At 41.9% G+C, this 144179-nt stretch overlaps 1 non-coding gene across 1 annotated transcript; it reads right to left on the bottom strand.

The window, feature by feature from the left end:
* Positions 1-118762: 118762 nt before the first annotated feature.
* LOC133065721 (small nucleolar RNA SNORA44) lies at positions 118763-118893 on the bottom strand. Its single transcript, XR_009694979.1, has one exon. It is a non-coding gene; the product is annotated as a small nucleolar RNA SNORA44 (small nucleolar RNA).
* Positions 118894-144179: the final 25286 nt, after the last annotated feature.

Below are 144179 nucleotides of genomic sequence, written 5' to 3'. Positions count from 1 at the left end.
ACAGTTCTTTCTTTTGCTTGAAATCCTTCTTAGCTCCCATTGTCCATCTGTGTCATCCAATATGGTACCACTAGCCACATGCAAAATCGGGCACTTGAAATGGTTGAGTCCAAAAGGGGATGTGCTGTAAGTACAAAACACACGTTAGACTTGAAAGACTTAATAGAAAAACAAGAATGTAGACTAACTCATTAGGAACTTCTATATTGTTTATATGTTGTAGTTGCAGTATTTTTGGATATATTGTGTAAAATAAAATGTTATTAAAGTTCAGTCCATCCGGCAACAAAACCAAAAATGAACAAATGGGACAATATCTAACTACAAAGCCTCTGTATAACAAAGAAAAAAATGAACAAATTGAGAAGCCAACCTATAAAATAGGTGAAAATATTTACAAACCCTACATCTGATAAGAAGTTAATCTCCAAAAAATATTTAAAAAAGAAAAACTCCTACAACTCAATAGAAAACTAAATGATTTGATTTTAAAAATGGGTTAGGGGCTTGTAAGTTGTTTTAAAGGGTTGCATAACTGGGTAACTCCTAGAATGGCTAAAAGAAGGGGTAGTTAGGGCGTTTGGGACTGACAGGTACACACTGCTGTATTTAAAAGGGATAACCAACAAGGACCTACTATACAGCAAAGGGAACTTGGCTTAATAATAACCTAAATGGGAAATAATTTGAAAAAGAATGATACATGTATATGTGTAACAGAATCATTCTTCTGTACACTTGAAATGAACACAATATTGTCAATCAACTATATCCCAGTGTAAAATAAGATCTATACTCCATATAAAATAAGGTCATCCCTAAGACAATCCACAGACCTCTGCCCCTGCATAAAAATAAAATATGGTGCTAAAATCGAACAGCTCCATAGAGGACATCTCCCCAGATGTGTAGCCCCGGAGGATGATAGACAAAGGTGATTCTCCCAGAGAACAAAATCAGAGCGGCCAAAACAACAGATGAGGAAACAGGGCCCATGGAATCCTGGTCCTGCCTTCCATCAGGAGGTGAGTTCTCTTGCGGAACGGTTACCTGTGAGCTTTGCTTTTCTTCTCCAAAGGGAAGTGTTCCCTTGGCCCCGCACAGCGAGCCTGGTTCTATTTCTCTGTATCAGGTGCATTGGGAATTGTTTAACTCATCCTTTAGCTATAGATCACCAAACAAGTCTTCCCTGGTGGCTCAGTTGGTAAAGAATCCACCTGCAATGCAGGAGCTCCAGGTTCAATCCCTGGATAGGGAAGATTTCCTGGAGAAGGAAACGCCAACCCACTCCAGTATTCTTGCCTGGGAAATCCCATGGACAGAGGAGCCTGGTGGGCTATAGTCCATGAGGTTGCAAAGAGCTGGACTCAACTGGGTGACTTAACCACAACCAGCACCAAACATGAGAATCTGGGTTAAGACTACCCCCAAGAACTGCAGAGATCCTTAATCTTGACCCAGAGCTGAGTGAATTAACAGGGTGATGAAACTCGGTCATAATTTAGGACATGGTGTGTTTCACAAGAACAGGGCATTTTGCTGGATGCAAATGGATGGGAAGCAGCAGCTGCAAAAAGCTGGGCTTGACCCTGGATGATATATTCTTTTGGCCTCATAGCATCAACCCACCACTCCTCCTCAAATAACCATGCCCCAAAGTCCCGAGGAAGCAATCCCTCTCCTACCTTCAATCAATGCACATGTCAGGTTGCAGAGATGGGGCATTTGTGCTAATGAACATGCTTAGTTCCCTCACCACGCACAGTGTCCAGACAGAAATACAAGATCAAATCCAGCCTCTCAGGGCCAGTGAGACCCCGTTCCAGTACTTTATTTGTGCCCCCTGGACAGTGACCTCTTGTTCTGCTCCAGCTTCTTTGCGGGGACAGGACCTCAGATCTCCACTCAGAAGCAGTAGTGCTGAGAGCTGGGGAGAGCTCTGTCCTGTTTACACTGTTGGAGACTGGGGTCCTGTCCCCCCAGGACTCTTTTTCACTTGTTTCTAAGCTAATTTCAGCTAGATTTCTTATCGATGGCAACAGAAATCATCTAATTAAGCTGCTGGCAAAATTCTTGGCGAGAGATGTGTAGTAGCTACTGGAAATTCTGCAAAACGCTCCGAGTGCCTTTCATAATGGTATAGGTAACTGATTAATGTTTCCAGAATAAAAATATGCAAGACTAGCCCAGATTACATTACACAAGAGCAGGAAAGAGGTAGTGCTATTTTATCTTCAAATTTATGTGACATAAAATTAAACAAATCTGGCTTAAATTCTTCTGGGAGCTATTATTTATTAGCTTTAAATCCAATGTATATTTTTAGACTTGAATCTGGCGTTTGTAGTATTATGATGATTTCCAACTTCTTTGGGGAGGAGTGAAAGAATTTAAACCTATATGAGTTTGAACGCATGTGCGCACACACACATACACACACACACACCCACAAGCTTGTACAAGTAGCATAAGTTTTAGATTTGAAAGTGACATCTCAGAAATTTTTTCTCAGGGAGAAAATGACTTTAGAAGTTCTCAACTTACAGGTACTGACCAAAATCAAAATGCATATTGCTAAGGGGAATTCCTTGTCAGTCCAGTGGTTAAACTTTTGTGTTTCCACTGCAGGGGGCATAGGTTCAATCCCTGATGGGGGAACTAAGATCCTGTGTACTCTGTGGTGCAGCCTAAATAAATAAATAAATATTTAAAGAATGCATATTGATAATACAAAAATTCAGCTGACCGCAGCATTAAAATTATTCTACTCTTTTTTTTTTTTTTTTTCCTGATATGGCCTAGTGTCAGTGGATTTTACCATTCTTTCCTAAGTGAAACTGTGATGATTTGGCTACAACATAAAAATGTTTATAATAATGCATGTGTGCTCCATCACTAAGTCATGCTTGACTCCTTGCGACCCCATGGAGTGTATCCCACCAGGCTCCTCTGTCCATGGGTTTCTCCAGACAAGAATACTGGAGTGGGTTGCCATTTCCGTCTCCAGGGGATCTTCCCAGTCTAGAGATTGAACCTGCCTCTCCTGTGTCTCCTGGATTGGCAGGTGGATTCTTTACCACTTGAGCCACGTGGGAAGTGTTTATAATAATATTATTAGAATTTTTATTATAAACTTGGCATTTCATCATTTCTCATCTGAAAAAATGTCTGTGTTTTACACCTAAGAGCCTGCTGCTTAAACAAATGTGCTATTATTAGTCTGGCTTAATATTTGGGAACTGCAATTAAATGCATATATTTAAGATTTGCTCAAAAATAAAATTGAGTGTTGCAAGGTTAGACTTTGGTGATATTTTCCAAGGAGATATAACTTAGGCTTTTCAAAAAGTGTGTGTGTATGTGTGTGTGTGCACACTTGGTTAGCTTTAGGTATGAAGAAAGCGTTTAAATAGATCCTGAAATACTGGTCTGGAAACAGTCATTAAAGAACATTGTGTATTGGATTATCAGTAGCATCACCAATAGGAGAGTACCTAGTGTCACATCCATCTACCCTCTCCTGTGAAATAATGAAACTGTTTGTGAGACTTCCCATGGCCCTGTGTTTACCCTCAGAATAAACTACACTTGTTTTTTTTTTTTTTCCCTCTCGGTTTGAACAATGCTTTCAGAAAAAAAAAAAAAAATTCTGGTGATGACTACATATTTTAGATTCTCTTGAATCATGAAATAATTCCAGTGTCAGTATTGCTCACATATTGGATGAATGTTCTCAAGCTCTGTCAATTTCTATCACTGACTTCACAAAAATTAAGAGACCTCATTTTTAGTTTTTGCGGTCAAAGTGGAAATTAATGCAAGCTGGCAAAGGTTTCTCAGTGTCCAGACATCGAACAACTTGAAGCTTTAAGAGACCAATAGTCAATTGAGAGCTTGTGAAATCGCCGTGGCATATGAAATCTGTGCTGAATTACTTCCCATCCCCCAAGCACACCCATTCAGCTACACAGCAATTGACTGTTTATCTGGAATGGCTGTGTCACTTGTTTTGTGTTTTATTCTTCCTGCTGCACATTGCTAGAAATGGCTTCTATGGCCTCCTTTAAAACTATGCTATTTAATTGCTGATGTTTTGATTAAAATATTTATTGTTCCCAATATAATTTAGTTTCCCATTCAACTTCATTTGTCTATCATCTCCTAACTATGAAAGCCTGAGGACTGTAAGTGCTGGTATATTCTATTCTAGGAAGACATTTCCTGTAAGCCGTTATTTCACCTGAGTCAACTATGAACAGTGATTTCACTAGAGTTGCCCTTTTCTCCACCATATTTCAATTTATTTATCTAGGTTCTTCAAAAAGAAAGTCAGCAGTGAATGAATATTGTAAAAAATCCTGTACAGATTTTTTTTTTCCTGCTTAACTCAAAATTTCTCATTACTTGAGTCCTTCCATAAGATAAATCATGTCTGATAAATTTGGTAAAAACTAAGCATTTCAATTAAAAGCAAGAACTAAAAACTAGAGGCTCTAGTTAAAAATACAAATGAAGTGACTATAATAAAATTCAAGCTATATGCAATTTATGAGAAATAGTACCTAAAACATAATGCATATGTAAAACATAAGGCTGAAATGAAGGGTCAGAAAAAAAGATATACCAAGGAAATACCAACCAAAAGAAATCTGTGTAACTATTTTATTATCAGATAAAATTGGCTTTATGACAAAGCATCACTAGAAATAAAGAGGCAGTAATGAAAGTTTCAACTGATAAAGGTTGCAATTAACTAGGAAGATACAGCAATTCATAGACTTGGTGCAATTTTATGACCTCAAAACATGAAAAGAGAAAAAACAACCTGACACAATCATAGGAGAAAATAGAATAATCCATAATCACTGTGGGAGATTTTGCAATTCTACTGTCAATAACTGAAAGAATAAGCAGATAAAAATTTTGGAAGGATATAGAGATTTAAACAAAGAAATCTAATGTAATGGAGAAAGAGTGAAAGAAAGAAGGGAGGAAGGAAGGGGAAAAACCAAACTCAACATAGAATGCATAGTTTTTGACAGCACGCTTGGGATATTTTTCCATAACTGAACACATCCTAGTCCATAAAGCACCTCTCAACACATTTCAAAAGTTTCAAGTTATACAGAGTATGTTTTTGACAACCATACAATTAAGTTGAAAATAAATAACAAAGAAGATGTAACAAAATATGTTTGGAAATTAAGATGCTTCTAAGTAACCCATTGATCAAATATTTTGAATTGGGTTATAATAAAAATTCTATATATCAGAACTTGTGGGATACAAGTGCAGCAGTATTTAGATAAAACTTTATAATCTTAAATATGTAAATAGAAATATATAAATCAACAAACTAAACATCTATCTCAAAAACTTAAGAGAAAAAGACCTGGCAAAATAAACCGAAACAAGCAAGAAAGTAGAGGAGAACACAAAAAATTAAAACCAGAACAGAAGTTATTAAAGTAGAAAACACGTTCAGAGATAAACAAATCCAAACAGTAGTTCTTTAAAATGACCAAAATTGATAAATCTCTGGTGAGATTGGTGGAGAACAGAAGAAAGAAGTCTCAAATACCTAATATCATAGATGAAAAGAATCAACCTCTATAGACCAGGCAGCCATCAGAAAAATAATAAAGTGAATTATAAACAATTGTAAGCCAACAGGATAGACAATGAACTTGCTATGGACAAAATATCCTAGAAAAATCTAACTCGCTCAAACAGCCCTCTTCTTAGCATAGAAAATGTGAGTAAGCCTTACTAACAAGAACAAAATTTCTGAAGCACAAACACAAAGTCCATTTAGTTAGGCAAATTTTAAATCCAGATGATTTTGCAGCCAAGTTTTCCCCAAATATTTAATAAAGATATAGTTTCAAATATACACATTGCTTCTAGAATTTATTTTTTGAACTAATTAGTCTGTTAAAGAAGATAAAGGAGATTAAAAGCACATGCCACCTACTCTGATGAGTAGAGATAAAAAAAAAATCTTAAAAAGGATATTAGCTGGCTAAATCTAAACTCTAAAACATATCCCCATTGAGTTTACAACAAAATTCAAGATTGGTTTATCTTTAGAAAATCTGTCAATATGTTTCAATTAAAAAAAAATGGTTATTAAAGGAGAATATTAATATGTTCACTGGAATAGATGCATAAAGGCATTCAATGAAATTTGAAATCCACTCATAAACATCACTTGGCAGATTAAGATTAGAAAAAAATTTCCTTTACTAGTAAAGAGTGTGTTACAAAGCAGCAGCCGGTATCTTATTTAACAGTGAGATGTTAGTGGCTCCCTTTAGATTCTAACGGAAGAAGACCTGTACTTCATCACCGTTCTGTTCAGAACGATATGGAGCACCTATCCAGCTCATTAAACATCCTAAATTAATACCATCTAGTGTGTTAAGTAAATTAAAAAATTAAAAGTACAAGAACTGGAAAATAAATAGTTCAAAAGGAAGAAACAAAACTGTGGTTATTTATAAATGCTATGAAGGAAATTCTCCAAAAGGATCTAGAGATGGGGAATGCAAGTTTACAATGATTTGTTAAACTATGTCTTTACATCCATATATTGTTTCACAATTTTTTTTAAGTACACGATAACTTTTCTGCAAAAACCTGTTTTTTATACATCAGAATTCTTACTGATCCTGGTTCTTATGGGAGAAAATATGAAACATTAGCTTTGTTTCAGGACCTTAAAAATGCCAGTTTTACTTTTCACAGGCAGGCAATGTGATATGCATGCTATCTCTATTTATGTTTGTGTGTAGACTCAGATGAAGGTATAGATACAGGTGGAGATGCATGGAGAAAACAGCATAAGGACATTTGTAATATTATGCTGTTAAATTCATATTCCTAGTGAATCCAAAGTGATTCACTTCACTTTTTTCTGAAACAAGATAAAATTAATAAACTTGAATTTTCTCTGTGCTCAAATAAATACCCCAAAATTGGCTGCCATTGCACTCACATAGAAATAAAACATTCTGAATCATTCTCATGTTCAAATGTATCCTTGTCCTCAGCACTGGGAAGGTGCTCTGAACACATTTGCCTATTGGTGTGGATTCAATCCAGGTGAAAGTTCATGTACAAGAGCACCCCAACATCCTAAAAGATTATTTCTAACTATGCACAGTTCACGGGTGATTCTTTAATACTGACCGAGAGGTAGAGTTTTTGAAACACTGGATTTCAGTATTATTTTTAAATAAAAGCTGTATTTTCCAGGGAAACACAAGGCTGTGATTCACTTGATCATGTACGAATGGATCTGAGACTTTCAGGCCTTTTGACTCAGCAGAATATTCTTGTCACATGCAAATGGGCTCTAGGATGTGCCATAGCCCATTGAGAGATAAAAGCTGTCCATTTGCCTTGAATTTGAAGGACTTGGCCCCCTGGCTAAATGAAGTTTGATTGCTTGCTTTAGTTATTTTCCACTGTAAAAGTGAACACTATTAAGTTAATGGAGTGGATGTTTGTAATTTTAATTGTACAAATAAGAATTTATGGTTCTCTTTCAGACTCAATCCTTTCATTTTGGGAAGGTGGGGACTCATTCCAAAATATATATATATATAAAGAAAAGCTTATACTTTGGTGCAAATTTATTGGCCATATGGATCAGCACCAAATCTTGTGAAAAGAAGGGATAACTGGTTAAAATCAGAAAGTTGCAAAAGCTACATTGTCACTACTAAGGACTGAGAATGCAAATAGAAGTAATTATCAGTTTACGCAAAATTGAGAATCTAATCTGATTTGACTAAAGGACTCTGTATTTTGATAAAAAACATCTTAGCTTACAATGGAGGAGGGAAGGCTCATCTCTGACAGTGAAGAGTCATGTCTGGACGTGACTGCCACTTGAGTCTAAGCTACTTTCTGTGTTTAGGAAGGAATGCTTACCTCCAGAGTGTATATCTGGCAAAATCAGCCTACTTCCCAACAGAACATATCGATAATGCCAGGATATACTCCTTTTTCCATTTTTTATGCTTAGTAATTTTGCCAGAGAGAGTAATAGTACCTGAGAAACTCACTCCAAGTTCTGCTTGAAGTTCATCTCCTGTTACTCCAGTGGATAGAAGCAATGCACAACCTAAAAAGTAGAGAAGTACGTTTTATTGAGTGAACCCACGGAGGGCTTCCCTGCTGGCTCAGAAGACAAAGCATCTGCCTGCAGTGTGGGAGACCCGGGTTCAGTCCCTGGGTCTGGAAGATCCCCTGGAAGAGGGCATGGCAACCCACTCCAGTATTCTTATCCAGAGAATCCCAAGGACAGAAAAGCCTGGGGGGCTACAGTCCATAGGATTGCAAAGAGTCAGATACGACTGAAGTGACAGAGCACGCGCACATAGCTAGAAATATTTTGAAAAGATATTGATTTAGAAACCATTGAACTCTCAGGCATGACAGCAAATCTGGTAGAACTTTGAGTAAGATGTTAGAAACGACAATACTTCCGCTGTTCAGCACAAGGGCATAAACTCTGGATTTAACATCAGAAACACTGGATTTGAGCCCCTATTATGTGATCTACTGACTGTTTGGCCTTGAGAAAACTGTCTGTCTTCCCTAAATTCTAGAGAATCAAGGCAGAATTATTGCGAGGGTCAGTGATAAAATGCATTTGGGTATGGAAAGAAGTATCTATTCTTCAGCAGGCTGACAGGAGCTCTTATTTAGCCTCAAGTCCCAGTTGGGGAACCAGGGCTGAACTCGCATACTTCAGTCATTAGCCCTTTAATGAAAGTGGTTGCCACTCAGCTTTAGGTGTGTTTTTAATTCATTGCATATTAAGTGCCATCTCTTCTGTATGTTTTACATATTATCTCTCAATCTCTCTCTCTCTCTTTTTTCTTTTCTTTTTTTAGTTTGGCCCTGGATTTTGTTTCTTGTTTAAGGAGGTTCTCCAACCTCAATAATTAAAGCCCTCCATTTTAAAGATTAATATCATCTTTATCTGATTCACTTTGTAGATTTTGAGTGAGAAGTCAGCCTGGAATTTGTCTCCCATTTCCCCAGAAAGCACATGAAATATATGCCCCTGCAGTGTAAAAAACAGATTCCTGGGACGTCTTACTGACCCAGAAGGAAATCCCACTCCTGTATCCTCCAGGTCAAACCACACCTAGAAAATCACATGTAAGTGAATTTGCCAAAACATGTTGAATACAGACTTTGCACTTTAAAAGTCATCCTCCCAACAATTGCTTACAAAGAAATTGAAAATTTCGTCCAGTTCGTACTTGTCCTCAGACAAGGAAATTGCCAGGAAATGGGAACTAGGTCATTACATAGAAAATCACTGAAGTACTCAAAATGGTTTCATAGGAGAAAAGAAGACTCCGCAAGCAAATGGCTGAAATATTTATTTTAGACTCAACTTTGAGAAGTGACACCCACACCTTAGTTTACACTAATGCCATAATCACACTCAAGTTCTAGTGGCACGTCGTTCATTATAGTCTATGCATTTACCGCTTCTCATTACTAAGGATATTGTGAAACTTCATTTCTCCATTGACACTTTCTTTGTATGTGCATTATAAACCTGTCAAAAACTGGAGTCACTTCAAGAATTGTTGCAGAGAGGAACAAAAAGGAGCTGGCCCTTGGTCACGGTTCTGTTGCCCAGGGTGCTCGGACTGGAAAGGCAATCGTCTTTCCACTGCACAAAGTCCCCTCCCTGCTTCCATAGGCACATGGTGGCGATTGATGGAGTGACTGATCTCTATTTACAGTACTCAAGCCTTGGGTATCTATAGGAAATGATAGTACTCTATAGGAAAAGGCAGCAGGCACGAAATGTTAATCGGGGCATAGCTATGTAAACACTGTGATTTCTGCCGTCATCGGTTCATGTGAGATCACAGGAGAAGTCTTCTCAGGATGAGGTATCTTAGAACTTAGCATCCCTGTGGAGGCCAACCTCCATGTGTGAAGAGTCATGATGGTGTAAGCAAATAATGCATCTTTCATGGGTAGCATGTTCTTCATGGGAAGAGAATCGTTTGACAGGACCTGGAGTTAAATATCAGCCTCATCACTGATGTTGACCAACTTGGTAAGGTAACGCTCTCTCCGTTCAGTTTCTTAATTAGTGATCACCATTTCTCACCAGGATGTGGTGAGAACAAACGGGGTAAAAAAAACTGAGATAACATGCTTTGAGAGGTGCTAGATTAGTTCAAGGCGTGGCTGATAATTTTGTGGGCTATTATTAATAACCTGTAAAGAAGATTTAAATATGACTCTACACCAATTCATTTCACCAAGAACTGAGAGCAATTGAACATTAGAATATAAACAATACTATTTCCATAGTCCTTCCCCAGCAAACTTGTTTGCAGAACACCATACACTTTCAGGGACTTCACTGATTAGAAAAAAAATTAATACCAGTTATTTGATAGACACAAGCCCTTTCATTATACAGATAAACTAGAGCAACACAAATTCTGAATCCTGGGAGTATGTGCATTTTATGTCACTACTAGAGGTTAGTTATATATATTTTCTTAGGAGCAAAACAAAAATAGATAATAGTTTATTTAGATTTATTTCCTCAATCACAGCCTTTGGGAAAGCTGCAAACATTTCTAGTTTTTTGAATGATGCTCTTAGACTCAAATGTTTAACAACAACATCAATGTGTATATGAGACCAATGGGGCAGCAAGACTGTTGTACCACATGCAGGAAAGTCACTGCTGTTCTGTTTATGGGCAGGTCACTAACATTTTGAGATTGTTGAAATAGAAAGGGAATTTAGAGGTCATCTTGGTCAATTTTACACTAACTACATTTTGCTATTGTTGGTTAGTTGCTAACTCTTGTCCGACTCTTTTGGGACTTCATTGATTGTAGTCCGCCAGGCTTGTGGCTCAGTGGTAAAGAATCTGCCTGCCAAGCAGAAGGCCCAGGTTTGATCCCTTGGTCAGAAAGATCTCCTGGATGAGGAAATGTTAACTCACTCCAGTATTCTTGCCTGGGAAATCCCATGAACAGAGGAGGCTGGCGGGCTACAGTCCTTGGGGTTACAAAGAGTTGATCACAACTTAGTGGCTAACCAATACACCAATTTGATCAATACCATTTTTTTTCAAGATTTAAAACTCTTTAGGATGTACTTGGTAAAAATCTTTGCATAAGCTTTTCTGAAATGAGAATATCTTAGAGCTTGCTGTTACATCACCAGGGAAAACCATCTTCCTTGTTCTTTTGTCCTTAACATAGGGTCTCTATCTCGTAGCCACTGTTTACCTTTTGTATCCCCACCTTTACTGTGGATTCCTGCAGGATTGAACCTCATGTCCCTCCATCACTTCACGTGGGATCTGAACCCTAGTTGACACTCGATGTGAAGTCGGTCAGAGGAACACTTGACAGATGTATTCTGGTCTTTATCTGCCTCATGGTTTCCATGCATGTGACCCAACAGAAAGAAGCTATTTCACATCAAAAGTGTGAGTCTGATGCCTTAGACTACTCCAAGGGCTTACTCTGAAAAGGATTGCTAATTCTCTTTCTCTAACTGAAAACATTTCAAGAAGCATAGAACACCTGAATAGGCAAATTTTCTCTACTTATCTTGTCATACTTCTCTCCTGATTTTCTACCTGATTCTGGGAAATGTTAAAAAAAAAAACAAAAAACCCTATTGTTCCATTTAGTCTTTTGCAGATTCTAGTTCCATTTTTGTATTAGAATGAAGTTAAGAAGGGCACCAATGCAGACTGCAACATTGTTGGAGTGTCCTGGGATCTCTTCTGCAGCAGTGTTGTGGGAAGGCCTTATAAATAAAGAGAGAAAGTAAAGGCTCAAGGAGAAATGGAAGAGCCATATTTTGGAAACATTTTCAATGATGGAATCATGGTACTATAAAAAAATAACACATTTCAATCACCTTTTATTTAGTTATTAATATTTACAGAATGCTAGTATATTCCAGGCATTGTAATGGGTGTTAAGTATTCCATGGTAATCTGGTTATGGTCTCCACCCTCACTGAGCAAACACAGAAAGCAAAAGAGAGTTCTGGCAGAGGTTTTGGGATCCTTGTTAGAAGAAAGACGTGGGTGATCTGGCGCCTAAACTCAAATAAGAGGACATGTATCTGTGAGTGGACACGAGGTCTGACGTTATAGCATCTCCATATACAATTCTGTACTTTGATTGATGGCTGTTTTTAATGTATATACCTTAAAAACCTCAGATATGCAGATGACACCACCCTTATGGCAGAAAGTGAAGAAGAACTAAAGGGCCTCTTGATGAAAGAGAAAGAGGAGAGTGAAAAAGTTGGCTTAAAACTGAACATTCCAAAAACTAAGATCATGGCATCCGGACCCATCACCTCATGGCAAATAGATGGGGAAACAGTGGAAACAGTGGTTGACTTTATTTTGGGGGGCTCCCAAGTCACTGCAGATGGTGACTGCAGCCGTGAAATTAAAAGACACTTACTCCTTGGAAGGAAAGTTATGACCAACCTAGACAGCATATTAAAAAGCAGAGACATTACTTTGTCAACAAAGGTCCGTCTAGTCAAGGCTATGGTTTTTCCAGTAGTCATGTGTGGATGTGAGAGTTGGACTATAACGAAAGCTGAGCGCCGGAGAACTGATGCTTTTGAATGGTGGTGTTGGAGAAGACTCTTGAAAGTCACTTGGACTGCGAGGAGATCCAACCAGTACATCCTAAAGGAGATCAGTCCTGTGTGTTCATTGGAAGGACTGATATTGAAGCTGAAACTCCAATACTTTGGCCACCTGATGCGGAGAGCTGACTCATTTGAAAAGACCCTGATGCTGGGAAAGATTGAGGGCAGGAGGAGAAGGGGATGACAGAGGATGGGATGGTTGGGTGGCATCACCGACTCAATGGACATGGGTTTGGGTGGACTCTGGGAGTTGGTGATGGACAGGGAGGCCTGGCGTGCTGCGGTTCATGGGGTCGCAAAGAGTCGGACACAACTGAGCGACTGAACTGAACTGAACTGTAAAAACACATCTATATGACTTACAAGTCAAATGAGGGATGTTTGAAGAAACTTTTATGTTTTTTCATTTTAAGAAGTGAAAATGGCATTTTCCTCAAATATGAGAATAGTAGAGTATGAGATATTTAGTTTTCTTCTGTGTGGTGCCAAGGTGTAGAAGTTCAGGTATTAACAAAAAGTTTGAAAGATTCCAGGTTAGAAATAAAATAATCTTGACTATCCTTAAGGAATGGTAAGTTATTCATTACTATAAATGCTCATACATAAATTAGAGGGTCAGTTTTGGAAGTTTTAAAATACTTGGTTAAAGTTTTTGATGTATGACTGATGCAGATAAACTTTGCATCCCTTTAGATAAAAAGTTTTGTGAGTTAAATGTCTTCAAGACACTTAGTGCCTTTTAACTTTGGAAAAAAGTCATACTCAGCATGATTTTAAATAATGATTCTACTGTATGGTAATTGTCTGAAGTTATGGAATAGATATGGAATAGTTCTTTCTCTCTATGGCCTGTTTCCCTTTTTATCACAAAGTTACTATACCTTTACACATATAATTGGCTCTTGTTGGATATGTACTAATCGCCAATTTTGGTATATTTCCATAATATTGTCTAGTAAGAATGCCACATGTATTGGTAGTGTTTTGTGATTTCAAAAAATTGAATTAGAAAATCAAAATTTGGAGATTTCCCTGGTGGTCCAGTGGCTAAGACTCCATGCCTCCACTGCAGGGAGCACAAGTTCAATCCCTAGTCTGTAAACTAAGATTCCACAAGCCATGTGGCACTGCCAAAGAAAAAAATTCGATTTTTGGTTGGCATTTGTCTGCACGAATAGGCACCATAATTGTTTAAGATGGCAGTTAAATGCACTTTGTTATTCTGAGGAATACATTGTGTTCTAAGTCGCTTCAGTCATGTCTGACTCTTTGCAACCCTATGGACTGTAGCCCTCCAGATGGCTCTGTCCATGGGATTCTCCAGTATTCTCCAAAATACTGGAGTGGGTTGCCATGTTTTCCTTCAGGGGATTTTCCCAACCCAGAGATCGAACCCAGGTCTCCCACATTGCAGGCGGATTTTTTACCATCTGAGCCACCAGGGAAGCCCAAGAATACTAGAGTGGGTAGCTATCCCTTCTCCAGGGCATCTTCCCCACCCAGGAATTGAACCAGGGTCTCCTGCATTGCAGGAGGATTCTTTATCAGCTGAGCTACCAGGGAAGCCCACCATGTGGTAGAGATCATGCTAAATGCCACACAAAAAATGAAGGATCGGGCCGACTCGTCTTTGTTCTCAACTGTAATTTAAAGAAATGGGGATATGTATGAATCAGAGCTAGTCCTTGGATTGCTACATGTAACTTTGTATCTAATTAGTACAGAGTCAACGAAACAAATGCAAGTGTACTATATGTCATGAAGATAAAGGAGAAGCAGCAGTGGTGCTCTTAGATTTGCATACATGAATGGATCATACATAGATGCATAGATAAATTATGTACATACTTATCTGTGCATGTACACTGGGGGAATATATTTTTTTGTTAACTTGAATATAACACATCCTCTGGAAGTGCTATAGATAATGGCTTCCAAAAGTTTTAAAATACCATATTACTAAAGTATATCTCACAGAAAGCAACTTGCTAACAGTCTTTATCATATGTATAAAAAATACACTTCACACATTTAACAGGTTTTCAGAGCAAGTATATCCAACTATATTGGGTGTTAGTTTTTCTGAATTTTGTAAAGCTAACCAATGAATGGAAAAGCCTCAGAGTATGATGTGATTAAAAATGACAATCAAATGCAAAAGGAAATGATGAGAAGGTTGAAGGCTTGACTTGGTGTGTGTGTAGAGTGGATTTCACGAGCAATACATTTATTTGTTTACTCTTTTCAGCAATATGTACCTTTTACTTAACTGGTGTTAATTAGAATTAGAGCATTAGGATTCCTTCTGAATGTGAACACATGAAGAATTTTTATCTTCCTGTCTCACAATTTATTTAAAGGTTTGATACATTATTATTCCTAGATATTTATCATATGCTCATTTCATAATCTTTTCAGGCTTGGGATGATTGACTAAAATCAAACTGTAGCTTGTTAAAAATGAAAATTAACTGCAGCATGTTTGCAAACTGGAAGCTAGATTTTCTGATGAAAATTTTGAGACTCAATGAACCTGAGTCACTCATATTGTAATATCCCCACTGTCTCTAATTCTATGAACAAAAACATGGGTCGCCATTCAGTTTTTTAAAAGAATAACTGAAAATGCAATATTGGTTATGACAAAATTCACATTATTGATGGTTACACTTTGGTTTAATTAAAAGTGTTTTTTTCTTATAAAGAGTATACGGCATAAAGAATTTTGAATAATAGTCAATAGGCTGTTTTGAATCAGTACATATTAGTGCTGATCAGTTTGTTTCTTTCATTCTACTAAAGCCAAACTCTTCAAATAATAAAATTTTAAATTACCTTAGAGGCTTTAAACACTAAATTTGACTCACACCCTAACAGTTTGCGGAGACATCCTTCTGGTCCAAACATCCGAGATCAGTATTTGCTCCTGATTACAATGGCGCTTCCCTGAACATCAAATCAGAAACTCCTCTGTCTGCAGACCCAGTGCTCTCCACAATAGGCGTTCATCTGAGCCCAAGCTAGTGTTTTCCACAAAGTCACTTGTATTTAAATCAGAGACACAAACCTCTTTCTTCAGTCCACCGCCCCTCCCCCTCAGCTGGCTGGCAGGGGATATTTTCCTGAGCTTTCGTGATGTTAATTGGACTTACATGTGTGCAGTTGAGGCTGAACATACTTCCAGATGTGACTTTTGTAAGCAAGCTCTTTCAGAACAAAACCCCTTCATATTTCAAATGAAATTGCCCCGCACAAAGTATCTTCAATTAAAAAAAAAAAAATTCCAAAGGACACAGACATTAGGATGATTAAACACAATGCAAAAAAAATATATAAAATTACACCTATATTCTGAATTAGGTCATCTGATTTTGATTCTTGCTTTTCTCTTATTTTTGACTTTAAAGCATTGCAAAGGTCCTGGGGATGTGATCTTCATTTAAAGAATAAATCTCTGGTTTTCACTTTAAAACATCATCTAATCTCACTTGGCTTTGTAGAAAATTGAGGACAGCACTAGAAATTCTAGAAGGTAAATGATATATACAGTGTAATGTCAGCTGCCTGAAAACTAGCTTTGTTTGTGCCTTTACCTAATATTTTAGTTATTCTATAATGATAGCAGATTTGATATCCAGGAAAAGAAGTGACTTTGTGCATATCCTGGAGTGTTGCTGGAGAAGAAAGCATGAAATACAATATGAAGATGAAGGCAGGATCAAGCAGTCTCTCTTCCTGCGAGGTCTAAGCAGAAGCACAGCAGTGTTTCCAAGCTGGTGTGGCCATGTCTGATTCTATTTGGCAGGATTCTCTTATCGCTTAAGTCAATGAATCTCACATTCTTCAATAGAATTAAAGAAGAGCTGAATCTCATTAACAAAGAATAGATTGGGGTTTCAGAAATGTATCCACTACTGGGTCATATAGTGAAAGGGGAAAATATATTTAAAACGGGTTATGTTTTATGAAAAATTCTAGTCAATAACCCCACAGAGCAAAGCATCTCAAATTAAAATCCAAAGAGGCAACAAAATGGGGAGGCATTGGTTACACTCCATCAAAGAAAACGAGGGAGGACCTTCAGTGAGCCATGCTGTGCCCCTCCAATAACACTCTGCTTAATTCTCAGCCATTTATGCAAGGCTCATTTATAACTCTGCCTGGTTCTACTTCATTGGCAAAGGCAGACACCAAAACAAGTCATTACCATAATCATTCTGGTCCAAGATGGAATCCTTTTACAGAGCACACATTTTATTTTGCATTGGATTTTTATTGGCCCTTACATTTGAGCAAAAATTCTATGATGAATAATTATAAATACCAAAATGAACCCATGGTGGGATGGGCTGATAATGTAACACGTTCTTATCTCTTTCTGACTCTTTTTCATTTTCTTGTCTCCACCTTCGTTTTCATGTCTCTACTTTGGGAGATACAGCAAATAACATACATAATTTAATTCTGAACATTTTAGAGCAGAGAAGTAGATTTAGTTTTCCCCCAGAGCATTTTATTAAGGAAATATTCTCACAGCTAAGAAAAATCCAATATGAAATACAAAAACGAAATAAATATGTGTGGTGGTATATTTTATTATGTGGGATTTATTTTGATCAATCAATCACACTGAGACGAAAAATTCTTTAGATCCATATTTCATGGAAATATTAGTGGGGGAGGTGAAACCTAAGTCTTCAATGTTTAATGAGGTGTCTACTCCATTCTTCTTAACTGAAATACTTTGAAAACCACAGTGGTTAAACTTAATAATTTTATTAGGCTGTAATAGTTATTTTATTAACATTTTTCTCCAAGGATTTTTCTGTCTGATTATGAGTACTTTGCAATTTCAGACAGTATGATGGATGTTACTTTTCTATGACAAGAATTTTAACAGCCCTCCTTCAGCACTCAATGCACACCCAATTATGCGTCTGAGCTAGTAACCTTGAATTTATGTTGCCATGGTGACAAACTGGTCATGCATTATGGATTATCATTGAAATTCTACACCCCTACCTAGCATAATGAGAGTTGGGGACTTAATCAAATCAGCCATTCTGTGTGACACAAAGTGAAGAACTAGCTCTCATTGTTCCTCGCCGGGAAGGAAGCAGCCCGGTGGGGACGCAGCTGTGGGCTGCAGGCTGATAGATGGCTCTTCTATACATCTGTGAACGTATAGACAGATGGTGCTCAATGCCTGGAATTTCCAGCTTAGGCAGCAGCTGTTCGGATAACCTCTGCCGTCTCACCTTGTTGTCATGGAACACTGAGCAGAGACTGAGAATGTGTACGGATACATTGACAATCCGCCTGAATGTACCCTGCGTGGCATCCTTCTTTTATCATAAGACGGCTGGGCTAGAATGAGTGCAGAGTGAGGGTAGAGGAGACAGGCGCGGGAGCACGCGGGGGGAGGGGCGGGTGGCCAGGGGTGCAGGCTTTTCCGAAAGCCAGAGCCTGAGGATCGCCCCATCTCTCATTTCAATTTTACGGGAAGAAAGCCAGAAATCCTTGCTAACGTGGTCATCTCTTTGCCTTGGAGAGATCCAGCTTGCTGCTCTCTCAAAGCCCAGAAATCACAGGGAAAGCCAGCACACCCTTGCACCCACTTCCTCCTCCCCGTGGGTAATAGGTATCTTTGTTGTCATTCTGCCTGTTTCTGAGTCTGAATCCTGGCTCCTGAGGTCAAGGAGCAGGTTGAATGTCAGGGGAAGCATCTAAGCAGAGAGAGAAGATGGCGGAGGGGGCTTGGTCTCTCTTCAGAGAACACAGTGAGTATAAGGTAGAAAGTCACCTTCTCGGCCCTTCTTGCTTGGCGGTGGTTTTCACAAAGACGGGCTTGTCAAATGATCTTTTTTTTTTTTTTCCTCCTTTAGAAATTGCTGCACAAATGCAGTGGTTCAGAAAGGCATGTTTTTGAACAGACCTTCAGGTTCCCTAAGTCTCAGGGTCCATGCAAATGTTTCTCCACCAAAGAACGAAGACTTATAAGTGTGCTTGTATTATACACACCCCACTTCCCCTCACCCAGCTCATCCCCTGATGGTTGAGGGTGTATCACTAACACCCCTATAAACCCCACACTCACAGGGTTATCGCCCACCCACAGTCTACCCATTTCTTTCATCTGAAATGCTCTGTTTGCATGATTTTGTCATTCTGTCTTATTATCTGTTTCTTACCTTCCCAATCCCAACATGTACAGCTGCCTCAGCCATTTGATTGGTAAGACTGATTGGTGTCGGCACGGAGAAAGTCCTTTCTTAAATATTTCATTAGGCTTTGGGTGTCTCGCCTGATCCACAGACCTGCTTGACTGTAGAATAAGCAAAATTGTCTTATCGATGAAACAGGCCTTGACCCAATAGATCATAACAGCTTCAAAAAAGCCCCTACACTTTCCCATGGTAATGTTTAACAGACCACCAAGCATTCTAGTGAGATCTAGGAGGCAGCAAAGACCCGACCCCAAGCCAGCGGTGCCCATATGTGTGACCAGTAGGAAAACAGATTTTTGGACGTCTTCAAATCAAGTCAATGTTACTCATTCAAAACCTCCCTGGGGTCTGTGACTGATATTCAGGGAATTGGATGTGCAAATGGATAGATGCCTTTTTGGTGTTTCCTAAACAAGGTATTACAAGGTATCTATCTATAAATGCATAGGAAGACTTAATGTAGATTTGTATTGGAGAATATGAAAATTGCCATTAAGATTCTGGCATTATATTAAAAACTAGAGGATGATACTTCCATAAAGATTAGATACCTGAATGAAAAGTAGAAGCAAGGGCATCTGCCATCACCTAAATATATTTTTAAGTATCTGTTTTATATGCATACGTCTCGTGTTCACATGAGGGGTTGTTTGCTTCAAACGGATGAAAGCAAATTTGAAGCCTGTATCTTTGTGCTCATGCACAAGTGACAGTTTTCAACTATGATCAATACTATTTTACTTAATTTTCCATTTTTCTGTGAAATAACACTTAATGAGTAGTTCTGGGGTTTTTTTTTATAAAAATGTTACAAATAAGCACAATATGAACATCCATCTGAATAGTACTGAAAGCTCTAAATATACATTTTAAATTTTCAACAAAATGAAGACAAAAATGGTGTATTTTTCCATTAATTATTCAATTTATTCATTTTTTAATATACTTTAGACAGATATACATTAGATCTAAAATGTCCACAATTAAAAGTAATATTGTTTACTTTCTGTAAAAATAATCATGAAATCATAAGCCTAAATATCAGGAAGCTTTTCTAAATAAAACTGTTATTCATATTTTGTGAAAAACTGCCTTATTTTTAAAGATTTTTGGCAAAGTATCAAATAAATACTAAATACATAGAGAAACAAATTGAATATGTAATGAATATAAAAGTAATTTAAAATTTCTAGTAGCACCATGACTCATTGACTAGGTCTTAGTATCACCTCAACACTTAAAAGCATATTGTCAATTGCAAAGGTTTAACCGGGGAAATTTGACAGCTAGTTAGCTCCAAAAGAACCTCTTACTAGTCTAAAGGTGACTTATTAGGTCGCATTTTTCCAACCAATTTTACTGATGGTCTAATAAGAATTCTCCAACTAATTTGTTTTAGTTAACTTAAAATAATTCTCAAATGAGTTATCGTTGCAAAATATTTACTATGAACAGAGCTGCACGTATATATATATATGTATATATATGTATATATATAACGTATTAATTCCTATTTTTTTTAATGACTTCACCTTGTCAAATGTACTGGACCTCTTTGACTACCTCTCCTGTTAAACCTATTAATAGCACAGGTATGTGCAATAATATACACTGACAGCTTATTTACTTATATGTATTAAATGCATTAAAATTCATGCAAGTTGGGAATGGCAATTGTGAGAAGAGAAAAAAATTCCTAAAAGAGAATCTATGAAAATGTGTTTTCTCATCCTTAGGTGACTCGAGATTTAGGATGGGTGCTGGGGAGTGTGAATTTGTGTGAGAGTTATGCTTGCTGCCCTGCTCTGCACGGGCTACACTGGGGAACAAAAATATACTCGGGACCACCAGCACACACACCTTGTTCCCAGTACTGTGAATTCCCCAGTTTCTTCTCCAGCATGACCCACACTGGGAGACACACACAACACCCAACCATTGGTTTCTAACTGATCTGTCTGTCAGAAATTGACCCATATGCCACTTGTCTATGTGAGGACTGTTGGCCATTATGGAACCATGATCCTGAATTTTCTGAGTTAAACATCTTATTCTAGGATCTCTTCCTTCACCGTGTGCCCTCTGTGATGCTCTTTACATATGGCTCAGAGGGTAAAGAATCTGCCTGCAATGCGGGAGACCTGGGTTGGATCCCTGGACTGGGGAGATCCTGGAGGAGCGCATGGCAACCCACTTCAGTATCCTTGCCTGGAGAATCCCATGGACAGAGGAGCCTGGCAGGCTGCAGTCCATGGGCTTGCAAAGAGTTGGGCACAGTTGAGTGACTAACACTTTCACTTTCACGTATATTCCTAGATAGTTGATTACATTCCCTTTCTGTCCTGCATGAGGTGATGTAGTCTCAATGCAACATTAGTTTAGGGTTCATCATACTGTTTTTTTGTGAGAAAAGTGAAAATGAAAGTCATTCAGTCATGTCCTACTCTGCGATCCCATGGACTCAAGCCTGCCAGGCTCCTCTGTCCATGAAAATCTCCAGGTAAGAAAACTGGAGCGGGTAGCCGTATGGTTCAACAGGGAATCTTCCCAATCCAGGGGCTGAACAGGGGTCTCCTGCATTGCAGGCGGGTTCTTTACCAGCTGAGCAAACCCCTTTGGCTTATGTCCTGGCCCTCCTTGTGCTGCTGAGGCCTTGACCTCCTCTGAAAACAAAGGTAAACTCAACCATCCAGTTCAGCCTCATCGTCTCCCGCCGTGGGAGCTCCTCAGAGGTCAGTGAAGAATGGCCAGGGCTACTTCTACTGCGCGTGGCTTCCTAGAAGGGAAGTCAACACTGTTACAGAATCAGGTCAGGAAGCCAGGCGGAGCGGCTGAAACTGTCCACAGCTTCCCGTGGCCAGAATCAGACCAGCCTGGCTTCCAGTGTTTCCTTCTCTTTTCCTGCTGCAGCCTAGACTCTGCTGACCCCTGAACAACCCACCTCAGCCCTGTGCATTACTAAGAGGCAACTTGAGATGCTCCACAGGAACACCTCCACCTGCCACACCCGCCCACACCTCAGTGCTGCAGCCCAGGCTACGGCTGTTCAGTGTTAATGAGTCTGAGAAGGTGGGAAACTGATGCCCCCCTTGATTCTTACCTTTCACCTTCTTCCTTATTCTATAGAAATAGAGGCACTGACCCTGAGTTGGCCTGGCAGAGCTGGGCCCCATGTGTGGTCCTGGAGGCTCAGGGAGGTGGTGGCGGCAGGGCACGGTGAAGAGGCCAAGCTCCCTGGGAAGACGCTCCACAGGGCGGAGGGTAGCCCTGAATTGATCCCCTGGAATCCCGCTGACCTCCCTTCTCTTGCAGTCTAGGTACATGAGTAGATGTGGACGCCTGCATGTCTGCCAGTGGGACGTGGAACCAGCATGGCTGAAGGCCCTTGTCTCCCTCTGTCCCCATTGCTCCTGTCATGATTTGAAGAGTCCTTAAAACTCAGGAACTCAGTGTGAAAGATCACTGTTTGAGCAGAAAATGTACAGGACTTGGAGTGACAAGACATCCGTCTGTGAGGAGCTCCACCCTATGGAGTCTCAGTCAGTTCTCCATGAATCCTGGTTCCCTTATCAGCAGCAAGCAGAAACAGCACCCCGTGTGCAAAAGACTTTCAGAGCAAAGACATCCAACATGTCTGAGAACACACATAGGGTATGAACAAAGCAATGAAACTGTTGTTTGACTTTGCCTGATTTCTGGAAAAAAATGGGTGTCCTGTTGCACCTTGAAAGACCAAAGATATTCTCTAGGAAATTTTAGAAATATAAAATATGTAGGAGCAGCCATCAGTGAAACTTAACCTTCAGTGCATCCTTATAATTTCCCCTTATATCCCACGTACCAATTGAGATAGATGAAAGTTAAAGACAATCATAGTTGCTAATTTTCTAACCTCATTATTTTATGTCAAAGTAGAGATCAAACCGTAAGGTATGTTTTCATTCACTTATTAATCTCATTTGGTCAATTACAATCAGCTTGATTACAAATTATTGTCAGACTGACAAAATATAAACTGCAGGATGATTGAAATAGGAAATTTATCTTTTAGGATACATTTTACATTTCACTTTCATGTACTCTAACATCCTTTCCAGGTTTTTGTTTTCTGATGAGATTTGTAGCATCTTTTGATCCCTTATTTTCTAATTGAACTCTGGGTACTTCGATTTTCCAAACCTTTTAAAAGGTAAGCTACTGTTTATTAACCTGTAATTTTTTAAAATTTTATAATTTTTGATTCTAATGAATGTGATTTAGATCAGCCTAACAGAAAGCTGTTTTAAGTATTGAGAAACTGATTACATAAAAAAGACAATCAGTTGTTCAGAGCTTTAATAACTGCATGAGAGACTTTAGGACATTATACATTTTTTAAAAGTTTTTCTACGACACTACAATTTTAGCCATTGTGAATCAAGACAGGATTGAGCTATTCACAAGAAGGAGTAATAGACATAAAGTGTGAAACCAAAATGACTGCTACTTCTATCTTCCAAAGAAATGATCACGATTAAATCAATACATTATCTTAAACTTGGAATGCAAATGTATGATTATTTACAATTGTACATTATATGAATTATGTACTATGTGTCAAGAATACATGGATTATCTCCCTCAAATTGCACTGCAGACACATTTTAACAATCCAGTTTAATTTACAGATGAAGTAGTTGAGGCTCAGAGGAGAAAAAGAATTCATTCTAGTTCAAAACTAGCTTATTGTCAAAATGATGAGCGCTTGCTTAATTTTTCATCTCTGAGTTCAACATGCTCCTTGCCTCATGCATTTGGAGCACTATGCCGTGGCCGTGGGGAAGCAGCTCCAGCTAAATGGAGGTGTAGCCTTGTCAGGCCACATCGCCTCACTAGATCCTGATAGAAGAAGCAAACCCACCCACAAACTACCTCCTGCTCCCCAGTGATGCTTCTAATGGTTGCAACATAGCCATGCAGAGGAGTGTCCTCTGTTCCGTGTTATTCTCAGACTTAAAGAACAGCTGTTCATTACAAAGTAAGGGAAAGTTGATGTGATTTTCCTGCTCCATGGCCAAGTCAGTCTTGGGGCATTTAGAACACAATTCAGTCAATTGTGCTTTCTTCAACAATAACACTCTTCATAAAAGCATGGCCAATTGTTGCCATTCTCCCAAGATAGTCCTGGTTTATTCCAGTTGACCCTGTGTAACTATTGATAGCATATTCTTTCACTCGGAAAGAATGTTAAGCTGGATAATAAACATTATGATCAACCTACTGATATACATCATTATGTATTGTATTTAACTTATACTACAATTATACGTCAAGACAAAATAGAGCAACCATTTAAATAGCTAGATCAACAGGTATTAAATAACAGCTTTATTAACTGAATTTAAATTATTATTGGTAACTACCCAAGTTTTATTCTAATATTTCTTACCAGGGCTACAAAGAAGCAGCCTCTGTCTCTGACTTTTTTCAATGAAGTCAAAACAGCTTTGTCTTCTGTGATGCTCCCAATCATGGCAGGTCTCCTGGGTCCCCAGAGCCCTGAGAGATGTTCTTCAGAGCTTCTGACTAATAGTAAGAAAAGTCTAACCAACTCAGCCTCTCCCCACCATCCAATGTTTGATTTGGTCATGCTACATAAATACAGCTGAAATTTATTACAAACTAAGGAAACAGTACATTTTGTTTATAATAAACATATTTTTATATAATATAAAATATTAAACATATAATATATATTATACATAATATATATTCAACAAAAATATAAAACAAACAAATGGTTTATAAACCATTACCAGTTTAGCTTTGGAAAAAACTGTTCCTTTGAGGCTGCAGTTGTACAATTAGGGGAGAAAGAAGATATAAACATTAGCCAAAGGATGAATGGTGAGCAAGTGTGGTGCGAAACATCTGAAAGTCGTAGTGGGTGATAAAAGAAACACTTATTAGCTCACCGTGCTACTACACTGAGTCAGGATTTCCAGAAGTCTCGTAGAGAAACTGATGGCTTTATGAGATTTCTAACCCAAGATGAAGCAGAACAAGAATTAGTTCACAGAGTTCTATGAATTGATAGAGGAAGAGTGTGGGTTTTGTCAGGAATATTGTTGATGATTTAATGCTTTTTTTCTTTGATATAAAGAACCGCTTTCTCTTTTCTCTTAAGCTATCTATAATTCAAAAAAATTCATTAAATTATGTTTTGTAAGCAGAAAAAAAAAAAAAGAAATACTCCTTAGCAATACCTGGAGCAACAATAAATTCAGATGCAAAAATAGTAATAAATGCGTGGTGAATGTGAGTGACCAATATCCTGGTAGGTCAGCAACCTTATGCCTGCAACCTTAGCATAGTTAAGGTATTACCAACTTAAGAAGTGGCACAGACAGCTTAGGGAGGTTGAGGGGGGAAAAAAATTGAGTTGAAGCAAAACCTGGAAGTAAGAACCAGGAAGTGTTAAGGATTATTTACTCTTCATGTATCAGAGAGACGATGCAGAGACCTAATAACAGGCTTTATGTAATCAATAGACTGTATAAAGAGAAGACACTGGCTTGCTGAGCAGACTAGATGCCTTGAGCTTATGCATGAATACATTTATTTAAACAGAGGGAGGGATTTTTTTTCTGCCAAGATAGATTTTAAAATAGTAGGGTGTGACTGAGGAAATCTAGAATTTTCTTTGCAAGAGAACCTATTTATTTTTTTGCAGGGTGCTGGAGGAGGGAGGAGCCACCCCACTATCACACTGAAGGGTGGTCCACCCTGGGAGCAAAGGAAACCTGGACACAGGAATAGCACTGTTTTTCTCGCTGAGCAGCTTAGCAGCAGGTTGACCTCCCTCTGAGTCAGGTGGATATTCAGGAGGATCGGTTCTCTTTGGTGGCCACGCTCCTCTAATCTGACGTACTTAGAAGGTTTCTCTCTTTCTTTCCTAAATGCTTACTCTTGATTCTTTTCCTAGGACTGTTGCATTTATTCCCTATTATATAAAACATTAAAAATTAGATTGCCTTCTCCAGGTAAAAATGACCACAGGAATACATGCATCTCCTTTTTGCTCCCTTGCCAAACCCTATGAAAACTAGAGCAAAAGCTGGTTGTAGATACACCAGGGCATTGACTGAGTCCAAGAGGAACAATATTCAGGAGCTGGAAATAAGTTGAGAAGTTGAAAAATACCTCAGGACGCAAAAGAGTGGTGTCCTGAGTCCACAGTAAGGAGCCTGGGAGGGAGTCATCTTGACCATGACCATCTCCACAGCTGGCAGCACTGGAATGGGGGCGAATTCAGGGGCAGAAATCAAGAAGAAGGGCTGAGAGCCAGTTAAGGCAGTTGGATCCGGGCTACTCTCTCTGCCTGTGCATCAGGACCACTTGAAATTCCCCATGTGCAGGAGCCCAGGGGTCTCTTCTCACATGTGTTACAACTTTGTGTCTCCCTGCCCGAGTCCTCAATGCAGATTGGATCCACCCCGATGGCTGGGTGACCAGGGAACGTAGGAGCCTGGATGCTAATGTCCTGGGAGCCCGGCCCACTGGTTCCCACCAGGCTGGCAGGCAGGCAGGCAAGAGCGCCAGTCTTCTCTGTGGAATGTGACAGGCTCCAGAGGAGAGCATGAAGATATTGATACTGGAGTTTTGCCAGATCCCTAACCTCAAGATTAAAGAATTATTTCTGAGGCTTATATGCTTCAGTTTCTTGTTTTCAACGTTTCCATCTTTAATCCATCTGGGATTTATTTGGGTGTTTAGACATGTTTTTATAGTGGTATCGTGTTTGAGAGGTATCCTCTGGTAAATATTGTGGTGGAAGTAGTGGGGAAGGTAAATGAAATATAGTGTTTGCAGAAGAGAATGAGTCTTGATGTGAGGCTAGTGCAAATTAATTCTCATTACCAACTCCTGGGGGATCACCAGAGTTTACCAAAAGCCTAGACAAAAAGTAGCCGAGTTGACACAAAGCTTTGTTTTTAGAAAGGCTTCTGCAGCTACAAGCCCTCTGAGAAACAGGTCCTGGAAAACAAGGTCACAGACACAGAAGCAGATTGAAGGAAGTTCCAGGAGGTTGTGGTGAAGGAATCTATCTCAGACTGAGATGACCCAGAATCTCTGGATTTTTGTAGAAACATCCCCTATGACACGTAGAAGTCAATGGTTTTCTCTCTGCTCAAGGTATTTCTATTTCATGTTCTTTGGGGTGCAAGGCAGTTACTTCTAAACAAAGCTGTTCAAAATGACTTGAAATTCTTATAAAAATGGGGTTTCTAGGTCCACCAGATCTGCTTGATTAGAATTCACAGCACTCACTAATTAACTGATGGTAAAACAAGATGGTGCTCCTGTTTAAGAGGGGATGAAAGGTTTTGGGGGAAGTGTGATAATTATTTACTGCATCTTGTGTTGTTCAGTCGCTCAGTCATGTCCAACTCTTTGCAACCCCACAGACTGCAGTTCACCAAGGTTCGCTGTCTTCCACTATCTCCCAAAGTTTGCTCAAACTCATGTCCATTAAGTTGGTGATGCCATCCAACCATCATATCCTTCTTAGGGCATTTTAAGATTTCTGAAAAGCAGGCTACACTCAGACCAATTAACTCACAGTCTCCAGGGGTGACAAGGGCAGTCCTTCTTGCTTTGAAGTTTCTCATGTGATTCCAGTGGACCGAAAAAATTGAGAACCACTGAATAAAGATACCCAGGACATAAAATGGTCTGTGTTTGTGTGTGTGTGTGTGCATGTAGTCACTGAGTCATATCCGACTCTTTGACCCCATGGACTGTAGCCTGCCAGGCTCCTCTGTCCATGGAATTCTCCAGGCAAGAATAAGAGTCTAAATTCTGTTAATAGGTTATAGTGTTAGTATTGATAGATCAGGACAGGGATTCTCAGGTGGGGTTTCAGTGATTTTGGCTACCCTGCAAGGCAAGTGGAATCTCAGCTCCCTAACCAGGGGTCAGACCTACCCCCCAGCATTGGAAGCAGAGAATCTTAATCACTGAACCACCAGAATGTGTGTGTTAGTCACTCAGCTGTGTCTGAATCTTTGTGGTCCCATGGACTGCAGCCCACCAGGCTCCTCTATCCATGAAATTCTCCAGGCAAGAATACTGAAGTGGATTGCCATTTCCTCCTCCAGGGGATCTTCCTGACCCAGAGATCGAAAACAGGTCTTGATTGCAGGCAGATTCTTTACCATCTGAGGCATCAGAGAAGCCCAAATTTCCTCAAATGGGATTCCCAGTTCTATAGTTCTTGGTGGACCCAAAGAATTGCATTTTTAGCAAGGAACCTGCTGCAGGTCTGGAGACCCCATCTGGAGACCCCTTTGATTAGAGAATGAGATTCTGAGGAATAAGACACAATGAAAATATTCTGTATCTGTGAACACAGGGTCAACTTGAAGATCTTCACCTGCAGGATGAGCTTGGAACTTCCAACAACAGGCTCCACAGAACAGTCTCCAGGAATGACTTTCACAAATTTAAGCAATACTCCTTAAGTCTCCTGAGGAAAGGATGACATCTAATGTGGTTCCTGACTGCTTCCCAAGGTAAGCTGCCTACCTGAGTTTCTCTCTGCTTTATTCTTAGGTAAATTTTAAATGGTTAAGGTACATGATGGAAAGGAAACAGCCTACCAGCATTTAATGTTCAAAAACAACCTGGGAAAATGGAGCCAGTTTCCCTATTCCTCCCACTATATAACACTAATACCCTGGTCAAGCTAAATAAGACAAACACTAGCAACTCTGAAAAATGTTTCCTTCTGAAAAGAGAAGGCAGACCAGTGAGAAGATTTGGAACTAAGGGTGGAGAGTGTCGTGGTCGGGGCTGTGTATTCCAGATGTGGAGCTGGAGACTCTGTGGCAACTTACAACTGCCAAGGAGCAAAGACAAACAAACAAAACAACAGAAAACAAAACTACAACAGCAACAGAAAGACCAAGTCTTCTCTCTCTAGCCAAAGAACCAGGAAAGGGACAGCTGAGCAAGACACCAAATCTTTAGATGGTACCTGCTTCACTCCAGACAAACAGAACAGGACGCTGTGCGGTTCGATCCCAGCAACAGCAGTAAGCTCTGAGCAGATGCCCACTCCTGCCCCTCACAAGGCTGCCATGAGATGTCCCAGCTGCTCTCCGGGGGGTCAGAGGAGGCTGATAGGGAGCCAAAACCATCACCCCCACTAGATGAATGGACACTGTCAAGTAGCCTGGACTTACTGCCCCAGCCAGCCCTCCCCCACCGAGATAAAATGGTTGAGTTGATATGAGTGTGACTTGGGGATGAGGATTTTAAAATCTGCCTCAGAGATTCTAGGATGGAGCCAAGTTTGAAAACTTCTGACCTAGAGCAGTTGTCAGAATACTCTGGTCCGTGGGTCAAGTCTGCCCAGTAGCCTGGCTGGTTCTTATAATACGATGTTGGAAGCCAGCCTCACACAGCATTTACATCTGCTCTGTGGCTGCTTGTCTGCCAGGCAGAGTGGAGTAGTTTCCTCAGAGACTGTTTGGTTCACGTAACCTAAAATCTTTAATATCTGGCTCTTTACAGAAGAATATTGTTGACTTCTGACTTAGAGGATGTCGTTGTTATCAAAGTCCATCTGATCTACTCTATAACTTGATGACTTTAGAAACGTGAGTCTTTCGTTATTTAATTAAGACATAATTCTGGAAATAGGTTCTTTGTATGTAAAATAAATGTCATCCCAGAAGTACTTTCTTCAGCTCTTGGTAGCTCAGTTTATAAAGAGCACCCTCAACTAGTGACCACACAGAGGAGACAGCCAAGGTGAATCCTGGATTCAGAAACCTGGATGTAAAGAAACGGAGGCTCTGCAGTTGCTGTAAAGAGAGAAAAAAAAGCAGTGGAGAGGAATATGACAACTGCCTTCAAATGTTTGCCGGGCTGTAATGTGCCTGAAGGTTTTGATGTATCCTACGTAACCTCATAGAGAAGATAGATGCCCAGTGGATAGAAGATGTAGGAAATTAGATTTGACACAGTAATAGATAGAATTGCTAACAGTAAAAAAAAAAATTTCCATGAGCTTGTTAGCTTCCTCTCATTGAATATTCATGTGAGCTGATCCCTTTTAGCATCTGGGATATTCGGTACTTCTTCCTCACTCCATTACTTCAAGTCTGTATTGGTTGGGGTGAAAAAATTGATGCGACAAACAGATCCCAAAGTACCTTTTGTTGATGTATTCCATTTGCCTAAGATTTCCTGTTCAACCGTGCCTTAGCTCTGAGAGACTGACTTACAAATCCCAAGTCCTCCAGCCCTGCTTTGGTTTTCCCATAACAGGGAGCCCCTGGGGGACCAGAGGGAAGGAGTGGATGGAGGTCCAGGTGTTATGCTCCAGGTCCCTCTCTGGGGAGTCATCCTGGGCTAGTCATATCCTTAACAGGACATCAATTCTCTCAGGGAACCGGCTCCAGGCCTTCTTCTCAGTTTTCAATAGCCTCTTCTCTCCTTATCCTTTCAGACCTCTGCCAGTCAGTCAGTTCAGTCTCTCAGTCGTGTCCGACTCTTTCTGACCCCATGGACTTCAGCACGCCAGGCCTCCCTGTCCATCACCAACTCCTGTAGTTTACTCAAACTCATGTCCATCAAGTCGGTGATGCCATCCAACCATCTCATCCCCTGTCGTCCCCCTTTCCTCCTGCCTTCAATCTTTCCCAGCATCACGGTCTTTTCAAATGAGTCAGTTCTTTGCAACAGGTGGCCAAAGTATTGGAGTTTCAGCTTCAGCATCAGTCCTTCCAATGTATATTCAGGACTGATTTCTTTTAGAATGGACTGGTTGGATCTCCTCGCAGTCCAAGGGACTCTCAAGAGTCTTCTCCAACACCACAGTTCAAAAGCATCAGTTCGTCTGTGCTCAGCTTTCTTTGTAGTCCAATGTTCCCATACACATACATGACTACTGGAAAAACCATAGCTTTGACTAGATGGACCTTTGCTGGCAAAGTAATGTCTCTGCTTTTTAACATGCTGTCTAGTTTGGTCTTAACTTTTCTTCCAAGGAGCAAGCGTCTTTTAAATTCATGACTGCAGTCACCATCTGCAGCTATTTTGGTGCACCACCCCCCAAAAAAAAAAAAAAAAAACAAGTCTGTCACCAGACTTGGGATATCCCAGGTGTATCACCATCCTGCCCAGACCAATGTCTTTGGTCCCTTTCCAATAAACTATCCTTAAGTTACCCAAATTTGAGTGTGCTATCTCATTTCTATTATTAATACTATGCTGAGTGATATGGGGATATTGGCTCAAGCATAAAGTTTCTCATTCAAAAAAGAGTTCAAGGTGGGCACAATTGCCATCCCAGAATCCAGGATGGTATGGGCCCTGCAATCTTCAATGTGCCCTGGCGTGTGGCCTGGAAGACAAATAAAGTATGAACAACACACCAGAAATGGCACAGCTCACATCACATTGCTTAGAACTTGGCCACGTGGTCTCTCTAGACTCTGGGAAATGTGGTCAGATGGGGTGGGGAAACGGTCATGCTTTGGGCTCAGGAAACAGAGGAAGTCAATTTGGTTAGAGGCTCACGTCTCTGCCAGGGCACTGACTGTACATTGGTCACATACGGTTGGTTGGTTTTTAGCAGTAAGTCGACCATAGTAGGTCAGGTCAAAAGTAAGCCTCTGCCATATCACCCTGCAAACCTCAGTAAACTCCCTGGTAGTTAGCTACTAATTTTCATCATTTACTTGTATATTTTGTATAGAAATAGCAATTATATTGCAATTCAGACCTTTCTACCTATGCAAGGAAGCCAAACATCTGACACTTTTTGACTCCTTCCTTGGATTTAAGACCTCCTTGTAAATTAGCAGTGCTAATACATCCCTTGGTTTGTATGGGACTATGGATTCCCCATGGAATAAAGATCGAAACCAGTCTGAGAATGCAAATTGACTAAAAAGCACTATTCCAATGTACTGGCAGAGACATAAAAATGCTATTGCACAGATATAAGATGAGGTTTCTAAATAATACCTTTAAGGAGAGAGAGTCTAACCAAACAGCCATATTAAAGTGGAAATTACATGCTATTTCTGCCTAGTGGAATGGGAGCTGGGCATAAATGTGCCCTATACCAGCCCCTAGAGGCACCTGTGGTGGTAGAAAGTCTATATAATGAGCTGCTGGTGCTCTGCCCAGAGCTCCTCTACCCACTGGTGTCCAAGAGTATTGACAAGCTAGCCGTAGACACATGGCCAGTGATGCCACGCCCAAAGACCATCAGTGACTGAAAAACACAAGTCCAGATCCTGTTGCCTAAAGACAAAATACCATTGGTTTCCTCGGTGCAGCTCGGTTCCCTGCAGAATCATCCTGAATATAAACTCATCAGATGCTTCCTCCTTTTCTAGCTTCATTTGCTGTTTCCTATGCACTCCCTCTCTTGGGAAAGCTTCCCCTATAAATCACAATTTGCACAAGAATACCAAGCCTCAGCTCTGTTTCTGAGGAAGCTGCCCGAAGGTAGCTAGGACCATAGCACCAAGAACTCGGACTCCTGGCAGGTGGGCTCCATCCTTAACTCTAACTTTGACCCCATTCCAGATGCTTTTAGAGTCAGGTGATGGTGATGCTTCAGAACCACCAATGACCCAGGGAGTTTCAGCGTCACCTTATGTGCAACCCAAACATGGTGTTTGAAATACCAGTGATTCTAAATGCAGGCGACTGGGGGCCGGGAGGGTGAACATGCTGGTGATTGGTGGTAGAGACTGAAGACGGAGATGGTGCTCTGGATGCAGTAGGCAGGATGTTGACTTAGGCAGCAGTGTGGGTGAAAAGGGCACATGCTGCCCGAAAGATAGCATCAGTGAGGTCCACACCTGGAAGGAGGGGGTGATGGAGGAGCCAGTAACTGAAACCACTTGAGGGTCTCTCTGGCTATCAGGCCACCAGAAACCAGCAGACAGGATAGAACGGAGGGCCCCTCACTGGGGAGGTAGAGGTTCTCTTTCCAAGGAAGCCAGGTATAAACTATTAAACCGAACTTCTTAGGGTCCATAAACTCGTGGGCTTGGGGCAGAAAGACACAGGATACATGTCAGGTAGGCAAAGTGAATATGTGGACCCCACCTCTGAAAATGAGGTCAGTGCTGCTTTGGTTACATCTTCTTCCCAGAGAACAACCAGAGTTGAGAGAGACATTGAGACCATTCCCACGGAGCTGGTTCTACGGCTTTAATTCTGAAACTGGAACTAACATCTTCCCTCTCTCACCGTCTGACACAGTATCGCTGAAGTTCAAGCTCCAATGAATTACATGCTATAAGAACAGAGCAATGATGTTCTATTTGCAACCTGGACCAACTTTAGGCCTTTCTCATATTTTAATTTTACAATGTTTTGCAATATGAAGGATTTGGGCTTGTTTACTTGATAGGAGTGAGAGGGTTTAAAAAGGACCAGATTTACAATTTGAGACCAGCTCATGCTTGTTTGGAATGCACATGAATTTACATACTTTTCCCTTTTGGCAGGAATTGTGTAGGCTTAGAAATAATATAAAAATGAGGTAAAGGGAATCAGTAATTTACTATTGGATGAAAACCATTATTTCTACTTATGTTACATATTTAGTAATGTAAGTCAGGCTATATGCCACTTCCAGAGGTTCAAAAATATCAGGAACAAAAAGAAATGCATCTAAAGACCTCAGTGAAAAATTTGGGGTTTATTTTGTCAAGACTGAGATATATACAATTTGGTAACTTAAAAGTCAATTTCCTGATGTTTAAATGTGTTCTATAAAGAGCCTGGTTTAGGACTATGTACATAATACCACTTCTCCCTGCTTTCTGTCACTTGGCCATTTAAGTTTTACTTGAGAAATTATCTGGCCACACCTGTTCAAACACATTGCATACCTTTGTACATTTCTGTGCTGCTACAAAGGTTTACAGTTTTTAAGAGTCTTCTCCATTCATCTGTAAACTCCTTGAGGGCATGAGTGAATCTATTAATATCAATCTTTGATCCCTCAAACTTTGCATAATATCTGAGACATAATCCATTTTAAATATGCTCATTAAGTAAGGGAAGAAAAGAATGAACAAGGAAAGACGAGAGAATAAGCTGAGAGAAAATATAAGTAAGCTCAAGAATTGCAATTTTTACCTTCAGAGTAATTTTACTGCTTCCACTGACTTAAAAAGAAAATATAATAATATTAAAGTATAATCTCTCTACATGTGTGTCTAAATTCATATATAGAATAAGAATTTCTGTATATTTTAAAACTATATTTCACCTCACAGGAGACTTCTCATCTCTAGAAGACAATTATACACACACACACACACATATATATATATATATAGTTTATATGGGCTTCCCAGGTGGCACCAGTGGTAAAGAATTCACTTGCCAGTGCAGGAGACATAAGAGACACAGGTTCAATCCCTGGGTTGGGAAGATGCGCTGGAGGAGGTCATGGCAACCCGCTCCAGTGTTCTTGCCTGGAGAATCCCATGGACAGAGAAGGCTGGCGGTCTACAGTCCATAGGGTCACAAAGAGTAAGACATGACTGAAGTGACTAAAAATGCACACATATGGTTTATATATATATATATGGTTTATCAAATATATACATATAGCTTATCAAATATACATTACATACATTACAAATATATATTCCTAGATGGTGCAGACATAAAGAAACTCCCTGCAATGCAGGACATGCAGATGTGATCCCTGGGTTGGGAAGATCCCCTGGAGAAGGAAATGACAACCCACTGCAGTATTCTTGCCTGAGAAATCCCAGGACAGAGGAGCCTGGTGAGGTACAGTCCTTGGAGTCTCAGAGAGTCAGATATTACTAAGTGCATGCACGCACACACACACACACACACACACACACACACACACACACACACACATACACACACACACATACAGACATACACATACACACACATACAGACATACAGACACATACACACACATACATACATACAGACACATACACACATACACACACACATACAGACACATACATACACACATAAATACACACACACACGCTGCTGCTATTTTTGTTGTTCATTCCCTAAGTTGTGTCTGACTGTGACCTGATGAACTGCAACACGCCAGGCTTCTCTGTCCTTCACCAGCTCTCAGAGTTTGCTCAGACTCATGTCCACTGAGCCAGTGATGTGGATACATGTTTAACGGAAATTAACAGCACCAAGTCTTTTGGGCATAAAAAATGAGCTATATTTAAAAATAAAAGTAAATGCCTTGATAAAAAGTGCAAGAGTAAATGCTCTACCATGGATGCAGATTGGTGGGGTGACCAAGAGAATAGATGAAAAGGGTGGATATTGAGGAAAAAGGGAGGGCTGAGGGGCGAAAACTGTGCAGGCAGAAGAGAGGAAGCCACCAAGGTGTCTGCTGATGAGCTGGGAGGGGACGGGAAGAACGCTCAGCTTCCAAGCACCGCTGTCTCCCACCTGGGTTGCTTTATTAGCCTCCTGAACACCCGCCTTTTGTCCTGATTCACCTTCCACTGAAGTCCCAGCAGGGCAGCCCAGGGGTCCTGTGAAAACCACGTCTGACCCCGTCTCTCCTCTTCCTCCAACGACTTCCATCTCACAGAAAGCAAAGCACTAGAGCTCATGTCTCCCCAAACTCCCCTGCCTGTCTGAGTCCATCCCCTGGTACCCGGCCAGCCCCAGCCTCACAGCATCCTCTGCGGTCCAGCTCAGTGCCCACGTGGTAGGAGCTGAGTATCTTATGTGGGGAACGGTTGGGTGAGAACTCTTCACGTCGGTTCCTTCCTGCACATTGGCCACCACGAGGGACACTGGTCCCTTTGCGTTCCTGTTCTTCCTCATTTTAAATTAATTTTTATTGAAGGATAGTTGTTTAACAACATCGTGTTCGTTTTCACTTTACAGCAAAGTGAATACATATATACCTATGTGAGTGCTTAGTTCAGGGGATCTTCCCTACCCAGGGATCAAACCCAACCGTCTCCCATGGCTCCTACATTGTAGGTGGATTCTTTACCGCTAAGCCACCGGGAAAGCCCCACATATACATATATCCCCTCATTTTTAGGTTTCTTTCCCATTTAGGTCACCGTAGAGCACTGGGTTTCCTATGCTATACAATAGGTTCTCATTAGTTATCCATTTTATACATAGCATCAGTAATGTATATCCCAAACTCCCAGTTCACCCACCCTTGTTTCCCTTCTTAGGTTAGTGGTCAGAGAAGTCACAGCTCTCATCTGTGACTCTAGGTCCCAGCTGAGCATGCGCTCCAACCCAGCACTGAAGCAAGACACTGATTTCTCTTGTGTCACTCAGAGAGGACCAGTGAGGGGGTCTGGATGCAGACAGTCCTGGGTCTCGACCCTAACACTCTTCCGATACTGCCCAGAACTTACCCCTCCCCTCTGATGAAAAGGAGTGAACCACGTTCCGCCTTCTCTCTCACTATTGACATCCTCTGCACACTCCTCACATCCCCTTGATATGTCTCCCTTGGAGATTTTGCTTCTTAACAGAAAAAAAAGGGCAAATAAGGTAAAAGAAAGAAGACCATGGTTATAGTCCCACACGGGAACCTTACAGAAACTTTCATTTTGTTCTTTGTAAGTAGCCAGTAAGGAGGACAAGTCTTTCCAACCAAAATGTATTCCACGCAGTAGGTCCGTTAAGAATAAAATAAGAAACGAGAGTCAATTATTTGTAATTTTATTTTGCTCCTCTTATGTACCTTTGTGATTTAACTAATAGTTTCTCTGAAGTGAAGTTTAAGAGAAAAAAAGTCTATTTAATTATTTGAAAATTATTGAGTATAAATTATTTTCTTAACTAAGCTACAATCATCTCTTTGGCTTTTTCTTGGACATATTCCCACCATCACTCTCTCCTTCTACGTGCACATAGAGACAGGCTTCTTCACTTTTTCCCGAGTCCTGCTGGCTATGCTGTGGTTAGCTAATTTATTTTCATCTTCTAGCAAGGTCAAGAACACATTGATATTTGTGGGTGAGCCAGACATCACGTCTCTATAAGCTCCCAGAGAAGGTTTATCATCTTGTTGGGGGTTCTTTTCTGCAGCAAATGTTGGAGTTGACTTGGAGGAGGAACTTGCTTGGTTCTTAAGTTCCCAGGTTAGTTGCATCAGAGGCTCCTCTTAATAAATTAACTGGAGTCCTTCCTTTGATGAGAGAGTCAATGTCAAGGCTGGCTAACTGCCAGCAACCCATGTGTCTCCTCTTCTCCCTGATGCAGGGAACTGATGAGGCCAATATTCAGTCACTCCTTGCCCTGACAGTTCATTGGCACCAGGACAGTTACAGCAGAAGACCAGCTGTTTAATGCTGAGTGTCTATGATAAAGGTCCTATCCTATCTGATTTGAGAGCTGCTTTAAAAAAAAGCAATCATTAATCAAGTATTGCATTTGTGCTTAACTATGACTGAGAGAGACAGACACCTATTTTTATAGGCCCCTGTGTCAAATGGTTATCATTTGGAATTGTTTTACAAGGATATAATATCTAGACAGACAACACTTGGCTTAATTCTACATGCTGGTTTGAAAAAAAAAAGGGCATCTAGTATACTACAAAGAAAATGTCATGTTAGTTCCTTGTAGAAAGGTGAGAAATTTTTGTTTTCTACAACTCAGCTACCCCTTCAGGAAATTTTGGGTATTCGTGGGTTCTTTTTTAAACATAATCAAGTGGGAATACTTCGCAACAGAGAATAATAATCAATGTAGCTGTTGCCTTTATGAGGCTGTTTGAAGACCCAAATCTGGTTGGAGCACCAGGGAAGGAACCCTCCCTGACACTTGAGGCTTTGTGAAGCACTTTTCAAGGTCATTGCCAGGTGGCCTGAAGTGGATTTGTCTTAGGGGAAGCTGAGCACAGTTTGCATTGGACTTTACCTCACTGGGGAATGATATGAACAGAGAGTCTCAGAGTCCAGTGTACTGTTTCTACTCCCAACATCACAGAGACCCCATGCCACAGTCCTGTCCTGCTGCCATGGCACTGGGATTTCTACTTCTACAAACTTCATTCCATTGGATTTGCTGAAGAACAGGTGAGGTCAGTGCGGCTGACAGTGAAACTGATCCTGCCTGTGATGGTAGAATAGTCCACTGGCTGGATGCTCCCCAAAGCCAGTTTGTTCTTTCAACCATATGAAATTTGTTCTTTCATCCATATGCTTCCTGAGGATCCATAAGATACTAGTTGCAATTCAAGGTACCAGAGATATAACAATGCACAAAACAGATGAAATTCCCACCCTTGGGTTGTTTATATTCCAAGGTAGAGAAACAAACAACAATCTAACATAAATAAGTGGTGGATAGACATCAGACATAATTAGTTCTGTGGAAGAGAAAAAAGCAGAGAAGGGGGTTAGAGACCGTAGGGTGTGGGATAGAATTACATTTTGAAGAGAATGTCTGAAAGGTTATTATAAATTTTTATAAATTTAATATTTACAATATCTTATAAATATTTTAAAACATTTAATATATGTTTTAAAGCTTTAAATTACACTATAGAAGGTTTTGGTTTGTTTTTTCCCTCTGTTTGCTTGTTTTCAGCAGTTACAAAGAGAAGCTTGATCTTTAAAAAAAAAAAAAGTGGTGATACACCCCTCATTTATTCCTGGTCAATCTAGAAATTCACAGAGGAGCTATTTACATGAAGCGAGTAGGTAATAAGTGAATGGACTAATGAGTGAATGAATGAATGATGTTCACCAAGGAGAGTTTTCAGAACAGGAGAGAGAGACAAGCTTACATCCTCAGGGAAAGTCAGAGTCACAGGTAAGAGGTTGGTGTTAAGACCAGGTAAGACTCTTTGGTCAGAGGTTGGTGTCGTCCACAAGGGAGACCAAAGGGCAGCTGGTGGCTCAGATGGTAGAGAATCTGCTTGCAATACAGGAGACCGGGGTTTGATCCCTGGGTCAGGAAGATCACCTGGAGGAGGAAACAGCAACCCACTCCAGTTTTCTGGCCTGGGAAATCTCAAGGGCAGAGGAGCCTAATGGGCTACAGTCCATGGGGTTGCAAGGGTCGGACTTGACTGAGCGACTAAACCACCAACCAGAGAAGTGGGATGTCAGGTCCGAAATGGCCAACTCAGCTCTGAAAGTGAAGGGACCAGTCCAGCTTCAAGGAGAGGAAATGGTGATGTGACCAGCTTTAAAGGCTGTGGAGATCAAAGAGGTGGGAACAGAGAAAAGGCCCCTGGATTTGATCTCCGGGGGGTTATCAGTCGCTGAAAGCACAGGATGAAAGCCAGGCTTCCAGGGCTAAGTGAGAGGGGCAGGGTGGGAGAGGAGAGCCCCCTGCAGAGGGAGGGCCACGCTCGTCAGCCTGGAGACTCTTCTCTCAAACAGCTCTGGGTTCTCAGCCATTTCCAACTTCACTCTGACCTTTTGGGTGCACCTTTATGCAAGGAAGGAAATGGCAGCCCACCCCAGTATTCATGCCTGGATAATTCCATGGACAGAGGAACCTGGCAGGGTATTAGTCCATGGGGTTGCAGAGTTGGACACAAGTGAATGACAATCACTATCAGGCAAAATTTAAAAAATTAATACATACACATAATTTTTGAGATTTGATAAATATTGGAAAGATCACTGGACTTGGTCTACAAAACCTACTTCTAATCTAGTCAGAAAGCTCATAAAGGCACAGTTTGTTCATCTGTACAATTAAAATAATACTCATTCCACTCCCAGAGAAAATGAGGTCAATGAAATGGTATGCATGTCTTGATTTGTAAACTAGAACAAAAAATCAAGTACCTTTCAGTTCAGTTCAGTCACTCAGTCATGCTCAACTCTTTGCCACCTCATGGACTGCAGCACGCCAGGCCTCCCTGTCCATCACCAACTCCCCAAGTTTACTCAAACTTATGTCCACTGAGTCCGTGATGCCATCCAACCATCTCATCCTCTGTCGTCCCCTTCTCCTCCCGCCTTCAGTCTTTCCCAGCATCAGGGTCTTTTCAAATGAGTCAGTTCTTCATATCAGGTGGCCAAAGTATCTGTATCAGTATGCTATTCTTTGTGATGGTGGTGCACCCTCTACATCTTGGCTTTTTTCCTGTTTTACCAATGAAACCATCTTATTATACAAAAATTCATGAAAGCCCCCTCCAGACTAGGAAATAGCTTTGCAATACCTGGCAGGCTCTGCTGTGCTCCTAACAATTCTTCTGACCAAAGTGGTTGAAAAGATTTTGCCAACTGGAGCCTTTTCACTCTTGGCCACTTTGCTCTCCACCATGCCCCCTCCATGGCACATGCCCAAGGCCATCTTTTCTCTGTCTTGTGTTCTGGCACCTCGGTCCACCCTGCGCTCTTGTTTGCCTTCTCCCATCATCGCCATTCCCCTCCAGCTCTCAGTTTCCACTGAACCTCCACTTTCTGTCTCTCTCCCCTTCACCGTGAGTTGTGCTTCCCTCTGTCCCACGGCACTTTGCTCACATCTCTTGTATCTTCTGTCTCCAGTATAATAGGTTGTTTATGTATTGGAGTTTCCTGCTACACTGAAAGCTATTTGAGGGTGAGAACCAAGCTGCATTCATCAGCATAACCCTATCACTAATTGTACCCTACAGTTAGTATCTGAGGGGATCAAACAGATGATAGCATCTGCTCATCATTTATCATCTCTAGGTCTTAATTTCATCACCCATGAAAGAGGGCTGCTAGAGAAGATGACTCCAAGAGCCCACTTGAGTTCCGACGTCTGCAATTCCATTTGCCTACACTTTTCCCAATCTCTGTTCTTTTCATTGCAATCCATGTTCACATATTTTGAGAAAGCACATTGCGTATAAAATAGTTATACATATAAAATTGAAGGAGACATATCCCTTTGCTCCACGAATACATACGATGTGATCTGAATGCAACTATAAATTGTGAAAGACTTCTCTGAGATTCTGGTGTCTATTACTAGGACCAGTAAAATTTCATTCTGTAGTCAGATGTTTCAAAGATGCTTTTGATACACTTATCCATAAATTCAAACTCTTTGTGCTTCGAAAAGGGCAGATTGGAAAAAAAAATGCCTAGTTTATCACTGGGTTACAAAGATTTACACATTGCTTTTTAAATAAAAAGCATTTTAGTTTACTATCTAAAAACTGTTATTTACCCCTTCTCTTCTAAATGAGGAAGCTATAAAATTAGTTGGCATCCTATAATATGGATAAAAGGCATTTTCTCTGACATTTCCTAATGCCATCTTGTCAGGGTGGCATTGTGCTGGTGGCTGCACTGTGCTATTAGTTTGCAGTTTCTTGTTACAGTAAAAGGTAAGGCTGTACTGAAATTCTGCTTAACATTCACACTCGTGTGAGCCGTGGAGATGATGCATTATCTTAAGTGCATTACCTCACCGTGTCTGTGAATCAGCATCATTAGATCAGGATGAGATCATTTTTAAAGAAAGATTGAAAAGAAATCAGGGTTCTGGGAATTGACTGGGAAGAAGGAGAGACCCTGCTAATGACACTTAGCGTTTATTCAAACCTTTTGACACAGACAGCTTTGTGTCTCTCTTAGCGCGCTGTTCAGCCTGTGGAATTTGCATGATAATGGATGCAACGTTGTCGTTATCAGATCGAACCTTAGAGCCTACACCGGGAGACATCAAAGTGATGGAATGCCATATGATGGGCTACCCTTGAAGGAAGGGTCTCGATTAGCAAAATTTCATGTACTTTGCTCCCAAAGAAACTTCTTAAAGAAATTAAAAACAAAGATTTCCAGCACTGTTGAACCCAACAGCAATTTTAATTTGCGTATTTGGCATCTAGCAGGTCCTGAAAGGTCTCACTTACTTTCGCTGTATGACAGATGTTCCCTAGTGAGCTGGTCTTGGGTAATTTCGGTGCATTAATCAACGTGAAGTGGATTTTAGCAACCTCAAGCATGCAGATCTGACTTCCTTTCTAACTTTCTCTTATTGCAAGCATGCATTGCCAGAAAAGTGATCACTTTTGTATAGTCTTGGCTTTTTGCTAAGAAAATGTAAGTCTGAGGATGAAATGGGTATTTCAGTTGGTGAAGGAGAGGGCAGAAGAGAAGTACTTATTTCCAGAATTCACCAACCATGGAGTAATACATGAGTGTTGATACTTAACAGAACTTATGAAGTACTTAATGGTTGTATGCATGCATGCTAAGTTGCTTCAGTTGTGTCCAACTCTTTGCGACCCTATGGACTGTAGTCCATCAGGGTCCTCTGTCCGGGGGATTCTTCAGGCAAGAATGCTGGAGTGGGTTGCCATGCCCTCCTCCAGGGGATCTTCTTGACCCAGGGATCAAACCTGAGTCTCATGTCTCCTGCATTGGCGGGCAGGTTCTTTACCACTGCAGCCACCTGGGAAGCCCCCTTACTGGTTATAAGGCATCTTTCTCTAACTCTTCCTGTTGATCCTTCTTTAGCTTCTGCTCATAACTAACTGAATCTTCCCTCCAACCCAGCTCAGATCTGCAGAGGTTTTAATAGTGCCTTTTCCCTATTGTTCATCCATGTCTTTGAACTAGCTTTACATAATCATTTGGGGATAGAGACACAGCAGAGTTTCCAAGTATTAGATATGTTAGTGATTAAAAGGCAGGAGGATATATTTCACCCTAGTTGAATACGTCCACTCATGTAAATGTGATTTCACAGTAATTGCACTTATTTCTAGACCTCAAAGTTATAAGGCCACTGAGTTCAGCCCCAAAGGGGCCTTCCTCTCCAGGATGCCCTCAGGCCATGCATGCACAAGCTGCTCTGGGGACAGGATGTGTCCTGAAGACATTTTTCTCTCATTCATGTTCAAATCTTGGTGTGTCTGACTTTTCACTCCCAGGAAGAGTTACCTTGAACTCCATCTTTCTTTAAGTTTTACTTTTTCCCACATTTTCATACCAATGTGAAAATAACCTGGCATGACCTAACCTGGTTGAGATGTCCTATCCAAAGAGCTTGTTACGGGTGGTCTATGGTCACCTTAAGATGATGCCATTTTAAGAAGTGAACATGTATACCTGGAAAAGAGAAAACCCAGGGGAGAAGTGCTTATTAATGTATGATACAGTGATTTGACTCATCCAGTGTGGCTCTGAATGACAGAACTGTCCAAAATGTGGAAGAAGAGATAAACCCAATGACTTTAAAGGTCTTTTGTAGTGTAGCATAGAGAAGGAGGTAGCTAATTTAAAAATCCCAGTGTAAAATAAAAGTGGTACGGCTGTTTAAAAACAGGAAAAACCTGAGAAATTAGAGGTACTAAAATATATTTTCTTTTTTTTTTTTGGTAGCTCTCTCTTGATCTGATGTGGAATTCTTCATTTGTAATTTAATGTTCTCCTTCAGGAGTGGGCATTTTGTGGGGTGAGGGCAGACTCTGGGGGTGCCTGAGACCTCCACTCTGCCACCTGGGGTTCACAATGACAGCAGGCTGTCTCCCACCACCTCTGACCCCCGGCAGTGGGGTCTCACGCTCCGTGCCCCTCAAGGGACTGTACCTGTCCCGCCTTGTGTGCTGGGTCAGGGCGCATGACTGGCAAGTTGCCTCCAAAAGCAGCGAGCGGGACAGCTCCCACCTGTGACCCTACCTGGGCTCCTGGAGCAATGGGGTCAGGGTCAGGCAGCCAGGAGCCTTTCTCAAGGGCTTCAAAAGTAGCTGGAAGTAGGACACCCCTAAACTGAGGCTCCAAAGCCCTGGCAGATGCTCTGCTGGACCAACTTGTCTTTCAAAGCTCACATTCCCATAAAAATAGTTAAGAATTTCAGGACAAGGAGAGCAGAGCATTAAGGCCCGAGCATCAGGTCCTTGTGAGCTCGGGGCCACAGGCCCCCAAGCCCGAGTGGTAGTTGTGTGGGGGGTGCAGGCATGGCTGTGGGCATCCCAGCTCCAGGAGGTGTGGGTGAGCCCTCTGAGATGTTGGGTGAGCCCTCGGCCAGATGGGGACGCCAGCACCTGCTACAGTACAGCCGTGTGGACAGACCGCCTGGAACATCCGTAAGTGCTACACCGGCATTCATTCTGATGGTCAGCAGTGCGTTGTCACAAACCCTTTTATAATTGTTGTCCCTTATATGCTCGTGAGGTCCAAGGGCTAGGTTTTGTGGGATATGGATTCTCTGAGACTCTCTTAGAACACCTCATCTACCGTCAATCTTTGCAGATTTTGTTCTTACTAGATGATAATTCATTAAAAGAGGGACACAGACAGTCCATGGATATAAAATATTGGCAAAGGAGAAAATATATGGAAACTTATGAAAAATTGTGTGCTTAGTCACTCATTCATGTCTGACTCTTTGTGACCCCATGGACTTTAGCCCACCTGGCTCCTCTGTCCATGGGATTCTCCAGGTAAGAATACTGGAGTGGGTTGCCATATCTTTCTCCAGGGGATCTTCCCGACCCAGGGATAATACCCGGGTCTCCTGCCTTGCAGGCAGATTCTTTACCGTTGAGCCACCAGGGAAGCCCTATGAAAAGTTACATAGAACAACATTAGGGTTGAAAAAAAAGCACAGCTTCCTGCACATGGGCAGGACCCTCACCCCAGGGGGCTGCTTCACCTAAATCTGTGGACACACCTGTGCCCTCAGAAGACCTGGGCGCTTTATCCTCACAAGTGGAGCACTGTGCTGTCTGCATCTTCTCACTTCTACACCAGCTTTCATCTTCAGACTAGTGCATTTATGTTAAGCCCTGAGCATCACATTGCATAGCATTCTTTATGCATTTATGTTGGCACCTTTCATTAACAGATTAATGGTTAGAATTGCTAGAACTGTTGTTACTGTAGTTCAGTCGCTAAGTTGTGTCTGATTCTTTGTGACCCCATGGACCGCAGCATGCCAGGCTCCTCTATCCTCTGCTACCTCCAAGACTTAGCTCAAAGTCATGTCCATTGAGCTGGTGATACAATCCAGCCAGCTCATCCTCTGTCATCTCCTTCTCCTGCTGTCTTCAATCTTTCCCAGCATCAGGGTCTTTTCCAATGAGTCGGCTCTTTGCATCAGTTGGTCAAAGTATTGGAGCTTAAGCTTTAGCACCAGTCCTTCCAATGAATATTCAGGGTTGATTTCATTCATGATTGACTGGTAGAACTTTTAGAATCATGCAGCTCTGTGTCAATCAGGAAAGATAGTAAGGAGCTAAATTTTTAGACTTGACAAACTTTTGTTGGCTCACTTGGCTTTTCATTTCAGATGAAGCTATGCTAAAATGTCCTCCTATGATTATAATTCACTTTTTTATGCTTTATATATTTTGACATTACAGTGTCAGGGACATAAAACATATGACTGTACAAATTCTTGGTAGAGGAATGTTAATTTCATTATTACACAGGATTCACTTTAAATCTAATTTTCCTAATATTGATATTTTTATATCACTGTACATGTGCATAATATTTATGTAGCAAGACTTACCACTCAGTATTTTGTGTTTTAATTTTATCAGTCATGCAATTTGATCATCTCTCTTCAAGTAGCATAGTTTAGCACTGTTACATTTATTGTTATTGTGGGTTCATGCACTTGGGATTCTTTCTACTGTCTTTTTGTTTGTTTTCTATTTTTATCTTTTTCTTTTTTGCACTGCTGTTTCCTGGATTGATGGCCTGCTACAGCATCATTTTCCCACTTAAGACTGACTTCTCTTCTTTCAAAGAGACCTGTGTATCACTGACATATGTAACTCTATTTTTTGCTTATGAATAAAGTTATTTGGTATTTCCTCCTGACCTTGCTTGCTTTACTCATTGAATATTTCTTCTGACCATATCATTGTTGTTTAGAGGTTTATTTTTGGCCCTTTACAATGAGAAGTGGTTTTCTTTGAAGGACGAATTGAGCACAAGCATATTCAGTGTATGTCCTCACTCCTTTCAGCCACACCCTCTGCCTGATTGTCTTTCCCACATGGTGACCTGTACATTTTCCCAGCTCCTCGGGTGAGGCTGTGAGTCCTGGAGCTGGGAACCTCCCATAGTGTGTATAACAAAATACCTTTATTTTGTACTTTTTAAAAATTTCATGTCTAAATTTTGACACTGCTGATGGACAAGTAAGGTAAACATACTATTGTTCTGGAACTCCTTTCCTCCTGATATTTACTCGTCATATTACTTTCAAGTGTTCCAAGTTGATAATGTCAAATACGTTGTCTGATATGAACACACGTGGTTTGGTCTCCATATTCAACAGGTTCATGGCTCCTCAGCATGTGATTCTTGGATCCCAGTTCCCTTCCCTGTGTTATTTTATCCCTTTCTTGGTTGTTTGCTTTAATTAGACATTTCCAGATGCGGTTACATTTGCTTGAGTTTAATTGCCCACACTGGTCTAGAACGACCAGTCTTCAGCTGTTTGAGGCCTCTGCCCAGGTGTACTCACTGACATCTATTATTCCTAAAAAAGGAGTATGCTATCAGTCTAATTGTAGTTCTTCAGAGGTAATTTATTTTTATTTATTGCACTAAGTATTCTAAGTAAAATTTATACATTTCTTGACATCCTTATAAAAATCAAGAATTATTTCTATTCTCTGACATTACCTTCATTCTCTTCTGGGATTCTTATTAAAAGAATGTTGGAGACATTCTTCCATTGTTGGAAGAATAAGTTGGAAACATTTTTGATTTCTCAAGTATTCATTACAAAATAATAAACTACGGATGTGTGTGTGCTACTCTCTCAAATGAATTGTTAGTCCTATCTTCCACTTCACTAATTCTCTTTCCAACCTCAAGTCTGACCCATATTTAGGATGCAGGGTTCTAAGAAAGGCCCACAATGACCCTTCACCCTTGTGAAATCCTCTCCTCTTTGACTGTGGGTGGGGCCTCTGAGAAGTATGTAAGTTGTGAATGAGTGAAAGGGTGATTATCTGAATGGACCGAATGACATTGTTTGAGTCCTTTTAAAGCACAGAGCTTCTCTGGTGTTATCAGGAGAGGAAGTCAGGGGCTTGCACTACAATCCTATAATCGCTGGCATGGAGGAAGAAGGAAGGCTAGTGGCCTCCACAAGGACAGAGTGGCCTCAGCTGACAGGACCTTTACCAATGGGACCAGGAATCGGACTCTGCCAACAACCCTGGTGAGCTTGGATGGGGATTCTTTTCCAAAAGCCTTGTTTTTGCTGTGAGATACCCCAAGCAGAGAATCAGCAGAGACCTCCCCGATCTTCGGACATGTAAGTAACGAGGTGTGGTTTTAAGCAGATAAGTTGGTGATAATTTTTATGCAGCAAAAAGAAAGCAATACTGCATCTACTACATCAAAAAAAAAAAAAAAAAAAGCAACATCTATATTTTTCTTCCACAAATTTGTAATTGGGTTTTTTATATAGCAATTTAGTATCTAGTGGTTTAGATAATCTTCAATTTAGGCTTGTTTTGTTTAAGAATGCCTTTGTAACAAAAGTTGAGTTTTTATTCTTTTGAACATCTTATCCTTATTCACCTGAAAGTCACAGTCTGCAGAATTAACTCTCTTGAGTGAGCATCCCTTCTGATCATGTACTTCATGTGTCTCACCATCAAATGATGCTTAACTCCTGATAATTTGGTCTGCAGTCATTTTGATGCCTTTTACCTATTCACTGTCTCCATCCCTTTCTGATTATTCTCCCCAGCTTATGGAGCTTCCGCCGCCTTCACCTGGCCTACTGTGAGGCCCTGTCCAGAACCAGACCTTACAACCGTCACTCGAGGACTCTGTCTGTACGCTCTTGGTGACATTGCTGCTCCGATGACAACGAGCTCGTGGGCCTCTTGGTGCAGTTTCTCATCACAGACTGTTCTGTGTCCTCTCCCGCTTTTTAAAAGTCATTGTGGAAGACGAAATTGACAACCATTTTTGGTTTTCAGGCTCCTTTTTAGACAAGAAAAGACTTCACCTGGCCTCTGGCATCAAGACGCAAGACTGGAGGGGGCACCTGCCTCCTTTCACATCTGGAGGCGGACCTGTTTCCAAACCCAGCCAGTGTCCTGCTCACACTTCTCTTGCCTGTTGAATTCTACATCTGGCTCACAAGAATGCAAGAGCCCTGAAGGAGGTGGTGTCTTACTGCTATTCTCTGCTAACATGTTACCCATCAAAGTGCCTTGAGCAGAGGGGTTGGTCGAAGGAGAACTCTGCCTCCATCTTAGAGAGACGATGTAGTTATTTCATCTTTCTTGTTTCAGTTTTCTCTTCTTCAAGGTAGAGAGGATGCTATCTGCTCTGCTTACTTCAGAAGTTTGTCAAGAGAGTCAAGAGGGATGAGGTATCTGAAATGCTTTGAAAGCGGTAAGGTAATGGGTTTAATACAAATGTTAAACTGTAGCGTTAGAAGTCCTGTGCGTTACTCGTATCCATCACCAAAGGCTGGGAATGTTGGCCGGCGGAAGGAGACTTAGCAATTTAAACGTCTTTTACTTTAGAAGATTCAACTAGGAGACCCAGGGAACCAGGCAGCTAACACAGACTTCCTGATTGTTCAAGGTCTCAATCTATGGCATTTGTGCTCTCCCTGACATTTGTCAAAATGCAGACACCAATTTCATGTACTGGAGGAGTTTTTTGGTTCAAACCTGTGAAATGTCCCTTGAATATTCAGAATGCATTCAGACAAGTTGGGAAATAGTTTCAGATCATTTTCAGTGAAGAATTACATGAAAGAGCGTGTCTACTTCTCATGTGGGTTTGCAGCTGGAAAAGAAAAAAAAAATTAAAAGAACTCTCTGGATACACGTTGGATACAAATAGACTTGTTGCCAGACAGCCCAGTGGTAGGTTTTCATTAAAAGAGACCAGATGTTTTTAGGCAGTGGATGAATTTATTCTGTTTCATTTTTTATCCAAATAATCCAGAACTTTGAATATGCAGCATTCCCGGATGGACCCAGACCAATACTCTTTATGTTCAAAAAGCTTAAAATGAACTAGGGTCTGGGGCTCAGGAAAGCACTCTGTAGGAACAGGGTCAGGCAGGAGAGGCCAGGACACTGAAATCAGGCAGGTCCCAAAGGGAGGAACTGTGCTTCTTCCTGGGATGATAAAAGGAACTGACAGCCCATGGGCAGACAGACATTGCAGGGAACGCAGCCGTGTGTGAGGATCACAGGAGGCGATGGTATCGGGAGGTTAGAAGTGATAGAACATAGGTCCATATCAGGAGACAGAAAGCCTGGAGACAGGGGTTGGGGTAAATTAGACAGAGGGACACAGAGGTGCCAGTTTTCCAGATGGCACTACTGGTAAAGAACCCACCTGCCAATATAGGAGATGCAGGAGACGCGGGTTTGATCCCTGGGTTGGGAAGATCCCCTGGAGGAGGGCATGGCAACCCAATCCAGTATTCTTGCCTGGAGAATTCCATGGACAGAGGAACCTGATGGGCTACAGCCCATAGGGCTGCAAAGCGTTGGACATGACTGAAGTGACTTAGCTTCACATACACACACAGATGCCACACGGCCAGTGCATAGAGGGATGTGGTTTGTGTTAAATATTTCTAGAAACAGAAGTAGAACTATAACGTATAAACTATATGTTTGTTCATATATAAAATATATAATATTTCTTGCTGTTCAATTATGTCTGACTCTTTGCAATCCCATGGTCTGTAGTGCGCCAGACTCCCCTGTCCTTCACTACCTCCTGGAGTTTGCTCAAGCTCATGTCGATTTATATATAAAATATATAACATGTATACACATATGCATATATATCATATAATAGTTAATATATAATATAATTATCCAATATCTAGTAGTATAATTATATGTTATATAATGAATTTAGATTCTATCTTTATAATTTTGCATAATATATGATGGTTAATATATTTATATTATCATGTTTTGATAACAATATATTGCACATTACATATAATATTTCATATATTAAGTATACATTTTATATATTAGATATATGCACACACTTTATGTATACACCCACATACACACATATGAACACACACACACATCTGAAATTTAAACTGAGATATTTTGCATTTTAACTTGCTATTCTAATTCCATAACCCATGCTTGACAACTGCTCTGAGCCTTCCTTACGGGACCTGAGGGACGCAGGTTTGAACTTGAAGTGGATTCTAGGATCCGATCTGAAAACAAAGTTGAGTAAAAATAGAAACTCTTGTCTGGGCGGCAGGGCTGGTGGGCTTCCTGCTTTAATCAGAATTTGCACAGGTCCCTCAATGGGGGGAAGGAAGTGCATGGTGACTGGGATGTGGAGGTCACAGGTCTGTGTGCACAAGTGTGCAATCACACACGCACACACACGTGTATGGGCCCTGAGTGGAAATAGCAGGGCGGGAGGGGCCGAGTGGGCCCCAACCAGGTGGTCAGTGGGAGCCCCTCGGACGAGGACCAGGGATGGGCAAGGATGGGTTATTTTCTTTTTCTCTCTGGGTTGGAAGCTGTTGACAAGCTTCACTTTCTGCACTAGGTCCTTTGCTGGAGAACTGAGCTGTCGCAGAGCTCCGAGAGCCGACGGCCCCACGGGAGAGAGGACCAGATACTTCAGAAGGATGTCGGAGTCTCGAGACCCCAGGAGGGTCACCCTGCAGAGGACGGCCTGTCCTGCCTCCAGAAGTCAGGAGTGTTCCTGTGGCTTCTTGAAGGCAGCCTGCAACAGGGAAAGAGCATGCAGCTGTGGCCACACGGTCTGGATCCCGTTTGTCAGGATCTCTTCTCTGGCTTCAGACATCTTCATCTGTCAAGTGACTTAAAAGTAATTTCCTGGTCTGTTCCGCAGGGCTACCTGGAGGACCAAAGAAGAGGAAAACATTTGAAAGTGTTTTAAAAACTGTTTTTAAAAAGTGAATTAAGCCTCTTCATGTATTTCTCTGTGTGTGTTTCTACCCCTTACATTTGAAGGTCCGTAAGGTGGGGGGACCAGCCATTCCTTCTGGGTCCCTGGGGTGTCTGCACTGGTGCCTTGCACGGGAAACACCATCAGGTGAGTACCTGCTAAGTCACAAATGAGCACAACCCTAGAACATCGGCTAGAAGTCCACATGTTCACCTCAGGGACAGTCCTTGAATTTCTCAACGAACAGGCTTACCATTGACTGCTTTCTGCTGAGAAACACTTTAGAAGTCCAGCTCTTTCCAAAAATAATTTTTAGGAAGGAATGAGTGTTACAGTTTCAACCCCGTTATGTTCTGAAATCTGGCATTTCTGAGGCCCCTTACTTTCAACTTTTACTGGTTCTTTTATAGGTGGCGGTTGCATCTGATTTCAGCAGAGCTCCAGACAAAATAATACCCTATATTTGTAACAAGTTAAGCCTATTATTCTAAAATTTTTTTGCAAAACAGATAGCTAAGGGAAGAATCTTGTCTTAAAAAGTCAGGAATATTGTAATAATCCTAAAGTAGGTAAATTAAAACAAATTTCCTAAAGAGAATTTTTTTTAACTTTCCTTATATTCATGCTTGTCTTCTAATTGGATGTGATAAATCATCTTCATGTAGCAAGACAAGGACAGTTTAATCCTATCCATCTTTTCCCACATTTGGGAAGCAATATATAACTTTCTTTAGCTTTAAAATCCCGAATGTGGTTTCCAAGAAACTGTGTAAGTATGATCTTCTTAAAAACAAGTTTAAGGGAAAAGAATCTCTATGCAGTCATTATTTATTTACTGACTTATTTTTCTCCCACTGACAGACAGCCCATCACCTGCTGTCTGTCCTGTGTCTTATGTCCTTTTGTCCTGTCCACAGTGAAGTCAGGAGGGTCAGGTGGACTAGGTCTCCCACCTGGGCTAGCATGTCTGTCTATAACTCGGACTACAGACTAAAGGGCAGGGTAGCCTTTGGGGTTCATGTTTGGAAATATTAGGTAGGGCTCCTGAAACCAAGTTTCTAAGTGAACTCCAGCCCCATCGCGTCTAGATCCAGGCCAGGATTTGGAGGGAACCGGGTCCCTGCAGGAGGTTTTTAAGGGCACAAAAGCTGGTGCCTGGTCTCCCAGGGGAGGTTGATAGGGACTTGAAGGCTCTGATGGTGTCCTGCGGGGGTCCACCAGGGGCCTTCCAGCCTAGCTGCAGAATGGCAGGAAAAGGTACATTTTCAACCCAGCTTGAGAGCTCTGGGAGGATCTTTACAGTGAGGAAAAAAAAAAAAAAAGTCATTAGGGGCTTGTAGCAAGAGCCACACTCAGGAACTCCTGGCTCTTCAGGCTGTTGGGGGAGATGGAGATGGGTGGTGTTTCCAGCTCCCCTTTCTCCTCATATGGACACAAGCACACAGCTCACAACTCAAAGGTCTCTCCAACACAGACAGGATTTTTCGTCTTTGTTGCTGGAATTTTAGCCACTTTGCTTGGCAATATTTTCTATTTCCCTATTGACTTTGCTGTATGAATGCAAGAGATTAAACCTGTGGGGTATTCTTTCTTTTTAGGGGGAAAGTTTGCTTTAATTTTTTATTATAACTTTACCTAAAAAATAATATTATGCAGAAAACATTCTTTTAAATATTATTAACTATACAGGGTGCTGTTGATAAAAATAGTTTCATACACTTGTTAACCTTGCTCTCTTGTGAGAACTTGTTGTTCATACATACATATTAATAAGAGATATAAATGCTGCTAAGACACCAGGTCTGCAAACTCTGCCTCAAGCCCTCTCCCTGACACTTCCCTCTTCTCATGTAGCTTTCTAAGATCATTTGGAGAAACTTCAGATGCAGTCATAACACTCTGGATGTAATGTACTAATAGATGTTAAAATAATCTTATCATTGTAGGGATCATAAATTCCAGAGAGACTCTGAATTCTAGAATCCAAATTCTAGATTCAAATATGCTCTTTGCAAATGCTTTCCTTTGTGACTGCCAAAGTGTTCAGACTTTTAGTTAAGGAAATGCCATCACTATCTGTCTATCAGTTGAGATTTTCTGAGTGTGATCAATAAAGGTATTAATTCAAAAGCCTAACATTCAGGACAACTTCACAAACTCGTCTTTGGCCCCTGCATTTTCTGAGGCAACACTTGACAACATGCCGAGAAGTACAGATTGACATAAAACAGTAAAAGACAGGCTTCAATTCTGCCATGATTGCTTACAACTTTTTTTTTTTTTAATTTCTTATTTAGACTGTACAAGAGTTGCAGCCAATTAACAAAACAATCATTGATTGCCACACTCTCGCTCCAAAAGTGTTTTCCTTCTGATCCAGTCAAATCCACAGGAAATGCCATTTGCTATCACAGACAGTATTTATAAAACTATAACCAAGACATAAAAGAAAATTTCAAAACTGATTAAACAACTGGAAATTCGTATTAAAGGAAAGACATTTTAGGGATGCAAAGAATTATCATGAAAGGACCAGGATTACCTCATACCTTATATATAATTAAAAGAAGGTTAACTTTCAATGCAACTTTGAAGTCTACCACAGTCGTCATTTATCCAGCCAGCAAGTATTTTTTAATCACTTACACATGTTATTTTTTCTTCCATGGTTCTCTGTCTTTCCTATTGAAATGTAGACTATCATAATAATCAGAGTATCTAAAAACTTGAAGTCAATGCCACATCAAGGGGTTCAATATTCTGATTTTATTAAGAGGAAACTGAAGCCCTGAGAAATAAGTAATTTTAGAGATTCATAATTGGCAAAGCTAGTGCTTTTTCATTGTACATCTTTTCATTAGTCACTAACATGTCCTAATCAATACTATCTCTATTGTATGCCCCCTTCCCCCCTCCACCAGCTTTTCTATCTCTAGAAAGATTTTGAGTAAACAGACATTTCCATTAAATTCTAGAATATAAAATAATAAGATGGTAGACAGCTAGATGAGAAAGGGAGACTTTGTTATTTTAATAATATGTACATTTCAATTACATAAGAGTTTCCAGTTTTGTGGTTCAGCCTTTGTTCCTGTTGTTCAGTCACCAAGTCGTGTCCAACTCTTTGCAACCCCAAGCCCCATGCCAGGCTTCCCTGTCCCTCACCATCTCTCAGAGTCTGCCCAAGTTCATGTCCATTGAATTGGTCGTGCCATCCAACCATTTCATCCTCTGTCACCCTCTTCTCCTTCTGCTTCAATCTTTCCCAGCATCAGAGTCTTTTCCAATGAGTCGGCTCTTTGCATCAGTCAGTTCAGTCACTCAGTCCTGTCTGACTCTTTGCGATCCCACGGACTGCAGCACACCAGGCTTCCCTGTCCATCATCAACACCCACAGCTTGGTCAAACTCATGTCCATTGAGTTGGTGATGCCATCAGGTGGCCAAAGTATTGGAGCTTCAGCTTCAGCATCAGTCCTTTCAATGAATATTCAGGGTTGATTTCCTTTAGGATGAACTGGTTTGGTCTCCTTGCAGTTCAAGGGATTGTCAAGCGTCTTCTCTAGTACTATAATTCAAAAGCAACAATTCTTTGGTGCTCTGCCTTCTTTATGGTCCAACTCTCACACCCATACATGACTACTGGAAAGACCATAGCCTTCATCCTTATGATATGCTAATGGTGGTAAGTCTAATGTGGTAATGGAGAGGGGGGGTGTGTGTGTGTGTGTATGTGTGTGTGTGTGTGTACATATCACTGTGGCTGCTCTCTCTGATGGAATGTTGAGGCAATTACTGCCTCACAGTAATCATTAAGTCATATTTAGATATTTAGCTAGGATTAGAGTGGCTTCCCTCATAGCTCAGTTGGTAAATCATCTGCCTGCAATGCAGGAGACCCAGGTTCAATTCCTGGGTTGGGAAGATCCACTGGAGAAGGGAATGGCAACCCACTCCAGTATTCTTGCCTGGAGAACACCATGGACAGAGGAGCCTGGCGGGCTACAGTCCATGGAGTTGCAAGAGTTGGACACGACTTAGCGACTAAACCACCACCACCACCAGAGTGGTGTCTAGGAGAAGGATGGGTGATCTCGTTTGCTCCTGAGCAGGGCAGGCTACAGAAGGGTCACAGCACATATATAAACCACTAAGGGTCACAGCACAATGAGTCAACTTGAACTATAGCAAATACCACAGTTTGGTCACCTCTATATATTTGAAGGAGTCAGTTTTGTAAACTTACCTTGCACAGGTAGGAAGAGGACAACTTTAGTTTAATTTAAGAAAATATTTTTCAAGTATTTAAAATTTTATAAAAACAAATGAGCTTTCTTATGAAACCATGAATTTGGCTTTTTCAAAGCTTCTGAAGGCAAGAAAAGGTTGGATTTGGGGGCATTGTATGAGTTTTCTGCACTAGGTGGCAGCTGTCATCTGACAGCTCCTAAGAAGCTGCCGTTGGTCCAGGGATAAAGCTGTTCGCTGCCTGGATGCAGCAAAGCCAGTCTCAGGCCAGTGTGCACAGGTCACCCCCCCCCCCCCCCCCCCACCAAGGGACTGGGGGCAGGCAGGAAGATCCCCGCCCTCTGCCTGTTCTCAAGGAGCACTGCTAATCGGCAAGAAGAGACGTCCAACTCATGAACATTCCTCCCCGTTCAGGTTGACAAGCCGTGGCAGGTCAGAAGGGGTGTGTCCGACGTGCAGATGATTTCCAGTAGGGCCATGGACGGAATGAGAACTGGGTTGATTCTAGATTTTATCACCCTGGAACGGTATTCTTCAAGCAGCCACAGGAGCCGACCTTCTCTGCTGAGTATCAAAATTCTTCCTACTGAGCTAGGCACTGTGGAAAAGCAGTCATAATGCCCACAACAGTCATCCCAGCACACGCCGTCCCTGCCAGAATGGCTGCCCTCGTAGATGGAGACACAGCTCTGACCTGTTGCTGAGCTATGGACCGTCAGAGACTGTGGTAGGTGCAAGCGTGCCGTGGTAAGGGACCCACTTGGTTAGAGATCTGTCAAGATCCACACATGCTCAAACCTCTTTGAGAGCGCCTTCTGCTCTCTGCTGCTCTCCTATTTTATTAGGACATTGTACATCACGTACTTAGTCACTTACTTGTGTCCAACTCTTTTAGACCCCATGGTCTGTAGCTCTCCAGGCTTCTCTGTCCATGGGGATTCTCCAGGCAAGAATACTGGAGTGGGCCACCTTGCCCTCCTGCAAGGGATCTTCCTGACCCAGGGATTGAACCCAGGTCTCTCCCATTGCAGATGTATTCTTTGCCATCTGAGTCACTAGGGAAGCCCATTGTACATCTTATCTATATTATATTATTGTTACTTGTGGTCATACATTATTATAATGTTTCTATATTATGCATTCTCATTATAATAGTACATATTAAGTTATTTTATGGTGTGATTGGAACTACCCAAAGAATGGGGAAATGCCATGATAAAAAGTTGGCTGGCATATGAGAGCGAAAATCACTCAGTCGTGTCCGACTCTTAGTGACCCCATGGACTATACAGTCCATGGAATTCTCCAGGCCAGAATACTAGAGTGGGGAGCCTTTCCCTTCTCCAGGGGATCTTTCCAACCCAGGGATTGAACCCAGGTCTCCCACATGGCAGGCAGATTCTTTACCAGCTAAGCCACAAGGGAAGCCCATATACATGCTGGCATACACATGCTACTATATAGAAAATAGATAACCAACAAGGACCTACTCTATAGCATCAGGAACTCTACTCAATATTTTGTAATAACCAATAAGGGAAAAGAATTTGGAAAAGAATATATATGTATACATGTGTGTGTTTGTGTGCGCTTAGTCTCTGAAGAGCCGGAGACAGTGGGGTTTAGGGACCAGGTCGCTGACCCAGCTTCAAGCTGGTGGCTACTGACGTGTTCATCAGTGGCTGATGGAAGTCTGCAGGGGCCAGGGTGGGGAGGGAGGGCTCAGATGTGTATTCCATGCTTTGCTTTAAAACGAGAAAGCCTGCACCCTGACAAATTTAATTTACCTCTTTTTTACCCCTTCTTCCTACTTCTTCTTTGCCCTTTCCTTTGTTCTCTATCTTTCCTTTCCTTTATTTTTTAAAAAGATTGCATGTTTTGGAACAGAGTTGAGAGGAAAGTACAGAGATTTCCAGCACAACTCCTGCCCTGTCCCCTAACATGGACATCCTGCCCCCATCAACACCTCCCCCCACCAGAGCAGAGCGTCGGCTTCAAAGGACGAACCCACTCAGACACGAAGTCCCAGTCCACAGCCTGCTCTAGTGCTCAGCCTGCATGCTGCAGGGTCCAGGGGCGAGTACCCTGTCCTTTTCATCTCCCCGCACCCCCCCCAATACCTGCCTTCCATCTGCCCTTCTTTTCTCTGTTCCTTGTCAGCTACTTCTGAGGACCTGCCTCAGCCTGTGTGCTTCGGGAGCCTGAGAGAATTATTTTTCTGCATAATTGGTATCTCATTCTGAAAAGGCAAATACTTTCCAGAATAGTTTCTTTGGTTCCTACGATTTTCACAGTGTAAGTCCTTATACTGTATGTACCTCCCTCATTGAAGGTAACCCAGGGCTCACTTGCACAGCACCTTCATCAGACCATCTTTATCTGTCATATCTACATGACAGCCATGTGTCAGAGAGATGGAGAGAGAGGAGAACTTTCTAATGAATTTTTAGTTCACGTTGAGCCTGAAGAGTACCAGAAAATATGTTCTTACAGCCTGGAACTGTAGGGTCAGACTTGGCCAGCAAAATGCTCCCCTGGAAATCTTTGCGGGGCTGATACAAAGACTGCATATTTCCTCAGGAGATTCGATGGCCAAACTGTACAGCCTGGGATCTACTTACTCTGATGTCTTTAACTTTTACCTCGACAGAGGCTTTAGTCCTTCTTGATTGGAGGGTAACTCCCCATCACTTTATAAATACATTCTTCTTTAGGCTGCTTTCTAAAGTATCAGAAAATGTGAGCAGGTAAGGGCATGCCACCCAGCCATAGCTGACAAGGGAAGAATGCAAGCTGGAATTCTCCTTTAGTGGATGGATTTGCAGCTTATTCAGAGAAACATGAGATCCTAGAGGAGGAGACAGACCTCCCGTTATTCAGAAGTCTCCAAATGTCTGCGAGAAAAAGAGGTAGAAATGGAACAGGGATGCTTTTGTACTGTGGTGCTGGAGAAGACTCTTGAGAGTCCCTTGGACTGCAAGGGAACGAAACCAGTCCATCCTAAAGGAAATCAGTCCTGAATATTCATTGGAAGGACTGCTGCTGAAGTTCCAATACTTTGGCTACTTGATGGGAAGAACTGACTCTTTGGAAAAGACCTGGAAGATGGGAAAGATTGAAGGCAGGAGGAGAAGGGGATGACAGAGGATGAGATGGTTGGATGGCATCACTGACTCGATGGACATGAGTTTGAGCAAGCTCTGGGAGATGGTGAAGGGCAGGGAAGCCTGGTGTGCTACAGTCCATGGGGCTGCAAAGAGTTGGACACGACTGAGCGGCTGAACAACAAGTAGTCACCCTCTGTCCAGGAGAAGTGCAGGGATGCTCAGGGCACCAGGGAGCCCCAGTTTCTGCTGACGCAGCACAGGTCAGGGTCAGCAGAGACCCACGGCCCTTTCCTGTCTACCTCGGGTTTGGTCTTTAAGACCCTTGTACATTGAAGACAACACTTGAAACATCGCAACACCTTACTAAGAACTACTGTTAGTTTCTTTATCTTCCTACTTACATTCTCTTCTTTCAAAATATCTTCCTAAATAATATTCTCAAATAATCCATGTATTTTAATTTCCTCAAAAATATTTAATCAGCGACACTCTCCTACATTTATTTGAACTCTTAAAAAAGAAAAAAAAAACAGTGTTGAGGGGGCATCTATTCCTTAAACCCTACTCATTCTCAGATTTCTATATTAACAAATCAGAATATTCCTTATATTTTTCCCCCAGGGGATATTAAAAAATTATAGATTAAAAAAAAAAATTCTTCAGTATCCTAGTCAATTCAGCCCTGCCTGCTGTATCACGCATTTAACTCCTTTTTCAAAAGGAATATACCATTGTATTTTCAGATACTCAATTTTCCTTTTTGGTTGGGCAGTATAGAATAACAAAGTTTATGTTGTCGCTTAATACAGAAAACTTCTTTCAGTTCAACAATCTTTACTTTTTCTCTTAGAGTAAATAATAAATCTGCCCAAAGCTCAGCAGAAGAGCAAACTAACCTGGAAACTCATTTTAGGGGAAGAGGCAGGCAGACTCAGGCCCTTGCCCTCTCCCAAATCCTCGCCTGGGGGTTTCTTCTGAACAGAATCCCGCTGATTGTTTCCTGGGGAGGAGGAGGGACCGCTGCATTCCTCCAGAAGCTTCTGGGCTCTCCCCTCTAATCCTGTCTCAGATGGCACAAGTCAGCACCCTCCCTGCCCCATCTGGAGAAGGGCATGCGTCTGCTTGTCCCAGAGCAACGCCTCCCAGGACAGTGACTGGGGGCTCAGAGGGCAAGGCGTCCATTGTCCTTGATCTCACGGAGCACCCCAATTCCAGGTGCAGGGCCCCCCTGGCAAACAGTGTCCCGATCTGATGTTTACAGATGTAGTCTTCGGGGGGGAAACACGCCATTTCTATGAGCTTATTTCAATGTTTGATCTTCTCTTCTCCAAACTGTACAGCCAAAACAGGGCCTCCTCCCCTCCCCTGCTGCAGAGGACATGAAGCCATCAGCATTCTTCTCTACAGAGAAGTGAAACATGTGGGTGATAGATTCTCAGAGAAACGTCTGTGGATTTTTTTTTTTAACAAAAGAAAATAAAATCAAGCTAAATCTAACAGGGAACCCATAATCATGTTGTCATTCCTGGACTCTGAGCACTTTTTTTTCATGCCCTGTCTCGTTGTCAAAACCAGAAATACCTTGAATTCTGTCTGGGCCTTGGTTTTTCTCACCTATGAGAGACTGAGCAAGACAAAATCCGATTTCTTGAATCATTTTATCGCCTGCAGAGGGAACTTGAGTGAGTGAAAGTCTCAGTCATGTCCCACTCTTTGCGACCCCATGGACTATACAGTCCATGGAATTCTCCATGGAGTGTAGCCTTTCCCTTCTCCAGGGGATCTTCCCAACCCAGGGGTCGAACCCAGGTATCCCATGTTGCAGACAGATTCTTTACCAGCTGAGCCACAAGGGAAGCCCTAAGCTGGGCTTTACCAGCAGATGGAAGTTAGTCATTTTAAAAACATTAAACTTTCTGCTCTTTCGTAAAATGGGCGTGAAGGGTGGTCCTCTCAAAGCTCACTGGTGAATCTCTCAAGGTCGGAGCTCGGGGATGGGGTTTCCAGCTCAGGTTGGTTTCTCATCACCTTCCCTCCAAACTCCTTGTCACAAAGCCCCACAGTTTGTTAGCTTTTCACACCGATGAGCCAATAAATTACATTGGATTGAATCCCAATTAACAGTCTGCAGTTTCCATTTTGGAGACCAGCGATTTCAGATATAGGAACGTTTCTGTGTGGTCCTGCCATGCGATTTGCATCTATAAAGACAAGTATAAAAATGCAGGCTAGGGGAAAGCGCTTTCTCACCACCATCCGCAGAACTAAAATGTTCAAGACGGTTTGTGCAGATCCACCAGGGGGCGCTCAGCCCACTGACTGCCCAGGGTGGAGGCGTGCTAAAGCCCCTTGACTTCGCAGTCCGATGGAAGACACTGGCCTCAATGAGGAGCCCCACAATCTTCCCAAAATGCCATTATTACGGCTATGTCCAGAGAATCACATTTTTAAAAGAGTGCAAATACAACTCTTTGCTTTAAAAATTGCTGCTTGTGAATACATAATGTTTCATAGCTATAAAAATAGTAATAGAGTCAAATCCATTATGTCATTTCAGATATTCCTGCATCAAGCTTCGTTAACTTAGAGAGGTCTAAAGAGTAGAGACAACACTGGCTTAAAAAATGTGTTCAATCTTGAATATTCCTTGTTAGCTATTTTTCCAGAAAAGTCCATCAAATTAACACATGCCAGTGGACAGTACATAATGATCCTGGCTTTTAAAATCTTTTTAATGATAGCATTTGCTCATGATTATGAAAAAGAATTCAGTCAAGTTTAATGTCACTCTCAAGCCTGCAGATTCTAAATTTGGAATCATAAAAATACTGTGATTTTCCACAATTTTTGTTTATAATGAAAGATTGATGTGGTACAAAGAAAAATGAATATTCTCCATGGCTTCTGGGAGATATGATAGGGAATGGCTAAAACAGAAGGGCACTTTTGAAAGCACATAAATGAACAGTATTCCTCAATCTCAACATTTTGGTGTGCTTTAAGAAAAAGTATGTATGTGTATATATATATGTATATATGTATGTGTATATATATATATATGTGTGTATATTATATATATATACACACTTTTTCCATCAGTAAAAGATTTCAAATAAACATTTAAGCCCTATTAGAAAAAGATCTAGTTGGTCTGTTGCTTTTAAAGCACTAGTTTTTCCAGAAATGATTTGTGCTCTGTACCTTGTTCCCCACCAAATGTTCATGGTTCATGTTTAATGTAAGAATATTGAACTTAATTTATCAGAATAACACACAGAACTTAGTTTGGGAAGCTTAGATTTGGATAAGAGAAAGTTTTTTTTTCTTTTTTTTTTTTTTTAAATTTTGGTGACCAATTAACATGCAACCAAGATGATGCTTTTAAAAATGAAAAAAAAAAATAAACCTTATAAAAGCTTTTAAGATGATTTTTTGTCTCTCTTTTGTCCTTTGGCTTCTGTGATTGGGATCTATCACCCCCTGACACACCATCTAATTGTCAGAGATATTTCTCTTGCTGCCTTTTTTAGGCAACTGGGCTTAGTGTGTGAATGGGTGGTGTGTGGCAGGGGGGAAGAGAGGCACAAGGGCAAGATCTAAGGAAAGAGAAAGGAGAGTTTGATTTATTTTTGGCTTTGGCTTAGAACTTTTTAATCTTCATTTTCCCAGTATAAAGGGGTTGGGCCAGTTGTTGTGTAACATTCCTTCCAAAGCTCAAGCTTAATGGGTCTATGAAAATCAATGTTGCTGTATAATTGTAGGACTTCTCCTCTGTTCCCTTAGAGACAGCTAGCATGTTGCCCTCACACTGGTCTAGCTGCTAGCATATGGTCATTGCCTAGTAAGTTATCTATCATCTGTCTGTCTATCTATCATCTATTTTATGTACTATATATTAATATATTATATTTTATGCACTTATCATCTATTATTATCTACATCACTTTGCCGACAAAGTTCTGTATAGTCAAAGCTATGGTTTTTCCAGTAGTCATGTATGGATGTGAGAAAGTGAAAGCTGCTCAGTCGTGTCCAACTCTTTGCAACCCCATGGACTATACAGTCCATGGAATTCTCCAGGCCAGAGTACTGAAGTGGGTAGCCTTTGCCTTCTCTAGGGGATTTTCTCAACCCAGGGATCCAACCCAGGTCTCCTGCCTTGCAGGCAGACTCTTTACCAACTGAGCTATCAGGGAAGCCTCACGGATGTGAGAGTGGGACCGTAAAGTAGGCTGAGCGCCGAAGGATGATGCTTTCGAACTGTGGTGTTGGAGAAGACTCTTGAGAGTACCTTGGACTGCAAGCAGATGAAACTAGTCAATCTTAAAGAAAATCAACCCCAAATATTCATTGGATGGGCTGGTGCTGAAGCTGAAGCTCCAGTACTTTGGCTACCTGATGCGAAGAGCAGACTCATTGGAAAAGACCTTGATGCTGGGAAAGACTGAGGGCAGGAGAGGGGATGACAGAAGAAAAGATGGTTGGATGGCGTGCTGCAGTTCATGGGGTCACAAAGAGTCAGACACGACTTAGTGACTGAACAACAACATTATCATCTACATGTCTATCTATCTATCTATCTGTCTACCCATCTGTCTATCTAAACTTTCTATTTATCATCTCTCTATCCATCTATATATCTACCATCTGTTTATGTGTCCTTATCATTATCATCTTCTATAAACTAATAAATTCTATTCCCTTGCTTCATCTGTTCACAGAAGATCTTAAGCTTTGATCATTCTTGCTTTCCACCAACATTACTTCTCCTAAACACCATCTGTGTATGTTAAAATGAAGTCTTTAGTAACAGTGTTAGAAAGATGTGAGGAAAAGGCAGACATGATTTACTGTGTGAACTTGTGTGAGTCTCTGGAGACCTCACTCCCCTTCCCCAAATAACACAGGACAGTATCTTTGCCTTCTTCTCAAGGCAACACATGGTGGTCGATAGAGACCCAATCTTTCACAGGAGATTTGGCACTAAGCAAAAGGGAATGGTTCTGGGTCATTTATTCCTGGCCATTTTTGTTATTTCTTAAAAGGAATGCATTTTTTTTTAATGAAGATAAAAACTAAGGATATTGTGCTAAAAATGAAAAGATCTTTTCACAATTTTATCTCTGTTGTCCAGAAAATCTGTTATGGCTGCAAGGCCACATTAATATCAGATGATAAATGTCAACTTATTAATTTTGTCATTCTTTGGGATAGTATTTTCGATAGTTCAAAATATAGAATGTATGCCATACTTTATACCATACTTCAAGGCCCATTCAGAATTTGTTTGTCCTTTCCATTAAAAAAAGAGAAGCTACCAAGCTATAAATTTGGCCATTAAAATATATATAGGTGCATATATTTTATACATTTTAATACTTATATATGTACGCACACACATACACACACATACACAATGCCGTCTAGGTATCTTCCTACATGGGTAGCCACAGCAGAATATACCCTTAAAATCGCATTTACTGGCTACACATTCTCACACTTTATTATGAAAATCAAACAAACGAATGATCCTTATTCTTTCAGAATTTGAGTGTTAGAGTAAACCAAAGCAGGCTTCCATAGGTATTAGATCCCAGGACAACGGGCATAGGCCATGACCCCAGGTTGACTCGGCCGCAGTGGGTCATGAGAGCAGAAAGGGTGCTAAGGTCATCATTCATGTTAACTTAGGGTGTCAGTTTCCCCTGCATTCTGCCCTTACTCTTCCCTTTTCCTTGGATTTCCCTCCATCATCTCACCAGGAAGCTGGTTGTGAATTGCATCATCTCAGTTGAGTTCAGTTCAGTTCATTTCAGTCGCTCAGTTGTGTCTGACTCTTTGCAACCCCTTGGACTGCAGCACACCAGGCCTCCCTGTTCACGGCCAACTCCTGGAGCTTGTTCAAACTCATGTCCATCGAGTCAGTGATGCCACCCAACCATCTCATCTTCTGTCATCCCCTTCTCCTCCTGCCTTCAATCTTTCCCAGCATCAGGGTCTTTTCAGATGAGTCAGTTCTTCGCATCAGGTGGCCGAAGTATTGGAGTTTCAGCTTCAACATCAGTCCTTCCAATGAATATTCAGGACTCATTTCCTTTAGGATGGCATAATTTCAGAGCTGAGAAAAGGAGTACTAGGCATCTTTTTGGTGTGAATATTTCAAAGTCCCAAAGCTTCAGAGGAAGGTAGAGAGTGTGGGGAGGAGGTGAACATGACAGAGAAAGAGATTCACAAGGACAAGGGATGTATTTTCAGGTAAAATCTGAACCTTCCCTGTGATGGAGGAGTCTTTCTATGTGCATCTTAGTAGGATGTGAGGCCTGTTTCCTATCACACCATAAAAAAGGACAGAATAGCTACTTTTCTGACTTTCTGGTCAGCAATATTGGGTACCTGGCTCCTGCTAAGGGAAATCCATGCTCCTGTACAGGGCTTGTCACCCAAGAAAGCAGGACATGGGAACTGGGCTTATGTATCTCCATGGGAGTCCAGGCTCTAGCAGTGACAGTTAATGGCAGAGGTGTCTTCTCCTGCCCACTTCTGGCCCAGGGCTCCTGCCTGCATCTCTGCCTGCGTTGCCTCCTATCCATCAAAGTCTGGCTCTACACAATCCCAGATATTCTGGGACCTAGCTAAACTCATTTTAGACTCAAATTCATGAATATGAATTTTGTGTCTTGCAGCTAAATGTCACGATGGATACAGATATTAACGATGGAGTCTATGAGAAAAGCAAATCCTATTTATCTCCCACTTACACTTGAAAATATGACAACACAACAGCCTGAGGAGCAACACACCCATCCCTGTCTGGGTCTTTCCATGAACCATCAATTCTCAATGATGTTGACCACAACGGTGTTAACTCCTTGTGTCCTTAAATATTATTGAGGACAGCAAAGAGTGAGTGTTTATGTGGGTCGTATCTGTTGATGTATGCTCTGTTACTAATTAAAAGTGAGACATCTTAGAATATTATTAATGCACTCATAATAAAATTTCATGGTATGAATAACATATTTTTATGAAAACTTATCAAGAAGAGGAGCGACTGTTTTTGCAAATCATGTCAGTGTCAGGTTTAATGAAAGGAGCTGGATCTTTGTCTCTCTTCCTGCATCAATTTGCTGCAGTCAATTAATTATTGGGTTAAAGTAGGTTCAGATAGAGCTGAGTGCTTTACTAGCCTGCTCAGGTAGCTGTGTATGTTGCCCTATGACAGCGCATAGAAACTTGAACAGAGTTCATTCCTGTTAGTAAACAGTTAATGGTTGTGTGGAATCTAGACCTATGTCCTCAAATGCTTTGGACTCTGACTCTATTGCATTGATTTATCTTGTACCTGGGCTCTTTGACTCACCAGGATTTTTTTAACATCATGCATTGCTTAGTTTGAGAAATCAGATTAACAGAGTTATCCAGATTTTTCATATGTGAATATATATCATTGTGCTTAGTCGCTCAGTCATGTCCCATTCTTTGTGACCCCATGGACTGTAGCCCACCAAGCTCCTCTGTCCATGCAATTTTCCAGGCAAGAATACTGGAATGAGTTGCCATTCCCTCCTCCAGGGGATTTTCCCAACCCAGAAATCAAACCCATGTCTCTTGTGTCTCCTGCATTGGCAGGCAGATTCTGGGAATCTCCAGATCCTGGGAAACTCCCCATAGATCATTATATAATAGCAAAAAAAAAAAAAAAAAATCACATTTTTTATCATCACCACCCATCTCATTAGAATTGTCTCTAGGTACTGAGAAGCTGTCAAGCTCAGAGTAATAGATATAAGTTTGCCATATTTCTAATTTTCACCGGAAAGTTCTAATATTATCATTGGCAAAAAATAAGCCTGTTGTTTTCCTTATAGTGACAGGCTCACTCCATTTATTTTCTAGGAAATGTCTTCCAAGCACCCCAGCTCTGAATGATCAGTTTGTCTGTCAGTCATTCTTTTGAATAAAACTGCTACCCCATTGAAAAAGCAGCCGGTTCAGCCAGCAGCTCAAATGCTTGACGAGTTCTTTTCCTTGACACATGCTTGATAAGCACCGTCCCAGGGTATGCTGCAGATGAGCCTTGTGTGTGCCCTGAGCTTACCACACAGAAGATGGAGGATACGCGTACATGAGGCTTAAAATTTAATAATGTTGATCTTATTTATAGCTTTATCAAGGTCATCCTTCAGTGTGTGTGCACACAAAGACACACACACCGAGCTGCAAGGGCACCACATAAATAGAGAATACCTGGGTTGCTGGTCCATTTTGGTGCTGCGGTCTTGTCTTCTGCTTGGACAGCCTTCTTGCACATCACTGCTTTTCACCTTCAGTGCAAACATAAGCATAGTGAAAAAAAGCAAGTAGCATCTTAATTTTATGAGGAAAATAGTTTTGACCTTGCTGATATCCTGCAGCTGTCTTGGCACCCAGGCGTCTGTAGACCACAGCGAATGGCTGGCCAGTCCAGTCACTTTCAAGGCTCTGAGAGACTATTTTCCACCTGCCCCCTCTCCTAAAGCTGCAGGTACCCCCCTCTCCTTTTCGTATCCTTGTAAATTTGGAGGCAGTCTGCAGAGACCCTCCCTCTGTACCCACAGGCCTATCACCTCCCCTAGCCTCCCTGGATCTGTGCCACAGGCAAAGCCTCTTGTCTTTTCCCAATGGATAGTTGGTGCTCCTGTCTAAGGGCCCACAACTGGGGCTTCCATCTTTGTCTACTCAGGTATAAACCTGCAGCTCTTGTCTCCAAAGAGCTGACTCATTGGGAAAGACCCTGATACTGGGAAAAATTGAGGGCAGGAGAAGAAGGGGGCAATAAAGGATGAAATGGTTGTATGGCATCACCGACTCAATGGACATGAGTTTGAGCAAACTCAGGGAGATGGTGAAGGATGGGGAAGCTGGATGTGCTGCAGTCCATGGGGTCACAAAGAGTCGGGTGCGACTTAGTGACTGAACAACAACAATGGCTCCTTTGAGAGGTATAATGAAGATGTATTTTGTGCTCATGCTGAATTCCATCCTTTAGATTGCCTTTGGGGCAGGGTTACTAATAGTCACACATCAGCAATGAATTTTTGTTTATAATAGAAAACATAATAAATAAAAGAGCTTCCCAGGTGGCACAGTGGTAAAGGGTTCACCTGCCAATGCAAGAGATGGGGGTTCAATTCCTGGTTAGGGAAGATCCCTTGGAGACGGAAATGGCAACCCGCTCTAGTACCCTTGCCTGGGAAACCCATGGATAGAGGAGCCTGGCAGGCTACAGTCCATGGGCTTGCAAAAGAGTCAGACATGACTAAGCACACACACAGATAAAATTAATAAATAAAACAGATTTATAATAAAATATAAATGACTATAAATGCACATCTTTATATTTTATACATTTTAGATTTATCAATTTTTTAAAAGACATAAATTATTATATGATATATATATATAATTAAATATAACATCTTTTTAACAAATGACAATTGGTAGAGACTATAGTTTAAGTATGTCTGAGCTGAAGCTTTTAAAAAATAAGATTTTTTAATCGTATAATATTTTTTTGTATAAAAGTTTAACTTCTCTAAGCTAGAGTATTGTTAGAAAGACTCACGTTTTAATCAAATTGTTTTTCATTTTTTGGCACACATTACTGCTCACTTTGGCTATTTTTTTTTTTTCCATACTGGTCATCCCAGATGGAATTGTTAATCTCAGTGGGAATTGTTAATCCCAGTGCAGGAGACCAGGAAAATCTGATGAGAAAGCAAGGCTACTCTTAGCTTGCACCTTCCACCTGTCCAGTGGTTTTTGATTTGTGAGCAGGCAGGATACGGCCACCCGACCTTCAGCCAGGGCCTGACAGGCAGACTCACTGGCTAACCTCTGTTAGCATCACTAGATTGTTTGGTGCTGGTGAAACATACAAGGAAGACAGCCAGTGTGGACAAGGGTGAAACTGAAAGCCTTGGAGATTGCAGTCTGGCCCAAATCACTAACCCCACATTTTAAAAGCCTTTCCGCACCTGTGGCTGCGTGGAGACGTGAGGGTGGAGCAGGCTTTCTCTTTACCTTTGGGCTTCTTTGCCCTTGGAGAGCTCACGTGTCTGGGAAGATGCTGGTGTAGGACTCCATCTACAAGAAGTGTATTTTCCCTGGGGAGCGTTAGAGTTTTCAATGAGCTTTGAAAGTATCCAGGGCAAACCAAGCATGTTCACTCTGCTAAATGTCCCTCCACCTATCAGTTTTCCACGGTTTTATCACTTAGCAGTAGTTACAGTTCACGAATCCACACGTCATTACGTGGGATCTGTTCATTTTATTCTGTTCTGTCAGCCATGCATTTGGTCATTCAGTAAATGTCCCATAACTTGGGGAGTGTGTCTCCTAGTCAGTTTGGGCTTACAGCGACTTCACTTAGATCAAGTCCTCCGTGGGAAGGAGAAGAACAAACAGACTTCATCGTGGAATGTAAGCCTCCTTGAAATGGTCTAGAGCAACATGATTGTCTACATGGTATAATTTTCTAAAATTTTGAAATAATATGTAACATAGATTTTATGAAGAAGAAAAAGCATGAGCAATTTTCTAAAGAAAGGCATCGCAGGAATGCTGAAGCTGTGTTGCACGTACGTGTGCCTGACTCACACACGTGGCTGGGGGGCCAGCACAAATGCAACACACACAGTTACACTTGTCTCTTTGAAATTCCATGGCTCCTAACGGCAGAATCATCTGCTCCGCGCCATCTGCCAGCTGAGGAGGGGGCAAACATAACACGTGCAGGTACTGTAATAGACAATCTAATTAGTGTACTAAACCCTAATTTATTGGGGAAATTGTAAATATAAAAACAATTATAATTTAACAAATCTATTCCTTCACCGCTCTAATGAGCACTCTGCTTGTGCTGAATCATTATGCACAGTTTTCTATATTCTGTGGCAAGGTACCTTTCTTACTACATCACAGGGACGGTGAAATTACACTCTACTACTTGTCTGCACATTTCATTCACATCTGCAGTCATGATCGGAATTCACAATGGAACTGCTTCGTGGCAAATATGAGCCGAATTGGAAAGTTCTGTGCCAACCTGGCATCAATTCTGAGGAAGCTTGAGGACTCCCCAGAGGTGGGACTCCTCTGGTGACTTTTCAGTCTGGGAATGAAGGAATCGGAAACCATTTCTCTCTCATGAATGCTTCCGCCAGGTTCTTCATCCTCCTCCTCTCCTACACTCCTGTTTCCCTGTTTTCTGTTTACCTCCCCTTCCTCCTCCTTCTCCTCCTTTTATTCTCCCCCTTAATCTTTATCTTCTTTGTAAACCTGTGCACCCAGGCCCTTGTTTTCTATCTGAATGAGAGGTGAGTGAGTCATAGGCTCTTGAACGGACCACCTCCTACCTTTGCATCTTAATGATGAAACAAGCTCTTGTTTAACTAGGGGTGCCTTTAAAAGATGAGAGTCAATAATTCCACACAGGTGTATTTGAAGACTATCAGACAACTGAGATTACACAGGGGAAATTAAGCTGGATTTTACATCACATGTGAGCTAGGACTTCCATGCTGCTGCTGCTGCTAAGTCACTTCAGTCGTGTCTGACTGTGTGCAATCCCACAGACGGCAGCCCACCAAGCTGCCCCGTCCCTGGGATTCTCCAGGCAAGAACACTGGAATGGGTTGCCATTTCCTTCTCCAATGCGTGAAACTTGAAAGTGAAAGTGAAGTCACTCAGTCATGTCTGACTCTTAGCAACCCCATGGACTGTAGCCTACCAGGCTCCTCCGTCCATGGGATTTTCCAAGCAAGAGTACTGGAGTGGGGTGCCATTGCCTTCTCCAAGGACTTTCATGCTATAAATTCTAAATACACTCTAAAATGTGTTGCTAGCTGGGCCAAACTGACCTTGATCATAAAGCATATTTGGCAGGCCGGTCTCCCTCTGTTATCTATAGAAGTTTCACAGGTTCATTGCATCACATGGCTTCATGGACAATCTTACACACAGGCAGGACAGGTGGGTGCCTGTGATTTATTGTCACAATTTTGGGAATGCTGTGAAATTCAGCAAACATGGACAGGTAGCACTTTTGCAGGGACTGGCTTAAGTTTGGACTGCTGGACATAGCTCTCAGATGACAATAGTTTTGGCATGGTTGTTGCTCGATGCTCCTCCTTTGGGTGTCAGGATCGATGGAGCATCGCTGCTAAGGCTAGTTCATGACCAAAGGAGCCCTCCCTCTAGGCTGCACCCTAGTCCCCCCACCGTTCCTCGGCTCAGGAAGCCATCTGTGAGACATTTCCTTTGGAACTTGTGGCCAGAAAAGTCCCGGCTTATTCCAAGAAACACGCTTTCCCTTTCTCTCTGACAGCTAAGAATTGTACACTTTACATTTTACCTTGCCAGCAAGCAGGATTACCATCAAGCGTAATGCTCCACTGTGCTAGACACTGTGTCCCTCCTCATCTGCATGTTTGAGCTTTTCTTTTCCGAGATCTCACTGTCTATCCCTGTTTGCTTGAGTTGTATTAATTTGTTAGGTGTGCTTTCTGTTTGAGGAACTCGAGCTGTATACCTATTTCTCCCTCATCTATCTGATTGCCTCTTATTTGTCAGGTGTGGAGCTAAGGACCACACATCCATTCTGATGTTCATGTCTCTGCCTCTCAAGTGTCTAACTGAATGCAGGGGAAACCGATACAATCAGACAATTGCGATGCTCACAGTAGCAGTTGTGATGGAGAGTGGTACAAGGGGGAGAGAAGAAAGAAGGAGATAGGAGTGTGAGCTGGGTATCAGGGAAGGGATGGAGCAAAGGGTGAACTAAATTAGAAGAAAGAATTTCTCAGGAAGACAATCACAAACAAGGATACTTCAGCAGAGAACCCCAGAAGCACAGGCAGCATCGTAGGAAGGAGATGGCCATGGTCAGAGAAGTACCTCTAGGACAGACCTGATGGCCTCAGAGTCAGGACCCAGAGATGCCACCGATAGGATGTACACATCATAGATTTCACTATTAAAAAAAACACTTTGGAATTTTAGGCTGGGGGTGACATCATTGCATGCTCATGTTGGTGCTGTGTAAAAATAAAATCAAATCTGCAAATGTCAGCTGAATTAAAGTGCATTTTAAAATAACCCCAGTAACATTTATGGCAGAATTCGAAGGCATACCCACATGTATTCATAAAATGAGGATCCAACTATGTGACTCAAGTTGGTGTGATCGTCTGATTCCCCTTCCTGGAGTACAAGGTATAAATAGCCTCTACTTAGGCACAGCTTAGTTATATTTCTCTGATGGTCAGTTTATAAAAGTTTGATTTTGCTAATCTGGGCTACAAATTTTAGAGTGCTTTGAAAGCTGCTCTTGCTGTATTTGGGGCCAACACATACTGAATGGTTCCTGGAGGAGGTAGCATTTGGGTCTAGGCAGGTTATACTCTCCTCGGAATCAGTCTATCTTGATAGCCCATGGAGATGGATTTGATCATCGCTAATGATAACCCCATGGATTTGATCATCACTAATGATAACCAAGAGTGCCCCACTCGTATTTCAAGGGGACAGTAACCTTTTGGCTACGTACTGTCCAGCTGCAAGGAGAAGGCCATATCTGCCAGAATGACATAAGCTACGGAGCCGGGGATTACTTGGCACAGACATTACAAAGATGCGCTCAGTCCTGGCCCTTCCAGAGCACATAAAATGTGTAAATAAATGTTCAGGCGGCCTGGATGTGGGCCCCAGCCTGTGTCGTCCCCATGCTTTGCCTGCCCGTGGCTTAGGAAGCGAGGCATTGACTTGCCTTTTGGACAAATCTTTCTGCTGCTCTGCCCTAGTTATTCAGTTCAGCTTCAGGAAACACTGGCTTCATTGCTTTATCCTCTGAACTTGCTTTCAGCAGAATTCACTGTGTGATAGAGCTGAGAATGTACCCTTGCCCTTAGTGTAAATTCTCTCGTACTGAGTAGAAAGTGCTTGTTTTCTTATGTCCCTTTGGTTGTTGTTCGGTCGCTAAGTTGCGTCTGACTCTTTGTGACTCCATGGACCGCAGTGTGCTATGCGTCCCTGTCCTTCACCATCTCCTGGAATTTGCTCAAACTCATGTCCATTGAGTCAGTGATGGCATCCAATCATCTCATCCTCTGTTGCCCTCTTCTCCTCCTGCCTTCAATCTTTCCCAACATCAGGGTCCTTCTCAATGCGTCGGCTCTTCCCATCAGGTGGCCAAAGTATTGGAACTTCAACTTAAGCATCAGCCCTTCCAATGAATATTCAGGGTTGATTTCCTTTAGCATGAACTGGTTTGATCTTCTTGCTGTCCGAGGGACTCTCAACAGTCTTCTCCAGCACCACAATTTGAAAGCATCATGTCCCTTTACTTCACTCATTTATTATTGTAGTCAACCAGCCAATAAACATTTACTGAGAAAATGGAATTTTCTAGGCACTCTGTTGGGCTCCAGGCACATACCTGTGGATAAGATGTAGCCCTATCTTTGCAGAACCCATGGTCTGGTAAAGACAAGCCAGTGGGTAATCCCAGTGAGACGGACTTCATGTACTGACATAGTTGGTGTTTGAGAAGAACAGAAACAGTGAATAACTTCCAAGGTGTGTGTGTGTGTAGTCATGGTGGTGGAGGAAAAGTTGCTTTTACCTGTTTCAGTAATGTCTGGAATTATGGGGAAAGTTAATCACAATGTCTTCAAATACCTTTCCAAGCTCCATGAGTTGCCCTGCAAACACTCCCAGGCAAAGATAGAAAGTCATTGCTGTGAAGCTGTAGTTCTCACCTGAGGGTTATTTTGGGCCCCTGTTTTCCCTGTGCCCAGGGACATGAGCAGAGTCTGAAGACATTTTTGCTCATCATGTCTGGATGAGGCTGGCAATCTTTGGCATCTAGTGGGTATAGGCTGGGGACGCTGTTAGATGCCCCTCAGCACACAGATCAGCCCCCACAGCAACTCATCACTTGGGGCTTAAAGAATATTCATTGGAAGGACTGTTGCTGAAGCTGAAACTCCAGTACTTTGGCCACCTGATGTGAAGAGCTGACACATTGGAAAAGACCCTGATGCTGGGAAAGATGGAGGGCCAAAGAAGAAGGGGGAGGCAGAGGAGGAGATGGTTGGATGGCATCACTGGCTCAGTGGACGTGAATTGAGCAAACTTCAGGAGATAGTGAAGGACAGGGGAGCCTGGAGTGCTGCAGTCCATGGGTCACAAAGAGTTGGACATAACAACTGAACAACAACAACAACAACAAAAGCATCAGTGTGCCAAGAACATAATTTATTTTAAAGTAATAAAGCACACACACACACACAGAAGATGGTTATGCTAGCCACAGTATGTGGCCAATGGCAGTGAAGTACATTCTGTTGTATGAAAGAAATCTCGGTTTACATTCACTGTCCTCTCCTATGCCCCAATCATTTCTTGGGTCCCAGATAAATAACTTTCTTTATTGGACCAGTTTTTGAATGTAGATAGACATTTTATTTCCCCAAGGTTCTTCCAAGTGAAAGTCACTGAGCCGTGTCCGACTCTTCGCGACCAAGTGGACTATACACTCCATGGAATTTTCCAGGCCAGAATACTGGAGTGGGTAGCTGTTCCCTTTTCCAGGGTTCCCAACCTGGGGATCGAACCCAGGGCGGATTCTTTACCAGCTGAGCCACCAGGGAAGCCCGAATCTAGTGACAAACAGGGCTTCTGTGGCCGCCCTGGGGGCTTCCTGAGCCCGCATCCACCTGAGTTATCACTGCTCACCCCACTCTCTCCCCCAGGACCCCCAGGACTCAGGCCTGGCCTCTCAGGGGCCGTCTGTCCACCCTCCAGCAGCTGCCCTTCTCGAGCACTGGTTGCGATGTGCTGACACTGGGTCTCTGCCTCTCCCATTCTGCCACCAGCTGGTCACAGTCCTGAAACCAGTCTTTGATGGTTCCCTTTTAGTGACCATAGATAACTCTTGGAGGAACTCAGCAGATGAGTCTTTCTTGTAAAATTTCCCTTTTTATTTAAAAAGCACCCATAGATGTCTCAAGCCCTGGAGTCTAAGCACCTGTGCCTCGCTCACATCCGTGTGCTGCTTTCAGATGAGGCAACGCAAGAAGGCTTTGCTTCCTCTTCTTGAGGGTGACTCCTTGGTTCTCCAGACCAGGCTTTGCTGATGGATGGGTGACTGGAAAGCTGCTTTGGAATGGCTAAGCTGACCACCCTAATGTTTACTTAATAATGCATTTTTTTATACAAATTCTTGTTCACATAAATAATTGGATGTTCTGGGCCATTATAAAAATCAGGTCCTCACGGGCTGCTCTGATGTATCAGATATTTGGAGACTCAGATTTGGTCTTCACTATTAACTTAAACACAGTTTTTGTGCCTTATAATGATCTTCAGTTCAGTCGCTCAGTTGTGTCCGACTCTTTGCGACCCCATGGACTGCAACACGCCGGGCCTCCCTGTCCATCACCAACTCCCGGAGTTTACTCAAACTCATGTCCACTGAGCCAGTGATACCATTCAACCATCTCCTCCTCTGTCGTCCCCTTCTCCTCCCACCTTCAATCTTTCCCAGTGACAGGGTCTTTTCAAATGAGTCAGCTCTTTGCATCAGGTGGCCAAAGTTTTGGAGTTTCAGATTCAACATCAGTCCTTCCAATGAGTATGATCTTAGATGTAATCATTTCATTCAACCTAACAGCAACAATGAAGATAGTGGCAAACGTGTATTAGCCTCTTACCAGATACCAGTCATTTTGCTAAATAGCCACGTGACTTGTTAACGTTTCAATCTCTCAAAAGCTCTATGAGAAGTTTCTTATATTCTCTTCGTTTGGCTGATGAGGACACTGTACCTTTGAAAAGCTGTTTTGTTTCCTGAGGTCATTGACACCCAGTGGGAGACTTGATTAGAATGAAAATCATCTTTCTTTTTATTTTTTCATATAATGAATCATATTTCCAAATGTTATTATAGCTTGGCAATGGTCATGATTATCATAGAAAGTAATACACAAGAACTCTGAATTGACACCCTAATCTTCTAAAATCATTACTAATGAAAATGTCATGTATCTTGACTGTATTTTACAAACAGAGAAAGGGCATTCTGACATATGCTTGGGTTCTGCAACCAGCCACCTCTCCCAAATTTATTTGTATCCTTTACTTACGGCTGTCATTATAACTTTATTTTATCCCCTGTCACAATATATATGCCTCAATATCAAATATTCATTGGGAAAATTGCACATCACATTTAGAGCTGCTATGTAGATTCATTTTGCTATTGTTTATAAAAATATTGCACATAGATGTTTGAAAATTTAGCAGTGTCAGTATTTGCATAAAAACAGATTAACTGGAAATCACAGCTGAGTGAACTAAATCAATGGTTTATAACTGTTGTAGAAAAATGGAGCCCAGTAGATACCAGCTTCTTGGAAAACCCACCCTTTGTTCACCTCTGCTCCAAGTCCACATCACCCTGGGTCCCAGCAGGGCACGCCAGGGTCTCGTGAAGATTCCGAGTAGCTCTCCATCCTCACCCCCTCATATTTCCACTGCCAGCTCAAACTCCTGCCATCTTGAACTAATAGAAAGGCCTCAACATGATGCAAACCAGAGTGACAATTAGTCAGTTGAAAAATTCAGAGTACACAGGGAGTCAGAAAACTGATACAATATGCTTTCAGTATTTTATTAAAACATTAAAGATACACATTTACACTCATTTATTAATGTTCTGATGTAAGGCCAAAACGTTTTCTTTGAGTGAAGATTGGCTAACTCCAGACTGGCTGGAGTTAGGTGTCATTTTTCTTGGATAAACCACAATCATAATGCCTTGTATATAATTTCCAGATTTAGTACTTTAAAATGGAATGCACAAAATTTTGAGTGCATCACTCTTTACTTTTTGTAGACTTCTCCCAAACTTGTACAGAAGTTTTACTCACACTTAATTTGTGTCTTTCCTTTTCATATTTACTTGGTTTGCTTGATATTTAATCCTATCACAGGATAAAAACAGCCCTTCATGTAAACAGGCTTGTGAGTAACCAGAGGGTCTTGGAGAGTCAATAAACCAACTGAGAAGTGTATTTGGTGCTTGAGAGAGGCCTGCAGGCTGGAAGAGGGTGCTCTGTGGGCTTTGGGATCTGTATTTGCTGCGGGACTTGGAGACCCACAGTGAGCTGGAGGAATGTAGTTCACAGCCCGGGTTTTATTGCTCTTGCAGCTTCTAAGGTGCATTCGCCTGCCAGTCATCTCTGAACATTTCCTTTGTCTAGATTGCTCTTATAGCAAGCACTGTACATGTGAACTTTCAAGTTGCGAACTTTCAAAGATGCGGGCATGCATTCCATCAACATCAGGCGAGAGTGAAGCTGCAGCTGGACCTCCGGCTCCTGTTGCTGACGGTCCTTCAGCTCTGCCAGCTCCCATCTCCTTTCATTCCTTCAGTCAGGAACTCTTCTTGCCTGTTCGTGGGATGCCAGCCCCTATATGCCACCTGTTGTACTGTACTGCTCTACTTTTCAAGGTACAAAGCTGTAAGATTAAAAATGTTTATTTTTTTGTGTGTTTGTTTTTTAGGTATTACTCATGTGAAAAGTATTATAAACCTACTATAGCACAGTACTGTACAACTGGGGCTTCCCAAGTAGCTCAGTGGTAAAAAACCTGCCTTCCGATACAGGGTATGTGGATTCAATCCCTGGATCAGAAAGATCCCCTGGAGGGAAAAAAAAAAAAAAAAAAATCCCCTGGAGAAGGAAATAGCAACCCACTCCAGTATTCTTGCCTGGAAAATCCCATGGACTACAGTCCATGGGCTCAAAAACAGTCGGACATGACTTAGTAAATAAACGACAACTATAGAGCTAATTATGTTAGTTAGGTACCTAGGCTAACTTTGTTGGACTTACAAACAAATTGGACTTAAAAACATGCTCTCGGAATAAAACTTGTTCCCTCATTCCCTCAAACTCCTACTCACCTTTCAAGACTTAAATCAGCCCTTTCTCAGCAAAGCCTGCTCCCAAATCCCACCACCCACTCAACTCTCTTAATTCTTCAGAGACCTCTGTGTGTCTTTCATTCTATATTTATACTTTTTCATGAAAAACTGTACTATATTTGCTTTTCCTGCCTACTAGACTCTAAACTCTCAATGGCAGAACATTTTTCTGTCTTTTATCTCTGAGTCCTGGTCCTGAACACGGTGGCTAGCATGTCCAGTGAATTCTGCTCAGCTGAATGAATGCATGGGAATCCAGCTGATGGGAGACACTTCTGTCTTCTAAGGCTCCTGTGACCACGATCAGCATGGGCTCTGCAAGCTGTGTGTGACTGTTGACACTTAGATCAGTTAAAATTGCTGTGAAATGAACACTTGACTTCCTCGGTGGCATCAGTCACCGTGCCCAGTGGCCCCATGAGTCTGCTGACACAGAGCCTGCCTGCCCCTGAAGTGAGCTCTGATAGAGGTGGCTTCTGGTCCTTTTGGAAGCTCCGGTTGTCACTCCAAGGAGGAAGCATTGTCTCTGCTTCTTCCCCAGATGATGGGTTGTCCTTCTTTCTTTCTTTCTTTCTTTTTTCCTGCTTCTGCATCACCTATCACAGCAGTTTCTTGCTTCCGACAACTTTGCTGATAAATGTAGTCCTTCCTATTGGGCTGTGGCTCCAAGCTTTCTTAACACATTTTTATGGAAAGTGGTGTGCTTTAACAGCTTTGATGTTGAGGGCTATTTGAGATAAAGGCTGCAGTTTGCTGGTCTAAATCCCATTCACACAATCTCAGTTGCAAACACCCTTATCCATGGTCATCTGGAATGTAATAACACACAGCTTCACAGCTGATTTCTTCTCATCCCAGCTCTACGAGGTGGCGGCTCTGGTTTGGGGCAGCTCAGAGAGATTTGAGTGTGTGTGATGCTCTAGTGAGACTCTAGGATAACTGACCAAATGGTGCTTCTAAAAACATTCAGCTTTTAAGAAATATTCCATGTATAGTATCTTATTTGTCTCTCTCAGCTGCCTCTTTAAGGGCATCATAGTTGAAGCCGCTGGTCTGAAGGTAGCAAAATAACAGCTACTTTCATCCATCCTGCGCTTTGTAGTTGTGGAAAACGCTTTCAAAGAGCAGTGTCTCTCTGCTAGGAATGAGTTGTGGCAATTTTCTAATCAGTTGAAACATGAGCTAGTCCGATATGTCATTCTTTCAGCTAAAGTCAGAGATATTCCTTTTACTGTGCTTTTATCAGTTCATATTCAACAAATTAAGTCATCTTTAATGATTTCATTGTATCATAATTTATGCTAATTTATGATGGAGCTTGAGGTGGCAATAGCTCCTAATATAACTTTTACTGTCTGTTTTTAAGCCATTTTCTCCCATCTAGTCTTTCCCTTGGTTAAAAACGTGTATGACTGACTCATGTCGCTATATGGTAGAGGCTGCCCCTACATTGTAAAGCAATTACCTTTCAATTAAAAAAAAAAGTTAGATTACAAAAATAGCCATCGGAAAGCCAAGTGTTAACAGAAACCATTTTTTAGGGTATGTATTCTTTGTCAGCCTTACTTATACTCGCATGGATCAGTTCTGGAGCTCGGGTTTTTGTAGACGGTTTTGGTTCCATGGATTCGTAGGGCTGGGAGAGCCCAGGAGCACACAGCCAGCTGGCGCTGTCCCCGACTCCACCTCCGTGGCCCACACCGGGGCATGTCCTTCCTCCCGGCCCCCTCCCAGTGATGCTTCCCTCTACTCCTCTCTTCCTCCTCCTCCAGGCCTCTGGCAATCTCTTTTACTCCTGGCATCTCCAAGCAAACAAACATTAAACAAACACACACACAGATGCACACACCTGGGCTGGAGTTTGTGAGCCCGATGTTCACGCGTGAAAGTGGGACATCCAGCCCACCCCTCACCAGTGTTATTCTGGGCACCAGTTGCTGGAGTGATTATGAAATGGGATGAGATTCAAAGTGCTCCCAGTGTTGTCCCCACAGATGCATGATTCACTCCAACTACAGAAAGAGGGCATTTCCTCAGTTATAAGCAAACATCCTATTTCCCTTGATTGCAGTCAATGAAACAGTGAGACCCAAAGGACAGGACATGGGTGGGATCTGGGCCCCCAGGGCCCACCCCGGCTCTGCCCAGAGTGGCCACATGCTCCAGGTGGGACACTGGTCCCCCTTACTCTTTCTGATGCTTTTCGAACCAGGATGCTTGGAGTTGGCTGGTTGTCACTACGATTAGGGGATTCTGTGTTCAGGGGCCAGGATTCCCCATGTCCTGAAATCCACAATCCTGCCCAGAAAGGACCCAAAAGTCAATGGCCTCCATGTTGAAAAATATTGGATAGAGTACCTCTAGGTTTCTTTCTAAACTTAAAATTCTGTGATTAGAAATTAGGGATATCTCTTGAACAATGAAAATGAGAAATGATTAAGCTAAGTATAAATATTTCCCAAGTTTAAAAACCAACGTGTTTATATGTTTATTCATTAAAGGATGCATTTAAAAATTATCATTCTCATGTTAAAAATTAAAGAGCAAAAAGTTAAAGGATGAAGAATAATAAGATCTATGGAATTGAATGAATGATACATTGAGAGAAGATATACCATCTGAGGTCCCAGAAAGATTCTACTGAATGGGCACATACTATATATATGCACCTTTCGTGTGCAAAGCATGACATCCCATAGATGGGGCACAGTCTAGATGGAAAAGAGCCAACCTGCAGAAAATGTCCTGCCCGCATCAGGGCAGGACAAAGGCAGAGAGGGCGATGCACATAATATTAATATAAGCCCTAGAAGGACTTGAAGGCAAGACCACCAGAGATGTGGTAAATGGAAAGAAAGGGGAGCAAGAACAATTGAAAGACAGGAGCAGAAATGGGAGAGAGGAATGAAAATATTTGCAGATCTCTGTCAGAGATAGAAATAAGCATTCCACTGTACTTTATCCCACTTAATCCTCATCATGGTCCTGGGATGGAAGAGTTATCACCATCTTACAGACGAATATACTGAGGCTTGATGAGGTTGAAGAATTGGTGAAAAGCTACACAAACATGTAAATACTGGTAGATCTAGGGCTGGCGAGGAGACTGTTTCAAGAATGGTATGGTTTGTTGCTCTGTGCCAGGTTCCTATTTTCCTAAAAGAGTACTTATCTTTTTACTTTTTAATGACTTTTTTTTTATTGTGGTAAAATACACATCACACAAAGTTCACAAGCATGAGCACTTTATCGTGTAAATTCCATGGTGTTAAGTACATTCACACCATTGTGAAACCATCACCACCATCATCTCCAGGAGATTCTCATCCTGCAAAACTCTGACCCTTTGCCCCTGTTAAACACTAATTCCTCATTCCCCTCCCCGAACCTTTGGTAACCACCAGCCTACTTTCTGTCTCTGTGTATTCACTACTCTCGGGACCTCACATGAGTGGACTCACAGTATTTTTCCTCCTAGATCCACACATGAGTCTGGATTTTGCCTATCCGGTCATGTCAGTGGACACCTGGGCTGCTTCCACTTTACTCTATTTTGAATGATGCTGCTATGAACATAGGTGTGCAAGCATCTGTTTGAATCTCCACTTTCAATTCTTTTGGGTAAATACCCAGAAGCGAAATCGATGGATCATAGGGAATTCTATATTTAATTTTTGGAGGAACTGTCATATCACTGTCCACAGTGGCTGCACCAATTTACAGTCCTACCAGCAAGGCACGTGGGTTCCAGTTTCTCCATAATTTTTTTTTTTTTTTTTGGTTGTTGTTGTTTGGTTGGTTGCATCTTTGAAAATGGTCATATTGATGGGTGTGAAGAACTATCTCATCATGATTTGAGTTTCTTGACTTTTAAAAACTCCTTATATGGGGAGGCTGCTAGTTCTGGCTTATTTTCTCTCTCATATTCTTCCTCTCTTTAGGTCTCCTGGGTCCTCCCATTCAACTTTGATCAACACCCCCAGATTGACCACCTCTTGGCTTCCGAGCCCCTGTCTTCATTTCCTGTGACCTTCCTGGCATATTCCAATTCTCTCTGATGTCAAGGGAATAAACCTCTTGTGCACACACCAGCTCTACTATTTAGTCTACATCTAGATCAGTCCTAAAAGCCCCAGACAGGACCCACGGAAATAACATCAGAGTTTAAATCACAACCCTCAGTATAAGGTCAGACATAGCATATTTTCCTGTACACTCGCTAAGTTTTCAGTATTTATTAGATACATAATGCCCATAAAAATTAGGTCACATTTCACCTATTGCAGAGGGAAAGAAAAAGAAAACCCTTTCTAATAGCCTCACTATGAGTTGCTGCAGGAAGAATTAGCCATCAAGTTGAGTATTACACATAAAACAGCAATAAATATGATATTCATAACCTGAAATGAATCTCATCAACCATTTACAAAGAACACCCAGTTTATTTAATGGAGTTGTATTAATACATTGCTGGGCAGATAATGGCTCCAGATTGCTTGTTTTAATGAGACGGCTGCCACTGGGTAGACATTCAGTCTTAACTTTCATAAGCCTACTGAGAAGATGGGGTATTTTAGTCCTTTTCCTTCCTTGTATGAAACAAAAGAAATACGTCAGAAACCTCCATGCTGAAAGGTGCCAGAAATGATTTATTTAGAGAACTGAGTCACACATAGCTACTCATGTTTTTTCTGTGAAACCCAGTTTATTCTGGGTATTCCTACCTTCCAGTCTTCAGCAGAGAAGGGTCTGTCGTGAGGGACCAGCGGTGTTAAGACATCTTATCTACAGAGACACGTGAAGGTGAAAGTGTTAGTCGCTCAGTCGTGTCTGACTCTTTGTGACCCCATGGATTATATCTATATAGCCCACCAGGCTCCTCTGTTGCCATTTCCTTCTCCAATGAGACACTGAGATACATACCTGTGAGGGATTTACTATCTCAATGGCTCTGAGCTCTTCCAGGCAGCCAGCTTCCATCCATACGAGACATTTTCACCAAAGCTCTGCTTATACACCAAACAAATATCAACTATGTAGCTCCTCCCAAATACCCTGGGGTCCATTTTCAGGTTCAGGAACCCTTTGCAATCTGGTTAATGTCAAGAGTTTGGCTTTCCCCCCCCCCCCCCCCCCAGAACTATGAAGGCCAGAGCTTGAAAAGCCAACAGAAACAAACAAACAAAAAAACTGCAGTGAATATTAGATTATCGTGTTGATCTTTCAATAATCAGTGAAGGCTTTGTTCTCTGGACATAGTTTTGTTTTGACTAAATTTTTGCTCCATGTCATCTCTGCATCTTTCTGACTTTCTAGAATGCCATTCCATTATCATCCCAAATGTATTCTGGAGGGAAAACTAATCTCTAGTTACTTTTGATTTTTGGAAGGACAGCCTCCAGAATGGTCAGAAATACTTTCCTTTGGTTTTATAAGCCATCAGCCTATGTTGTTCTGTTACAGACACATCCCAGTGGCATCCCCTGCTTCAGATTTGTTCTCTGCAACTCGGAATGATCTTCTTAATGGACAAAATGCTCCCCCTCCTTCCCTCCAATGTCCTCCCTCTCTTTCGAAGTCCTCCAGTAGGTGACCATTGACTGAGAACAAAGCCCTTACTTCTTACTGGGACCTCCAAGAGTTTCAGGAGCTGCCCTCTTCCCACCTCTGTGGTTTCCTCTCTCCCCAGGCCATGGCATCTAAATCAGTTTGTCTCCAGAAACCCCATCGCCACACATTTTCTTCCTTGCAGAAAGCTCAGCTGAAATCATCTTGTTCACTTATTTGTTGATTGCTTTCTCTCTCTCTCCATTAAAAATAGAAGCCCAACCTTGACTGAGTTGCTTACAACTCATGTTCTGAATAGAAGCTGGTGAATGAGAGGTCATCAGTAAATAATTGTTGAATGAATGGTTCAACGAGGGATGAACTGGCTGGGGGTTTAGCATGGTTTGGTTTGCAGAGTCACTGTGCTGAGGGATCAGGAATGGAGAAATCTCTCAAATGTTCCTTGGAACTCAGTCTTGCAGATTTAAAGGCCACCATGCTTTCTCTCTTTCTTGACCTCTGTGTTAAAGGTCTTACATGGACTCAGTGGGGACCACTGCTCTGCATCAAGTTGAAATTGGGCTCCAAGCTTATGATGTTGAGGTCAGAGGAAACATGCCCACCCTTCTTTTCCATAGGCTTTATCTGAGAGTGTTGATCAGAGGAGGATGATCAGCTTTTCCCTGATTGTGGGCTGGTGGTTTGGGTACCATACCAACATGTGCAGGGACCCCAGCCCTGTGACAGGTGAGGAATGCTGGAAAAGGATTCAAGTTCCAGAAACTTGAAAGGACCTCAAACATACTTCACCTGAGACCATCTTAGGTCTTCTTGCTCACATTCCCTGCTTGGGAAAGAGGTTCTTTCCCTCTGAATTAGGAAGAAGAATCACCAGCAATACAGGAGACTTGGGTTTAATCCCTGGGTCAGGAAGATCCCTTGCAGAAGGAAATGGCAACCCATTCCAGTATTCTTGACTGAAAAAAATCTCATGAACAGAGGAGTCTGGTGGGCTACAGTCCATGCGGTCACAAAAGATTTGGACATGACTTAGCAACTACTCACGCACACACACACACTCACACACATACAGAAATTAAGATGCTTCCCCCCTGACTCTGGAAGCAGATGTGTGTAAGTTGATGGGGACAGCTGATACAACATACAATTAGGCTGAGAGCCAATAAAATGTAGATCTCAAAAACCACACTGACAAATGTCTAACCTATCATGGTTTTCTATAAAGAGAGAAAATCGGCCTGTTTCTGGGACTTGCATCTCTGGAGAGAGTCGCAGCTTTCCTTGTAGTCTGAATTCTCTCACGTTGCTGTATACTTGTTTTATTTTATTTTGAGTTTCTTGGAAATCTGGAACATGCTAAGGCATGATGACCACTTGGGTATTTGGAGCAGTTATGAGATAAAGGTAAAGTTGTATCTTAGTGAGTCAGGAGTTGCGGATTTGGGATGACTCTACAATTTGTCCCTCAGAAGGGGACAAATTTTTGGACCAGAGAGGTAATATTAGTATATACCCCAATCCTCCAATCCTGGGCAAATCACTGTATATGGCTGCCCCATAACCATAGGCTAGTTGTGCACACTGGCAACCCACTGTCAGAATTGAGGAGTGTCTCAGATGGGAAGCAAAAATTCTAATTGAATGGAAGAGAGTCTAGAACTATGTCATTAGATAGCATTATTGTCATTTGTCAGGACTTCCCTGATGGTTCAGTTAGTAAAGAATCTGCCGGCAGTGCAGGAGACCCAGGTTCGATCCCTGGATTGGGGAGATCCCCTAGAGAAGGGAACGGCAACCCACTCCAGTAATCTTGTCCAGAGAATTCCATGGACAGAGGAGCCTGGCAGGCTACAGTCCATGGCGTCGCAAAGAGTCAGATAGGACTGAGCGACTAATACGCACATTGCTTTTTGTCAAGTGACTTTTATTTATTTTTGTCTCTGTTAAGTAAATGCCTTTTATATTTTTTATTTTTAAAGCCTTTGTCTATATTTAGATACAGTTCCCATGAAGCATGAAGGGACTGGCTTTCCAGAAAACTGAGCTCCCTTTTAAGCATCTCAGGACTGTGTGTTTGGAGTCAGGCTGCCTCAGGCTCTAACACTCATGTTACAAATTGTGCCTTTATTTTAAACTCCCGACCACACTTACACTGCTGGGGGAATAACTCGCTCCTACGTCAGTGTAGGGGCTTGGATGAAACAGCCCTTGCGGGTGTTAATTAATGCAGCTCCTGCCCTCTGTGTAACATTAGGAAATGTTTGTGCCTCCTCTTTTCCTCCTTTCCCCAACATTTTTCCCTGCCCATGAGCTGGCTTACCCAGCTAGACCCTGTATGTTCTCACCATCCAGCCTTTAGAGAATTCTGTACTGTCATTGGCCTAGGTGACTGCTCTAGAACTTTACTTTCTTTTCCAACATTCATTTTCATCCCTCTGAAATCCACCTCAATGCTGTTGCCACAGTTCAGGCTTCTAAAATTTAAGTTTTGCTGCTTACTAGACTTTGTAAACTTGTCTGTTAGTTCTCAGTTGTCCTGGTAAAGATCCAAACTCCTCCACATAGCTGTCCAGACCCTTCCAAGCTCCTTCTACCTGTTCGACTACATTTTCAGTCTCTCCGCCCACGTTCACCAAGTTCAATCTTCACCCCAGTTCTGACCAGAAGGTTCTTATCTTTCACTTTTTTTTTAACGTCAAACACACGTATCCTGCGAGGTAAGACTGTGGTTCCTTTGACTTTGTGCCCTCCTTGCCTTTAAGTTCAGCTCAGTTCAGTCACTCAGTCGTGTCCGACTCTGTGACCCCATGGACTATAGTACGCAAGGCCTCCCTGTCCATCACCAATTCCTAGAGTTTACACAAACTCATGTCCATTGAGTCGGTGATGCCATCCAACCACCTCATCCTCTGCCATCCCTTTCTCCTCCTGCCTTCAATCTTTCCCAGCATCAGGGTCTTTTCCAATGAGTCAGTTCTTCACATCAGGTGGCCAAAGTACTGGAACTTCAGCTTCTGCATCAGTCCTTCCAATGAACACTCAGGACTTATTTCCTTTAGGATGGACTGGTTGGATCTCCTTGCAGTCCAAAGGACTCTCAAGAGTCTTCTCCAACACCATAGTTCAAAAGCATCAATCCTTTGGCATTGAGCTTTCCTTGTAGTCCAACTCTCACATCCATACATGACTACTGGAAAAACCATAGCCTTGACTAGATGGAACTTTGCTGGCAAAGTAATGTCTCTGCTTTTTAACATGCTATCTAGGTTGGTCATAACTTTCCTTCCAAGGAGTAAGCGTCTTTTAATTTCATGGCTGCAGTCACAATCTGCAGTGATTTGGGAGCTCAAGAAAGTGATGTCTGTCACTGTTTCCACTGTTTCCCCATCTATCTCCCATGAAGTGATGGGACCAGATGCCATAATCTTTGTATTTTGAATGTTGAGCTTTAAACCAGTTTTTTTACTCTCCTCTTTAACCCTCATCAAGAGGCTCTTTAGTTCCTCTTCACTTTCTGCCATTAGGGTAGTATCATCTGCATATCTGAGGTTATTGATATTTCTCCAGACAGTCTTGATTCCAGTTTGTGCTTCATCCAGCCCAGCGTTTCTCATGATGTACTTTGCATATAAATTAAATAAACAGGGTGACAGTATACAGCCTTGATGTACTCCTTTCCCGATTTGGAACCAGTCTGTTGTTCCATGTCCAGCTCTAACTGTTGCTTCCTGACCTGCATACAGATTTCTTAGGAGGCAGGTCAGGTAATCTGGTATTCCCATCTCTTTAAGAATTTTCCAGTTTGTTGTGACCCACACAGTCAAAGGCTTTGGCATGGTCAATAAAGCAAAAATGGATGTTTTTCTGGAACTCTCTTGCTTTTTTGATAATTCAGCATTTGATCCAGCATCATCCAGCATTTGATCTCTGGTTCCTCTGCCTTTTCTAAATCCAGCTTGAATATCTGGAAGTTCAAGGATCATGTACTGTTGAAGCCTGGCTTGGAAAATTTTGAGCATTACTTTACTAGCATGTGAAATGATTGCAATTGTGCAGTAGTTTGAGTATTCTTTGGCATTGCCTTTCTTTGGGATTGGAATGAAAACTGACCTTTTCCAGTCCTGTGGCCACTGCTGAGTTTTCCAAATTTGCTGGCATATTGAGTGCAGCTCTTTCACAGCATCATCTTTTAGGATTTGAATAGCTCAATTGGAATTGAGCTCAAATGGAATTGAGCTCCATCACCTCCTCTAGCTTTGTTCATAGTGATGCTTCCTAAGGCCCACTTGGCTTCACATTCCAGAATATCTGGCTCTAGGTGAGTGATCACACCATTGTGATTATCTGGGTCTTGAAGATCTTTTCCGTATAGTTCTTCTGTGTATTCTTGCCACCTCTTCTTAATATCTTCTACTCCTGTTAGGTCCATACCATTTCTGTCCTTTGATGTACTTACTTGTATGAAATATTCCCTTGTTATCTCTAATTTTCTTGAAGAGGTCTCTAGTCTTTTCCATTCTAGTGTTTTCCTGTATTCTTTTGCACTGATCACTGAAGAAAGCTTTCTCATCTCTCCTTGCTCTCCTTTGCAACTCTGCATTCAAATGGGTATATCTTTCCGTTTCTCCTTTGCTTTTTGCTTCTCTTCTTCTCATACCTATTTGTAAGGCTTCCTCAGATAGCCATCTTGCTTTTTTGCATTTCTTTTTCTTGGGGATGGTCTTGATCCCTGCCTCCTGTACAATGTCACGAACCTCCCACCATAATTCTTCAGGCACTCTATCAGATCTAATCCCTTGAATCTATTTCTCACTTCCACTGTATAATCGTAAGGGATTTTATTTAGGTCATACCTTAATGGTCTAGTGGTTTTCTGGACTTTCTTCAATTTTAGTCTGAATTTGTCAATAGTCATGATAGTCTGATCATGTCAATTCATGATCTGAGCCACAGTCAGCTCCCGGTCTTGTTTTTGCTGACTGTATGGAGCTTCTCCATCGTTGGCTGCAAAGAATATAATCAATCTGATCTTGGTATTGATGATCTGTTGATGTCCATGTGTAGAGTCTTCTCTTGTGTTGTTGGAAAAGGGTGTTTGCTAGGACCAGGGCATTCTCTTGGCAAAACTCTATTAGCCTTTGCCCTGCTTCATTCTGTACTCCAAGGCCAAATTTGCCCATTACTCCAGGTATTTCTTGACTTCTTACTTTTGCATTACAGTCTCCTATAAAGAAAAGGAGTGTTAGTTCTAGAAGGTCTTGTAGGTCTTCATAGAACCATTCAACTTCAACTTCCTTAGCATTACTGATCGGGACATAGACTTGGATTACTGTGATATTGAATGGTTTGCTTTGGAATTGAACCGAGATTATACTGTCGTTTTTGAGGTTTCATCCATGTACTGCATTTTGGACTCTCGTTGACTATGATGGCTACTCCATTTTTTCTAAGGGATTCTGGCTCACAGTAGTAGACATAACGGTCATCTGAGTTAAATTCACCCATTCCAGTCCATTTTAGTTCACTTACCTTTACACCCCAGATTTTACCTCCTAAGCACTACTCTTTCTTCTATTAATCTTGTGAGCTCCTTGATAGCAAGGACTATTTTTTTTTCCACTCACTCCTGAACTGAGCAAACATCACCCCAAAACAGGCATGAACCATTGACAGAGTTGATATGGAACCCACTATTATCCTGGTGCAGAACAAAGCCACGCAGGCAGGCTGGTGGAGTGGACCCTACCTGCTGAGCCCTTGGAGGCCTTTCACTTTATTTCTCTCGCTCCTCTTTGTTATCACACAGTAGTTTTGACCCCCTTTTTTATTTAATATGTTGCTGGCACGAAAATCACATCATCAGCTTTATTTTCACCTACCGCAAATATTTCTTTGGTGTCTACTTTGTGCTACTGCCAACATCTGCTGGATCATCGAAAAAGCAAGAGAGTTCCAGAAAAACATCTATTTCTGCTTTATTGACTATGCCAAAGCCTTTGACTGTGTGGATCACAATAAACTGTGGAAAATTCTTCAAGAGATGGGAATACCAGAACACCTGACCTGCCTCTTGAGAAACCTGTATGCAGGTCAGGAAGCAACAGTTAGAGCTGGACATGGAACAACAGACTGGTTCCAAATAGGAAAAGGAGTATGTCAGGGCTGTATATTGTCACCCTGCTTATTTAATTTATATGCAAAGTACATCATGAGAAACGCTGGGCTGGAAGAAGCACAAGCTGGAATTAAGTTTGCCAGGAGAAATGTTAATAACCTCAGATATGCAGATGACACCACCCTTATGACAGAAAGTGAAGAAGAACTAAAAAGCCTCTTGATGAAAGTGAAAGAGGAGAGTGAAAAAGTTGGCTTGAAGCTCAACATTCAGGAAACTAAGATCATGGCATCTGGTCCTATTACTTCATGGGACATAGATGGGGAGACAGTGGAAACAGTGGCTGACTTTATTTTGGGGGGCTCCAAAATCACTGCAGATGGTGATTGCAGCCATGAAATTAAAAGATGCTTACTCCTTGGAAGGAAAGTATGACCAACCTAGACAGCATATTAAAAGCAGAGACAATACTTTGCCAAAAAAGGTCCGTCTGGTCAAGTCTATGGTTTTTCCAGTGGCCATGTATGGATGTGAGAGTTGTACTGTAAAGAAAGCTGAGCACCAAAAAATTGATGCTTTTGAACTATGGTGTTGGAGAAGACTCTTGAGAGTCCCTTGGACTGCAAGGAGATCCAACCAGTCCATCCTAAAGGAGATCAGTCCTGGGTGTTCATTGGAAGGACTGATGCTGAAGCTGAAACTCCAATACTTTGGCCACCTGATGTGAAGAACTGACTCATTGGAAAAGACCCTGATGCTGGGAGGGATTGGGGGCAGGAAGAGAAGGGGACGACAGAGGATGAGATGGCTGGATGGCATCACTGACTCAAAGGACATGGGTTTGAGTAAACTCCGGGAGCTGGTGATGGACAGGGAGGTTTGGTGTGCTGCGATTCATGGGGTTGCAAAGAGTCGGACACAACTGAGTGACTGAACTGAACTGAACTGATGTGCTACTGAGGAAGCCTGCATGAAGAAAAGCTGTTACAAAGCATCGCTTTGTGGTACTTGGGTGGCGTCATTAGACTGGTGCATAGAGTGTGCTATGTGGCTTTGGAGAAGGAATAGATTGGTTTACAGGCAAAGTGAAAGACCTTGACAGATCTTATAATATTTGCTTTTATTTCTCAGAGTTCTTGTTTAGCTTCTTTCTTTTTTTAAAGGATTTTTTTTTTTTTTGATGTGAACAATTTTTAATGTCTTTTCTTGAATTTGTTACAGTATTGCTTCTGTTTTATGTTTTGGATTTTTGGCCCCAAGGCATGTGGGGTATTAGCTCCCTGATCAGGGACTGAATCTGCAGCCTCTGAATTGGGAGGTGACGTTTTAACCACTGGACCCCCAGGGAAGTCCTAGCTTATTTCTTTATCCTCTTTTTTAAACTGGTCAAAAAAGTTTGCCAAATTGCTGAGTCTACACAATCATGGTAATAGCAGGCTTACAATAGCAAACAAACGCTGGGATATCAGTGTCTCCACACAACAAAGGTTTATTTCTTGCTCATCTCCTGGTCTGGGGAGGGTCGAGATTCTCCTGCGGGCTCTCCTCTGAACAGAAGTGTCCCACGGTGGGTCCTCTTGCCGTTAAGTCATCGGAACCCTTAGCTCTCCAGGATAAAAGTGTGGTGAAGAAGGCCAACCTTGTAAGTGGCTGGCTTTGTTTCTGCTCACTTCCCGCTGGCCTGACCCCAGTCTCCTGGACCCAACCTAACTGAGAGAGGCCCCAAGAAGCCAAGAGCACGTGGTTACTGTGAGCACCAAGAGTAACTCCTGCATTGAGATATTGTGAATTTAGCCAGAAGAAATAATCAGGCGTGTGCTTTGTTGACTGCGGAACACTATGCCAGATTCTAAAGGCAGCAAGATAGAATATTAAAAGGGAGGAGAAAGAACTTCCATTTCAACCTCTACCACTCACTAAGTGATGAATGTATTAGGTAGGTCACACAGCATGTGTAGATTTCAGCTTTCTCACTGGCAAAGGGAAGATGTCGGACTTAATGAAGTACAAAGTCCAGTTTAGCTTTAAAATTCTTCTTTCTAGGAGCTTGCAATTCAGTTGCAAAATATGAAATGAACAAAGCAACACTCTGTTAAAACATTTAGAATTCCTGAATGCAGATACAATCAGAACAGAGCTGGTTTCACCAGCTGGTGGGGTACCATTTATTATAAACAAAAGGGCTTCATGCTCCCTCTGCCAAATCACAATGGTGTGTTTAAATACTAGCAGTATTTCACACTCTCATGTTTCATTTATTTTATTTTCCCAGAGCTTGACTTTTTTCTTTATGCGTGCACATAGGATGATTTTCTTCATTTGTAACACGTGCAGCTTCTTCGAATAAGTTTAAGCTATGGTAGAAGCCAGCAATTGTGTGTGTGTGCGCGTGTGAGAGAGAGAGAAGGGCCAGCTATTTCAATGAACACTTTAGTCTTTACAGTGCTTACAATCTCTTTACAGTGCATGTAATCTCAGAGATAGCTACTTATCTCTGTGGTTTCCCTCAAAGGCATCTGAGAAAAACATGTAAATATATGGTCATGGCTGTGTTTAAATAAAACTTTATTTACAAAAACAGAATGTGGGCCAGAATGGCCACAGTTTACACACTGCTGATCTAGGGTCTTGGATATTAAACTCTTCAACTTTTATCTACATAGCAAACTATACACTATTTTTATGCTTGCTCTGTATATTAATAATGAAATGTGTTTTTCAGCATGACTTTCAGACAGTGTCAGTTTGGATGTTCTTTAGGGTAATTTGCTACCAGTTCTATCACCCAAAGTGTGAAACAAATGAGTGGCTTAAAGCAATGCACATTTTTTATCTCACAGTTTCTGAGGTCAGGAAATGTGACAGGTCTTGGCTGGATGTCCCAGGACAGGAGCTCTGACGGGGTGCAGTCAAGTCTGCTGTAACACCGGGGCCCAGTCCTCCTAGGGTTCGACTCGGAAAGGTTCTGTGTCTCGACTTGCTCAGTGGCTGTTGGAAGGACTCGGTTCCTGGGGACAGTTGGATGGAGGCCTCAGCTCCTTGCCAGGTGGATGGCTCACAGCGCTCTTGCTGGCCTCACCTCAGTGGGGGCCAGAGAAAGAAGATGCAAGTGCCAATGCTGTCACCTCTGCCCAGAAGGGCACCCCTCCTGCAAGAGAGGGGTCTTATCAGTATGACCACCGTAGGTGAGGACCACTGGAGCACCTTCAGCAGCTGACTGTCACAAAGACCAACCTATTCTTAGGGTAGTTTAAAGCGAGGCTCTATTCTGTGAGCAAAATTCAAGGGCCAGTTTATACAACTCCTGAAGGTATGAACAACCAAGACACCCCATTGTCCAATCATCGGTGTAACTGAGTTTCTATGTGCAAAGAATTTTTGAATTCTAAAAAGTAGCATGTTTCTGTGATAAAAATCACTTAATTAAATGCTTGCCTAGAAAGGCATAAACTTTTTTTTCCTAGAGTTGGTCCTTCTGCCAATAGTTTTCTGTGATCAGCTAGCTGGTGTATAGCTAGATGTGTAAAGGAGACAGAATGCTACACCTGATAAACAAGAGGCAACTTTTCATTGCCTCCACTGATCAATTTTTCCAGTGTGCCAAGGGACGCTTAGGCCATGTGAAAGACTGGATTCAATCCTACCCTTTCATAATCACAGGGACATTCATTTCTTACACATTAAATGCCAAAACATCATCTCAGAAAACAAAGTCAAAGAAGGATAAAAAGAAAGAAAGGCTGGCTACAGAAATCTTGCAGCCGGATTGTGAGATAAAGCTAACCTTACACAGTTTGCAAAACACTGGCATTTCATCATCTTTTATTTATGGAATTCATTAAAGTGGGATGCTAATCTATCATGCACTAAAAGAAATGCTGTAACCAGTCCTCAGGAACATCTGGGCCATGAACCCTGAGGTAGCAGGTGAATCAGCTGCCTCAGCATGAAGCTTACCAGCCGGGGGTGACTGGTGAGCATTTCCCTTTCGTTTCCAGATTCTGCCGGGACCTACCCCCGGCGCAGAAGACACTCAGCTGGTATGAATAGAAGCCCTTATTTCTTCTATGACTGTGCACTCCTGTGGAAACAATGATTATTTTCATTAGACCCTGAAGGAGTCCATTTCCTCAGACATGGCAGAGGCACCTGTTAAATCATTCAGCATCAAAAAGGTTAAATATTTATCTCTGGAAGTATTATGATAATATGCCTCCCAGACTCAGCTTCTCTAGGCAGAATTGGCTCCCACAGGTCAACCGATGAAGCCTTTGGAAATCTGAATGGCATTCCCATGATGGCGGTGTTTTCTTTGGCCAAAGACCTGCAGGCTGGACATGCAGCTGTCTGGTGGGGAGGTGGTCAGAGCACACCAGAGGCTCTCTCCCATCACTGGCGGGGACGCGGCCTCAGGAGGCTTTATGCTGCCCTTACCACCCATGAGTGAACATTCTGGACACCACACAGGACAAGGCTGTCAGTAGCCCTGTGTCCTGTCAAAGATGAAGTCCAAGCTCATGTGGGACGCAAGGTTCTCCATCATCCGACTCTCGTTTACTTTCTCCTGGGGACTTCCTCCACCTCACTGTTTGTGATCTGGGAAGACAGCCTATTTAAATTCTTCTCACACATTCCTTTATCTCTCAACTCTTAGCCTCTGACAAGAATGAGCTCTCATTTCTCTTCAAAACAATCAACTTTTGGTCGGCATTTAAAATTGACTCAAATCTCAGGTTCTCTGTCCACATCTCTTAGAAGATGCACCCCCTCCAATGACCTTCTGCTTTTTTTTATACGTATTTATGTGCATATCTTACCTGATGGACTTCCAGGATCAGGACTCTATTCTTTGTCTCTGACCACAGAACCTGGAACAGAGTAGAAGCTCAATAAATATGCATTGAGTGAATGAGTTAATATGATCAGTGGAAATGCCACAAAGACACTCAGCAACATTAAAGGCAATAATAAGTATAATGATGATAATGATGTTGAACCACAGTGGTGAAAAGTGTGAGAAATTCCACTGAGGATAGATGATTTCATATATCTGTGATGTAATCTAGCTGCTGGAGATTTTGCTTCTACTGTAGTGAATGAAGTTATGCATTAGTAAAGTGGTAATATTAGTCATCTATACTGGGCTGTAAGGGAACTGAGAAACACCTTTACAATCAGATTTTGCCCCTATGCTGTCTCTTAGGGTGGTTTCTTCGCATCAAACTCTTCTACCATCATTTGCTCTTAATTTCTCTTGCTTTTTGCTCTGATTTTTATTTTCTAATTTTTTTTTTTAAATTGTAGTGTAGTTGATTTACAGCATTGTGCTAGTCTCAGGTGTTTAGCAAAGTGACTCTGATATATGTATATATACACATTTTCCATTATAAATTTTTATAAGATTTTGAATATAGTTCCCTGTGCAATGCAGTAAATCCTTGTTGTTTATTTTCTGTGTAGTGGTTTGTGTCTGTACATTTCATGCTTCTAATTTATCTACCACCATTTCCCCTTTGGTAACCAAAAGTTTGATTTCTATGTCTGTAAGTCTATTTCTGTTTTGTACATAGATGCATTTGTATTGTATTTCAGATTCCACATATAAGTTTCTCTGTCTGACTTCACTTCATACTACATTCTTTAGAGTCATTCATTTTTTGCAAATAGCAATATTTCATTCTTTTCTATGGCTGAGTAATATTCATTATATATGCATATATATATATGTGCATATGTACACACACACACACACACACACACACACACACACACACACACACATTATATGGGGCTTCCCTGGTGGCTCAGGGTAAAGAATCCACCTACAATTCAGGAACTGCAGGAGATGCGGGTTTGATCCCTGGGTGGGAAAGATCCCCTGGAGGAGGGCATGGCAACCCACTCCAGTATTCTTGCCTGGAGAATCCCATGGACAGAGGAACCTGGTGGGCTACAGTTCATGGGGTCGCAGAGTCAGACATGACTGAAGCGACTTGGCGTGCATGCAGGCATACTTTATATATACATATGTACATATATGCCATATCTTCTCAAACCAACCATCTCTCCATGGGCATTTGAGTTGTTTCTGTAAACATTTGAGTTGTCTTCTATGTCTGTGAGTCTGCTTCTGCTACCGTAAGTCTCCTAGTACTGGCATCGCATCATGTAGTGAAGATGTGGTGGCCACACCAGGCTTCTGGGCTGGAGCCCAGACGCAGGGCTTCCTGCACCCTTTGCAGCTGGGTGAGGCAGCGTGTCTGTCCTCCTTTGACTCAGAAGACAAGGCAAGAAATGACTCATCCTAGAGTAGAAGGGACTTGGGCAGAGCTTTTGACACGTATGCCTTCCTACACATCACTCCCGCTGAGCTCCCGGAGGCAGTGTGATGTTGGTCTGTGACTGGGAGCCGCAGCAGGGCTGTTCCCATTGCTGTTGTGGGCATTCAGGTGCCTTTATGAGCAGAGCACACCCGGAACTGCTGGGGCGTCTGCCTGCTGTCACACTCCGTTAGCTCCAGCGGTCACCCCTGTTTGTGAACTGACACGTCTACATAAGGGGCTCGTGGGGGTGGGGGGTGCCAGATGTGGGGACCGTGGCTCTGTCCTGCCCTCGCCACCTGCCCTCTCTGGGACTCAGGTTCTCGTGCTCTACATGTCGTGATCAAACTGGAAAGTCTGTGGGTCCCAGGGGTCAGTGATTCTAAGGTGTTGCCTGCATTGATGTGCCTGTGAGCAAGAACAGGAGTCAGTGTGTGTCGGGGGTTCTTTAGAAAGGCAGTCCGTATATGTATTCTTTTTCAGATTCTTTTCCTTGATTGGTTGCTGCAAGATATTGAGTGTAGTTCCCTGTGCTAAACACACAGTGGGTCCTTATTGGTCGTCTGTTCTCTATATAGTGGTGGATATGTTCATCTCAAACTCCTGATATATCTCTCCCCCTACCTTTCTCCTTTTGGTAATGGTAGGTTTGTTTCCTATGTCTGTGAGACCATTTCTGCTTTGTAAATAAGTTCATTTGTACCTTTTTGGAAGTTTTCTTAAAGATCCATTGGATATCTTTTCACTAAACCTGGAAGGCTTCCAGTTTCAATATTTTCTGATCTGGGTCTTATCTCAAGACTCAATCAATGATGGTTACTAGATTTATTGTGGTGATTATTTCATAGTGTATGCTAATGTCAATAATTAAGCAATACACCCCAAACTAACATAGTATTGTACATCAACTATATTTCAATTAAAAAGATTTAATTAGGACAAAAAAGAAAGGCAGTTCAAAGTCCAGAGTCCCATGGAAGGCCGTGAAATTCAGGGTTTCCCTGGTCTCTCCTCTCAGAAATAGGCTTGGCACAGTCAGGGGTCACCTTTGCCAGCTCAGGATGGAGAACCCCTGCTCCATTCCTGAGAAGTTCTCCAGCCACCTCAGGCTTCTCCCTGAAACCCATTCAGATGCTAGCATCCCTCATGAATTGTCCTTCAGGATCTTACTCCTTGCAAAGGAAGGAGAACACGCCCATACCTTAGGTGAGCTCCTGAGCAAATTTAGGTGCCAGGAAACACAGAATCTCCACAACTTAAACTCCAGGAACTGGGGGCAATTGTAGAAGTTCAGAGAATCATGGCAGCTCAGTAGAACCAAGGATACTTCCTGGACCCTGTCACTCTGCATAGCATCTAAAACAAGATGAGGAACTTCCCCAGTGGTCCGGTGGTTAAGTCTCTCTGATTCCAATGCAGGGAAGCATGATTCAGAAGTCATTGTCAGATCTTCAGTGATCCATTTATGGAGAAAAACACATTCCACTTAATATACAGATTCATCTAAGAAGGATTTCACTTTGTTTTTTATTTTTGCCCTGAACATACATCTTGGTCTCTGAAAACACTGGAATATTTCCTAGCAATAAAGCATGTACTAAATATACTATTATTTGAAGGAAAGATGTCACAACTATCAAACCTGATATAAAAAAAAGTAATTTTTTGCTCTGTCATAAAAACATATTCACCCTGAGAAAACTCTGAGCAACCTATCCTCTTAGTGAGTCTAATAATGTAAAAGAAAATATTCACTCTAATAGAAGGGAATTTAGTTCAGTCACTCAGTCGTGTTCGACTCTGCAACCCCATGGACTGCAGCATGCTAGCCCTCCCTGTCCATCACCAACTCCCAGAGTTTACCCAAACTCATGTTCATCGAGTCAGTGATGCCATCCAACCATCTCATCCTCTGTTGTCCCCTTCTCCTGCCTTCAATCTTTCCCAGCATCAGGGTCTTTTCAAATGAGTCAGCTCTTCGTATCAGGTGGCCAAAGTATTGGAGTTTCAGCTTCAGCATCAGTCCTTTCAATGAATATTCAGGACCAATTTCCTTTAGGATGGACTGATTGGATCTCCTTACAGTCCAAGGGACTCTCAAGAGTCTTCTCCAACCAAAGTTCAAAAGCATCAATTCTTCAGTGCTCAGTTTTCTTTTTAGTCCTACTCTCACAACCATACATGAGTATGTATTTAACACTTGGGCTTCCCTTGTGGCTAAATGGTAAAGAATTTGCTTGCCAAGCAGGAAACGTGTATTGGATCCTTGAGTTGGGAAGATCCCCTGGAGAAGGAAATGGCAACCCACTCCAGTGTTCTTGCTTGGAGAATCCCATGGACAGAGGAGTGTGGCAGGCTACAGTCCATGGCTGTAGTCATTGGACATGATTGAATGACTAAACAACAAACTACAAATACTTTGAGGTAACAGTCCTTCCACTGGAAGAAATCAACTTTCCCTTGCATCTTTTCAAGTATCTGCCTTCATTAAATTACTACTGGCATACACACACACACACACACACACACACACACACACTGACTTGCTCTATACCCTGTCTAAGGAAGTGAACAGTTCCAGCTGCTTTCAGGCCATTTTGGAGGGAGGACCAACTTGACTCCGAAATGAGCACAGTGAGAGCTTCTCTCCAGGCCATCTGCTACTGACAATTCATCCTTAGTTACCAGCTCCATCCCTCTTCCTGACTGGGATCAATGGCCTGTGACAAGAATTCAATGCTGTCTTCAGCTTCCAGATTGAGTGATTTCAGGGCTTTTCCTCTGGAGAGCACCTTTAGGACTGCTTCCTGACCTTGAATTTCAGTCTCCCAGCAGTCACCGGTGCAGCCAAGTGAGAACCAGGTCCCCAGTCTTGTCTCTGGGTTTCCCCTGAGTAGCCTGTTCCCCAGCTCCTCCCAGCCAGGAGAATACCCTAGGATACATGGAAAATCTTATGTCATAAAGCTGGCTCCTCTTATCCTGTGATATCACACTCAGTCTCATGTCCTTGGGTTTTCATTGCAGTTCTAACATTAGTTACTGGTGTTCCATAACAAAAAAATAACTACTTGAAAAATTAATAGAATGAATAGAGAAAAGTAGAAGGATATATTCATTCTTTTAATTTTTGAGAGTTTGATATTGAAAGTGAAGTCATTCAGTCATGTCCTGGCAGTAGCCTGCCAGGCTCCTCTGTCCATGGGGTTTCCCAGGCAAGAATACTGGAGTGGGTTGCCATTTCCTTTTCCATTTGATATGGAAACTCCAACTAAAAATCTTAATTTATTTACTTAAAAAAATATTTGAAATATACAGTGGAACTGTATGCAATTTTGTTCTGTATTTCCCAAGTCTCCTGTAAGTGTATTATCACACTTTCATAATTTAAAAAAGAAAAATAGCTACTCGAATATGAAACAGCTATATTAAGTCAGATTAGAATAAGGACTAACTCAATTTTGACTTCTTTTTGTTTCTTTGTTAAAGAAAGTCTTCTGCAAAATATTATGCACCAAATATACTCAACAATAATCACTGTTTCTCAGGCTAGACAAATGAGTAAACCTAAGTTTCCATGGGCTCAGAAATCTGTTCAATAATTCATGTTCTTGGACCAAAGAAATCTTGGGACATGGAAAAGCACTTTGTTTCTTTTATGCTCAACTCTGTACAAAAGGGTATGTTGCTTGATCTCCAGAATGTGAGTTTATTTCAATTTGTGTCATTAGACAACAGTCAAGGCCACACAAATTATATAAGTGCTACACATTTTTATGCTGATTCTAACTTTAAGGATATTTCAAAGACAATATCACTTTTATCAACTCTGTATAATGACCTTTATTAATAAACAGCCTGAAATCAGATTTACTCATTTAAATCACCTGTGTAACTTTGCCTAGTTACACATTTCAATCTCTGTGATATTATTGCATAAACATGTGAAAATCATTCCCAGTTCCATTATAATTTGCTTCATGTTCTTATATAAACAGGGGATCACATTCATGGAAGCATTCACTTCCTCATTGAAATCTTGAGACAGAAATATCATGCCTCACAGAACTAAGGTCAAAAATCAGTAGACCAAGCAAAACCTTCATTTTATTTCTAGTGGGTCCTTTAATCAATGGTATGGATTCAATTTTCCAGCTGCATTTTCAAAGACCCATTTTTGCTTAAGCCTGGCTCAAATGCTCAATCAATAATCATTTAAATGTACAGCTAATTTCAACCAAATAGTCATCTTACTTTTGAGTGAGCTTTGGATGAAAGGAACCACTGACAGTTATATTTGGTTTGCAATTTGAAAAATTAATCTTTACTGAAAGCTTTCCTTTTAATATTGAGAAGAATTAAATGATATTTTTCTTGCAGCAATCCTGAGTCTCCTTCACATAAATTTCATCTCTCCCAAATATCTGTCACACAAACAAGCTATTATTGTCCATTAGTAGGACTTTTGAAAATATGAAGGCAGACTTTTGCTGCTACAACCCTTGGACTCTTGCCTTGGAGGTCCTTTTCTCTGGATCACCCCCTTGACTCACAATACTGTTACTGCACATTTCAAACATACATAGGGAAACGTGCCTGTAGGTACTAGGAAGGGAAAGGAGAACCAAACATGTAAGACTTTTAAACATGAAGCTTAGCAATTTCATATGGAAAGAATGCATATCTTTGACAAACTGAATCCTCTGAAATGCCTGCAGAATAGTCAAAGTTTATGAAAGCCAGTATTAGGAATATTATTCTTTGGCCACCTCATGAGAAGAGCCGACTGACTCATTGAACGAGTCCCCAGGGCTGGGAAAGATTGAGGGCAGGAAGAGAAGGGGATGACAGAGGATGAGATGGTTGGGTGACATAATCGACTCAATGGACTTGAATTTGAGCAAACTCTGGGAGATAATGAGGGACCAGTGACTCCTGGTGTGCTGCAGTCCATGGGGTCACAAAGAGTTGGACATGACTGAAGGATTGAGCAACAATAACAATCTGTTTAATGAATCATAGACAGCTATAAAATACAGTGGGGAAACAGTGTGTGTGGAAAGCGCCTGTAGGTGTTAACAACAAAAGTCCTAAACTTGAATTTCACCCTGCTGCTCACTGGCATAGATGCCCCTAAATGCTGGAGATCCACTGCTGAGTTTGTCTTGTTTATCACGGCGTTCACAGAATGACAGTTCTCTAGGATGTCTCTTTATTTAACCACTTATCTGGGTTACTGTCTGCCAGGTGCCGTGTGAGGCAGTGGGGATGAGCCAGAAGAAGCCCCTGTCATGGAGTCTGCAGCCTCATGGGATTAAAGGAAAGAGGACAACTGTGAAAAGTGCTACATGAGGCACACAGAGGTCAAGAGAATAAAGTGAGACACAAATCGGACGGGAGGTAAGAGAAGGCTCCTCTAGGGAGTGAAGATTAAGCTGAGGCCTGTTGAAGAAGAAGGAAGACAGAGGGAGCTCTGACACAGGGGGGTCCAGGCAGGGAGAGTGATGGGCAGCATGAAGGGATGGACACAGGTGAGGAGGCGATAACGAGGCACAGCGGTTTGGGTCGGGGGGAAATGTAGACATACCTTTCATCAAGTGTGTATATAGTTATAGATACAGATAGATATAGATATAGATGTGTATGTTATCTCATCTAATTCCACAACAACCTCCCATGTAATAACTGCCTCGTTTTTCATGAAACTGAAACTCAAAGAACTTGAGACTATTATTCAATGTTCCACGGCTGTTTATTAGAGAAGCTAGGATCAGAACCCTGATATAGTTGTCTTCTCTGCAGAGGTCTGAATGGAGAACAGAACTATAGAAGAAACACAATCATAGGTTTAGAAGGACTTAGGTGAAAGTATAAATAGTGCAAAGAACATGGAGGAAGGAGACAGAAGAAAGTGAAATGTAGGATGAGTAAGTCTATGAAATTTTTGATAAGCTGTGGAAATCCTGGGCCTCTGCATGACCTCACATGGGTGGAGAGGTGTTCACAGAGGAATCAGTAAGTGTAAACCATTCAGGTATTACCTAAGCTGTACCTCTCCAGTTCTTATTTTTGTTTTTGCTTTCCTTAGTAGAAATACACCCATAAGGTAAAACTTTGTCCACTGATCTGCAGAAAAAACCTAGATTAAAAAAATAAATCAAAGGTAATAAAATATTTTAAGTCTATTTCTCTCTTGACTCCTCTTGGTTTGAATTTGCTATCATTTTTTCATAGATGATTAGATTAGTCCAACTGGAGTCATAGCAGCTCTGACCATCACCTGCTAGACCCTCCTTAGCTAAGAGCTTATAAACTATGCTTTTAATTTTATTAGGTGTTTCCCTGGTGGCTCAGAGGGCAAAGAATCTGCCTGCAATGCAGGCGACGTGGGTTTGGTCTCTGGGCTGGGACTAACCTCTGGAGAAGGGAATGGCTACCCACTCCAATATTCTTGTCTGGAGAATTCCTGGACTGAGGAGCCTGGTGGGCTACAGTCTATGGGGTCACAAAAAGTCAGATACAACTGAGGGATTAAGCACGCACTCTCTTTCTCTTGCTCTCACTCTCTATATATCCTTTGAAGAAATTGGGATGCAGCTTCCAAATAACTAAATTCAGTTGTGCTTCTGCTTCTGATGTTTCTTCTAAGTAAGAAGGTTAACAAGTCACTTCTCATCAGCAAGAACAGTGTCATGGTGGGGTCCAATATATTTTAAAAGTAATTTAAACATTCTCTTCCTAACAGTTCTTACTACATCATTGCCAGATTAAAACAACAACAACAAAGATTTAGTAACAAGTCTATAATTATACCTCAGGAAAAATGGAATTAGGAGATAGAATTCCCCATAAGCAGTAATCAGATCCCTGTTCCTGGTGATCAGGGCTCACAGCTTTCTCCCCATCTGTGTCTTTTTAAAGATTAAGTAACCAGATGGGAAGTTTCCAAAGAAAACCAAGCTGCCACCTCCCATGATCGGGGTGTTGGTCCTCTCTCCACGACCCACTAAAAACTAAACTCAGACACTCGTCTGCATAACATGAGGGCTATAATTCCCCAATTATTAGTCATTTCATTCCCGAGATTTAAGTAAGAATGTACACAAGACATGTCAGGAAATATCGATGAGAGACTAGAGTGAGAAAGGACTTGCAGGTTTTAAATCCTGCAGAGACAGCTGAGAAGTCCTTTTACACTGTCTGCATTTTCCACGACTGAATGAGATCTCTCGTCTATAAATAAATGCACACTTCCATATTTAGCATGTGGAGACTGGAGAAAGGAGGTATAGGCAAGCATTGCCCAGAATATAATCGAGAGAGCACTAGCCTGGAGAGCTGCCCAGGGATAAGACTCCCTGACTCAGGTAAACGTGAGTAAGGCTGTGTGTATTCTCTCTTCCTTAGACATTCACAACAAACGTGAGCACCAAGAAGGCTTAATGGGTTGTATTAATAATGTAAAGAATTCTGTTTTAATTCTTAACTCAGTGTTTTCCAGATAGTTGCTCAAACAATTTTTGGGATGGGGGTGGGGTAGGAGGGAGGCTTACAGGGAGGGATATATGTAAACATTTAGCTGATTCATCTCAACATACAGCAGAGACTAACGCATGGTAAAGCAATTATGCTCCAATAAAAAAAAAATTAAAAACAGGAAAAAAATTTCAAATCACACATGCATGGACAAACAATAAGATCCTACTGCATAGCACAGGGAACCATATTCAGTATCCTGGCATAAACTATAATGGAAAAGAATATGAAAAAATGTAGATTGTTGTATAACAGAATTACACAGCTGTACAGGGGAAATCAACACAAATCTATAAATCAATTATAATTGAATAAAATAAATTTTAAAATATTCATGCATATGAGTAAAAAGACAAATGTATAAGAAAAGGCAGGCATCAGAGAGAATGAAAGAACTACAAACCAATATCAATATTGGGCTGAGCACACTACAGGCAGGTCTTAGACACAGAAAGCCTGGCTTATTTTCAGAGTGTTGAGTTTCTTCTGAGTTCCTAAAGATATAGACTGATTGGAAGGGGTCCAGACTGCAAGGATAATGATTAAGGAGATGGAAGGGTTGGCTTAGAGAGGAGTAAACTTAGCAGGAACAAGGCCTCTGCTTGGCTGAGGTCTGGCTGGGGGAGGGGGTTGCAGCTTAAACACACGGGTGGGAAAAGCCTTGAGTGAGAAGAGCTAATTATCATGAAATCATGGGGGTGAAACCTAAAATAATAAGAATGAAGGGGAAATTATCTCCAAGTGTTCAGAGATGGTGCCAACATTCTGGCAGTTAACCCAGCAGAGCCCCAGACATCCCATTTTGAGGAGCAGAGTTTTGGAGGAAAGGAGCAATCCTTTGCCTTTGGTTCTAATTGTTAGAATGTGGCCCACAAGGTTAGGAAATGGGCATCTGAATCCAGAGCTGCAGAAGGAGCAGACAAAGTTAGATTGGGGGAATCGTTTCAGGCAAGGATGGCTTGACTGTGAGTTTTGATTACAGATGATCTGCAAACCACAAGAGCCTGCTCTGTTGGAAAGAGGCCTCCCAGATCTGCAGGCTTGGTTTTAGTACAAGTTCAATCTGAGATCTGATCTGGGAGGAATTGCATTACTTTTCTGGATATCTGATCAGCAAACTAACAAGCTACTTTTTACCACTAAATTCTAAAGGAAATCAGCCTGAAATATTCACTGGGAGGACTGATGCTGATGCTAAATCTCCAATACTTTGGCCACCTGATGCGAAGAGCCAACTCATTGGAAAAGACCCTGATTCTGGGAAAGACTGAAGGCAAAAGGATGAAGGGGAAGCAGAGAACAAGATGGTTAGATAGCATTATTGATTCAATGGACCTGAATTTGAGTAAACTCTGGGAGATAGTGAAGGGCAGAGGAGCTTGGTGTGCTGTAGTCATGCATGCATGCTAAGTTGCTTCAGTCATGTCTGACTCTTTGCAGCCCTATGGACTGTAGCCTGCCAGGTTCCTCTGTCCATGGGATTCTCCAGCAAGAATACAGGAGTGGGTTGCCATTTCACACTCCAGTGCTGCAGTCCATGGGAATTGCAAAGAGTCGGACACAGTTAAGCAACTGAACAACAGCAAGAAATGTTTACCATCTCATCTCAAAGGGGTTTTCTGTTTAAAGTTTTAATTTTTCCTCTTAAAATTAAAAAAAAAAAAAAAAAAGACCAGCCAAAGCAAGAACTTCCTTTTAGTCAGATGTGAGCTGTATTTTCTCATATTCATGTTATGTTTGGTCTAAGAAATCTCCCTATAAGATTCTTTACTGTCTGAACCACCAGGGAAGTCCTAAAGTTATCAAAAAGATATACTATTATTCACCATCCCAACATGAAAATCTCAAGTCAGAGTTCTCACTTAGAGCAACATACTTGTCCATGAAGGCAAGCATGAGTGAAAAAACAAGTGATAAGAAAGGCCCCCATGGGTGGAGCCTATGGGGCTTTCTCTGGCGGCTCAGATGGTAGAGAATCTGCCTGCAATTCAGGAGACCTGAGTTCAATCCCTGGGTCAGGAAGATCCCCTGGAGAAGGGAATGCAACACACTCCAGTATACTTGCCTGGAGAATTCCATGGACAGGAGAGCCTGGCAGGGTATAGTCCGTGGGGTCTCAAAGAGTCAGATGTGACTGAGCACAGATGAAGCAACTAACATTTCCACTTTAGGTGCCTACAGGCTTCATTCTTCTCTTGAGCCTCTACACTGATTCCAACAATCTTTTGCAGAAATGGCTTGTCTTCATGTGTAGGACTCACCCAAGATGCCCGTGAAGAGCACAGACTCTGGGCACCTTCTCCCAGAGGTTCTGATTGAACAGGTCCAGTGAGACTTGTTGTTGTTGCTCAGTCACTAAGTTGTGTTGGACTTTTTATGACCCCATGGACTGCAGCATGCCAGGCTTCCCTGTCCTCTACTATCTCCCAGAGTTCGCTCAAACTCATATCCATTGAGTTGGTGATGCCATCCAACCACCTCATCCTCTGTCTCTCCCTTCTCCTCCTGCCCTTAATCTTTCCCAGCATCATGGTCTTTTCCAATGAGTCGGCTCTTCGCATCAAACGGCCAAAGTGTTGGAGTTTTAGCTTCAGCATCAGTCTTTCCAATGAATATTCAGGGTTGATTTCCTTTAGGATTGACTGGTTAGATCTCCTTGCAGTCCAAGGGACTACTAAGAGTCTTCTCTAGCACTATAGTTCAAAATAATTAATTCTTTGGCACTCAGCCTTCTTTATGGTCCAACTCTCACATCAGTACATGACTACTGGAAAAAATATAGCTTTGACTAGATGGACCTCTGTCAACAAAATGATAGATACCTCTGCTTTTTAATACACTGTCAAAGTTTGTCATAAGTTTTCTTCCAAGGAACAAGCATCTTTTGCTGGACTTTGCTTTTCCACCAGCTTCCCACGTGTGTTGTCACAGGCAGCAAATGAGAGCCATGGCCTAAAGTCAGGGGATGCGCTGTGTTTTGTTTTTGTTGTATATTTATCTCATGGAGCCTGCCAGTCTGAGAGACCATGTGACATTCTTCCTTAAGTTTTTCTCCCCAGCAAGACCATTATGGAGCTTGTCACTCAGGATCTTTGATTTATAATTGCTTCAGGCTCACTGAGCAAAACTTGATTTGAAGGGGCTTTTGAGGTAATCAGGTATAACTTTTATTTTTGTTTTCCAAATGAAGGCAGAAAGTATCAGCTGAGATGAATGAAAATATGAATGGGGTCTCCTCTGCCTGGATCAAGGAGAAAAGACACCGAACACGCCAACCCTTCAGTGGGAGGGGACATCTTCCTTTCCACAGAGGACTGACCTTCCTGGTCACGGTTATGGCATCTTGGTCCTTCCTGCCAGGTCATTGCTGCTTCATCAAGAGGCTTGGAAAGAAATGCCTGCAGGACCACTGGAGCAACAGTGATGCTTCTTGAAAAGGTATGTTTTTAAGTTGTAATATCAACTCTAAAGGAAATATCTCTGAAAAACCAAGTACAGTGCATAGGATTCAAGTTGTGTACCAGGATACTTGCCAATGGGCAAGGCAACATCTGGTTCCAGTTGACACAATGTACCGTCTTGCTGACCTCGTTGCTATGTTCAGGCTAGTCTCCAGTGAGTGCGTGGTTCTCCATCTTCAGTTCAGTTCAGTCACTCAGTTGTGTCTGACTCTTTGTGACCCCATTGACTGCAGCATGCCAGGTTTCTCTGTCCATCACCAACGCCCGGAGCTTGCTCAAACTCATATCCATCGAGTCGGTGATACCATCCAACCACTTCATCCTCTGTCATGCCCTTCTTCTCCTGTCTTCAGTCTTTCCCAGCATCACAATCTTTTCCAATGAGTCAGTTCTTCACATCAGGGGGCCAAAGTATTGGAGTTTCAACTTCAGCATCAGTCCTTCCAATGAGTATTCGGGACTGATTTCCTTTAGGATTGACTGGTTGGATCTTCTTGCAGTCCAAGGGACTCTCAAGAGCTATCTCCAACATCACAGTTCAAAAGCATCAATTCTTCGGCTCTCAGCTTTCTTTACAGCTCAACTCTCACATCCATACATGACTACTGGAAAAAACAGCTTTGACTAGATGGAACTTTGTCAAAAAGTAATGTCTCTGCTTTTTAATATGCTGTCTAGGTTGGTCATAGCTTTTCTTCCAAGGAGCAAGTGTCTTTTAATTTCATGGTTGCAGTCACCATCTGCAGTAATTTTGGAGCCCAAGGGGAAAAAAAGATTCTGTCACTGTTCCACTTTAAAGGCAACCAGACATAAAAAGAAAAAAAAAAATATATGTAAGGAAAATTTACCAAAGCACCCTGGTTGAGAAAACTCACGGAAATGACTATTTTTCTATAAAATAAGCAGAAGCAAAAGCAGTTGGTGCAAATCTTCCCCAAACAGCTCAGACTGAATGGCAGATGTTGTGAACGCGTGGCAACGGGATTAAAATCTCAGGACGAGTTGTAGGAGGTTTGCAGTTTCATCCTGGGCTGGCCATCCCGCAGGCCCATAGAGCCTCCCTAATGAGGCGAACCCCAGGCTTGAGCGAAGCTTTGCCGCTTCACAGAGAGCAGGGTCCCAGGAGAAAGGCCCCGAGCAGCACAGATGGGGCTTGATGGATCCTAAAAGGAAGGCATTACCTGCCTAAGCCACTGGGCAGCCACAATTATCCCAGGTCTCTGAGTTCATTGTCAATTAGAGTGGCAGTTAGAGCAGGCAGCAGCTGTGACAGATGGCTCGTCTCCAGCTAGTTGTTCTAACGGGATTCGAGCCAACTCAAATCTTTTCTTCCCTCTGGAAAGGAAAAAAAAAAGACCCACATAGTCATCAATTAGTCAATGCAAAAGGGGAGAAAGCATTATTTCTACAAAGGCGTCGTTTTTCCTTCTAACCCCTGCTCCTAACTTTTTGAAGTAGAGATTATGTTTATTTATTGCTTACTTCAAACGTGTTTCAGCAGAATATTCAACCTTAACAGACATTCTGTGCTGAAGCCATGTTCCACATGAACTGACAATATGGTTTTCTCATGAAGGAGCCATTTCAATCCAGTGGTTAGCTTTCTAATTGGCCCCCTCTTGTCTTCTGGCTGGAATGTGTAGGTTGTTCTCCTAGATACATAGCACGTGGGATCAAAACACCAAGGGGATGATGGTGCATGGAGGTATGTGCATGCTAAATCATCACTTCAGTCGTGTCTGACTCTTTGCACCCCCATGGACTATACCTACCAGGCTCGTCTGTCCATGGGATTCTCCAGGCAAGAATACTAGAGTGGGTTGCCATGCCCTCCTCCAGGGGATCTTCCCGAACCAGGGATTGAATCCTCATCTCTTACATCTCCTGCACTGGTAGGTGGGTTCTTTACCCCTAGGGTCACCTAGGAAGCTGCATGGAGGGTCTCATCCCAAATAAAATATAGCCTAGGGGATCAGGCTGACACATATCAAGAAAAAGGACCCTTGCAGGGAAGCAAACAGCAAGGCCTGACAAGCTCGTGCTTGAGCACAATGCGGTCAGGGTGCTGCATTGATGAGAAGGATGCGGTCAGTTCCTGGGGCTCTGGTGGGGGCGCATGTCACTCACAGGAGCTCTGGCAGTGGGCTTGGCCAAAGGGGGCCATCACCGTTCTTACGGAACCCGTGACTGCCTTTATTACAGAAGCAAGACTTCTAGACATCAAGGTCATGGAGCTTTCTTTTTCTTTAACGCTGATCTCTTCCTGACCCTTGGCTTTCGCTGTGCCGAAGGGGCACTCCTCCACTCTGGTGAGCAGTCAGTGGACAAAGGGGGCTCTGTCCCTCTTCTTTATTCTCCACCAGGCTTGTGCACGTGAACACGGGTGCCCGGGCCATGCTCACTTTTCACATGCAGCACACAAAGGTGACTTTTAAAAGGCCAACATAAGGGTTACTCAGAGATAAAATAGACAACCCCAAACCCAGAAATGCAAAGAAATTAATGTGCTTTAATTCCCAATAAGGCGATTTGGGGGACAAAATTACTATCTTTCTTTTGAAGAGAGTTGTAGTTCATCTGCGGAGTTTGAGTTTAAAAATGACTCACATCTTTGCTCATAGCTCTTTTTGTGAGTATAGAATCAACACCAAAAAATACACCTCAGTGGTACCTACACACAGTGTACAGAGAAACGGCAGAGACTGCCAAACTCATTGAATCTCTTGATAACTCAGGGGGTAAGTTCATCAGACTAGACCACTGGATCTTAAAGTTCATGCCTTTCCCATTGGTGAAGACCAGCCCTTCTTGTACAGACAAAAATCTGTAATCTTTCTCTTGATAACTCAGGGGGTAAGTTCATCAGACTAGACCACTGGATCTTAAAGTTCATGCCTTCCCATTGGTGAAGACCAGCCCTTCTTGTACAGACAAAAATCTGTAATCTTATTCATATAAAAATGGACTTTTTGTAAGTTAGCAGAGAAATTCATTTCTCCTATCTTAGTCTGCATGTAAGGATAGAATTCCGAGTCCTTAAAATGAGAGACAAAGTACAAGGCATAGTTTTCTTTTAAGGGAAACTTACTTAAACACTGAGAATGCACTTGAGATTAAGCTTTCATCAGTAGCTTAAGTCCTTTGTAAATACTTAGTTCACCCTTCACAGACATCCATTGCCCAGGAAGCAGCTCTCTCAGAAGACTCTGTTTTTCCCAGAGTTAGTCAAAGCCTATCTACTTTTAAAGATCAAGTTCACACATAAGAGTCCAAACCTGCAGTATTTCTCATGCCGGGTACTTCTGTATGAGAAGCTCACAGAAAAGAGGAATTGCACCAGATTATTCTTTCTTCATGTCATGCAACTCAGGAAGGGTGGAGATGGTGAGGAAAAGCACTGAAAAGAGACCACTTGGGGAATAAAAGGATTCCACACAAAGAGATGCCTCAGACCCCCTGGGGACACTCACCCAGACTCCAGGGGAGCCGAGGTAGGATCTCTTTAAGACACTGAACAGTAAAGAACATTCTCAGCTCCTCGGAAAGTCAAAATGTAGCCTTTTTTTTTTTTTTTTTTACCTTTGTTATCTTTATTGGTGGCCTGTCCCTGTGACTTAAAAGAAAAGAAGAACTTGACCCAAGTAATAAAACAGAAGACAAAATAAGCTTTCACCTTTGCAGCTTGACGAATCCCTCCGACATGAAATGGACCTTGATGAAAAAGCATGAATGTGTAGTTATTTCCTTGATGTTTGACCTCAGAGGAACTATTTCTCATGTGGTGTGTTGTTCGGTCCCTAAGTCCTGTCCCACTCTTTACAACTCTATCAACTATAGCAAGCCAAGCTCTTCTGTCCATGGGATTTTCCAGGCAAAAATACTGGAGTGGGTTGTTATTTCTATAGGATAATCTTGGAATTCATAAGACAACATTCAGCTCAACATTCAGAAAACAAATATGATGGCATCTGGTCCCATCAGTTCATGGGCAAATAGATGGAGAAACAGTGGAGACAGTGGCTGACTTTATTTTTGGGGGCTCCAAAATCACTGCAGTTGGTGACTGCAGCCATGAAATTAAAAGACACTTACTCCTTAGAAGAAAAGTATGACCAATCTAGACAGCATATTAAAAAGCAGAGACATTACTTTGCCAACAAAGTTCAGTCTAGTTAAGGCTATGGATTTTCCAGTTGTCATGTATGGATGTGAGAGTTGGACTATAAAAAAAGCTGAGCTCTGAAGAATTGATGCTTTTGAACTGTGGTGTTGGAGAAGACTCTTGAGAGTCCCTTGGACTGCAAGAAGATTCAACCAGTCCATCCTAAAGGAAATCAGTCCTGAATGTTCATTGGAAGGACTAGTGTTGAAGCTGAAGCTCCAAAATTTTGGCCACTTGTTGTGAAGAACTGACTCATTGGAAAAGACCCTGATGCTGGGAAAGATTGAAGGCAGGAAGATAAGAGGACAACCAGAGGATGAGATGGTTGGATGACATCACCCACTCAATGGACATGAGCTTGAGTAAACTCTGGGAGTTGGTGATGAACAGGGAGGCCTGGCATGCTGCAGTCCATGGAGTCACAAAGAATCAGACATGACGGAGCGACTGAACTGAACTGAATCTTGGAATTCTTGGTAACTGTTGGTAAAAAAAAAAAAAAAAAAAAGTATCTAGGCACCTTATGTCTGAGTAAAACTGTCAAGATGACATTGTGCAAGTTGTGTCATTGATACTATCCCCAGTGCCTCAACGAGACACCCTGGGTGTGGCACTTTCTCTGTGATCCCAGGTTCCTCTCCTCTGGAAAGAGCAGTCAGAGTTCTGTTCTCCTGTGCCTAGTGCAGGGTCAGATCCCAAGTCCGACTGATAAGCTGAATCCTGACAGATAAAAGATGGAGCATGCCCCATCCAGGGGCGTGAGTACCAGTTCAGCCTCTTCATTCTTATTCTGTGTGAAGATTAGCGTGCCTTGCTTGCAGAGAAGGTGAGCACACCCCTGTGTCCCAGCTTTCAGGCTGCAGTGCCAGGAATGGGAAACAGCACAGCAGTGTGGCAGCTGGAGCCGGCGAGGCGTGGGGGTCATGAGAAGGGCTCTGCAGTCAGACAGCCTGAGTCCCCGGTCCTGCTCCATGGCTGCTGCCCCCAGAGCATTATTACCAGCATCACTGTGAATCATCTTTATCATCTTGGAAATGAGACAGTAATAGTTTCTACTTCAGGGTAGCTCTGAGATAATCAACAATCATAACACAGTCCCTAGCACATAATGTGGGCTTCATAAAAGGACAAGCTGGTTGAAAGAGCATTAATTATGAAGTCATTTTAAGATTTCTTATGGGAAAGTTATGAATATCTAAATGAAGACTTCATATTAGGGGTAGAAATGACAAGGTAGTCAAGACTTAACGTTTCTGGAAATGATAGATAATTTAGACCAACTTTCCTAAATAAAAGAATGAAATTTAAAAAAATCTAAAAATATATCCCAGGATTAACCAAATAGTTAAAAATTATAGGGCCAAAAAAATGAGAAGACACCTGGAACACAGATAAATTTTCAAAGCTCATATCTACTTAGATCTTGAAAGCATTTGAGAACATGGAAGAATTAGCTATAAAGATAAGTTGCATTTTTGGCAACTTAGGAGGGCAAGTAGGTTAGGTTAAATTTATGGAGATCTCCAATGTGGGTGCTCTGATAAGCACAATCTACTTTAGGCTAGTCCTGTCCAGGTAAGAGGAACTTAACCTCTAAAAACAGCAATCAGCAGAAACACCTGATTGTCCAGGAACATTCAAACCTGGATTTGTGTAAAGGTGGTCCCAGACCAGAAGACTCTCACTTGCCTGCCAGATAGATGCAGATAAATATTATCTGTTGGAAAAAGTGACAGTATTATAACCCTCAAATTATACCTTCAACTAATTTTTAACAGACAATCACAAGTCAAAGGTAACTAATATACAAGGAAACAAGACACCATGATTAAGAATCAAGAAAACAAGACACAAAGAAATATCTTATCAAGTTCTGATGTATTAGCATGATTTGCCAGAGAATAAAAAAATAACCACATTTACTATGTTTAAAGAAATAAGAGACAAGCTTGAAAATATCTTGTGTTCTATCTTGCATAATTCCAACAACTGGCCTCAAGTAAATGGGAACAAACCGACCCTGGAGTTGAGGACTGTGTGCTCACGTGAGCTCAGTCACTTCAGTCATGTACGTCTCTGTGGTTCTATGGACTGTAGCCCACCAGGCTCCTCTATCCATGGGATTCTCCAGGCAAGAATACTGGAGTAGGTTGCCATGCGCTCCTCCAGGAAATATTTCCGACCCAGAGATCAAACCCACATCGCCTGCATCTCCAGCATTACAGGTGGATTCTTTACCACTGAGCACCTAGGGAAGCCCAGAGTTGAGGGTTCAGTTCAGTTCAGCCTCTCAGTCGTGTCCGACTCTTTGCAACCCCATGAACTGCAGCACGTCAGGCCTGTCCATCACCAACTCCCAGAGTTCACACAAACTCATGTCCTTTGAGTCAGTGAGGCGATCCAACCATCTCATCCTCTGTCCCCTTCTCCTCATCCCCTTAATCTTGCCCAGCATCAGGGTCTTTGCAAATGAGTCAGCTCTTTACATCGGGTAGCCAAAGTATTGGAGCTTCAGCTTCAGCATCAGTCCTTCCAATGAACACCCAGGATTGATCTCCTTTAGGATGGACTGGCTGGATCTCCTTGCAGTCCAAGGGACTCTCAAGAGTCTCCTCCAACACCACAGTTCAAAAGCATCAACTCTTCAGTGTTCAGCTTTCTTTAGAGTCCAACTCTCACATCCATACATGACTACTGGAAAAACCATAGCCTTGACTAAACGGACCTTTGTTGGCAAAGTAATGTCTCTGCTTTTTAATAATCTGTCTAGGTTGGTCTTAACTTTCCTTCCAAGGAGTAAGCGTATTTTAATTTCATGGCTGCAATCACCATCTGCAGTGATTTTGGAGCCCCCCAAAATAAAGTCAGCCGCTGTTTCCACTGTTTCCCCATCTATTTGCCATAAAGTGATGGAACTGGATGCCGTGATCTTAGTTTTCTGAATCTTGAGCTTCAAGCCCACTTTTTCACTCTCCTCTTTCACTTTCATCAAGAGGCTCTTTAGTTCTTCACTTTCTGCCATTAGAGTGGTGTCACCTGCATATCTGAGGTTACTGACATTTCTCCCGGCAATCTTGATTCCAGCTTGTGCTTCATCCAGCCCAGCATTTCTCATGATGTACTCTGCATATAAGTTAAATAAGCAGGGTGACAATATAAAGCCTTGACATACTCCTTTTCCTATTTGGAACCAGTCTATTGTTTCATGTCCAGTTCTAACTGTTGCTTCCTGGCCTGCATATAGGTTTCTCAAGAGGCAGGTCAGGTGGTCTGGTATTCCCATTTCTTTCAGAATTTTCCACAGTTTATTGTGATCCACACAGTCAAAGGCTTTGGCATAGTCAATAAAGCAGAAGTAGATGTTTTTCTGGAACTCTCTTGCTTTTTTGATAATCCAATGGATGTTGGCAATTTAATCTCTGGTTCCTCTCCCTTTTGTAAAGCCAGTTTGAACATCTAGAAGTTCACAGTTTATGTATTGCTGAAGCTTGGCTTGGAGAATTTTGAGCATTACTTTACTAGCGTGTGAGATGAGTGCAATTGTGTGGTAGTTTGAGCATTTTTGACATTGCTTTTCTTTAGGATTGGAGTGAAAACTAACCTTTTCCAGTCCTGTGGCCACTGCTGTGTTTTCCAAATTTGCTGACATATTGAGTGCAACACTTTCACAGCATCATCTTTTAGGATTTGAAAGAGCTCAACTGTAATTCTACCACCTCTGCTAGCTTTGTTCATAGTGATACTTCCTAAGGCCCACTTGACTTCACATCCAGGATGTCTGTCTCTAGGTGAGTGATCACACCATCGTGATTATCTGGGTCGTGAAGATCTTTTTTGTACAGTTCTTCTGTGTATTCTTGCTACCTCTTCTTAATAACTTCTGCTTCTGTTAGGTCCATACCATTTCTGTCCTTTATTGAGCCCATCTTTGCATGAAATATTCCCTTGGTATCTCTAATTTTCTTGAAGAGATCTCCAGTCTTTCCCATTCTATTGTTTTCCTCTATTTCTTTGCACTGATCCCTGAGGAAGGATTTCTTATCTCTCCTTGCTATTCTTTGGAACACTGCATTCAGATGTTTATATCTTTCCTTTTCTCCTTTGCTTTTCACTTTCCTTCTTTTCACAGCTATTTGTAAGGCCTCCTCAGACAGCCATTTTGCCTTTTTGTATTTCTTTTCCTTGGGGATGGTCTTGATTCCTGTCTCCTGTACAATGTCAGGAACCTCCATCCATAGTTCATCAGGCGCTCTGTCTATCAGATCTAGTCCCTTAAATCTACTTCTCACTTCCACTGTATAATCATAAGGGATTTGATTTAGGTCATACCTGAATCATTTAGTGGTTTTCCCCACTTTCAATTTAAGTCTGAATTTGGCAATAAGGAGTTCATGATCTGAGCCACAGTCAGCTCCCGCTCTAGTTTTTGCTAACTGTATAGAGCTTCTCCATCTTTGGCTGTAAAGAATATAATCAATTTGATTTCAGTGTTGGCCATCTGGTGATATCCATGTGTAGAGCCTTCTCTTGTGTTGTTGGAAGAGGGTGTTTGCTATGACCAGTGCGTTTTCTTGGCAAAACTCTATTAGCCTTTGCCCTGCCTTATTCTGTACTCCAAGGCCAAATTTGTCTGTTAGTCCAGGTGTTTCTTGACTTTCTACTTTTGCATTCCAGTTCCCTATAATGAAAAGGACATCTTTTTTGGGTGTTAGTTCTAAAAGGTCTTGTAGATCTTCATAGAATCATTCAACTTCAGCTTCTTCAGCATTACTGGTCAGAGCATAGACTTGAATTACTGTGATATTGAATGGTTTGCCTTGGAAATGAACAGAGATCATTCTGTCATTTTTGAGATTACATCCAAGTACTGCATTTCAGAGTCTTTTGTTGACTATGATGGCTATTCCATTTCTTCTAAGGGATTCTGGCCCACAGTAGTAGATATAATGGTCATCTGAGTTAAATTCACCCATTTCAGTACATTTTAGTTGGCTGATTGCTAGAATGTTGACGTTCACTCTTGCCATCCCCTGTTTGACGACTTGCAATTTGCCTTGATTCATGGACCTAACATTCCAGGTTCCTATGCAATATTGCTCTTTATAGCATTGGACCTTGCTTCTATCACCAGTCACATCCACAACCATGTCCAAGGTCAGGAGCGGCAGCCAAGAGGAGTTACCCCACATGCAAGGTAAGGAGCAGTGGCTGTACTTCGCTGGAGCAGCTGTGAAGAGATATCCCATATCCAAGGTAAGAGAAACCCAAGTAAGACAGCAGGCACTGAGAGAGGGCATCAGAAGGCAGACAGACTGAAACCACAATCACAGACAAGTAGACAATCTGATCACATGGACCACAGCCTGTCTAACTCAATGAAACAAAACCATGCTGTGTGGGGCCACTCAAGACAGACGGGTCATGGTGGAGAGGTCTGACAAAATGTGGTCCACTGGAGAAGGCTTTGGCAAACCACTTCAGTATTGTTGCTTTGAGAACCCCATGAACAGTATGAACAGAGTTGAGGGTTGCTGCTGCTACTGCTGCTTCTAAGTTGCTTCAGTCATGTCCGACTCTGTGCAACCCCATAGATGGCACCCACCAGGCTCCCCCATCCCTGGGATTCTCCAGGCAAGAACACTGGAGTGGGTTGCCATTTCCTTCTCCAATGCATGAAAGTGAACAGTGAAAGTGAAGTGGCTCAGTCATGTCAGACTCTTCACAACCCCATGGACTGCAGCCTACCAGGCTCCTCCATCCATGGGATTTTCCAGGTAAGAGTACTGGAGTGGGGTGCCATTGCCTTCTCCAGCTGAGGGTTAATTGTGCTTAAAACAATTAGGATGACACTGATAAGACTGCAGAATGACCAGCATCAAGATGACTGTCAAAGCTGACTGTTGTGCACACGGCCCTCTCCCTCTACCTGTACACTCCTGAAACTCCCCTTTAAAACCTCTTGCCCCCTAATCAGCAGCTGGAAGTTCTCCTTGGACACAAGTCTATCTTCTCCTCAGGTTGCTAGTCTCTCCAGTCTCTTGAAAAAGCAATCTTTCATTTCCTACCAACACTCATCTCTCAAGTATTGGCTTTCGAGTGGCAAGCAGCTGACCTGAGTTTGGTAACACCATGGCAATAAATTCTGGCACAATTCCAGGCTTTGTCATATATAGTCGTGCACAGGAAAGTTACCTAAACTCTGGTGTTCAGTCAAAAATTACCAAGCATGAAAAGAAAGCGTGGCATATAACAAGAAAAGAAGCAGTCAAAGCCCAGAAACGACACAGATGCTGGGATTAGCAGACAACCACATTGGACAGTTACTAGAACTGTGTTCCACATGTTCAAGCTCGGTAGAAACATGGAAGATATAAGCTCTAATGGCAGAGAGCAAAGAGCAACTAAAGAGCCTCTTGATGAGGGTGGAAGAGGGGAGTGAAAAAGCTGGCTTAAAGCTCAACATTTAAAAAAATAAGATCATGGCATCTGGTCCCACCACTTCATGGCAAATAGATGGGGAAAAAGTGGAAACAGTGACAGCTGTTATTTTCTTTATTTTTCCAAAATCCCTGTGGACAATGACTGCAGCCATGAAATTAAAAGACACTTGCTCCTTAGAAGAAAGGCTATGATCAACCTAGGCAGCATATTGAAAAGCAGAGATATTACTTTACCAACAAAGGTCCATATAGTCAAAGCTATGATTTTTCCAGTAGTCATGTATGGATGTGAGAGTCAGACCATGAAGAAGACTGAGTGCTGAATAACTGATGATTTTGTTTCTCCAGTGGTGCTGGAGAAGACTCTTGAGAGTCCCTTGGACTGCAAGGAAATCAAACCAATCAATCTTAAAGGAAATCAACCCTGAATAGTCATTGGAAGGACTGATGCTGAAGCTCCGTTTCTTTGGCTACCTGATGCAAAGAGCCAACTCATTGAAAAATACCCTGATGCTGGGAAAGATTGAGGGTAAGAGAAGGGGAAGGCAGGGGATGAGATGGTTAGATAACATCACCAGCTCAGTGGACATGAGTTTGAGTAAGCTCAGGAAAATAATGAAGAACAGGGAAGCCTGGTGTGCTGCAGTCCATGGGTCCAAATCATCAGACGAAATTTAATGACTGAACAACAACAAGAAATATTGAATATCTAGACAGAAACCTACAATGTTTGTGATAAAAATAATTGATGGGGTTACTGGCAGATTAGATGTTTAACAAAAAATCTTGAATATATAACAAAAGACACAATTGAAAATGAAGTAACAAGAGAAAAGGAATGTCGGAGAAAACAAATTAGCACCTGGGAGTAGTGGGCAAACTCCTAATAGGCATATAATTGGTGTCACTGAAGGAGAGCCAAGAATAGGAAGAAGAAAAATATTTGCATAAGTAATAACTAAATGTTTTAAGGTTTGATGAAAACTCTATAATCCAAAGACCCAAAAGTCTGATGAATCCCAGGGCAAAGAAAAGTGAAAGTTAGTCACTTAGTCATGTCTGACTCTTTGTGACCCCACGGACTGTAGCCCACCAGGCTCCTCTGTCCATGGGATTCTCCAGGCAAGAATACTGGAGTCGGTTGCCATTTCCTTCTCCAATTCCAGGGCAAGATATATTAAAAAACCCACACAGATGCACTTTATCATCAAACTGTTCAAGCCAGTGAAAAAAACAGTATCTTAACATCAACCAGAGGAAAAATATATGCATTGCAAAGAGAGAAAAATGTAAAAATGATAGAAGCTTTCTTGTTAGGAATGATGAAGTTTGTGTTTGCTATTTGCTCAGTTGTGTTCGGCTCTATGCAACACTATGGACTGTAGCCTGCCACGCTCCTCTGTCCATGTGATTTCCCAGGCGAGAATACTGGAGCGGGTAGCCATATCCTTCTCCAGGGGATCTGCCCAACCCAGGGATTGAACCCTGGTGTCCTGCATTGCAGGTAGACTCGTTGCAGTCTGAGCCACCAGGGAAGCCTCTGAAATGATGAAGGGGAGAGACAATGAAGCAACATCTCTGAAGTTTTAGATGTAAAATGCTCTTAACCAAGATTCTATGCAAGCAAACACACACATAATGGGAGTCCCAGAGGAAGAGGAAAAGAAAGAGGCAGAAAGAACATTTGTAGAAACACATTTTTCTTGAATAAACACTCCTTGGATGGTTATAAGCTTATTGTTAATTTCCAGAGATCTGAAAAATTTAGTATCAACATTTTTACTATTTTTTTATTACTTTAACAGAGGAGCCAATTTTGGAGAATTATTTTTACTCCACCAGAGGAGGGGAGTTCTACATTGCCTTTATAAAATCTCTATTTTTTTTTTTTAACTACTGAAATACCTAAATTGCATCTGAAATAATAAAACATCCATATATTTTTTTTTCTTTTTTTTTTTTTCCTGAGAGATTATAGGAAAGGCGAGTGGCAGCTGCAGGTATTATGCTGACCTGTGCTGTCAAAGTCTCTCCACGTTGCTCTCGCATGCAGTTGGAGATCCCATGGCCACAACAGGCCACGGCCCTTGGAAACATGCCGATAAAACATCCATTTAAAACAGACTGTTCAGGGGATGAAAAAATTGTTCTTAAACTGTCATATATGTTATGAATAGTGTATTCTCAGAAGAGCAACTTGTGGTAGGATTGGAGTTAAGAAATGGATTTCTGGTGATGGAGCATATTTGAGACATGACTTTTGCTCTCATTTTTAAGCTAAATTTGTTACTTTTAATGGTTGTATATGTCTTTAATGTCTGGCATTCATATTTCTCACAGCATTTGTGCTTGTTAGTGATAAGTAAAGTATTAAATATATCTCATTGTATTATAATACAATGAGATATATTTATCTCTGTCAAATTACATTTTACTAGTGGCAGAAAAGATCATTGACAAAATATAGTAATTTTATATGTGATGTCTAAGAAATTTTGGCTTTTCCAGGGTCACATAACTTTTCAGCAAAATCAGAACTAATCTCTGACTTTTTATACCAAAATGTATAACTTAGGTAGAGGAAATCTGCACTTTGCCCTTGCAATATGGTTTCAATTATGTAAAAATACTTGACTGGGTAGGAACAGATTTTAGAATTTCAGGAAAAAAGATTGCTTTTATCACACTGCTAAGGTTCTAATTTCTTAGTATGATGTTTAACAATTGTTTTCAAAGAATCACCTACTTTAAGTAGAAAAAGGTGGAGCTAAAATAATGTCCTTGTCCCCTTTGTTCCCCACCCAAGTGAAGTCTTACGTGAATTTAGAAGTGCCCTTGAACTTCAGGACAGGTGGTACCTCTTTCCTCGGGAGATCCTGGGACTCAGACAGTGGCTTAGAGGCGAGAACCCCGGGGAAGAGACTTCACACCTGCACTTGAGCACCTGGGGTTGGTGCCCGTCCATGAAGTCTACCGAGACATCCCTTCAAAGCACTCATCCTTGAACCAGTCTGTGTCAGCTCTCTGAGGGCAAATGCAGCCTCGTTCTGGATATGATAAAGTCTTATTGCCTTTGTCTAATCAAGGACAAAGGTGCCTTTGTTTTGCCCTTTTTGTCAGGGATTCTAAAAGGGAGAAAATGGTCATTAACTCCTCCACTTTGTGTGATTAAAACCAAATAGCAGAGCCATTGCCTTTCCACGGGACAAATAATGAATGTTACAAACTTAGGGAGAAATGCTGGCTCGGTCGGTTAAGAATCTGCCTGCAGTGCAGGAGACTTGGGTTCGGTCCCTGGGTCGGGAAGATCTCCTGGAATAGGAAATGGCAACCCACTCCAATATTGTTGCCTGGAGAATTCCATGAACAGAGGGGCCTGGCTGGTTACAGTCCATGGGGTCACAAAGAGTCAGACACGATTGAGTGACTAAACAACAATAATGTACACACACATATATAACTATTGCTCCTGTGTTTCTACATAATAGCCAACTATGCAAATTTGCCAACTTAGAATGTGTAACCAAGATATACTCTCATTTACTAGGTAACCCACATGTAAATCAGAAAAATTATAAAGCTAGGAGTATAGAGATTCAAGTTGTATTTCTGGTTGCACATAAATAATAATACAACAACATAATATCAGCTTATCAAATGCAAATATTATGAAAGGTGCTTTATATACATTAAGTCTTAGTTTTCAAGACCACTTCATAAATCAGATGTTATTGTATTGCTGTGAAGAAGCTGCATCTCAGAGGCAGCGGGTACCTGTCTCGCTTTGTGCAGAGGACCCTGAGGCTGAGGTCAGGGCTCTGGCACAGCCCACCACTTCCCAGCCATCACTGTGGGACTTGCTGTTCACCCTCTGCTGCCTCAGGTTCTCAGCTGCCAAATCAGAAAACAGCATCTGTCCAGCCTCCTGCAGAGTGCAACGTAAAGCAAATGACGTAATGGGTTTTGCAAGTACAGTTTTTTAATGGAGTGCCTGCTTTGTGATTTTAATTTTTCTAGCAGGCTGTGATCTCCCAAGGACAGTTGAATCGCAATTTGATTCCTTTAATCACAAACAATTCCTCCAAAGTGACATGTGTGATGACAAGAGAGAAACAATTTTCCAGTTCGGTCTTTAATATCCACCCAAAATAACAGCCTGGGGTTTTAGTCTTTCTCCTGTCCATTAGCGGATATAGCTGCGATGGTTTCCACTGAACTCTGATGACTACATTTCTCCCTAAGGTGGAATTTTCACCATTGGGAAAGTACTTCAGGGACCTTGCAGGGAGATGGGCATGGCCAAGGTCACCACGACAGTCTCCTGGCCCTGGGTCAGCCTCAGCTCACTTCCGATACTGTAGCCCTGCTGTGCACCCCAGAGGTCTGCTGCCTACTGAGCCAGCTTCACCCTTGTGGAGATGCAAAGGCCATCTCGACTCTGCTCATTCTCTGCTAAGTTTTTGCTGAAATTAGTTTCTAGGAAGGGGGCTAGAGCATGCTACCTTGTCCCTAGATTACTCAACATCACAAATGTAAATAGCTCTGCCTCCTTGGTCTGTCTGTGCTTTCTCTTAAAGCCAGTGCATGTATCATCACCACCAATCATTCTATGGAATAAGACTGTAAAGAAAGAATAAAACTACGTTACTTTGTAACTCTCACTCATGAAGTCATTCATCTGTTTTCTTTTCTTTTTTTTTTTTTAATTCCTCTCTCTCATGATGCTGAATGAGAGGACCTGAGATGCTTATAGTCTTAAAAGCCTCAGATACACGTTTACCTTAGCACGTCAGCTTTACAGGGTGGTAATCGGTGCTGTTGTTGGTTTCTCCAGAAACAGTAAATAGTGGCAAAAAGCAAAACAGAAAACCACCATCTGGCTTATGAAGCTCTGTGCCTGTCTGGTAGAGTCTAGTAAATTCTGACCCTTCACAACCTCAAGAAAAAGCAAGCTCTGAGCAAATAAATAATCTGAGCTCCAAAATGAGCACTGAATATTCAATATTGTATGAAGTAATAACAGGAAAAGAAAGCAGCCTGAGGCCAGTGAGTCAGAGAAGGGTCAGAGAGAAAAGCCTGCAACCAGTGGGACCACTGAGAGTCCAGCTGCCCCTGTATTTCTGGGCCTGTGGACAGAGTGGGAGCTGGGATGCAACCCTTTGTAAGAATTTGAGTGAGGAGGAGTCTAACTGCAACAAAACCTCCTCTGACCACAGCAGCTCTGGGAAATGGACATGCTGAAGAAAGAAAATAAGCTTGAAACCATCTCCCAAGAATGCATTCATACTGCCAGGGGCCATTTGTGATGTGTCTTAAGATACAGTGAGCTGAGGGGGGAAGGGGTGGGTGGGATGAAAAGGGAGATTGCACTTGACCTACGTACACAATGGATATTATGCATAAAATAGGTAACTAATGAGAACCTCCTGTACACACAGGAGACGCTTCTCAATTGTTCTCTGCGATGACCTAAATGGGAAGAGGATGAGATGGTTAGATGGCATCACGGACACAACGGACATGAGTCTGAGTAAACTCTGGAAGTTGGTGATGGACAGGGAGGCCTGGCGTGCTGTGGTGCATGGGTTTGCAAAGAGTTGGATAGGACTGAGTGACTGAACTGAACTGAAATGGGAAGAGAATCCAAAAAAGAGGGGATATATGTATACTTATAGCTGATTCATTCTGCTACACAGCAGAGACTAATGCAATGTTGTAAAGCAACTATACAATAAAAAGTTTAAAAAAAAGATGCAGTAGTCCAAGGTCCATGGTAAACATTAAATTTGCACACACATATTCTCATAGTGAGCAGGTGCATCTGTCGTCTTTCCTTTAAGATTTTAATTCTGAGGGATGTATGATTCCCAATTAGAAAAAGAAAGGGGAACATACTACTTGCTGTATTGTTGTTACAGGCGGGTCCACAGATCTGGAGCCCCTGAACCTAGTTCTGTCCTATTTGCTGCCTCCTGGAGACTGAGGTCTGGGAGGCTCCCATGACGTCCCTGCACTTCATGGTGCTTCACACTCCTCATCTAACATATCAAGTGTAGAACAGATCTGTCCCCAGCCTTGTGACCTCGGGCTTTGAAGGTGAAGTGATGCCCACCCTCACACTCTTCTCAATATTTCAAGAAGCCCAAGAAAGACTCCAGTTAGAAGAAGATCACAGACAGAATTAAATGACACTGTGTTTGCGATTACTTAGAATTCATTTAGGTCAATGTGATGATAACTAAATTCACCAGGTGTCTATTATATATTGAGAAGTTTTCACACACACACACAGACACACAAACAAATTGAACTCTCATGTGAGTCATCGTTTTACTACTATGTAGCTTGAGACCTAGAAAGATGGAGTGACCCTCCAAGGCCAGGGCCCAGCACAGGGTCTGCATCTGCTGATGAGCAAGGTGCTTGGTGTGGATGCAGGATCAGCATGAAGGGGATCTCCTGTACCTCCATCACCATGCCTGGTACAGTTATCTCAGTATCAGAAAGAACTTTGAGTGGCATATGTGTGCATAGGATGGACAGCAAGGAAATCAAACCAGTCCATCCTAAATTAAATCAATGCTGAATATTCATTGTAAGGACTGATGCTGAAGCTGAAGCTTCAATACTTGGTGAACTGAAATGAAGAGCCAACTCATTAGAAAAGACCCTGAAAAAAAAAAAAAAAAGAAAAGACCCTGATGCCGGGAAAGATTTAAGGCAGCAGGAAAAGGGGATGACAGAGGTTGAGATGATTGCATAGCATCACCAAATCAATGGACATGACTTTGAGCAAGCTCTGGGAGATGGTGAAGGACAGGGAAGCCTGGCATGCTGCAGTCCATGGGATCGCAGAGAGTCGGACACGACTGAGTGACTGAACAACAACTGCGAATTCATACAAGATTTGATTTAAGTCATATCTGGTTGGTCTATTAATTTTCCCAGTTTTCTTTACTTTAAGCCTGAATTTTGGTATGAGAAGCCGATAATCTGAGCCACAGTCTAGGTCTTATTTTTGCTGACTGTATACAGCTTCTCCATCTTTGGCTACAAAGAATGTAATCAATTTGATTTCAGTATTGATGTCCATGTGTAAAGCAATCTCTTGTGTTGATGAAAAAGGGTATTTGCTATGGCTAGTGTATTCTCTTGGCAGAATTCAATTATCCTTTGCCCTGCTTCATTTTGTTCTCCAAGGTCAAACTTGCCTGTTACTCCAGGTATATCTTGACTTTCTACTTTTGCATTCCAATCCCCAATAATGAATAAAACACTTTTTGGGGGTGTTAGTTCTAGGAATAGATTCAATAATGAATAGATTCTAGGGACTGGATCTAGTTTACAGTGCGCCTGAAGAACTAGGGACAGAGGTCTGTAATATTGTACAGGAGGTGGTAAACAAAACCATCCCAAAGAAATAGAAAAGCAAGAAGGCAAAGTGATTATCTAAGGAGACTTTACAAATAGCAGAAGAAAGAAGAGAAGTGAAAGCAAGGGAGAGGGGGAAATGTACATCCAATTAAATGTAGATTTCCCAAAAAAAATAGCTAGAAGAGATAAGAAGGTCTTCTTCAATGAACAATGCTTAGTAATAGAAGAAAACAACAAAAGGCAAAAGACTAGAGATCTCTTCAGAATAATTGGAAACATCAAGGAAGCATTCCACCCAAAGATGGGCACAACAAAGGATAAAAATGGTAGAGACTTAGTAGATACTGAAGAGATCAAGGAGAGATGAAAAGAATAAATGAAAGAACTGTGTAGAAAAGCTCTGAATGAAGCAAATTACTATGATGTGTGGTTAGTCACACAGAGCCAGACATTCTGGAGTGCGAAGTCAAGTGGGCCTTAGGAAGCATTACTGTTCATAAAGCTAGTAGTTGTGATGAAATTCCAGCAGAACTATTCAAATCCCTAAAGGATGGTGCCATCAAGGTTTTGCATTCATTATGTCAGCTAATCTGGAAGACCCAGAGTGGCCACAGGACTGGAAAAGGTCAATCGTCATCCCAGTACCCAAGAAGGGTAGTACCAAAGAATGTGCTAACCATCAGACAATCTCACTCATCTCCCAGGCCGGTAAGGTCATGCTTAAAATCTTGCATGCTAGGCTTCAGCATTATGAGAACCAAAAACTTCAAGATGTCCAAGCTGGATTTAGAAAAGGAAGAGGAACTAGAGATCAAGTTGTGAACATTTGCTGGATTATAGAGAAAGCAAGGGAGTTTCAGAAAAACATCTATCTCTGGTTTATGGACTACACTAAAGACTTTGACTGTGTGGATCATGACAAACTATGGAGAGCTCTTAGATGGGAATACCAGACCATCTTACCTGTCCCCTGACAAACCTGTATGCGGATCAAAAAGCAACAGTTAGAACCCTCTATGGAACAACTGACTGGTTTAAGATCAAGAAACGTGGACAACAAGGCTGTCTGCTGTCACCCTGCTTGTTTAACATATATACTGAGCACATCTGGAGAAATGTCAGGCTGGATGAGTTACAAGCTGGAATCAAGATAGGGGGAAAACATCAACAACCTCAGATATGTAGATGATACTATTCTAATGGCAGAAAACAAAGAGGAATTAAAGAGTGTCTTGATGAGGGTGAAGGAGGAAGGTGAAAGAGTTGGCTTAAGACTAAATATTAAAAAAAAATAAGATCATGGAATCTGGTCCCATTCAGTTCAGTTTAGTTCAGTCACTCAGTCAGGTCCGACTCTTTGCAACCCCATGGACATCAGCATGCCAGGCTACCCTTTCAATCACCAACTCCTAGAGCTTGCTCAAACTCATGTCGGAGTCTGTGATGCCATCCAACCATCTCATCCTCTGCCATACCCTTCTCCTCCTGCCTTCAGTCTTTTCCAGCATCAAGGTCTTTTCCAATGAGTCAGTTCTTCACGTCAGGTGGCCAAAATATTGGACTTTCAGCTTCAGCCTCAGTCCTTCCAATGAATATTCAGGACTGATTTCCTTCAGGATAGACTGGTTTGATCTCCTTGCAGTCCAAGGGACTCTCAAGAGTCTTCTTCAACACCACAGCTCAAAACATCAACTCTTCAGCACTCAGCTTTCTTTATCGTCTAGCTCGCATATCCATATACAACTACTGGAAAAACCATAGCTTTGACTAGATGGACCTTTGTTGGCAAATTAATGTTTCTGTTTTTTAATATGCTATCTATGCTTTAATATGCTAGATTGGTCATAGCTTTTCTTCCAAGGAGCCAGCATCTTTTAATTTCATGCCTGCAGTCACCATCTCCAGTGATTTTGGAGCCCAAGAAAATTAAGTCTGTCATTCTTAGCATTGTTTGCCCATCTATTTGCTATGAAGTAATGGGACCAGATGCCATGATCTTCATTTTTTGAATGTTGAGTTTTAAGCCAGCATTTTCATCCATCTCTTTTACTTTCATAAAGAGGACCCATTAATGCATGGCAAATAGAAGGGGGAAAGGTGGAACTGGTGACAGATTTCCTCTTCTTGGGCTCCAAAATCACTGCAGAGGGTGACGGCAGCCATAAAATCAGAAGACGATTGTTTCTTGGCAGGAAAGCAATGACAAACCTATACAATGTGTTGAAAAGCAGAGACATTACTCTGCTGACAAAGGTCCGTATGGTCAAGGCGATGGTCTTCCCAGTGGTCATGGATGGTTGTGAGAGCTGGATGGTAAAGAAGGCAGAGAGCAGAAAAATTGATGCCTTCAAACTGTGGTGCTGGAGAAGATTCCTGAAAAAGTCCCTTGGACAGCAAGGAGATGAAATCAGTCAATCTTAAGAGACATCAACCCTGAATATTCACTGGAAGGACTGATATTTGAGCTGAAGTTCCAGTACTTTTGTCATCTGATGCAAACAGACGACTCATTGCAAAAGTCCGTGATGCTGGGAAAGACGGAGGACAGAAAGAGAAGAGGGCTTCAGAGGATGACATGGCTGGATGGCATCACTGATGTAATGGACATGAACTTGGGCAAACTCTGGGAGATGGTGAGGGACAGGGAGGCCTGGCGTGCTGCAGTACATAGGGTTGCAAAGAGTCAGACATGACTGGGTGTTTGAACAAAAACAACAATGAACAGTGAGTTTCCCAGTGGTAAAGAATCTGCCTGCCAAGCAGGAAATGCAAGTTTGATCCCTGGATTGGGAAGATGATCTGGAGAAGGAGATGGCAACCCACTGCAGTATTTCTGCCTGAGAAATCCCATGAACAGAGGAGGCTGGTGGGCTACAGTCATAAAGAATCAGACATTACGAAGCAACTAAGACAACAACAACTATATATATATATATATATATATATATATATATATATATATATATATATAATTATAAGTAGTGTAAATATATAATCACAATTGTATTTGTAAAAATATAATTGAAAATATATAATCACAATTATATAGGTATATATATTTATAAGTACAAATATGAAGGTTCAAGTGTTAGTTGCTCAGTCACATCCAACTCTTTGCAACCCCATGGATTGTCAACCACCAGACTCTTCTGTCCATGGAATTTTCCAGGCAAGAATACTGGAGTGGGATGCTTTCTCCTTCTCCAGGCTATTTTCCCAACCCAAGGATCAAACCAGGGTCTCTTGTATTGCAGGTGGATTCTTTTACCCTTTGAGCCACCAGGGAAGCCAAAAAAATATAATTATATCAGTTCAGTTCAGTCGTTCAGTCGTGTCCAACTCTTTGTGACCACATGGACTGCAGCAAACCAGGCCTCCCTGTCCATCACCAACTCCTAGAGTTTACTCAAACTCATGTCCATTGAGTTGGTGATGCCATCCAACCATCTCATCCTCTGTCTTCCCCTTCTCTTCCTGTCTTCAATCTTTCCCAGCATCAGAGTCTTTTCAAATGAGTCAGTTCTTCACATCAGGTGGCCAAAATATTGGAGTTGCATCTTCACTATCAGTCCTTCCAATGAACACTCAGGACTGATCTCCTTTAGGATGGACTGGTTGGATCTCCTTGCAGTCCAACGGACTCTCAAGAGTCTTCTCCAACACCACAGTTCAAAAGCATCAATTCTTTGGCATTGAGCTTTCTTTATAGTCTAACTCTCACATTCATACATAACTACAGGAAAAACGATAGCCTTGACTAGTCAGACCTTTGTTGACAAAGTAATGTCTCGCTTTTTAATATGCTGTCTAGGTTGGTTATAACTTTCCTTCCAAGGAGCAAGTGTCTTCTAATTTCATGGCTGCAGTCACCATCTGCAGTGATTTTTGAGCCCCAAAAAATAAAGTCAGCCACTGTTTCCTATCTTTCCCCATCTATTTGCCATAAAGTGATGGGACTGGATGCCATGATCTTATTTTTCTGAATCTTGAGTTTTAAGCCCACTTTTTCACTCTCCTCTTTCACTTTCATCAAGAGGCTCTTTAGTTCTTCTTCACTTTCTGCCATAAGGATGGTGTCATCTGCATATCTAAGGTTATTGATATTTCTCCCAGAAATCTTGATTCCAGCTTGTGCTTCATCCAGCCTGGCATTTCATATGATGTGCTCTGCATATAAGTTAAATAAGCAGGGTGACGATATAAAGCCTTTCCTTATTTGGAACCAATCTGTTGTTCCATGTCCAGTTCTAACTGTTGCTTCCTGATATGAATACAGATTTCTCAAGAGGCAGGTGAGGTGGTCTGGTATTCCCACCTCTTGAAGAATTTTCCACAGCTTGTTGTGATCCACACAGTCAAAGGCTTTGGTGTAGCCAATAAAGCAGAAGTAGATGTTTTTCTTGAACTCTCTTGCTTTTTCGATGATCGAGCAGATGTTGGATGTTGGCAATTTGATCTCTGGTTCCTCTGCCTTTTCTAAATCCAGCTTGAACCTCTGGAAGTTCATGGTTCACCTACTGATGAAGCCTGGCTTGGAGAATTTTGAGAATTACTCTGCTAGCGTGTGAGATGAGTGCAATTGTGTGGTAGTTTGAGCATTCTTTGGCATTGCCTTTCTTTGGGATTGAGATGAAAACTAACCTTTTCCAGTCCTGTGGCCACTGCTGTTTTCCAGATTTGCTGGCATATTGAGTGCAGCACTTTCACAGCATCATCTTTTAGGATTTGAAAGAGCTCAACTGGAATTCTACCACCTCCACTAGCTTTGTTCATAGTGATGTTTCTTAAAGCCCATTTGACTTCACATTCCAGGATGTCTGGCTCTAGGTGAGTGATCACACCATAGTGATTAACTGGGTCGTGAAGATCTTTTTTGTACAGTTCTTCTGTGTATTCTTGCTACCTCTTCTTAATAACTTCTGCTTCTGTTAGGTCCATACCATTTCTGTCCTTTATTGAGCCCATCTTAGTCTTTCCCATTCTATTCTTTTCCTCTATTTCTTTGCATGGATCACTGAGGAAGGATTTCTTATCTCTCCTTGCTATTCTTTGGAACTCCGCATTCAGATGCTTATATCTTTTCGTTTCTCCTTTGCCTTTTGCTTCTCTTTTTTTCACAGCTATTTGTAAGGCCTCCTCAGACAGCCATCTTGATTTTTTGCATTTCTTTTCCTTGGGGATGGTCTTTATCCCTGTCTCCTGTGCAATGTCACTAACCTCTGTCCATAGTTCATCAGGCACTCTGTCTATCAGATCTAGTCCCTTAAACCTATTTCTCACTTCTACCCTATAATCATAAGGGATTTGATTTAGGTCATACCTCAATCGTCTAGTAGTTTTCCCTACTTTCTTCAATTTAAGTCTGAATTTGGCAATGAGGAGTTCATGATTTGAGCCACAGTCAGCTCCCAGTCTTGTTTTTGCTGACTGAAGAGAGCTTCTCCATCTTTGGCTGCAAAGAATATAATCAATCTGATTTCAATATTGGCCATCTGGTGAAGTCCATGTGTAGAGCCTTCTCTTGTGTTGTTGGAAGAGGGTGTTTGCTATGACCAATGCATTCTCTTGGCAGAACTCTATTAGCCTTTGCCCTGCTTCATTCTGTACTCGAAGGCCAAATTTACTTGTTACTCTGTTTCTTCACTTCCTACTTTTGCATTCCAGTTCCCTATGATGAAGGGACATCTTTTTTTGGGTGTTAGTTCTAAAAGTTCTTGTAGGTCTTCATAGAACCATTCAACTTATTTTCATATAATTGCAATACCAACCAAATTATTATTTATCAAGACCAGCCTGCTCAATAGAAATAAACACTGTCTTGCTGTAAGGATCTCTCAGCCTACGGAAGTAACAGAGATTCTTAGAGCTGATAGGATCCCCACACCTGAACTAAATAATTTCTCTTCGTGTCTGGCTCTGTGTTCCTAAAATTCTAGAGTTCAGGTCAAAGACAGGTCAAGAGTTGATTTGTTCTCTCATTTCTGATTGATCCCGATTTTCTTCACTATTCTTTCCTCTGACAGGATTCAACTCACAGACTGTGATGTTTTGGAAGTTGCTAATTAAACTGACACACAATAGATAACATTGAAAGACATTTCATAATGTAGTAAACAAAATAGTCCTTGGATGATGAAACCTTATCTTTAGTCAAGTGGTCTTTTTCTTTAGAAAGGGAAAAAATGTCCTGAATCCTCAGACACCATGATTGTTGGGCTGTGGTAAGTCTGAGGTGGACGTGCTGGTACTTTGGTTTTTCTTTAGAGATGCGTTGTGTTGCACTTAGGTGAGGTTCATTTTGTCTCACTTGAAGTTCCTTCAACTTCATGAGAGTCTGGATTGAAGCTGCGCTTCAGGGGACAAAGTAAACAAATCTAACATCCTATTTCCTTGCTCAAATGACACTTCAAAAGTCATATCAAAACATGAAAAATTGTTACTTTTTTCATGTGAGGCACAACTATGGGGTGGGGATTTCCTTCTAGGGGGTGGATTGACTTTAGTTTGCAAACCTTGTTTTGTAAGACTTACAGCTGGGCTACTGCTCTAATGCTAGAATCTGCCTCCTGGGGGGACAGGAAACTAGCTTGGATGTGACAACCAGATACGGCAGCAGGATGTCCATCCTGAGTGGAAATGGTTTAATGAGGAATTATTAGTTTTTATGTTGCCTGTCAGACCCTGTTGACTAGAGATTTTTTGAAGCACTGATCTGAATCTGAGTTATCATTTTCAGTATTCTCCTTCTTGTGGGTTCGATCCCTGAGTCGGGACAATCCCCTGGAGATAGGTATGGCAACCCACTTCTGTATTTTTGCTTGGAGAATCCCATGGACAGAGGAGCCTGGTGGACTAGAGTCCATGGGGTCACACAGAGACAGACAGGACTGAAGCAACTTAGTACGTACAAACAAGCATTCTCCTAAACTCTAAATAAGACTGTTCCAGAATTCCATATTTTAAATTATCTTCAAAATATGGATGTTTACTAAATGAAAACATGCATGTGATTTGGACACAGTGATTTGAGGGAGAAAGAAAAATGCTAATTTATCCCTGTATAAGTCAGGAGGAATCCCTGGGTCTGTAGATTTTGCAGGAGAAATCAGGACAAAAAGATGAGACTCTGGATCAGGGAAGGAGTACCAGGGACTTAAGAGAGAGACCCCCTAGAGAGACACAATGACAAGAAACTTGGGGCTTGGCAAAGCAAAAGAGTAGGCACTTCAGCGTTTCTTTAAAAGGGCAACTTTGCAGGCTTGACCCAGAGCCAGGGTTAAAGCTCGGTCCAGCTGGAAGCAGCACCTCTGAGTGTTCTGAAACCCACCTTGGAGAAGTTGTGACCATTTGAGGTTAAGTGTACTTGCTTTGGTCAGAAGGTCATGGGATTCAAACTCTTTCTTAATACAAACATGATTCCCAATTGCAGTCCCCAAGCAGTTGACCTCAGTCGGCCCCTGCTCAGAGCAAATGCCCAAGGAGAAGATTTCTCTGCTGCCCACACCCAGGGCTCCCTCCACTGCCCATGCCACCAGGGCACACCCACTCTTCTAGTGCTTTTTTGAAGGAAGAAGAAGGGAAACAACATTTGGATCTTCTGTCCTTTTCTTAGGAGAATGTGCACTTATATTGAGATGCTTTAAAAGAACTTAATCCTTAATAAAATTGAGAAATAGTAGAGTATGGAATGTTTGTGAGTGCCTACCTAAAATCTGCAATAAATTGGTTATATAGGATCTCTGAGAACAATGCACTTTTGAAGATGCACATAGTATATGTGTCCCTTTGCCTTTGTCTTGTAGTTTGTTTACATTGGACAAATCCATGCTTTCTGTCCATCTTCACTGCAGACATACTGATCTCACCAACCTAACAATCTATGCTTCAAAGATGTAGTTTCCTCACCTTCAAAAGAGGCAAAATATTTGCTCTTAGGGTAGTAGTCAGGATTTGGTGGATAATGTATGGGAAAGCACAATCTTGAGAGTACATAGGTCCCCTAATAAATGATTTTTTGAGTGAAGGTAGATTTCACATTTTTGAAAGAGCTGGCAATCAGAATATTTATCATTTTTACTCTTTTTAAATTTTTAAATTGAAGTATAGTTGATTTGGAAATTTATAGTATAGCAAATTTGAAAAATTCAGTGGTGGCCACAGGACTGGAAAAGGTCATTTTTCATTTCAATCCCAAAGAAAGGCAATCCCAAAGAATGCTCAAACTACCTCACAATTACTCATCTCGCACACTAGCAAAGTAGTGCTCAAAATTCTCCAAGCTAGGCTTCAACAGTATGTGAACTGTGAACTAACTTCCATATGTTCAAGCTGGATTTAGAAAAGGCAGAAGAAACAGAAATCAAACTGCCAACATCCGATGGATCATCGAAAAAGCAAGAGAGTTCCAGAAAAACATCTACTTCTGCTTTATTGGCTACACCAAAACCTTTGATTGTGTGGATCACAACAAACTGTGGAAAATTCTTCAAGAGATGGGAATACCAGACCACCAGACTTGCCTCCTGAGAAATCTGTATGCAGGTTAAGAAGCAACAGTTAGAACTGGACATGGAACAACAGATTGGTTCCAAATAGGGAAAGGAGTATGTCAAAAGGCTGTATATTGCCACTCTGCTTATTTAACTTATATGCAGAGTACATCATGAGAAACGCTGGGCTGGATGAAGCACAAGCTGGAATCAAGATTGCTGGGAGAAATGTCAGTAACCTCAGATATGCAGGTGACACCACCCTAATGGAAGAAAGCGAAGAAGAACTAAAGAGCATCTTCTTGAAAGTGAAAGAAGAGAGTAAAAAAGTTGGCTTAAAGCTCAACATTCAGAAAACTAACATCATGGCATCTGGTCCCATCACTTCACGGCCAATAGATGGGCAAACAATGGAAACAGTGACAGATTTTATTTTGGGGGGCTCCAAAATCACTGCAGATGGTGACTACAGCCATGAAATTAAAAGATGCTTGCCCCTTGGAAGAAAAGCTATGACCAACCTAGAAGACAGGATATTAAAAACAGAGACTACTTTACTAACAAAGGTCCATCTAGTTGAAGGTATGGTTTTTCCAGTAATCATGTATAGATGTAGAGTTGGACTATAAAGAAATTTCAACCCTGAAGAATTGATGCTTTTGCAATGTGGTTTTGGAGAATGATCTTGAGAGTCCCTTGGACTGAAAGGAGATCAAACTAGTCAATCCTAAATGAAATCAGTCTTGAATATCCATTGGAAGGACTGATGCTGAAGCTGAAACTCCAATACTCTGGCCACCTGATGCAAAGAACTGACTGACTGGAAAAGACCGGATCCAGGAAGGATTGAAAACAGGAGGAGACAGGGATGACAGAGGATGAGACAGTTGGATGACATCACTGATTCAATGGACATGAGTTTGAGCAAGCTCCAGGAGTTGGTGATGGACAGGGAAGCCTGGTGTGCTGCAGTCCATGGGGTGGCAAAGAGCTAGACATGGCTGAACGACTGAACTGAATAGCTGATTTACAATGCTGTGTTAGTTTCTGGTATACAGCAAAGAATTTCATCATATATGTACACATATATGTACATATGTACACCTTAGGTGGCTTGGTGGTAGAGAATCATGTGCTGATATAGGAGATGCAAGTTCGACCCTTTGGTTGGGAAGATCCTTTGGAGTAGGAAATGGCAACCTGCTCCAGTATTATTTCTTGAAAAACTCTGTGAACAGAGGAGCCTGGTAGGCTACAGTCCAAGGGTTCACAAAGAGTCAGACACGAGTTAGTGATTGATAACGCACACATGCACACAAACATATTAATCTAGATTTATATATACACACTCCCTGGCTCACACTGTAATGAATCTGCCTGCAATGCAAAAGACTTGGGTTTGAGCCCTGGGTTGGGAAGATCCCCTGGAGAAGGGAATGCAACCCACTCCAGCATTCTTGCTTGGAGGTTTCCATGGACAGAGGAGCCTGGCAAGCTACATTCCATGGGGTTGCAAAGAGTCAGACATGACTGAGGGATTAGCACTTTCATATTTATGTATATTTCTTCATATCCTTTTCCATTGTAGTTTATTGCAGGGTATTGAATACAGTCCCCAGTGCTATCAGTAGGTCCTTGTTGTCTATCTATTCTATATATAGTAGTTTGTGTTTGCTAATTGCAAACTCCTCATTTATCCCTCCCCAAGTCTTTTCCCTTTGGCAACCCTAAGTTTATTTTCTATGTCTGTGAATTTCTTCCTGGTTTGTAAACAAGTTCATTTGCATCATATTTTAGATTACACGTGTAAGTGATATCATATGGTATTTGTCTTTCTCTGACTGACTTACTTCACTTAGTATAATAATCTCTAAGTTCATCCATGTTGCTACAAATAGCATTATTTCATTCCTTCTTATGGCTGAGTAGTATTCCATTGTATATTTGTAATACATCTTCTTTATCCATTCATCCATTGATGGACACTTAGTTTGCTTCCATGTCTTGGCTATTGTGAACCGTGCTACTATGAACACCGGGGTCCATGTATGTATGTGAATTAAAGTTTCTGAACATTTCTTATTTTCTAGTGTCACTGGTGACCTTTCTCTAAACTAGCAAATGCAGATATCTCTGACCAGATCTCTTCCTGTTGTAGTGAGGAGGAGGGAATCCTCTGGGTCCACTTACTGTGGAAGTAATATAAAATTTTCTTATGTAAGATTATTCCTTTAGGATGGACTGGTTGAATTTCTTTTAGGATTGATTCCTAAATCCTAAAGGAAATCAGTCCTGAATATTCTTTGGAAAGACTGATGTCAAAGCTGAAACTCCAATATTTTGGCTGTCTGGAGTGAAGAACTGACTCATTGGAAAAGACCCTGATGCTGGGAAAGATTGAAGGCAGGAGGAGAAGGGGACGACAGAGGATGAGATGGTTGGATGGCATCACCGACTCGATGGACATGAGTTTGAGTAGACTCTGGGAGTTGGTGATGGACAGGGAGGTCTGGAGTGTTGCAGTCCATGGGGTCGCAAAGAGACGGACATGACTGAGTGACTGAACTGAACTGAACTGAACTAAAGATTATTCATCCTACCTTCTCCTATCTAGGGGTTCGGAAGGATACCTTAACCAATGAGAATGTGGAATGAATGGAGGCAAGTGGTGATGAGAGCGGAGCTGCTGCCTAACTGAGGCAACATAGGAAGATGGTGGATGTCGACCTCACTGATGTCACAGGCTTGGAGAACAAATAGAACTGGGGTTTGGTCAACCATCCAGGAATCAACTCTATAAACTTGAGGGCATCCATTCAGCGTTTGCTCCCTCAGTTGTAAGAGGGAGCACAGGCTATTGCTGTCCTCTTTGAGGCTGACACCATGCTGACTTTGAAGTTCATGGTGAAAGATCAGGAATGCAGGCTCTGGTCTGTGCGAGGCACCCAGGAGGGTGAGGACCTGAAGCAGCATCACAGCAGGTGCCAGTGACCAGACAAATGCAAATGGGAAGAGGGATGTCCCCACAAGCCAGCAAGGCTTCAGGCTTTTCCTCTGTGCCTCACGCATAGGACCTGGGATGCGTTGAGCCACTCTGGGAGTAGTTACTCATCAGAGCAATTCTCTGGACTCCTAATAACTAATCATGCTCCAAGTGGTGGTGATTTTTCCTTCTTCAGTGTCTCAGATGGTAAAGAATCCGGCTGCAGTGCAGGAGACCAGGGTTCCATCCCTGGATCAAGATGATTCCCTGGAGGAGGAAGTGGTAACCCACTCCAATATTCTTGCCAGGAGAATTCCATGGACAAAGGAACCTGGCAGGCTACAGCACACAGTCTCAAAGAGTTGGACGTGACTGAGCAACTAACACACTTGGGTTGTTTTATAGCAATCCCAGGTGAAGATATCTTTTCTTGGTAATGGAAAACAGGTTTTAACTAATTTTCATGTTTATACTATTAGATTCTACAATTTTTGCTATGCTATGAAATACAGAGGGTAATTTAACGAAATGTTGGTAAGTCATACGTGTGCTTTTGAAACATTTAAGCACAATTCAGAAAAAAGACAAGGTATCATTCTGTTTCTGTTAAAAGTAATAATTAAAGTTATCTCATCAAATTAAATCTATCATTCAGAAACCTTTGAAAATACTCAGACATACCTATTTACAGGGTCTCCCAAATGGCTCAGTGGGTAAAGAATTTGCCTGCAATGCAGGAGACATGAGTTCGATTCCTGGGTCAGAGAGATCCCCTGGAGGAGGAAATGGCAACCCACTCCAGTATTCTTGCCTGGAAATCCCATGGACAAAGAAGCCTGGTGGGCTACAGTCCATAGCATTGCAAAGTCGGACAGGACTTAGCAGCTAAACAACAACAACATCATCTATTAGTAGTTACAAAAAGTGAAGTCGGAGATGTAATGAACATTGGCCCAAACTAGACAGAACAGCACCAAGGGTCCCCTTGAAGCCCAAGTCCTTGGTCCAAGCTTCTTGTGACAGCTGGCTGCCCCAGGTGGCACCTACTAGGCTCTGGTCCTCTAACCTATCTCACATCTTGTTCATTCCTTTTTGTTACTATCTTTCTTGAACCTACCTGCAGCTTGTATTACTTTTTATGTTTATTAGTGAAGAAATATTACAGTATTAAAAGAGTTGACCCTCCCCTTTCCTCCATGTTGAACACAAGCCAACCTGGATGCATGGAGAAGAAGGCCAGGTCTGCAGGTGCCATGGAATAGACTAGATTCCAGACCTCCTCCCAGTGCCCAGGCCTGGAGTACGCAGGATTAAAGTCCTATGTGATCCCACACTTCCGGGAGGAGCCAACTTTTCAGTCCCCAGCTTCCATGAAGTCAGTTACCCTCAGCAGGCTGCGTGCAGGGGAGTGGGAGGGTAGGGGTATCAGTGGAGTGGATTTGGGAGCTTTGCCCATGTTCTCAAAGGCCTTATCAGCCATGAGGCTGCCACACATCCCAGAGTGGACCCAGAGCTGGGATTTCTGACCCTGCCTCCCCAGTAGTTTTTCATTTCTCTTGTGACGGGCTTGTCCATAGCTTGCCTTAACCACATCAGAAGATCGATGTCAGAAGATCCACGTGTCTAAATGAATCACAAAATCGTAAAATATGGTAAAAAAAAAAAGATCATAAAAAATAAAATCGTTAAATTGTAAAGTATGAATCAGGATACAACTGAAGACCAGTGCGAGCCCCAAATAAACTTTTGTCCATCTGCAGTGGCTAAATCAAGTCTTAGTAAATTAAATTACATATTTGTTGCTTTTTTTAAGTTGCTGAGTCATGTCCGACCCTTTTGCCTGGTCAATCACAAATCTGTGTTTGTAATTTATGGTCTTTTGTGGAAATCATGGTGCTAGACCTTCCCGGGGAGGAAGGGGTATGGCAGAGCAGGTCTGATCTTCAGGACTCTGTTCAGAGATTTCATCATCTGTCTAGGTTGGCCAGGAGCTTATTCACAGTTCAGCTCACTTGCAAAAACAGTTGAAAAGTAATTCAAATACTCAGTCCTACATAAATGAATATATGGGATCCCTCTAGTCTCAAAGGGCTTCCCAGGTGGTGCCTGTGTAAAGAACCCACTTGCCAATGCAGGAGACATAAGAGATGTGGGTTTGATCCCTAGTCTATAAAAACATTATTATGATGGAGATAAAGACAAACACCCAGATTTAAAAAATCCAAAGATTCCAAAAGGAAAATATTGTAAGAGTGGTTCAAAATAACAACAAAATACCCAGGGTTGGGGAGACTACATTCTGTTAAAGCCTTCAGCGTGGGGTCCTGGGTGTGGAGAAAAGGGTAGTTTCCCCAAAAGGAGCTGAGATGTGGTCCAAGACCCCCCCAGAGGAGAAGTGGTGTTAGCCAGCAGTTCTGAGGCTCCAGAGTGGGGAGAGGTTCTGGGAACACACATCTCTGCTTTGGTTCTTCATCTGAGGATGAAATGGGTGGGTAACGGAGCTGGGAGCAGGGTGGGTGGAGAGAACAGGGCAGGAGCGCTCCAGGCCTGGCTGAGAGGTTTTTCCTTTTCAAGTGTTTGGGGTAAAGAAGGGGTACAGCTTCCCGTGATGGTAGGTTCAGAGATGGCAACACACCCTCCTCTAAGTGAAGAATCAGGGATGTGAGTTTAACATATCAAAGGGGTAGAAATTGGAACTTGTTCTTGTTTGGACTGGCCTCACTTGCGGGGGTGGCCTAGGGATAAGGTCTGCAAGCATCTGGAGACATGTCCACACACACAGGCCCCTCTGACTTTGCTGATGGATTTGTTGGCCAGGGCACACAACAGATACAGGAAAGAAAGCTGCATGGAAGGACCAGGTAAGGAATTCTGGGTTCACACTCTTTTCGAGGACAAATTGCCAGCACTCACAGGGCCGCAGACTGCACGTATGTACAAAAGAGAACCTTAAATCACATGCCGTCTGAGACGACTTTAGACCTGAGAATTAATGATATTAGTTAGAAAATACACACATCTGTTTCATCAAAGACTTATTCCAAATTTGATAAAATACATTTTGGAAATGAATTTCCTTGTGTTTTAATTTAACTGTTGTTAATTCAATTTCTTTCAGTACTGTCAATTTTTTTAATCCAGATTTTTTTTTTAAAGAACAGTTTTAGATTCATAATAAAATGGGACAGAAAGCACAAAAGTTTCCCTACACCTCCTGCCCCACCTGCCACACAGCCTCCCCCTTTATCATTGTCTCCACCAGAGGGTACATTTGTACGATGGATGAACCACATCGACACACACAATCATTGCCTAAAATTTATCATTTGCATCAGGGTCCCTCTTAGTTTCACACATTCTATGGGTCTAGACAAATGTATAATGTCACCTACCCACCATTATAATATCATACAGAGTAGTCTTGCTTCCCCAAAGCTCCTCTGAGTCCTACTTATTCATTCGAGTTTTAGCAAACATTGTTTTGTGGATGTACTCTTGGCCAGGCAGTGTGATAGGCATGGGCTCCGAAGACAATTTAGCTCTTTAAAGGGCACAATGAAGGGCCAGGAGAGGAGCGAGCTTTATGTTTTCTTCCCTTATTCTAAGCTCCCTAAACTTTATGAAAAATTTCTTGCCACGGAAGGTGGAGGCTGCAAGTGAGAACCAGAGGTTGATTAATCACATTAATGATTAAAGAAAGGTAACAAGCCTAGCTAGGAAATATTTTAGTTAAATATAAGTAATAAGATTTCCCCCCCACCTTTCAAATTTCTCATAAACTTTTATCTTCCCGATTCTCTATGTGCAAGTTAAAATACCCCTACTAGCATCTTCCCCTATGCCAGGCATTTTCCTGACTTTTCTCTCTAGGGACAGACCATAGTTAAAAACTCTTCGAACATGTGAACATCCATAAATCCAGCTCTCTATATGTTTAAGATCCAACCAAAGCAGGATTTTTTTTAAGCGTGCCATGTTTATAGTTTTAATTTAACATTAGTGGGACATCTACCAAGCTAATATAGACCCTCCTCTATCACTGGAAAACCCAATTAGGACTTGTTCTGAGTTTGATTATCAGTCAGAAACATGCATGCAGAAACATTCATTAAAGAGCTGCTGAGAGTTGTGATAAAGCAGCAGACTGCTGAATTATGGAGCCGTTGTCCCTCTCCCCTGCAGTGTTACATCTGCCTGCTAAAAGGCGAGGGACCCTGCACCCTCAGGGTGCCAGGGTGCCCATGGAAGCCTATTGCATGCTGAGGGGCACTCTTCTGACTCTTTCAATGGTACCCAGCCTTTCAAGACATGATGCTACAGACAAACGGTAAATGGCAGCCCTGACCACAGTCCATGACAGCTGCTCCCGGGTGGGCATGCTTCAAGATTTAATGTTGGACTTGGAGACTGGGTATGTGGTACCTGGAGGCAGGGGAGGGTCCCTGCATACCTAGTGGGTGGGGGAATCTGAAAGGTGGCATCTTCCTGCCCTTCTGTCATAGAGCTGCAATTCTCACCATCAATTTCTAGATTAATCTTTTTCTAGTTGCTAACTCTGGATTGGACTTGTTCAGGTGGCCCTGATCATTCCAAGAGGACTTTGAGAGACTCAGAAACAGGCCCAGGACTCCTCAATAAGGAGGAGAGGAAGGAGGCTTGGGGACTTTCTTTTCTCAGGGCCATTTGTTAGATATAGGTTTTGAGGCTAGATTTTTTTTTTTAATGCTTTACTTAAAAATTCTTATTTTATATTGGACTATATAGTTAGTTAACAATGTTATGTTAGTTTCAGGTGTACAGAAAAATGATTCAGTTATACATACATATATCCATTCTTTTCCAAATTCTTTTCCAGTTTAGTTTATTACAGAGCGTAGAGTTCCCTGTGCCATACAGCGGGTCCCTGTTGGTTATCCATTTTAAATACAGCAGAGCATACATGTCAACCCCAAACTCCCTAACTATCCCTCCCCGCTGATAACTGTATGCTCGTTTAGAGTGCTCTTCTAAAACACTGTTTTGTAAATAAAACAATTTGGAGAAAATGAATAGAACCTGGTTAACAGCAAACTCAAGGACAGCACTCATCCACAACGATAAAAGGACTGCTTTCCCCTCTCCTTGGGAGTTGGGATTATGACGTAGGTGAGCACTCCTTTCAAGGCCTCCAGTTGTCTTCTGCTCCCAGCCAGGCTCCAGGCCTCAGGGCGTGGGACGGTCAGCAGACCGCCCCCCAACCCCTCTTAAGAGGCCCGTGCGCACTGGGGCTGCCATTCTGCTGTCAGCTAACAGGATCAAAGACTTCTGAGCAGCTTATTTGAAAAACATTTGAGTAATTTAGCTCTTAATGGCTTCAGTGTGTTTGCTGTTTCAGACATTAAATCGATCATTTTTAAAGTTTAAAAAAGGAAAAAATTTGTTTTCAGATTGGCTGTTCCATTGAACAATATTCATTCCCTGTGTAAACTATGACACCAAATTAAAGAACACAGCCTTCAATGCAGTACAAGAGTGTGTATGAAAATGGTTAACCTTGCCTGGAAAAACAAAAAATGTTAACTTTGTATTTTCTAAAGAAAGTAAGCTGGTTTCTATCTATCAGTATACCATTCCTCATAGAGTGTGTGAAATAATGGAGGACCTTACAATCAGCTGGATTTCCCTGGTGGCTCAGATGGTAAAGAATCTGCCTTTAGTTCAAGAGACCTGGGTTCGATCCCTGGGTCAGGAAGATCCCCTGGAGAAGGGAATGGCAACCCACTCCAGTATTCTTGCCTGGAGAATCCCATGGACAGAGGAACCTGGCGGGCTACAGTCTATGGGGTCGCAAAGAGTTGGGCACGACTGAGTGACGAAACAAGCCACCCCAGTGTTCTTGCTTAGAGAATTCCATGGACAGAGGAGCCTGGTGGCCTACAGTCTATGGGGAATCACAAAGAGATGGACATGACTGAGCGACTTTCACACACACATTACAATCCGATGCTTCAAGATGTCAGTTTCGGGATGGGGCTATGTGCATGAAATTTAAGAACCTTCATAGGATTGTAGATATCTGATGATAATTAAAATGCTAACCCATATTGGAGGCATATATATTAATAGTAAACACTTTACATTGGACGCTTAAGGAAACCTTGATATGAACCAGAAGACACTTGAAAATGACATATTTATAAAGAGCAAGGAGGCTTACCATGTACCATTTTTTGCCAGTATGGCAGCATAGGGTTACAGGGTCTCCAGGCAGACAGTCTTTCTCTTCTGCCGTGTCATGTCTAGGGGTGCACTTCTTGAAGATACTAAGGGCTTTGTCCCATAATGTCCACAAGTATTTGTCCCACTGATATCACAGACAAAAAGGACAGTGAAGGGGAATTTTTGTGAATAAGGTAGAATTTCCTGGCACTGATTGTTGACAATTAAGAAAATTCTTTACTACAAATGATCATTTGAAATTGACTTTCAGTGGGCTATGAGATACTGTCTAATGCGGGTCCTTGATCCAGTATTTGGGGAGTGTTTCAGATAGTTTTGAGGATGTTTGTATGTGGTGGGGGTGCATGCCCTCTATTCCAAAATTGGCTGTGGGTCATGGAAGTCTCTTTCCTTGAATGTGAAGGGAGATTCAAGATGGAGATGAATAAAAACATGTTCATTTTAAAGTGCATTCACTCAATTTCATGGTGCTCTTTTTGACTCTTATCATTCTATTTTCTTCAAATATTCAGTAAAATCTCAGTATTCCAATCCACCATGTGTGTGTGCTAATCATTCAATCAAGTCCTATTCTTTGTCACCCCATGGACTATAGTCCTCCAGGGTCCTCTGCCATGGGACTCTCCAGGCGAGACTACTGGAGTGGGTTGCCATTTCCATTTCCAGGGGATCTTCCTGACCCAGGGATTGAACCCAGGCCTCCCGCATTGCAAGCAGATTCTTTACTGTCTGAGCCACCAGGCATCAGATGCGAATTATGGAAAAAGATATGAATTTCCGTTTGTCTAGAGTACTGGTTTGCACCTGGAAGGAGGGGACACTGGTGATGTCTGAAGACATGATTTTCTTGTCACACCTGGAAAAGGGGTTCCTGGCATCTTATGGGCACAGGAAGGGCTGCTGCTAAGCATCTTACATGCAAGGGACAGCCTCACTGCAAAGAATTGCTCAGCCCCTCTTGTCAACAGTGTCTGGATGGGTAAGTCACGGTCTACAGTGTTAAGCAGGGGCCAATGTTTGCTGAAGTTAGTTTGCTTCTGGTGTTGACAGCAGTTATTAGTAATTAGATATTAACAATTAGTTATTAGCAAATTATTAGTAAAAAACTCAGGGAGATATTGAAAGACAGGGAAGCCTGGCATGCTGCAGTCCATGGGGTCCCAAAGAGTCAGACACAACACAGAGGCTGGACACAGTAAGAAATTGCCAAATTCAAGAGTTAAGATGAATACAAACCTTTCTTGTGTCAATATTTTCCCCAAAGGGTTTTCCTGTAAAATTGGGGTAATCAGGGTTTCTTTTTTTGTTTGTTTATTTTCATTGCTGTTGGTTTTAGAAAGGTCATAAATGCCTTCAAAAACAGGCTGGACATATAGGCATCTCACCACTGGTTATTAACAGGGATCATGCCAGGTTTCCACCTGTTCTATGTTGTTGAATTGGCAGAAATTACATTTACAAAGTTCTTTTGGTTGACACTCAAGGATAATATGTGTAATATAGCTCTGTGTCTGTTTCTGCACTAAGGACTATGTCTAATCTCATGCAAACCTCCTCAAAAGCCACAAAATAAGTGATTTTCTCTTTAATAAGAGGAGGAAGCAAAAGTTTGATTTCAGTAATTTTCCCAGGATCTTAGAATTGGTTAGTGTAGACTTGTGATATTTCTTTCTCCAACTCCTCACTTTTTATCATATTCCCACTGTCATTTTTCATCATCACTTACAACTGTGACCCAGAAGCCTCACGGAATGCCTACATCCCTTCCGACTTGTTCATTTTTAAGGCAGCTGTGAAGTCAACCTCAAGGATGAACACTCCCAGTCTCCCTGTTCATTCTGGTGCCAAGGTAGCCAGTCCTTTCCCAGCCTGATCGCCCTCTTCTTGAGCTCCTCTCTGATCTTGACCTCCTGCAATGGGAAACCACAGAGGCATCAAGTCCCCCTGAGGTGAGGGTGTGGGGACGATGTCTAGCCAGAGGATCATGTCCTTTGACAGCGAACATTGCATCTCTCTTATTTATCCAAGACGGATTCCAGAAGCTTAGTCCTTAATGGGGCCCCTTGTCTTTAATCATCGCAACACAGTTAAAGCACTATAAAATTAGGTTGTCATACAAACACACACACAAACATATAATAAAAACTAAAATCTCTATACATTTATCAATGCATAAATATGTTGAAATATGTTTTATCTCTAAAATAGCTCATTTTAAACAGATTTAGATATAGACATATACAGGAAGCTTGATTTGTTCTTTAAGTGGAAGGAACAGCCTGAAGAGAAGAATGGAAACCTCTGTGGGGAATTCTGTTCCTT

This window comes from Dama dama, chromosome 11, assembly GCF_033118175.1.
Source record: "Dama dama isolate Ldn47 chromosome 11, ASM3311817v1, whole genome shotgun sequence".
Classification (NCBI taxonomy): Eukaryota; Metazoa; Chordata; class Mammalia; order Artiodactyla; family Cervidae; genus Dama; species Dama dama.
Note: the sequence above shows the minus strand (reverse complement) of the source record. Positions and strands in the feature narration are given on the sequence as shown.